The sequence below is a fragment of the Muntiacus reevesi genome, chromosome 20 (genome assembly GCF_963930625.1).
Source record: "Muntiacus reevesi chromosome 20, mMunRee1.1, whole genome shotgun sequence".
NCBI lineage: Eukaryota > Metazoa > Chordata > Mammalia > Artiodactyla > Cervidae > Muntiacus > Muntiacus reevesi.
Genome location: NC_089268.1, coordinates 18,024,516 through 18,168,694, shown reverse-complemented (window position 1 = coordinate 18,168,694; position 144,179 = coordinate 18,024,516). Strand labels below are relative to the sequence as shown.

General features: G+C 39.0%; 2 protein-coding genes and 1 pseudogene across 10 annotated transcripts; 2 read left to right on the top strand and 1 right to left on the bottom strand.

Moving 5' to 3' along the window:
- The first annotated feature begins 3,852 nt into the window (after positions 1-3,852).
- Positions 3,853-18,749, top strand: PRPH2 (peripherin 2). Its single transcript, XM_065911883.1, has 3 exons — positions 3,853-4,433; positions 15,472-15,718; positions 18,537-18,749. The coding sequence occupies exons 1-3, from the start codon at positions 3,853-3,855 to the stop codon at positions 18,747-18,749; spliced, it is 1,041 nt and encodes a 346-aa protein (XP_065767955.1).
- A 4,199-nt stretch (positions 18,750-22,948) lies between these two features.
- UBR2 (ubiquitin protein ligase E3 component n-recognin 2) lies at positions 22,949-127,937 on the bottom strand. 9 transcript variants are annotated; one of them, XM_065913259.1, is made up of 47 exons: positions 126,293-127,914; positions 118,149-118,408; positions 94,970-95,048; positions 92,972-93,085; positions 86,241-86,371; positions 83,933-84,071; positions 83,429-83,491; positions 79,264-79,384; positions 77,240-77,347; positions 76,782-76,870; positions 75,581-75,679; positions 70,028-70,191; positions 69,839-69,938; positions 68,304-68,432; positions 65,630-65,813; positions 63,365-63,426; positions 62,315-62,425; positions 61,527-61,592; positions 59,819-59,941; positions 59,608-59,671; positions 58,330-58,454; positions 56,397-56,449; positions 54,818-54,920; positions 53,755-53,803; positions 53,173-53,327; positions 51,253-51,355; positions 50,651-50,760; positions 50,464-50,544; positions 49,992-50,170; positions 49,054-49,253; positions 46,857-46,950; positions 45,882-46,043; positions 44,305-44,405; positions 43,569-43,647; positions 40,476-40,624; positions 40,029-40,084; positions 36,650-36,746; positions 36,327-36,394; positions 33,757-33,892; positions 33,129-33,222; positions 31,770-31,900; positions 30,653-30,761; positions 30,283-30,339; positions 29,893-29,970; positions 29,064-29,234; positions 27,014-27,115; positions 22,949-25,179 (listed from the first exon to the last, which is right to left on the bottom strand). In XM_065913259.1, the coding sequence occupies exons 1-47, from the start codon at positions 126,368-126,370 to the stop codon at positions 25,038-25,040; spliced, it is 5,268 nt and encodes a 1,755-aa protein (XP_065769331.1). In that variant the 5' UTR covers positions 126,371-127,914; the 3' UTR covers positions 22,949-25,037. The 9 variants fall into 9 exon arrangements, 8 of the variants coding, with proteins under 8 accessions (XP_065769331.1, XP_065769330.1, XP_065769329.1 ...); XM_065913258.1 differs by lacking the exon at positions 75,581-75,679 and adding an exon at positions 75,750-75,848 and having other exon boundaries at positions 44,305-44,408; positions 126,293-127,913; XM_065913257.1 differs by having other exon boundaries at positions 44,305-44,408; positions 126,293-127,912.
- Positions 127,938-140,960: 13,023 nt separating this feature from the next.
- On the top strand, positions 140,961-143,404 carry LOC136151379 (bromodomain-containing protein 9 pseudogene; annotated as a pseudogene).
- Positions 143,405-144,179: the final 775 nt, after the last annotated feature.

The window sequence follows — 144,179 nt, the reverse complement described above, 5'->3', positions numbered from 1 at the left end:
TATTTTCATTCCATTAAAGACAATAGTAAGGAAGGAAAACTAATCACTCCTAATTCAATTAACTTATGCTATGCTCTTTATAATAGATTTACAGAGTCTAGACTTACACCCATTGGTCCAGTGGGGGAGATAGCCAGCTTTCCCTGTACTCCTCCAGAGATGCACCTTTCCTCTGCAGTCCGCTTTTCTTGACTCGTTCCTTATCACATCCCGCCTTGCTTCCTACTTGAAAAGTATGGCCAGGAACATGTCCTTTCTGTCTCGCCTTTCTGCATAATTCAGCATCCTGAGTGATTCCAGCCTGAGAACCGAAATCTCGCTCTTCGATTCACTGAGGTCATTCTCTTTTGGGCCACTAGGGGGCAACCACAGACTTGCCGCTACTCCACAGCGCCCCTCCTCAGGGTGTACACCTTGGGGTCATCTGAGGAGAAAAAGGTCCTTGACTAATTGGTTTATCCCTGCAGAGCTATTTTAAACTTTTGTTTCTATTTTCAGTGTCAAATCTTTCTTCTCCTTCCCTTTGATTTTCTCATATGCATATGTGCTCCTAATAGATTCTCTGATAGCTTCACAATCATCCAGGTCCCTTTTCTCTGGGAACAATTGTCCTCAGATTTTGTGCATATGAGGTATGAGTATGGTCATATTTCTGGTTGTCCAAATGTCCTCTTAGGCGGAGGGAGAACTTTGCAGCACATACTATTCAGTGTCTCCGATGATGAAGAGTTGAAATCCTTTGAGAGTCCAAAGCTATTTAGAAGCTGAATCTTAGCTGTGAGAAGTGGTTTGACAATAAAATAACAAGGCTGATTTCCCCATAAGGCTCAGAACCTGGTCTCAGAGATCAGTCCCAAATTGGAGTTCAAAGTTGGGTCTAGCAATGGAATAAATGTTTTGTTTGCTGAGGTGACTACATTGGAAGGGAAAACAAAAATCATGCCCCATTGCTTTGTTCTCACACCTCCTCTATGTGTAGAGAAATACTCCTTTGATTTTTACTTAGTGACTTAAAGAGGAGATCTTAAAGAATGTGTAGGTGGTGAATCTAGCAGAATCAACACAGAAGGAAGCAAAGGAGATTCCCAGTTGGAGATTCGACCCTCTTAGCCTTGACCTCATGCACCTCTTATTCTAATCATGGAAACTTCCTTAGTATTCAGTGAACAGGAATTTGAGGACAAGATGGTTTTGTTCTTAAAACTCCTTGTCCTTATGCATAGACTGTTTTGAGAAGTCGAATTGCATTATCATTGGGAATGTACACTTAAAATTTTAATACAGATAGATAAATTACTCTCTCAAATGGCTGCAGAAACTTACAGTCTAAAGTAAATATTCCAATTAAAAAGTGGGCAAAAGAAAAAAAAAAGTGGACAAAAGTACTGGACAGACACTCACCAAAGAAGATATACAGATAACACATAAGCATATGAAAAGATGCTTTGCATCGTATGCCATTGGGAAATGCAAATGAAAACTAGCGAGATGCCACAACACACCTATTAAAATGGCTAAAAGCCATCCAGAACACTAACGACACCAAATGCAGCTAAAGTGTGGAGCAATAGGAACTCTCGTTCATTGCTGGTGGGGATGCAAAATAGTACAGCTACTTCGGAAGATAATTTGGCAGGTTTTTACAAAGCTAAACATAGTCTCACCGTATGATCCAGCAATTGCACTCCTAGGTATTTACCCAAATGAGTTGAAAACTTATGTCCACACAAAAACTCGCAGAGCAGAGTTTTGGTAGCAACTTTATTTATAATTGCCCCAAACTGAAAGCAATCAAGTTGCCCTTTAATAGGAGAACACGCCATGGCACATTCATATTAATGGAATATTATCCAATGATAAGTAGAAATGAGCTATTACCCCTGAGTATTCATTGGAAGGACTGATGATGAAGCTGAAGCTTCAGTACTCTAGCCATCTGATGTGAACAGCCAACTCACCAGAAAATAATTCTGATGCTGGGAGAGATTGAAGGCAAATGAGAAGGGGACAGCAGAGGATGAGATGGTTACATGGCATCACCAACTCAATGGACATGAATTTGAGCAGACTCTCGGAGACAGTGAAGGACAGAAAAGCCTGGCATGCTGCAGTCCATGGGGTCACAAAGAGTCAGACACAACTTGGTGAATGAACAACAACATCAAGTCACAAAAAGATGGTGAAACATTAAGTGGATATTGTGAAGGGAAAGAAACCTGTCTGAAAAAGTTACATGCTGTATGATTCTAAAAATATGACATGGAAAAGGTAAAACTATAGAGACAGTAGCTGCCTGGGATTGGTCAGGGAGGGGAGAAAGAATGAAGAGGATATCTAGAGCAGTGAGAATATTCTGTACAATACTATATAACATAATAGTGATATAATATTATATGATGGACTTCCCTCATGGCTCAGATGGTAAAGACTCTACCCACAATTCAGGAGACCAGGCTTCAATCCCTGGATTGGGAATATCCACTGAAGAAGGCAACCCAGTCCACTATTCTTGCCTGAAGAATCCCATGGATGGAGGAGCCTGGCGGGCTATAGTCCATGGGATCGCAAAGAGTCTGACACGACTGAGTGAGTAACACTAACATACATGATATAATGGTGGAAATATGCCATTATGCATTTAGCAAAACCCATAGAACCGTGCAACACAAAGAGTTAACCCTAATGTAAACTCTGGACTTTAGTTAATAACATACAGAAACTGACTCATCAGTTGTAATAAATGTATCACACAAGTGTAAGATGTTAAATAAATATAGGGAAACTGGTTGGGGGAAAGGAGTATTTAGAAACCCTGTATTTTTTGTTCATTCTTTTGTAAACCTAAAACTGCTCTAGGAAATAAAATCTATTACTTAAAAATACTAATAAATTTACAGATTCATCAAGGATGTACATCTCATTTCTGTTATCTTTGTTTATACTGGTAACAGAATTTTGACAGATGTTCAATTTGATGGGTCAAGTCTTGTCTTTTATTGTTGTTTTAACTACAATGCCCATTCGTTCTACTTAGATTGACATGTTTTCCAGATCTTTGGACTTTCCAGATTCACTTGTTATAAATCACCTGTTCATTTCCTGTGCCTGTTTTTTCAGTTGATTGTTGATTTTTTAAGATGTGGAACTGTGGCAGCTATTTTTTTTAAGGCTTATTCATTCTTTTTTTTTTTTTTTTTAACATGTTGCAAATGTTTTCTCACAATCTGTCATTTGTTTTTCAACTTGGATAATGATCTCTTTTGTCCCATTTGTTGTTGTTTAGTTACTAAGTCCTGTCCAACTCTTTGCCACCCATTAGAATGTTTCAAATTTTCAAGGAGTTTGGAGACACATGATCTGATCTGAGGCAGACTTGCAGATGAAGCCCATTCCTCTGGCCAGTCTTGTCTTTTTCGCTCCTGATGCTCCAAACTGAACCCAGAGCTCTCTGCTCCAGGGTGTCCATGGAGGCGCTTCTTGAGCATGTTCTGAAACTGGCACGGCTTTATCTAATGGGATGAACCTGGCTAAAGAGATTAGCAAGATGTCTTGTGGATCCCACTTTTAATCTGCAGCCTTCAGGCTGTCCCTCTTTGGTTGGGAAGGGAGCTACAGCGACGACGGGGAGGACTGGCCCCTTCATGAACTGTGACTCTGAGGTCTCTGCTCCCACTCGCGGGTTAACAGGGGTCCCAGGCTAGGGGGCACAACATGGGCAGCCCCCAGAGCAGCTCCCTGCAGCTTGGACCGTCTGCACCTTTCCCAAGGCCCTGAGTCTTCAGCCTCCAGGCTTATTGAGGTCAGGAGGGAGAGCTGTGCTGTGGGAGGCTACCCGGACTGCAGCCTGCAAGTATGGCGCTGCTGAAAGTCAAATTTGACCAGAAGAAGCGGGTCAAGTTGGCCCAAGGGCTCTGGCTCATGAACTGGTTCTCCGTGTTGGCTGGCATCATCATCTTCGGCTTAGGGCTGTTCCTAAAGATTGAACTCCGGAAGAGAAGCGATGTGATGAACAATTCTGAGAGCCATTTTGTGCCCAATTCCTTGATCGGGGTGGGGGTGCTATCCTGTGTCTTCAATTCTCTGGCTGGCAAGATCTGTTATGACGCCCTGGACCCTGCCAAGTACGCCAAGTGGAAGCCCTGGCTGAAGCCATACCTGGCCGTGTGTGTCCTCTTCAATGTGACCCTCTTCCTGGTGGCCCTCTGCTGCTTCCTCCTGCGGGGCTCGCTGGAGAGCACGCTGGCCCACGGGCTCAAGAACGGCATGAAGTTCTACCGGGACACGGACACCCCGGGCCGGTGTTTCATGAAGAAGACCATCGACATGCTGCAGATTGAGTTCAAGTGCTGCGGCAACAACGGCTTTCGGGACTGGTTTGAGATTCAGTGGATCAGCAACCGCTATCTGGATTTTTCCTCCAAAGAAGTCAAAGAGTGAGTGGTCTCCAGTCCTGGGGTCAGAGTGATGGGGGGCACAGAGACCCCAGCCTCTGACTCCCTCTGTTCAGTGCCTTTTCCTCCCCATTGGGTGCTCTGGGTATACAACTTATTACTGGTGTGTGTGTGAGGGTGTACTTGATTGGACATACAGAATTGTCAATATTCTATCATTTTTTCCTATAAAATTAGCAGCACTGAATGCAAATCAAAACCTCAATGAGGTACTATTACACGCCAGTCAGAATGGCTGCTATCCAAAAGTCTACAAGCAATAAAAAATTGTTAATTAATATTAAAAAAAAAAAAATTAGCAGCACTGTACGGTTCAACATAATGTTCGGCTAAGATGGGAGGACATTGTCAAGTTACAGAAGCAGCTTGAATGCAGATAGCCAGGGGAGACCCAGCCAGGACTGTGTCTGCTTCATACAGGAGGGGTGGGTCACATATACTGAGACAGTATCTGGCTGCTTGTCTCACTCACTCAAAGTGAATGGATTCAGTCCTACAAGCATAGATTTCTGGGCTGTTCCCATGTTTTCCAACTTTTCAACCTTGAGCATCCATTCTCAAAGTGTTTATCCCTGGATATGGTGGAAAAAGCAGAGGATGGGGGCAGTCAGGGGGTCTAAGCTGTTAGCTTTATCTCTATTGTTCATTAGATGGTGACCTTGGACAAGGGCTTTGACACCTTGGGCCGCCTGCTTGACCATCTCTCTCTTTTTAAAATTACGTATTGCTGTGCTGGGTCTTCGTTGCTGTGCATGGGTTTTCTCTAGTTGCGGCAAGAAGGGTCTACTGTCTACTTTCTAGTTGAGGTGTGCAGGCTTCTCACTGGGTGGCTTCTGTGTGGAGCACAGGCTCTGGAGTGCGCAGGCTTCAGTAGTTGTGGTGCATGGGCTTGGTGGCCCCGCGGCATATGGAATCTTCCCCGACTAGGGATTGAACCTGTGTCCCCTGCATTGGCGGGAGGGTTCTTAACCACTGGAACACCAGGAAGTCCTATTTGCCCATCTTTTAAATGAAGGCACCAAAATACACAACCTTGGTGATTATCTCCTAGCTCTGTCTAGAGCCTGGTAAACTATGGGTGCTCAATAAATGCCTGCTGGTGTTTACTACTTAAGTAATAATAATGCAACTTGATAAAGTGTTTCTGAAGTGTTCCTGGCTTGTGTAAAAGTAAAATCCTAAGGGGGATGTAAGGAAATGTTCAAGAGGAGACTCTCACCCTTTGTGTCGACCCTGGCATACCGCTCTTCCCAGAGACCCACCATTTGAGCCTTGAGTCATTTTCCAGGGAAAGGTTGGCCAGCCCTGAGTCAGCGACTCTCCCCCACCTCTTCTTTCTGTCCGACTCTCCCCATTCCCTGGCTGAGGCTAGGGGTTCAGTTGCTCCCCCAGGTGATTTATCCTCTGAGTGAGGCTGGTGAGTTAGGGGGCTGTGCACCCGGGACACGGGCACACTGGCTGCAGGATGTGGGTGAAGCCCAGACAACACTGGTAAACCCCAGATAGAAGGGAAGTCAGAATGAAGGTCACTGCTTGGGACTGTATTTTCTCTGTGAGAGGGGATTACTTCTATAAATCCCTCATCAAGGAGGCTTGTAAACCACTCTGCCCTTCCTAGGGGACAGGTCTGCAGAGATGGCACAAAGTGGCATGATTTATATATGTTGCCCCAGAAGGGTGTGAAGCCAGAGGGACAAGCAGAGTTCTAGGAGCTGGGGAGAGTGGGGAGAGTGGGAGTTGATGGTAGAACCAGCTTTTGTGATGAGCAGCAGGGGTTTCTCATCCTCTCTGTCATTTTCCTTGAATGTCTTCTGCAGGGTCAGTCCTTGACAAGACTTACAGGATCTCTCTGTAATCCCCAAATCCCCTTCTGTCCCAGGGTAGAGCAATGTTCCAGGCCGCTCCACTCCCAGTGGTCGGCATATCCAACTGGTCAGGCCAGCATTAAACTTGATCAAAATCACCTCAGTGGCCCATGCCAACTTATTGGTGTGAAACTATCCTAACTCCACTGACTTGGGAAAAATTTTCTCTGCTGCACACACACATACATATGGTCACAACATTAAGAGGAACTGAACATCCCTAACTGAGCCTGGCGCTTGTGGGCTCAGCCAAGCATGGACAGGTGGCTGGTTTTGGAGATTTCTCACAGAAATCTTTAAGGTCAATGGCTGGTTCCTAAAGGCTCCTGATCATGGAGATCAAGTGGACTAATGCAAGATGTTTTACAAGACTTTACAAGCCTTTGACCCACCCCCGGCCCCTCACCCGAACCTGCCCTGTTGCTATGTTGCTGGGGCTTTTGGGAGGAAAAGCATCCTTATTTGGTGGGCACAAAATCTCTCCTGGGGGATTTGTATTATTTTTAGTTGGTGTTATCTCTATTTTGTAGAAATTTGAGCCTCAGAGAGGTTAAGGGATGTTCCTAAAATCTCACAGCAGGAAGTAGCAAGCTGGGACTGGGACTGGGACTGGGACAGGACAGAGTTTTGGAAAACAAACCAGCTTTATGGACAGTATACTCCACACACCACACAACTCACCCATCTAAAGTGAGCAATTCAATGGTTTTTAGTATATTCACAGAGCTGTGCCGCCAGTACTGAGGCTGATTTTAGAACGTGTTCATCATCTTGCAGAGAAACCCTGCAGCCTTCAGTGTTCACTCCGACCTACCCTGCCCTGAAGTCCAAGTATCCACTACTCCACTTTCTGCCTCTATAGGCTTCCCTGTTCTGGCCACTTCATTTTGAATGGAATCATGTGGGATTTGTCCTTTGGGGTCTGGCTTCTTCCATCAGCGCACCGTTTTCAGATTTCATCCATGTCGCAGCAGGTGTCAGCGCTTGCTCCTTCTTCTGCTGGGACTCTGTCCCGCTATGGGGAGGGCCAGCTTTTGAGTCTGCTCTTTCCACTCTGCCGTTTCCACTCCACCTCATAGGCGTTAGATGAGTGCTTGTTCCCCAATGACTAAAACCTCTGGAGGGGGCTGGTTTGCCTCAGGTCGTCCCTCCTCCTGTCTCTGTCTTGTTCTTTCCTTCCTTCTCCAGAGGCACAGTGGAAGGTGTAGGCAGACATGATACAGGCTCAACAAACACCTGTGGATCGTGGTGGGATTCCTATCCTTCTGTGCCCGGATCTCAGATCATCATGAGGCCCCCCCAGTGGCACCCGGGACAGGACTGTGTTCCATTCTCCTGTGTTTACTTTCTCTCTCCCTCCCCGGCTCAGAGGTCCTGAGCCGGGGAGGGGGCTGTTACAACTCGGGGGGGGGGGCGGTTTGGTGGTGTCCTCAGAGGAATCCAGGAATGCCGCCTCCCTCAGAGGCTCTTGAGTCTTCAGAGCAAGGAATTGGGATATAGATTTGTAGTTCTTAACCAGAACTGCTTTTATTATTTTTTTTGCATTTCAACTTTTATTAGGGAGAATTGCAAGCATTCACAGAAGTAGAGAGATTATAAGAAATCCCCATGTACCTATCACCTTACTTTGATAAATGTAAACATTCTCCCTTTCTCGTTCCATCAGTACTGCCCTCGCTCCCCCAAAACACGCATTTTCCCTGGTCTGAGTATTAAGAAGCAAATCCAGGGCATTGTATCCTCCTCTCTGTAAAAACTTTGGGAGGAATTGCTAAGAGATAAAGAGGGTTTGTTTTTTCTGCCTTTTTGTTTTTGTTTAACAGATGCATAGTAGTAATCATGTCCACTAACACTACTATCATCTAATACACTGTCTGTGTTCAGTATTCTCTGATTGTCTCAAGATGCCTTTTACAGTTGGCTTGTTCAAATCAGGATCTAAATCACACTTTGCATTTGGTTGTTAGGAGACCTAACAACCTTTCTTACTCTTTACAGTTACCTTTTCATGCCATGTGCGTCTTGGAGGAAGTCAGCCACTTGTTCTGCAGAATTCCTCACATTCTGGGCTGGGGTCGTTACAACCAAGAGCTGTCATTTAACGTGTTCTTCTGTCTTCTGTTCCTGTGTGAACAAGTAGTGGGGCTAAGGTATGGCTGGATCCAGGTTCAGTTTCGGCAAGAACACCCGCTAGGGTGCTGCTGTAGCACCAGGTGGGACATGAGGTTTTCAACCAGTTTATAATAATAATTTTTTTTCGTTCACACCACTGGCACGTGAGGTCTTAGTTCCCCGACCAGTGATGGAACTGTGCCCCCTGCAGGGGAAGCATGGAGTCTTAACCATTGAGCCGCCAGAGAAGTCCCTATAATCATTCCTTTAAGGTTTCTTCCTGCTTTCATGACAAGATGAGCTTCAGGGTCTCGGGGTGAGAGGCAGAGCATGAAGATGCTCACAGGCCTTGGCACCGTCAGCCTGAGGGAACTGTAAGCCAGGAAGGGCTGGCCTGGGGCCCTCGGTCTGAGGGAGAAGCTGGCACTGAGCTCTTGCACTTTACTGTCCTTTCCACAGAACCCACAGGACGGTAAACTCCTCCTAAACAAAGAAGAGATATCTCGAAAATTCTGGACCTTGGCTAGGAGATCCCTGGGGGCTGTGTCTCCCCTCAGACTGGGGCTCCCTGAGGGTGGGGCTGTGTCTCCCCTCAGACTGGGGCTCCCTGAGGGTGGGGCTGTGTCTCCCCTCAGACTGGGGCTCCCTGAGGGTGGGGCTGTGTCTCCCCTCAGACTGGGGCTCCCTGAGGGTGGGGCTGTGTCTCCCCTCAGACTGGGGCTCCCTGAGGCAGGGCTGTGTTTCCCCTCAGACTGGGGCTCCCTGAGGACGGGGCTGTGTCTCCCCTCAGACTGGGGCTCCCTGAGGGTGGGGCTGTGTCTCCCCTCAGACTGGGGCTCCCTGAGGCAGGGCTGTGTTTCCCCTCAGACTGGGGCTCCCTGAGGGCACGGCTGTGTCTTCCCTCAGACTGGGGCTCCCTGAGGACGGGGCTGTGTCTCCCCTCAGACTGGGGCTCCCTGAGGGTGGGGCTGTGTCTCCCCTCAGACTGGGGCTCCCTGAGGGTGGGGCTGTGTCTCCCCTCAGACTGGGGCTCCCTGAGGGTGGGGCTGTGTTTCCCCTCAGACTGGGGCTCTCTGAGGGCACAGCTGTGTCTCCCCTCAGACTGGGGCTCCCTGAGGCGGGGCTGTGTTTCCCCTCAGACTGGGGCTCCCTGAGGGCACGGCTGTGTCTTCCCTCAGACTGGGGCTCCCTGAGGACGGGGCTGTGTCTCCCCTCAGACTGGGGCTCCCTGAGGACGGGGCTGTGTCTCCCCTCAGACTGGGGCTCCCTGAGGCGGGGCTGTGTTTCCCCTCAGACTGGGGCTCTCTGAGGGCACAGCTGTGTCTCCCCTCAGACTCGGGCTCCCTGAGGGCACGGCTGTGTCTCTCCTCAGACTGGGGCTCCCTGAGGACGGGGCTGTGTCTCCCCTCAGACTGGGGCTCCCTGAGGGCACTGCTGCGTCTCTCCTCAGACTGGGGCTCCCTGAGGTGGGGCTGTGTTTCCCCTCAGACTGGGGCTCCCTGAGGCGGGGCTGTGTCTCCCCTCAGACTGGGGCTCCCCAAGTACAGGTCTGTTTCTCCCTCTGAGACTGGACTCTCTGGTACTGGTCTAGATCTCTCATCAGATCAGTTCTCCCTGAAAGCAGTGCAGTGTCTCCTCTCAGACTGGGGCTTCCTTGCTAAAGGCTGGGTCCCCTCCTCTCCCCCTGCCTTTCAAAGAACTAATACTGCACTTGCTGTATACCAGGTTCTCTATGTGTATTAACCCAATTAATCTCCACCACACCACTGTCATTATTGTCATCTCTCAGGTGAGAAAACTGAGGCTCTCAGAGGTCAAGCGATTTGCCAAGGTTCCACAGGTGTCACTCAGCTGGCACACGGGCTGGGAACTGACTCATTATCAGTTTACACTCCTGGATCCCTCCTCTCCCCTCCCCTGGTTGTTTCCATTTGATGTTCCTTATTGGTTTATTAATTCACCTACTAAATTATATTGTTTTTTCCAGGAAAATTCCAATGTGATGACTTTCCCAAATTGTATCTTGGCTGTGAGAGAGTGAGCTAGAACAAAGCCTTACCTTAATCAAGACCCCTACAACCCTTGGTGAGCCCTGAGCAGAGATTTGTAGCCTGGGAAATACTCTGATATAAATAGCCAGCTCACCAACTAAGGAGCTCTCCTCTGCCTGACTTTGTCTTAAGAGGGTGAGTGGAGCCTTAATCTGTGGTTGGAACCAGGGCAAGTGCGAAGTAAACAAGACAGTACTCCTGAGGGAGAGGGAGGGCCAGTTCCAGAGATATGGGACCTCAAGAGGTCCTAGGCTGGGGGAACCCCAATATCATTCAGGCCAGAGCTGCCTTTCCTTAGGCCCCAATCTGAGGAGACACAGCCCTGCCCCAGGGAGGATAAGGCAGGTCTGCAGGCCTTACCCCAGTTGAGGGAAACCTGGAGAGTGCTCAGGAGAGGTGATGGTCGACAAGGAAGGGCTCCTGGGACAGGGAACAGGGGGAGAACTCACACCTTTCTAGGAAGTTTAACTAGAAAAGGGCTTCCCTGGTAGCTCAGCTGGTGAAAAATCCGCCTGCATTGCGGGAGACCTGGGTTTGATCCCTGAGTCGGGAAGATGCCCTGGAGAAGGGAAAGGCTACCCACTCCAGTATTCTGGCCTGGAGAACTGTATAGTCCATGGGGTTGCAAAGAGTTGGCCACGACTGAGTGACTTTCACTTCTCTAGCTAGAAAAAGCCAACAGGCAGAAAGGCCATAGAGACTCTGAGGAAACTCTGAGGGGAGAGGTGGGAAACTGCCATGGACTGGTCTTCCACGTCCTGTGTGACTTGGGTGAGGGCTTGCCCTGCTCTGGGCCCCATTTCCTCCTTGGTAGAACAGTCGGTGGGCTGCAGGGTACCCCCAGATGGCCAAGAGTGGAGAGGAGCCAGCATTCTCTCAGAGCCTGTGTCCTGGGCATCTGCTGACTGCCTCATCTCACCCTCCCCACAGTCCCTGATCAGCCCACCTCACACAGTCCGCAGCTCACACAGGCAGACTTGGGACTCAAAAGTCAGTTCTCTGTGCTCTAACCCACTGCGCTCCATGGGGACCCTGGGCCTGGCCCAGGTGGGAGCGGGTTCCAGAGGCTGCCTGCAGGTCAGAAAGAGGGATGAACAGCATCTGCATTTGGGGACTAGGGCTGTGGGGGCAGCTGGCCCCTCAGGACAGGGCTGGGAGCCCCAAGGTGAAGGTCTCTGCTCCTGTCCCCCCACTGGGACCACCTCAGCCAGCGGAGCCTGGTGCCTCACGAGGCTGTTCAGACAGCTGCTCCCATACGCTCGGTGTGGGTGAGCTTCGGCAGCGACCCCTCCTGTCCTTGGGCAAATGCCGCCCAGCCCTAGCCGAGGGCCAGTGTGGAGGTCTGCCCTTGAGGTCTGGGTCACAGCAGGGGCTCCCCCTCTGCTCCACAGCCGGCAGGACCCATGCCACCCGCTCACGCGTGACCTCTCCCCAGTGGAGTAGAGTGGTCTATTCCACCTCACAGTTGCTCCCCGAGAGCACACAGGCTCCTGTGAAAGCTCTTGTTCTGTCACCCGGCCCAGCCCCAGCCCAGGAGTCCACATTTCCCGCACAGTTAATATGTACCAGGCACTCTTCTAAGCCTTTGTACATGGATCCCTTCACACAATCCTCATGTCAAGTCCATTTTACAGATAAGTAAGCTGAGACCCACAAAGGTAAGGAACTGGTCCAGAGGGATGGATCTGGAATAAACTAAGGCTGTCCTGCTCTTATCATGGTCCTAGTCCTAGACCACCTGTGCATCCAGGGCCAGCTGTGCTGTGGGTCCTGTCCATGAAGCAGAGGCCAGGGACTGCAGGGCAGGTGGAAATATGGTCGCCATGATCCAGGTGAGGATTGTTCTGGAACCAGAGGCCACACTGTGCAGTATGGTATGGTCTTAACCAAACTGATCAGCAGACAGTTCACCGAAAAGAAACCACAAGTGGATCTTAAAACATATTAAAAAAAACCAAAAACCAAAAAAACATATCAAAAGATCCCCAATTTCACTTATAATGAGAAAAAAAAAGTAAATTTAGAACAACTTTGGAGATATTATTTTTCATCTATCAGGTTTTGGCAAAGATCAAAAACAGGACTTGTGTGGGTATCGCCAGTGGAGATGTCACTGTACAATCCCCCAGAAGAGAGACAGCAGAGCTCGGGTGCAACCACAGATGGGCCCGATGCAGAGACGCCTCTCCTAGCAGCTGATGCTCTAGATACAGTCCCAGTATGTGAACTGACCCAGTTCATGCTTGTATTAACACGAAACTGGGAGAATCCCCAATGTCCATCAGTAGGGAACTCGACAGTACCCCATGAGCTATCTGCACAATGGGGACACCATGCACCTCATTAAAACCTGGAGAACACTCCCCCCTGGCAGATATAAAGATCTCCAAGGTATTGTTAAGGGAAAAATAATGGTTTAAGGCAGTGTCAATATAATGTGATCATTTGGGTAAAAACAAAACAAACAAAAAGAATTTTTGCAAAATCTGAATTTGCTTGTCCACATCTGAGGCCTCTCTAGAAGGACAGACAGGGCTGGCCACAGTGAGGGCACCTGGAGGCCAAGAGACAAGAATGAGTGGGAGAATTTTTTGAATCGAGGAGATTTTACTTAGAAGCTAAATATTAACATCTTTTTTTTTTTTTCATTTTTTTCTGGCTGAGTGGCATGCAGAAACTTAGTTCTCTGACCAGGGGCAGAACTCATGCCCCCTGCAGGGGAAGAGTGGAGTCTTAACCACTGGACCTCCAGGGAAGTCCCTGAACATTGTTTAATTTTTTAAAAAAATATTTATTTATCTGGCCCTGCCAGGTGTTAGCTGTGACACGTGGGATATCTAGTTCCCTGACCAGGGATTGAACCCAGGCCTACTGCATTGGGAGCACAGTCTTAACCACTGGACCACCAGGGAAGCCCTTGAACATCTTTTTAAGAGTATGATTAGTTATCATTTTAATGAATATTGTTGGAAATAATATCTATTATGAACAATTACATGCTCCCTATTCTTATGCTGTAAGTCTGTTGTTACTATGTAATGCCTTGCAATTAAAAAAAAATTAAACTTAAAAAAATATTTCTTTATTCAAGATAACGTGTACATAATCAAGCGTGCAAATCTTAACTGTGCAGCTACATGAAATTTTTTTTTTTTGGCTGCATCATGAGCCTTGTGGAATCACAGTTCCCTGACTAGGGATTGAACCTGTTTTAATCACTGGACCACCAGGGAAGTCCCTGAACATCTTTTAATTTTTTTAAAAATTAAAAAAGACATTTATTTATTTATTTGGCTGTGCCAGGTCTTAGCTGTGGCACTCAGGGTCGTCAACCTCTGTTGTGGCACACGGGATCTAGTTCCTTGACCAGGGATTGAATCCAGGCCCACTGCATTGGCAGTGCAGTCTTAACCACTGGACCATCAGGAAAGTTCTTAAACATCTTTTTAAGAGTATAATTAATTACCATTTCAATGAACATTGGAAATAATTTCTATTATGAACTACATGCTCCCTATTATTATGTCATACAAGTCTGCTGTTATTATGTAATAATGCCTTGCAATTAAAAAAAACTTTAAAAACTCCATTTTTTAACTCAAGATAATGTGTACATAAGTGTGCAAATCTTAAGTGTGCAGCTACATAATTTTTTTTTTTTTCTGTCTGCATCATGAAGCTTGTAGAATAACAGTTTCTTGACTAGGGATTGAATCTGTGCCCCCTGCAGTGAAAGTGCAGAGTTTTAATCATGGGATCACCAGGAAAGTCCCTGCCCCTTTTGAATTTTGAACCCACCATGAATGCATGGTGTGCTCTAACCAAATATAAATAAAGAGAGAAATGTTAGAGTTGTGCAAGCTGCATCCTTCAGGTGAATAAGGCTCTTCCACCCAGTGGGGAAGGGTAGGGCAGAGCTCAGTGTGGATACAGAGCAAGCCATGGGCAATGACTCATTCCTTGTCCCTGCTGCAAAGGCCCAGGGTCAGAGCAGGCCTTCTGGAAACATCTGCTGGACAGAACTGATCTGGCCAGAGGGGGTGTTGGTTGTCCCCAGAGCTGTAAGGAGGAGATGAGGTTAGAGAAGGGGCTGGGAGCTAATGCTGATGGTCACGAATGCCAGGCAGAGCCTTGTCTCACACTTACCACCTTTCCTGCGGCTCTCATCCTACCAGCCTGGCATGGCTCCAATAAATCACTGCATGCCAGGCCCAACAACATAGAGTTGTTGGGTGATATTTTGCATAAATCTTTATTTTGGACTTCATAAAAACCGATGCGGTGCTCCATAGACTGGGGTCAAATGTTGTCCACAGGGCCACATCCATGTTCTGACACACATGATAGGTTCCAGGAGCACAGTGCTCGGGTTGATCTTGTGTTCAGTTGGGTGAAAACAACAGGCAATAAAAGAATGAACACATTCTTTATGTATGTGATTCGCTCTTGTCTAAATGCCCCCTCCTGTGACTTCCTTCCTATCTACACTGATACTTACCCCAGGATCTTGAGGAAACACTGAACCTCTAATAGGCTACCCTCGGGCAGTTCGAGTGAACAGCACTCTGGATCTCAGTTTTACCAAAGGTTGCTCACAGGCTTCCAGGGTGTTTCAGGATCAGCAGGTCCATAGAGTCTTTGAAATGTCTTGTAAGATTCTGTCGAATCTTCATTGCTATACAAGGGCTAGAATACATATGTTCCTTACTTACTTGCTTCTCGGTTTATCATCTGTCTCAGCCCTCTAAACATAAGCTCCAGGAAGCTGGGGCCTTGGCTTTCTGGGCCACTCCTCCATCTTCAGCAGCTGGAATAGCAGCTGAAGATGGAATAGCAGCTGGCTGGCACGTAGCTGACGAACAGCAAATTATTTCTCAAGAAGAATGAGTGAATGAACATTCCAGATTTTCAGAGACGAGGGATGGGAGAAACTGGCACCTGCTGAGAAGCCCAGGAGGCCGATCTCAAGTCATCTACCTGTTTCCTCTGCAGTCGCGTCAAGAGCAACGTGGATGGGCGGTACCTGGTGGACGGCGTCCCCTTCAGCTGCTGCAACCCCAACTCACCGCGGCCCTGCATCCAGTACCAGCTCACCAACAACTCCGCGCACTACAGCTATGACCACCAGACGGAAGAGCTCAACCTGTGGCTGCGCGGCTGCAGGGCCGCCCTGCTGAGCTACTACAGCAACCTCATGAACACCATAGGCGCCGTGACTCTCCTTGTCTGGCTCTTTGAGGTAGGCCCTGCTCAACGAGGGGGCAAGACGAGCGGGACTCACCTGCCCCGCTGGGATTCATGGGGTGGAGCTGGGCCCGGGGCTCCCTCCTGGGAACCAGCCCTCTGCTGGCATGCAGGCAGGCCCAGGCTTGAACACTGGCTCTTCCACTTTTTGTTTCTGTCCTATCACTTAAAGAAGAGTTGAAATTCATGGCACATGAAATCAATCTTTTTAAAGTGAACAAGTTGGAGGCATTTGGTACATTCACAGTGTTGTGTGACTACCACCTCTATCTTGTTCCAAAATACTCCCACCACCCCCTCAAAAAAACTCATATTCATTATGCAGTCAGACCCCTCCAGGCCTCCCGCTAAGCTCCTGAACCACCCATTTTTGTTCTGTCCTTGCGGCTTTATCTATTCTGGACATTTCATATAAATAGAATCATGTAATATATGACCTTTTATGTCTGACTTCTTTTACTTTGAATGTTTTTGAGGTTCATCCTGTGTCTCCACTTTTTGCACCTGAGGTCTCAGAAACTTATTGAACCTCTCTGTTACAGGGGGCTGACAGCACTTAGCTCTGGGGCTACTGGAAGGTAACAGGAGTTACAGGCACACTGATTTGTGCTTCTCTTGAAATTCTGGTAGCAGTTTACCTGGTATTCTGATTATCTCTAGGTTCATTTTCCATCATCTGTTAGGTTTAATTCCTCTCTGTAGCTGCAGGGCTTGGGATGTAGCAAGCCCTCATTCATTCATTGAAGAAATAAGCTCAAACACCTATGAGTGCTGGGCGCTGTCCTGGGTGCTGAACAAGAGCCCAAGGAGGGGTAAACTGAGGTAGTACAGAGGGTGACTCATGGGCTCCTGCTTTGAGCTGACGGCAGGAAACCCAGCCTACAAAAGTTAAATTTACAAAACCAGAAATATTAGGTGAGGAAACTGCCCATCAAAGAAGATTTACTGAAAGTTTCCTTTAAGTAAGTCTATCTTTAGTGCTATGGAAATTCACAGGTAGGTGTGCTCTCATCTGATACACACCACTTCTAACTTACCATGTCACACCAGAGGGATTGAACTGCCTGTTGATGGGGGATGAGATGGGGAGGGAGGCCTTCTTCTTACACTGAAGCAAAGGCAAGCATATTCATGGAAATTTATCGGTCCCTGGCTCCTTGAGGCAGAGTCTTAGGAATGAGTGGGTACAATGAAGAGAAAAGGTTACAAGGTAGAATGAGGATAGAAGGTTAGAAGATTGCATCCCTTGAAAAGCCATTAAAAGAAGACTGAAAGTATAACTGAAGTCAGTGGGAAAATTGAGTTCCACTGACTGCCTCTCTGCTTACCCACTTTTCCAGAAATCTAGTGACTGCTTAAGAAGAACAGTTCACTGGGAACAGGGAGTTTGCATGTCCGTGACTTTTGCTTGAGGCTTTTAGTGGGCAGACTCTGCGATGCACACAAGGGTGGATGAGCTGATAAGATTCTGCCCTCAGCCTTGCCCTCCTGGGTTTCACAATCCAGTGAGGATATGACACCTCAATACTACTACTAGTGCAAAATTCATACTGTGGCAGGAGGCCTTCTTGAGGAAAGAAGGAAAGAATCAGAATGGGCACATGGATACCAGGAGGACTTCCTGGAGGAGGGATTTTTTTCACTGTAAAAATATCTTATTAAACTTTTAGTCAATGATAATTATAACAAAACCCTAAAACTACTAGTTACTAAAATCATACACTACCATAATTATTAAATACTCCCAGAGCATTCATTCACAGATGTCTACTGAGGCCCTACCACCATGGGGTGCCCTTCTAGGGCTGGGACAGCAGGTGAACAAGATGTATCAAGGCCACTCCTGCCCTCGGGGGGTGGATGTTCTCTGTTAGTGGGCCTAGGCCTCTCACGGAGTTTGCTATACCATCAAAGGAAGAGGGCAAGCAAAGCAGGAATTTGTGTAGAAGCAAGTGGCCAACACAATACAGGGTTAGAAAAGTAGAAAGAATACTTACCATGCTGCCTAATAACCAACTACAGCTGACACTCCTATTCATCCTTGCTTTGCATGAGGTGCCACGCTCCACACACAATGGAGTGTCACAGCATGCCCATGGAACAGGCGGTACTTCATCTGAAAATCTGCAAACCAGATAAGTAAACTGAGACTTTCTGGTCACATGGCTGGCTAGGTGCCAGGGCTGAGGCTTGAATCCAGGCATTCTGGCACCAGAGTCTGTAGCAGTGACTGCCAGTGAACAAATCCAAACCAGTCACCCACTCATCCCCATACTAATCAGAAATAACAGAAGTAGAGGCAAACCATCTATCACCTTGTTTGCAGGAAAAAAGATGACTTTTTATTCTGTCCAGCAAATAGTTGCTGAGCACCCAATATGTACCAAGCGATGTGCTAGGAATGAGGTTTTTAGGGGCCCTGAATATTAAATCCCACCATCCAGAAGAGCCTCTGTGAGAGGCTAGGGCATGGAGAAGGAGTCCAGGATTAATGTCCCTCAGGACAGGGGAGACCTAAGGGGAGGAGCACCCTAATACTCCAGGCAGAGATAACCACACATGGTAAAACTGGCAAGGAGAAAGGCCAGGTGGGCAGGATCCAAAGCAACCTGGAGTGACCAGGAAGGGAGGAGAAGAGGGCCAGAGGTGAGGCGGGGGCAGCGGGAGGTGTTTCGAGCACTCAGGCATGGCTGGGGCAGGCCCTCATCAGCTCAGACCCAGCAGAGCCTTGTCTGCAGGGCCCCCGTGGCTTCTAGGTCACCCCTGCCCCGGCCACTTTCCCACTCCTGTTAAGTCTCGTCTCCCCACACCAGGCGACCGTCACCGTGGGGCTGCGCTACCTGCACACGGCGCTGGAAGGCGTGGCCAACCCCGAGGACCCTGAGTGCGAGAGTGAGGGCTGGCTTCTGGAGAAGAGCGTGCCGGAGACCTGGAAGGCCTTTCTGGAGAGCGTGAAGAAGCTGGGCCAGGGTAACCAGGTGGAAGCCGAGGGCGAGGACGCAGGCCAGGCCCCGGCGGCAGGCTGACGGCCCTTCGGCCCCCTCCCCTCTCAACACTGAGAAGTAGTGGACTCCAGGAACCTCGGATACCCCCGATCCCATCAGACTCTCCCAAAGAGGGCGGCCGTCTCACAGAGGCTCTTCTGGATGGTGGGATTTAATATTCAGGGCCCCTAAAAACCTCAGTTGAATGAACGTCTCAAACTGTGAGTGCATGAGTCCTGCTCAGCCCCACTGCCCTAGGACGCACCCTCATGGTGGACTCATGGAGGGCCTCTCAGCAGATGAGTCTTCAGTCACAGGAATTCAGTTCCACCCGGAGGCTACTGGCCACACCTGAGGGCTGCTCTCCTTTCACAAGTTGGCCATTCTGGTGAGCTCCAAGTTGCTTCATTCTAGATCCCAAGTGTCACTTTAAGCCCAGGAATTTGAAAAATGTACTGGACATGCTGTCAGGTTTTTCAAATGCAAAGACTGAGAGGTCAGCCATTTTATGTAATTATAGACGGTGAGGGACAATTATATTTTTTTGAGTAATGGTCTCTCCAAAGCACTGAGGGCTCCAAAGAGGAATTCTCAATCACGAGGCAAGAGAATTTAAAGAGGGGATTATATCCCCCTGCAAAAACACAGCTTTTGTGTCACCTTCAGAATCCCTCAGCACTTAGTCAGGAGTGAGCCATGGGCTGAGGGAGTGGGGCTGCTGGCAGGTTCCAGAGAACGTGGCGGCTGACCTCCTTGGGCTTGTCCGTGGAAGTGCTGGGTCTGTGGCAAAGGAGCAACAATGAGGCAAGAGCCCACTGTTTGGAGACTGGGCCTCACCTCCGGTGGGCCCAGGGAGGCCCAAAAGGTGCTGTGACAGCCCCAGAAGACACGAGTTGTCCACAGTGGAGGGTGGAGTCCTCTGCAAGCTCTGTCCTGCTTCTTCCCCCAAATATCCATCCTGCAAAAGGTACTTCCCGAACACCTCTGCGTTAAAGATTCTTTGTGATTTCTCCTCTTCCCACGCTAGTAACTGCGAAAGTTTTCACTTCCCTCCGGAAAAAGAGAGAAAAGAAGCTTTCAGGGGAAGGAGGGAATGATTTCATTGCTGTCCTGAGTCTTCAGTGTGGAGAAAGTAAGACTTCTGGTGCTGCCTGGGCTGTGTGCTGGGGCTCGAACTCTCCCAGACCAGATCAAAGATGTTTGAATAGCCTCTCAGACTTTGGTCCCAGGTTGAATTCAATTAGACTTCTGGGTGTGGAGACCAAGGAACAATCCATGTGGACAACACCGAGGGAGTCAAGCCCTCGGATGAGGGTCCCGGAGCTCTCCCCTCCCAGGGGTGCTGAGAACCATCAAGAAAATGCCACTCTAGGCCCGCGCACTTGACGATGCTGTTGACAGCTGTACAATAGACATTAAAAATTATATTATACAAAAATTACCTTTGTTAAATGCTTGTCTTAAATGTATGTGTCTAGCACAGGACCCCTGATTCTTGCTGATACTTGCTAACAAAACCAAATGAATCCTGACACTAAATGGAGGCACTGCTCATGATCAGGGAGCTGTCTCAACAGCCTGGGTGTCACCTCACCTCTGATCTGCAAGAACAGGGACCATCAGGTTATCCAGATAATCTCAACATTTCCTAGTATTTGGGCCAGAACCGAATTTAGTATTTTAGTATGTGGAATCTCAACTTAGTGATTTAAACAAAAATTCCAAATCTTTTTTTTTCCTCCCCCTGCTCTGGTGAGAATTTGAGTGCTGTTGAGAGGATCAAGGGTGAACAGACTCTACAATAAATATCAGTTGATTCAGAGCAGACTGTGTAGGGAGCCCGGAGCTGGTGTACTGAATTAAGAACATGCAGATGACAATCTACTGGACGAGGAGGCATGAGCCACAATGCAGGAAGCTCCCTCAGCATCCCACCTCCCACTTCGGGGAAATGAAACCACTGGAGGCGGTTTCAATGCGCTCATACAAAGGGAGTAAATTCACAGTCTATGACTTACAGGTCCCAGAATAGAAAGGGATGGGGCAGGGTTGGGGCTGTGAACTGAGCCAGTGGAAGGGCGATCCTTCATCCCAGGTCATGAGAGGAGACAGACAACAGGGCAGTGAGCACCTATTATGTAAGAGGTGGTTGGGCTAAGCTCCATCTCGAGTTTTTATTTTAAAAGGGCCCTCGGGAAAAGCAAACTAGGAATACTGGGGGAGGGAAACCTAAGCTCAGGTTTGTCTGAATGTCCTGAGCTGGGCTGTCACATGGCAAAATGCTTAGGCGGCAACTCCCAATAGCTGCTTTATCACACAGACTGCATCTCTGACTGAGGTGGGCTGCATCCTCAGTCTTCTCAGGTCGCTCCCAGAGGAAACTGCCCATTGTGCTTGGTCCTGTACAAGTGCCCAGCAAGACTGGAATCAGGTTTTTCTTTGTGTCTAACCTCACTCTTTCTTTGGACCAGTGTGTAAGTTCATTTCTCCCAAGGGACTCAGCTTTTCAAGTCTTGCCAGCCTAACCCTGGGGAAAGGTGAGAGGTAAAGACAGCATCTTAGGATTTCTGTTTTTAAAACAACTACTCCACAGTGAAGGAGAAGTAACAGCTACTTGTTCTGAACATTTAATAGGTGTCCTAGTATCTGTGGCCTCAGCTCAAGACCACACAGCCTCCTGCAGCATTTTCAAGCCCAGGACTGAGCCACCAGTCAATAAACCCTGAGTAACCTCAATTCAGGTTAATAAGATTAGGCGCTTGCTCCACACACTCCCCTGGCTCTTCTCTCCTTCTCCAGGCACCTGTAATGCTAGGCCAGCAGGTTTGCAGCTTAGCCAGGGGCAGGCGTGGAGTGGTGCAGACAATCAGGGCCTCCGACCTGCTACCAGATCCAAAGGCAGTGCAGGCAGTCAGCAGCATTGTGTGTGAAGGGCTAAGAATATGTGGGAATAACATGGAAGTTCAGGGGGAGGATGCCCTCCTGGTCTTAAGAGGACTTGAGATTGGCTGGGAGATAGGAAATATTAGACCTTGATTCCTGAGGGCATTGTATCTTGTCCTCTAAATCAGAGGATGCGTGTAAGTGGCAAAGTGAAGGGGGTCATGTGAGCCTGGTATAAAGAAGATTAAGACATGCAACAACTCCTGAGTTCTTCACCTGAGGGAAATGGAAACAGGTGGTCCACACAAAAACCCGAACAGCAATGTCTGTCGTGGCTGTGTTCCTAATCACGAAAAATCGCCCAATTGTCTTTTACCTGATGACCGTGTAAACATCTGCACAATGCAACTTGACTCAGCAATCAGAAGGAACACAGATGGCTCTCAAATGCATCAGTCTTCTTAGAGGGAAGCCAGACTCAAAACGCTACATGTGATATATTTATATAACACTCTGGAAGAGGCAAGACAAAGGGATAGAAAAAATTACTGGTTGTTTGGGGTCATGAGTGGGGAAGGTGCCCAAAAAGGGGCACAAGAGAACTTCTTGGGGTGATGCAATGGAACCAAACCAAGTGTGGTTTGTTAAAAAAAACACCTGTATGCATTTGTTAAAATGTATGAAATTATCCATTAGAAAGGGTGAATTTCACTATTTGGAAAATAAACTTCAATAAGCCAGACTCAAACAGAATTAGGGACAAAAGAAGGGAGCATGTCAGAGGGACTTAATGAATCCTGGAACTTACGATGTAAGGATCAGGGAAGGGAGTAAGCTGGGAGCAGCATAATGACCAGGAGACAGAGAAAGCACAATGGAAACTATTTGATGTTCTCCTTTTAAGAGGATTTTCAAGAGCACCTCGTTGTAGGCAATGACTCCCTTGCAAATGCAGGATGTAGCTTCCTTTGTGTCTGGGGAGTGTGTAAGGAGGACCTGGCGATCACTAGGTAAGAATAGGCAAGGAGAGTTTAAACCTGGAAACAACTTCCAGCTGGGAGAGGCTTTGAGGGCCCTGTTTTCCCAATGATTTGAGGTCCAAGATGGTTCAGAAAGGTCACAAGCTGTCATAGTCAATCAATAATGAGACTTAATCAGCTGAAATGATGAGCAAGCTTTCTTCAGAAGGTCAAGATAGTTTGGCTAACAGCCATAATTATTGACACTAATAATATAAGCATCTTAAATTTCAAGTTAATACGGATGTCCCATTTTATTTGTAGCAAGGTGACATCGGGGACAATTCCACTGCATTTTACCGTGTGAAACAAAACAAAGGAAATGTAGGCAGACCCAAATTAATGTCAACACCTAAAGCATTTATTTGGATATCTTTAAACTTTTTACATATGATACATTCCCAATTTTACAAGTTGTCCACAGATAATAAAGTTATAGCCAATTTATTAAACAGATATGATTTTTCCCTGATATGGAAAGCATGTTTATATAAACATTTCTACAATAAACATAATACATGCGGAACAAATCATGACTAAGATGATTCCTTAGTTGGGGAAGACAATTAGCTTAATGATACACACACCAGAAGATAAAAGGGTGTGTGTTGCTACTTGATGTAAATTCATTTTCTCTCAGACTCCCTGACTTTCTCAGAAAACGGAATCCAGGGACACCCTCTGCTAACAGCAGGCTTATATGAAGTCAGTTTTAAAAGTTGAAGTATTGTTATGATTTGGTGAAGAAGTTTATAATCCTACTACAGAGGGAGAAACCTGGTTTTATTTGGAGTTTAAGCTTGGTTAACAACTGAAGAAAAGCCAAAAGAAGCTGGACTTAAAAGCTAAAGGAGTGGGGATGTGACCAAGGCCAAAATAAACATTAAAATCATGATGCCTTCCACAGACCACACCACCAGAGAGGGAGATAGGCCAGGAGAGGGGATGAGCACTGGGCTCTAACATGGATTTTCTTCCTGTTGGGCAAGAAGCGCCCTCTCAGATGGGTGAGTCAGTCCCAGGCAAGAAGGGTCAAGTTCATCCTTTCAGAGGAAGGGGTTCTTCACACACTACCCCGGGGTGAAGCAGCAAGTATGGCTTCTGTATCCCCACTGACTTTAGCTGAATATCTGGATTTCCGGCCTTCCTCCTGGGTGTACTGTGGAGGGTGCGAAGCTGAGCAGGATGCATGCAACTTTCAGACGCAGTTCAAAGAAAACTGAGTGAAACGGTTATCTGTATTGGCTAAAAAAGTCCAAGAGCCTCTTATTATTCATTCATCCCTTAGTCCCTCCTCAGAGAGACTCCGAACTGATTCCTCCACCAAATCTGCCAACACTCTCCGCATACCCAAGCTCTTAGCATACATGATCACGCGAGAGTGGTGTGTGGCATGGCGTGGTTATAAACTATTTTACTAAGCGGTTATCATTCTAGGAAGGCACCTCTTAGTAAGAATAAGGTTCAAAAATAATAAAAAGCCTGGGCACACAGGCTGTCCCAGGAATGTACTAAGTGAGCTAGCAGGTAAACAGCAATTCATCTATTCCAGAAAAAGCTGGAAGGGTGGGGTAAGGGAATTTCAAAACACTGAATTCTCATTTTTTTTTGCAAGTGCTTGATTCTAGATGAACACACTCTTTCAACTTAGTCTTAGAAATAACAGAATATATTATCTGAAAAATTAGGATACTCTAAGTTCTCAAAAAGCCCTTTAAAGTGAGTTTTTTTTCCTCAAAGCCAAAAGTCTTGCAAAAAGAAAAAAAAAAAAATGAGGGGGAATCCAACCTTGTACAGCCCTACAGCCCTGAAAATCAGCTGGTACATAAAGACACCACCATCTCCCCCTTGGATTCCCACAGGCTCCTCCAGCAAGTGTCCCCCAACCCCCTCACAGCCAGTGGAAACAGGGAATGCCACTTTCGAAACACATTGCTTTGCTTAGAGGTAGGGTGCCATCAGCTGTGGGGACACTGACCCAGCCCCCAGGTTGAGAGTCACTGAGCGGGCCCAGGAAGTGTGACCCCCAAAAGACCAGACACTCTGCTTCCTGTTGCTGCTGAATCAGCTTCCGGCCTGGAGTTCCCTGCTCTCAGTAATGTGACATGGCTCAGATGACTGGGGAACAGTCAAACGCAGTCAGACGCCCGCAAATGGGCTGAGTCCAGCCCAGGAAGAGAAGCTCCTTCCTGGATTCGAAAATTCAAGAAGTTATGTCTGAAGGACACAGCAAGGGATGCAAGAAAATCTGCTGGCAGAAAATGATTTTCATCAGTTCCTGGAGCCAGAAGCTATAAAAATAAAAACCGGGGGGAAAAAAGCTTAAATAATTTATTTCCAAATTCAGAAGAAGTTATTTCCTATTTTCTTTCTCGAAAAGCCAGCTGGGTTACAAAATTCCAAGTTCACGTATTTGGTAGTGAAGTAGCTATAGGTGTTGCCAGTCGATGCCAACCAGTGTCTGGTTTGCTTCCTGTGCGTGTCCAATTTCCTCTGTGATACTGTGCTGGTGCCAGAGCTTCTGAATCTTCTTGAATCGTTCTCTGCACAAATGTAAAGGATTTCCCCGTCTAGAAAGAAGACACATGTCACTCAGGAGGCATTTGGTGGTATAGTCATCTATTCTACTCCAACCCTTCCTGGTTTAGGAAAAGTTAACAGGTTACTGGTTTTAGATCCTCTGCAAAATTTCTCTTTGGCAGGCGTCTGTGGCTATTAATATGTTAGCTTTGACCGTTTGCTAGGAGCAGCTAAAGGGGAGTAAGTGCAGAAAAGAAGAGGAAAACAAACTACACTGACTCAGGCTGGGGTGAGGAACAGGAGGGTGGGGTTGAGCAGGAGGGTTAACGTTGAGAGGCTAAAATTATGCATTCATTGTCCATTTTGTTGGTAAAATGTGAAACAGGGAGTGGCAGGGGGGAGGATGAAAACATTACACAGGTAAAAATGTTCTTCCAAGTACGTCTTTTAGATCCAATGTTTAAGCAAAGCAGCCAAATATGAATAACTCTGGTGCCCAACTTAACCAGAGAACAGGTGTTGGTGAGTTCACGTCTGAGGCCTCGGCTCCCGACTCAGAGCACCAGTCCTCTCAACTCTCCATCCAGGGCTCCTCCTCCTCCAGGGCTCTTAGCCTACATTTCTTTTTTTTTTTTTTTCTTTCCTTTTTTTTCCTGTTTGGCTCATTTCTTTTTTCATTTATTCTTCCATTTATTCATCCAACAGTATTTATTTAGAACCTGTTATATGCTAGTTCACTGTCCCTGGTCACATAAGATTTAGCCCAGGAGACAGGCAGTAGGCAGGTAAACACAGTGACTCGGGGTCATAACGTGGGCTAAGAAGAAAATGAAACTGGCCAATGTGACAAACCTGCTCAGAGGCTACGTTAGCCAGGGTGGTCAGGGAGGACTTCTCTGAGGTGGCGGCACTAGACTGAGACCAGCAGGAGTCAGCCATGTGCTTATGGAGGTACGGGAGGAAGGGGGATGGAAGGGGTGGTACAGAGTCATAAGAAATACACCAGGAACTCATCTGGAATATGCAAGGACTACCCAGAAGTCAGAAGAGACAAAAACAAAGCTCTCAGTTACCAGTGGTTATATAACAAATCACCCCAAAGTTAAGGGCTTCAAGAGCTCACATTTCTCAGAGCACCAGGCTGAACCATCAGCTGGCGGCACAAGTGTATCCTTGCAGTCAGTCAACTGTCTGGGGAGCCCAGCTACGTATCTTGCCTTGGTTTCCAGGCCTTCAACTTCTGCTCCCCAAGCCTGGGAAGCTACAGCTAGGTTAAGGTTTTTACCCCATTTTGGCAAAAATAAGCAGTCTGAAAATTCTTTAATAGTGCTTAAAGGAACTACTGTTCGTATATTGCTTTTGATGAAATAGGTGCGAACAGAGCAGAACACTGCCTCAAATACTGTTTACTGCTCTATATGTTCTAAGTCTTTGTCCCCCAGAGTCTTATGTAGTAAGATAAGTGCATCTCTGATCAGTTAAGATTTGCTCTTTTTTCATCACTTGAAGAATACTGGGTCTCCCACACAAAACTGCACAAGTTACAGTGCGCTCTCCCTGCAACGCTTGATGCTGTGGATGCTGCAGGACCCCTCAAGCAGTTCTCTGGAGTGAGACATGGAAAAAAGCTGCACTCTGTCCCATTTTCTCCCCCTTATGTATCGCGATGGCCCTCATGGCATTCTGAGGGCGAGCAATGGGAATGGCAAACCACATAGCAAGGGGAGCTGCCTTGGGAGAGGCCACAGACAACAGCCACTTGTGCTGACGCCCTGGGCGGGCAGCAGGAAGGCCTCTGGATCACAGGGTTCATGGGGATCACCTCATGCTGAAGGTCCTCGAGGCCCAGAGCCAGCCAACGCAGTTCCCCAGGATGGGCCTTACCTGAGTCCCTGGTCAGTCTCCCCGTAGTCATCAAGGTAAGGAGGAGAATAAAAACAGCCTTTGGTTTTGCCAGCTAAAAACAGTACTTGACATTCTCGTACTCTGTAGAGAGACCAATTTATACATTAAGGACCAAGATTTGAATTCAGTTACAAATGGACTGAAGTCCTAGAGAAATCAACAAAACCACTAGAAGTATGGGGTTAACAGATATAAACTATTATACATAAAATAGATGAACAATAAGGATTTACTGTACAGCACAGGGAATTATACCCAGTAACTTGTAATAACCTATAATGAAATATAATCTGCAAAAAAACAAAACAAAAAAACCCCTACATCACTGTGATGTACACCTGAAACTACTGCAATATAAGTCAACTATACATCATAAATAAATGTAAACAAACAAAACTAGTGCTGGAAGACAAGCAGTGCTATTTACAGCAGAGACACTTGATAGTTTCAGGTGGTCAGTGAAAGGACTTAGCCAATTATGTATATGTGTGTATCCATTCTCTCCCTAACTCCCCTCTCAACACATGCCTAAGTATTAAAAATAACTAAAAGGTCTGTATTGTTATCAATATAAGGAGGAAGAAGGACATTCAGGATTAGATTTCAACAACTCATATATAACTGGCATTGGAAAAATTAAATATGAGAAAGTTAACTTCTAAAAGCAGTTACTGATGTATCAACCACTCTTATGAGAAAATTATTCATTAAAACATGGTACACAGACATTATAAATTATGTAGACCTGAAACACAAAGCAACCCCCCCTCGACCAGAAGCATTCTGAAATATACTGAACAAAGTACAATGCTACTTTCGTATTTCTCCTAAGGGTTTTAAAAAAAAGTTTCCTGATTCTGTTGAGAGGTTTGCTTAACTTTTTCTGGTGTTAGTAATTCAGCTCAATTCAACATTTACTGAGAACCTGTAGTACATCGGAGGTAGCAAGATGTGCTTAAAATCTACGCCCCAGCGGAGTTCAAACTCACATCACTTCTTCCCTTCAGACCCCTGCGATGGCTTCCATCTCACTCAGAGATGCTAAGGGGACACACCAGGCCCACGACTCTCCCCACTGTACTCGCCACTCCAGTGGCAGCAGCCTCCACGCTGTTTCTTTTCTTTTGGCCACGCTGTATAGTTTGTGGGATCTTACTTCCTGGACCAGGGATCAAACCCATGCCCTCGGCAGTGACAGCTTGGAGTCTCAACCACTGGGCTGCCAGGGAATTCCCTCTTTTCTTTAATAAATTTTACTGAGGTGTAATTTTTAAAATAAAATGTATCCATTTTTAGAACACAGTTTGATGAATTTCGTCCTTTCTGTTTCTTGAACATGGCAGGCACATCCCCCAGCAATTCTGCACTTGCTGCTCATTGCACCCTAAAATGTTCTCCCCTCTTCTTTAGGTTTTTATTCAAGACACCTTCCCAGGGACCTTTTCTGGTTTCCTATCTATAATAAAATCCACCTCAGCTGCCATTTCACATTCCCCTCCCTGCCTTATTTTTTCTCTTCTGCATGGATCACTTTCTAAATTCTTATTTTCTATCTCCCTCATGAGAAAATGAGCTCCATGAAAACAGAGATTTTTGTCTGTTGTGTTGACCACTGCATTCTCAATGCCTCATACACAGTCACTAATAAGTATCTACTGTACACTGTTGAATACACACAACTACCTGCATCAGTCTGTGCTATGTGTGAATCCTACCATTAGAACAAAAGAAGCAATTAATTCTGACTGTACCTGGGTAGAAAATCAAAGACAGCTAGCAGTTTCACATTAGAACGAGGCGCAAAGAGAGATAAACAGAACTGTCACGGGGATGGAAATGACAATGGAAGAAAAAGCACAGAGTTAGCATGAGACAAATATGAGGTGTGGAGACAAGGTTCCCCGTTTTCCTCAAATGAATAAAAACGGTGGCCTCGAATCCTCTGCTATGCAGCAGTTTCTTGTGTCCATTCCTCAACAGGCATCACTGTGGCAGATCTAAAGCTAGAAAGCTCTTTCCAGGGCCTTACCTCAGGAAGATGCCCACCCCGGAACCACAGGAGTAGGTATGAGCAGTGCACGCCCCCACGTCCTCCCCTTCCAACTCCGTCTGGCAGCAGTAGCTCTGGGAGCACAGCAGGGTTCCGCATACAAGGCACATAGTTGGGGCTCTGCTCTTGTCACCACCTGATTTGGGGCACCTCCATGGAAGAAAAAAAATACAAGTGAAGACTAAAGAGCTGATGGTGGTAAAACCGTCCTGGGAAAAAATTCTGCAATATCAAGTAGAGCTGAAGATCAATACGGACTATAGAACAGGCAAATTCATTTCTGGAATAGATAACATCTCACACATATACACCAACATCAGGTACTGGAAACAATCAACAGGAGAAAGGAGAAATAAAATTATCAACAGGAGGAAAAAATAGGTAAATGCTGCTACTCTCAGATAATGAAATGCTATATACAACAGTGAAAAGTGATGAATTAAAAATTATGTATGTCAAAAGCCACAGGAATAGGTACAATGTTATTTTAAAGCTTAAAATAATTATATATGCAAAATAATATATACTGCTTAGGAATATAACTATCTGTAGTTAATGTGTTACTTAAAGTGCAAAAGGTTTAGATAAAGTGTAATGAATCAAACTTGTTCCTCAGCATCCTGTTTCTCATATTTTATTCTGTAAGATGGTGGGATCGTCCTTTTATGAGTTAAATAGTGTAAAGTCCTCCTGATGTTACGATTTCCCTACCCAAACAGAAAAGAACAGCGAAATCTTTCACATTCTGTGTAGAGAATAAGTGTTTACAGTGGCAGGAAATGCTCAATAAGCTAATATCAAAACTTACGAGAAATTAGATGCTTGATTAATGAGGCTGCTGTAATCCTCTGGAAGGTCTATTAATTTGTTAGATTCTCTTGGATAACTAGAAAGACAAAACAAAACAAAAGCCACACAGAAACTCAGTTAATAGGAGGACATATTGTTTAACAATAGCAAAGTAACTTTTGACTTAGTCAAATAGAGGAAAACTGGGTGCTACCACAGCAGCAAGAAGCTATAGCAAGAAATTCAAAATGCACTGCACTCTTAAATAACACAGGACCTTAGGATTCACATTTTACTTGAAGAACTCAGCATAAAAATGATCAGGACAACAGACAGTACTGTACACTTGTATCTTGCTTTCTCCCTACCTCCTCCCCGCAACCAAGAGGTTTGACAATCTTTAACCTACCTTATAGCGTCTCTTTCACCTTCCAGGTATCTTTTAACTTCGATGTTATGACACCAACTTTAATGTAAATGGAGGGAAAAATAAAACACAACATTTTTACTTTTGAAGGGCTAGAACTAAATGTACGAGGAAATAAACATCTCCACTACTGTTCTCTGTCCAGGCCAATCTACTTATGCTATTCACTGGGCCTGGCAAAAATCTTTATCACGAATGTAAACCCTTAACTAAGAAGGCCTAATGAATCACAAGGATTGAATTTTGCCAAGCTCACTATCTGAGAATTTTGTAAAATATGCAATAAACTCAAGTTTGTTTCCAAATATATATATATATAGCAATATAAAGAAGAAAATTGTATCGCCATTACCTTTCAATCAGTAATTTCATTATCTCCTTATTTTCTTGAAAAAGACAAATGAGGTTGTTTGGCAGGGAAAGATAGTTACATAGATGTTCAAAATGGCTTGTTCCAGAAGCTGCAAATAGAGAAGGAAGAGATACAGATATAACAAGAGTAGATTCTATATTAGAGTAAGCAACAGCAGAGTTTAAAACAAAAAAAAGCACAAGACAGAAGAGTTCAATTTTGCTAGGTAAATAAACCTGCAGGAAGTAAATAAGATGGCACAGGAAGGAATCCAGAGAGTCAGGTGACTCCTTTACTAAACTGGCCACAATTTTTTGTTGTTTCAGTATTATCATATGCAAAATGGGACACCTGTCCTGTGTGATATGCTTTATGGGGTTATTTGTGAACATTAAATGACAAAAATAACATATGGGGAGCTCCAGAGAAGTATAAAGCAGTACAGAAATATAGGACAATTTTATTACTGAGAGATGGATTTAAACATTCACTTAATCATCACTGCAAATGATTAGGAAGTCTAAACTGTTCTCTCAGTGGTGCCTGGACAACTAGCTAGATGGAGATGCTATTCAACAAACTTGTAGAGAGTGACATTATATGCAGGTACCCCAGGCCCTGGGGCCAGGCACTACGAGATACAGTGAACTGTAAGCCTAACTTTACATTACTTTCAAGAAATGAATTGAAGCAGAACATAGAGAACAACTGTGAAATAGCAAATTAACTCCTATATTAAAATCAGGTTTATGTGCAATTATGAGTATTCTGAACCTCAATGCCACGTTTCGTGTTAAAAACCACCTGAATTTCAGTTTTCCCTTTTTAAAATCTGAAGAACCCATTATATATAAATAATATATACTTGAACATTTTAACATCGGACAGCAAAACTATATTTTTATAAATGTACAAAATCAGTACATTTACTGAGATTCAAATAAAATCAGATATTTACATAAATATGCATTTAATTCTGTAATTTTATACATCACCACTCACTAGCCACGACCTAAAGATTTAGTAAGTTTTAATTTTTGCAATGCACTTTAATTCTTAAGTTGCTGGAGTGAAAGACAACACACATTTCCTACATTTTGAAAGAAATTAGAATTACCTTGAATTTCAGGTGGGGAAGGAACTCCGTTTAAGTAATGGAAAAACAAAGCAGAACACCTCAGAAAAGGCATGATTCCAGCTCTGACATTCCTCCACAGATGCCAACCAGACGGCATTTCTTTCAAGGCACTAAAAAAGAGAAAAATGATAAGTGGGAAACTTAAATTTAAAAATGATTCATTCTCGTTACAGCACAGTATGAAAACAGACAACTGCTATCTGATTGTCAAGGTGAGGGAAGCCCTGACTATCCAGTGTGTCAGGTGTAACTGCTGATATACCCTCCACGCTGTTATTAAAATTTATAAAAGTAATATAGCTACATAAAGAGAAAATCTGCAAAATAAAAACTATCCATTATCCTGTAACTTTTATATTAGCAGGTATTCTTCTGGCAAACTACTTTCATACTAATCAGTCTAACACAGTTATAAGTGTAACATGAAATTTAAAATTAACATAAAAAACTCCCACATTTTTTAGAATACCATAAACCATAATTTTTATCAGGGTTTTAATACTCTGGATAATACCTATCATAACCTACACTAAATTACTCCCTACAAGCAAACTCTTAGAATGCTTTAAACTCTTTGCTAATATAAATAATATCAGTGTACACTGTTACGTCTACAGGTTTTTCTGTATGTGGATTATTTTGTTAGTATGGATTCTCAGAAATGGGATAACTTAGACAAAGAACAAACATCTTGGTTCCTGAGATCTACTGTCAGAAAGCCAAATGAAACTGTTGTAACCAAATCACAATGGCCCCGATAAAATATGAGGTTCCGAGAACTTCTACCAGCCCTGGATATTATCTTAAAAATGTGAGGGAATAACTGTCTATTACCCTTCTTGCAGAGATTCCCAATCATGTTAGTATAGTAAAAGTCTGGGAGTCCTGCAGATCCCCCATCTTCTTTTTCAAATGTGTCAACAGACAGCAATTTCCTTTATTTGACAAACAAATTCCACTTTCCCCCCTCTTTTTCTGACATGTCCACATTGCTATATTTATTTTTGGCTGTGCTGCACGTAGCTTTCTCTAGTCGTGGTGAGTGGGGGTCACTCTCTAGTTGTGGTGCCTGGGCTTCTCACTGCGGTGACTTCTCTTGTGAAGCTCAGGCTGTAGGTGTGCAGGATTCAGTAGCTGTGGCGCAGGGGCTTAGCTGCTTTGCAGCTTGTGGAGTCCTCCCAGACCAGGGATCGTCTGGGAACCCTGGTCCCCTGCATTGGCAGGTGGATTCCTATCCAATGCACCACCATGGAAGCCCCAAATGTATTCCTTCCTCATGCTATCACCTCCTAATATTTGGGGAACTGCCTCTCATATAAAGAGTACGTATGATCTCACCTTCCTGTATACTGCTGAATCATTTTATACAAAGCAAGAACTGCTAATTCTTCTTCTTCACCAGCAGCATTTTCTTGATCCATGCCACTCTTTTCTGAAGGACAAGGCAATATTAGTGCCCTGCATTTGCCTTACTAAGTGGATTGCTGACCACATTATTTAAGCACTCAAATATATTCACACAGTCACATGTAATATGAAAATACTCCCATGAAACACACAGAACTTTAATCCCTCAGGTCTGAGCACAGTTTACTATCATAACAAGGAACCTCTTAGGCAGAGGATGTGAATGTGCCCCAGGGTGCCGGGCAGCAAGTGGTGAGTAAAACCTGCTACATATACAGTCTGTGGTACTCAGATATTATTAAACATGTGAAGTAAAAAAAATAAGTAAAAACATTCACATTCACATCACTAAGGAATTTTTAACAGAAGGGAAAATGTTTCAAAAATTTTCACATGAGGATAAACAGGTTTTTTACTGTTAATTTTACTGTTTACCACTACAAGTAGCCTTATTATAAATTTATGTATTATTCTCATCCAAGCGCCTTTTCCTTCAGTGCTTTTTTTTTTTAACCCGAGAAAACTCAATTATTTCAAGAATCTGACAAAAAGGAGTTACCTGTACACGAGGTAAGTAAGATCTGAACAATGTGTGCCATGGTAACCAGATGGAAAATGTGAAGGTCCCCAGTGCCAAGGCTGATCCCTGAAAAATCCTGACACTGCAGCGAAGGGAAGGCGAGGACCAAGCCCACCTGGACAGCAAACACAGGGTCAGACACAGCGCCTTTCCTTTCACTGCTGAACACAGCTCCATTTCCTTAATGCAAGCCCTTTGCGAACTCAGTTCCTCCCTTAAGAAATCTTTTGTTCTTAAAGGGTACACATGTTAGAAATTCCACTAGTACTGACTAAAGACAATTATTTAGAACATTATTATCTCATTTATTCAGCAACTCCCCTATATGCATTTATTGTTAATAATAACAAAAATAAAGCTTGAAATCTTTCTAGGTAGTAAGCAGTGGAAAAAGCATGAATTTTGGACCCACAAAGATCCAGGTATGAAGCCCAGATTCTCTTAGGACCCTTTTAGATAATTCTTCTGAGTCTTAGTTTCCCTGTTGGTAAACTGGAGATAATATGTGTGTTTTTATTTTTATTTATTTATTTTTTATTTTTCAGTGGGTTTTGTCATACATTGATATGAATCAGCCATAGAGTTACACGTATTCCCCATCCCGGTCCCCCATCCCACCTCCCTCTCCACCCGATTCCTCTGGGTCTTCCCAGCCCACCAGGCCTGAGCACTTGACTCATGCATCCCACCTGGGCTGGTGGTCTGTTTCACCACAGATAATATACATGCTGTTCTTTCGAAACATCCCACCCTCACCTTCTCCCACAGAGTTGAAAAGTCTGTTCTGTACTTCTGCGTCTCTTCTTCTGCCCTGCATATAGGGCCATCGTTACCATCTTTCTAAATTCCGTATATATGTGTTAGTATGCTGTAATGTTCTTTATCTTTCTGGCTTACTTCACTCTGTATAATGGGCTCCAGTTTCATCCATCTCATTAGAACTGATTCAAATGAATTCTTTTTAACGGCTGAGTAATATTCCATGGTGTATATGTACCACAGCTTCCTTATCCATTCATCTGCTGATGGGCATCTAGGTTGCTTCCATGTCCTGGCTATTATAAACAGTGCTGCGATGAATATTGGGGTGCACGTGTCTCTTTCAGATCTGGATTCCTCAGTGTGTATGCCCAGAAGTGGGATTGCTGGGTCATATGGCAGTTCTATTTCCAGTTTTTTAAGAAATCTCCACACTGTTCTCCATAGTGGTTTTACTAGTTTGCATTCCCACCAACAGTGTAAGAGGGTTCCCTTTTCTCCACACCCTCTCCAGCATTTATTGCTTGTAGACTTCTGGATAGCAGCCATCCTGACTGGCGTGTAATGGTACCTCATTGTGGTTTTGATTTGCATTTCTCTGATAATGAGTGATGTGGAGCATCTTTTCATGTGTTTGTTAGCCATCTGTATGTCTTCTTTGGAGAAATGTCTGTTTAGTTCTTTGGCCCATTTTTTGATTGGGTCATTTATTTTTCTGGGATTGAGCTACAGGAGTTGCTTGTATATTTTTGAGATTAATCCTTTGTCTGTTTCCTAATTTGCTATTATTTTCTCCCCATCTGAGGGCTGTCTTTTCACCTTACTTATAGTTTCCTTTGTTGTGCAAAAGCTTTTAATTTTCATTAGGTCCCATTTGTTTATTTTTGCTTTTATTTCCAATATTCTGGGAGGTGGGTCATAGAAGATCTTGCTGTGATTTAATTATGTGTGTTTTTAATACCTCAGGATTACATACCTTTGCAGTGAGGACGTAGAGACTAAATGAAGATGACTGTGAAAGCAGTCAGGTGCCCACTAAACTAGCCCCACTGTGAGTCTCCTGCCGCCTGTATGATGGTGTCAGTGGCGGGGGTTCTCAAAGGGGAGATGGGAACAGTAACACTGGCTAATATTTACTAGGGACACATTGCTCTAAGAGCTCTGCATCGCTTATCCCACTGAGTTTTGACGCAATCATATCAGGTAGGTGTTAACTAACTTAAAGGCATAGAATCTGATGCCCAAATGTGGTTAAGGGGGCAGCACCTGGGGCTGCTGTGTGTGGTGGTACACTCAGTGTGCTGTGAAAGGGAGCCTGGTTGAGGTGGGGCTGAACTTCAACCATGCACTGCTTGGCCAGTGCTGATCTAGCCCCCGACTGCACTGGCTCAGAAGACGTGACTTGCCCTAAATCACACAAAGGGACTGTCTGTTGCTAAGTAGTGGAACCAAAAGGCTGTATCTGCCCCAAACCACTATATGGGTTGGCAGCAGCCCTTACATTACCAGTGTTATTTTTACTTCTTTATTGTAAAAAGCATAGAGAGGTTACGGTACTGACCTCAGACACAAGGCAAAAATGAGAGACTGGATCAGACACTCAAGTCAACTCTCTCAACTAGATTCCTTAATGTATTTTTTAAAAGTATCTTCAGAAAAGAATTATATTCATAAGTAGTTAATAATAATAGATGGTAATTCTTTGTCTGCCTTTACATTACTCATCAAGTTTAAGATAAAGCTACGGAGTATGACAGAAGAATTTCAAACACAAATTATAAAATACCCACCAATAAATGAAACATGTCGATATCTAATATGCATGGAAGGTCTCTGTGGTTGTCACCAGGCACCAATGCTGATATTTAAAGAAAAATACAAGATCATATTTTATATATCAATGTAAGTATTAAATTATTTTTAACATGCACATAACCTAGCTTGAATTTATTTTTTGCAAGCTATATATGAATTCATAGCTAGAACCTGCATACAAGACAAACAGTATTACCAAAATATTTTTTCATAGTGGAGGGAAGTTTCATTACTAAAAACAAAATTACAGAGGATGAGAAATTACCATAACACATATAGTACATGTATTAATACTCACATGCAAAAAGTTTACAAAAGTGTCCTTGGACCACTGAAAGTGACACCACTGTCCAATGTGCTCCAGCAAATCTTGTTAGTGACCTGAGACAGTCATCCTGAAATAGAGGCTGACACAGTTAACAAAGAAGCCAGCATATGAAGTAGTTCTCTTCTAGGAATGCTTGTTCAAAGCACAGCTAGTTGAAGTACAGTTGGAAGTACAATAAAATCTCTAGATGATATGGTACTGAATCTTATGACATCTTTACTGACATGTCTCTAAGGTGAAATGAATGGAACAGAAAATATCTAATTGTATGCTGAATAAAACAAAGTTATCTCCTATCACCATGCTGCTAGTTCTGTATGGAAAAGTTAAGGATACATGTGTCAAGACAGTCAGTAAACAGAGAAGAGACTCTCAGGAATGTGAAGCAGCATTTCTTTGTATTTAGTCTAAAGAAATACACTAAAATGTGGGAAATATTCCCAATACTGGGGAAACTTCAAGGAAGACGGCTATATAAAATCAGGGTGTCAGTAAACATCAAAAACTACTATGGGGACTATGTAGCAACAACAAGAAAACTTTAAAGTGAAGAATATAGTAGGAACAAAACTACATGTAATTATCTATTATAATAAAAGTATAAACATGCTAATGAAAAAGACAAATGGGTGACTGACTTAAGTTTTCTTCCTACTTCTCTGTTTTCTAAATTTTCTATAATGTTGTTTGGTTCAGTAGATACTGAGGAACTACAATAGGCTAGTCTTGGTTTTGAAGATCTTAAAATGAAAACTCAGCCCTCCCAACCGCTTCTGTCAAGGAGCTCACAGCCTTGAGGGTAGGAAGGGAAAGAAAAGGGGGGGTGGGGACAACTAAAGGAGGCAGGATCTCAGACGAGCGATATCCCACTCATGGCTCAGAAGTTTTCCAGGGAAGACAAAGCTTGAAGAGCTTCTTAAAGAGGAGCTGTCTGCTTTGGGCACTTGAGCAGAGGCAAAAGCCTGGAACTAGCATCTGGGGACCAGTAATGATTCTGCAATCCTGGACAATGGATATGGAGACTGGCACGAGGTGAGTGATAATGGAGAAATAACATTTAAGACGTATGACTGGCGTTATTTTTTGGAGAACCCCTCTGAGAGTATGTTAGGAGAAAGTGAGATTCAGGGTAGAGAATCTTATTATCATTATTATACAATTACAATATTAATCAATAACATTACCAATTAAATTAATAACAATATATTATATAATTATAAGTATAATTTATTATATTATTATATATTGTTATAATAATCTTATCATTATGATTATAATAATCTTGTTATTATTATTATAATAATCTAGGTAAGAAAAGATACAGGGCTGAACCAAATAAATTGAATAGAAAAAATAGGACAAATAAGCAGGAGAGGAATTCAACAATCTCTGCTGATCAACCGGACATGAACATCCGGATCAAATGATGCATCCGAAAGTACCTCCAAGATTCTGGCCTGGTCACCTGGATGGACAGTGGTGACACTAACTAAGACACTGAATATAGGAAGAAAAATTAAGCTGGAATGTTCAATTTGAGGTGCCTTTAGGAGATCCAGGTGAGAAAAATAAAGCAGGCAATATGGTAACAGATCGGGCTTGGAGATATACAGGTGGGAATCATTTGGAAGTAACTGAAATCAGAGCCATAGACAGGGTTGACCAGGGAAGAATATCATGACTGAGTCATGGGCCAAACTCTGGGGGTTTAAAATAATATTTATAGGACAAAGGAGGGAAAGAAGATGGAGAAGAAGCTGCCAGAAAGATAGGGAGAAAACCAGGAATGTCATAGAAATCAAGAGGTGGGGGGGGAAGATAAACCACCTTATGGAGGTCCTTTATCATCTGATATAGGAGACAAAGATCAATGAAGATGAAAAGTGGAAGTCAAAAAAATAGAAGTTTGTCCCTAATGGCTATATACTATATACTTCAAAAAATTAAATTTTTCTTAGAAATTTCTCATAGAAAAATAAACTTAGATAAAATATTAGCAAATCAAATATAATGTTATATTAAAATGCTACTCTACATCAGTGGTTGCCAGCCTTTCTGGCACCAGGGACTGGTTTTGTGGACAATTTTTCCACAGACAGGGCTGGCAAGGTGCGGGAGGGGATGGATGGTTCCAGTGGTAATGCAAGTGATGGCAAGCAGCAGATGAAGCTTCGCTCGCTTGCCTGTATTCACCTCCTGCCCTGTTGCCCAGTTCCTAACAGGACCGGAACAGTTGGCAGCCGGAGGTTGGGGACCCCTGCTCTACATGACCAAGTTGGGATTATTTCAGGAATGCAAGACTGACTGGTATAACAATCAATATAAACAGATTACACACAATCATATTAGCAGAGAAATAGACAGAGTGCCAAAGAGGTCATGTGAAGTATATAGAATCTAGAAAATGTAAGAACTGCCTTAAAAACCAGACAAAATAACCTCTATTCTATACATTTGTGACTGCCTTATCAGCATATTTATCAACTCTTTATTTACTGCAGCAAAAAATGTCACCGTCAACACTGATGGTCACGTCCTATCCATCACATACCATAGCTAAGACTACAGGAAACTGCTGTTCTACTGATTTACTATAAAAAACAATTCAGGGCAGTTGTAATACCAGGGCACACTCCTAGATATTCCAACTTAATAAGTCGAAGTGACCCAGGTGTCTGTATTTTTAAAAAACTCCAAAGATTGCTCTTATATCAGTGGTTCTCAATCCTGGCCTCGGGCAAAGCTTTTAAAAAATATTAATGCCTGGGGCCCATCTTCAGATACTCTGATTTAACTGACCTGAAGTAGGGCCTAGGCATTTTTAAAAGCTCCTCAGGTGATGTTACACGAATAAAATTACAGGCACTTTTACAACTGTAAGTTTGAACAGTAAGCAGCAGATGAAGGGCATATTAGCTACACAGTAAAAATGAGCAAGCTTTAGCTGTATATTCCTTCACTCTTCTAGACATTAAATTACTCTGTTCTGACATTAATTTGTATTTATTTACATGCTGCTTACAACAGGTAGTCAAATGTGGTAGAGGAGAGGTTCTGTTCAGTATTTCCGACTATAGAACTAAAAATTCAAGAACAAGCACTTTGTTTTTAGCTTTTCCCCCATCTTTTTACGTGTTTAACCAAAAGAGATGAAGTCTATTTAAACGAAAAATCATGAAAAATTAAATTACAAACATTACTGCTTCAATACTGTTATAGAAAATGGATTTTACCACAAAAGGAATGACTCTATGCTTAAATAACCATTACAGGTTTTTCGGATTAAAAAGAGCAGAACAACCTAATTTCTACTTTCCCATTCCATGGATCAAGTAAACTGATAACTTACCAGTCTACAGGGCAAAGGACCAAACAATGGTTTATCTTCATCACTTAAAATTCTTTCTGTGGTTAAAAATAGTAAAGATGATAAATTTTATGCTTTGTATATTACAAGCTTTTAAAAAAAGTAAAAAAACATTCTTTCTGAAGAAAGCATAATATTGTCAGGTTTTGAAATCAAGTTATTTCACAAGAATTAACTGTGCATGAGAAGTAAAAGTGAAAACACATTATTTTAACTGACTAGAAGCTGTAACCACCACCCAAAGCACCACCGAGTGCTTTTGTGGCTGTGGTTAATTTATAAACTGTCAATCTAATATTTTGTCAGTATACTACATTTCCTGCTTCAAAGTTTTTATATTACTGCTTAACAATGTTGCCCACTTTAAATCTGCACACAACTCATGTCAATGTATACTTTAGATTTAAAGCACAATTCTAAATCTCTTACCTATGCTTTGGATGGTATATGCACAACTACCCCAACACATTATGGGCACACGGGGATCCTCTTCATTGGGATGAACTTTTAATCCCACCTTATAAGTAGCAGTTCCAAATGTTGCTAGCATTTCTTTTATGCTTTCAGAGTAAGGGTTCCTGAAGTGAACATGTATAGCATTAGCTCAAAACAATGTGCTCACATCAATCAAATCGCTCCGTTTCTTAATAGCTATCTTCTATGTTGGAATAGAACCCCTTAAACTATCTAAAGACAGTTGTATGAAAAGGGGGAATTAAAGACATGCAGACAGCCCCTGCCTGAGAATAGTTACGTTCATCTTGGGTTGGTGGTGATGAGGCACAGGCCCAAAAACAAGGTATTAGGCTGAAGGTCTACATATTGAACTACAGGACCCTTGACCTCTTCCTCCATCTCAAGAACATCTCAATGTATACCCACTGCCATAGATTTTAGTTTCTCCAGTGATGAATCCTCACGGAAAAGCCAGCTTTACACAATGACATTTTCAGGGTCCCAAGAAAAAAAGACTGGTAGGGGTTTGATCTCCTCACTGTGAGGCTCATCTGTCAAGAAGTTCCAACCTGCTCACCAGGTTATCTACTGAGCTTCCTAGTGATTTATTCTTGAACAGTCACCCAAGGACCAATAAACATTTAAGGAAAGAATCACACATCAAAGAGAGAAACATCAAAACAGAGAAGCAGAAAAAGGAACTCAGGGAAGGAGAGACAGTGCAGAAAACAGTAAATTAATTAAGAAAAAATTAGGGGATCAGTCCAAGAGGGCCAACAATGAGCTAACAGTAGGGCTAGCTCAAAGAACAGAAATCCAAGAAGAGAAAATTATCTAAGGAAAAACCAAAAAAAATTCCCAGAACTGTAGGATATGAATCTTTAAAGAGCCTGTTGAAAACACACATAGCGAAATGAATGAGGATTCACACACCAAGGAATATCACAGAGAAATTCCAGAACACTGGGAATTAATAAGATGACCACAACAGTTTCCAGAAGTAATAAAATGACAAAGGAATAGGAATCAGGTGTTAATTTCTCAATGGGTGCTACAAGTTAGTAAAATAATGTGTTCAACATTTAGATGTGAAGTAACTTCTAACCTATAATTCTTTACCCAAACCATCCATCAAGCATGTGGATACAACAAATGTATTTTCAGACATGGAAAATTTAACATCCAGGCACCTTTTTTCAGAAATCTGCTGAGGGATGCAATGTGAGGAAGTAAATGAAGAAAGAGAAGGATACAAGATCCAGCAAACAAGAGGAGCATGGCCAGGGCGAGTGTTAGCAAGAGCTGTGCCCTGTCCTGACTGGTTTGAGAGGACAGAGGCTGTGGGAGGAGGGCTTCAGGGAAGAAGATCATCAGATGGATCCAAGCACTAATAGCCACGGCTAGGCATCTGACAGACCTACAACAGCATTTAGGGAAAAAAGTATTACATACACAGAAAACCAAGTACATGGGGAAAAAAAGGTAATTATTAATCACAGGAAAACAAAACTGTAGAAGAAAGATTTATCACACAACCTATCAGTATTAACAATTATAACGTAAAAATTGACAAATGATTTAACCAAAAATTGTAGAATAACTCTACAGGAAGATTGGTGAAAAGTAAGTGAACAGGGTAGAGGTAAAAGCTGAATCCTATATTACTAGTCTCTGTAAAGATACTTTAAAAAAAAAAGATGAATCAAGACACAGTTGATTAAGCATCTTAATTAGAAATAAGGAAGTAAATAGTAGAAAGAACAAAATGACAGGATTGGGGATGGGAAGGGGGAATGTGGGAGGCCCACGATTGATGTTTATTCTATTTAAACCTTTCAGTACTATTTTTGCCAGCTTCCCAGGTGGCACAGTGGTAAAGAATCCGCCTGCTAATGCAGGAGACACAGGTTTGATCCCTGAGTCAGGAAGATCCCCTGGAGCAGGAAATGGCAACCCATATCAGCAGCAGCCTGGGAAATCCCATGGACAGAGGAGTCAGGTGGGCTACAGCCCACGGGGTTGTAAAGAGCTGGATGTGACTGAGCATGCATATATGCACTACTTTTGCTGAGACATTTAGTATGTGCCAGGCACAGCTGCCAGGTAACTTTAAGGGCATTATGTCACTTTATCACACATATGAGGTAGATACTATTTTCTTCCCTTTACAGATGAGGAAATTGAGTTAGGTTAAGTGATTTGCACAAAGTGGCACAGCTAATAAACAGTGGTGCTGGAACTGAACAAATGCAGTCTAGTTCTAGAATCTGGGCTATACTTTGTAACTTACTGGCTATGGGGTAAAATGTGGCCAACTATGGTGTTGGAGAAGACTCTTCAGAGTCCCTTGGACTGCAAGGAGATCCAACCAGTCGATCCTAAAGGAAATCAGTCCTGAATATTCATTAGAAGGACTGCTGCTGAAGCTGAAACTCCAATACTTTGGCCACCTGATGCGAAGAACTGACTCACTGGAAAAGACCCTGACGCTGGGAAACATTGAAGGGAGGAAGAGAAGGAGATGACAGAGGATGAGATGATTGGATGGCATCACCAACTCAATGGACCTGAGTTTGAGCAAGCTCCGGGAGTTGGTGATGGACAGGGAAGACTAGCGTGCTGCAGTCCATGGGGTTGCAAAGAGTTGGACACAACTGAGAGACTGAACTGAACTGATGGGGTAAAATAAGGCTGAAAACACTCTGGTTTTGACCCAGAGTTACTAAGAGGTTGGTGGGTCCGTAAATAGAAATACAGAAGTCAGTAGGAAGCATGGACTTTGGTGAGGAGGCTGAGCAGCTTGGATTTAGATGTACTGATGAGGTGCTATCAAGAAGAGCCAGAAAAAGGGGTGAAGTAGGCAGTCAGCAACACCTAGAAGTTTGTGAGAATTAAACATGTAGGTCTTAGGTGTTTATCAGTATTCCTGCATTAAGTCTCAGGATTTATTAAGATCAATGTCCTGTAACATTCCGCTTTCCTACTTGACAAATTTATATTCTTACTAATGGCTAATTTAATTTTTCATTTCAAGTGGGCCAAATGTAAAAGGGATAATATACTCACTTAGGATGAAAATCAGGCCTAAATCCTTCAGGAAGGTGCAATTCATCCATATTTTCTAAATTCTTTGATGAGGCAGTAACTACAGAAACAAGCATTTTATACTATTATTCTTCAGTCCACAATATTTCTATAAATTTCAGCCATAAATTTCATTCTAAATTAAAACAGGAAAAATTCCCATAATGAAAACTGGTGTAATATACATTCAAAGCATGAAAAGTACTATTGCTCTGGATGAGCTAGACACCTTCCTCAATCATTGTGCTTCTCCTGATAGTGCAACCACTGGAAGAGTACGCTGTTTTGTTTCCTTAAAACCAATGGTATAAATTCTGCTCAGCTCACTTTCCCTCAAGGTCAGAAGTGCAGTGCATACCTATCAAACTTGGGAAGGTTTTGGTAATGCCAACAATAAAGTGAGTCAGCCCATGGAGAATAAAGCCAGCTCTTCAATACTCAGTTACATCTCCCCCACCCCCAGAAGCTCTTCAATAAAATGGGGGAAATAAGTGAGAAGTATCTATCATAAACTACACATGAGCTTGTGTGTTCAAGGAATAAGGAGTAATGTAGCAGTTTCAAATTTAGTTCATTAAGATAAAGAAAATTTGAGTAAGTCAAATTTTAAAATGTGAGGTTTCACTTTTAAAATATTTTAGAACAATTTATTCTGGAACTATATTTTCCAATGGTCTCAGATATTAGGGAAAAATGAAAGCAGGTTATCAGAACTTACTAGGAGTACTTTCTTCTTTCCTAAGAACCTGTAATGCTTTTATTTGCTGAGATATTGTTCTAATCCACTGAGTCAGATTTGGTTGGTCTGAAAAATTTAACCTGCTAGAAAAGATTATAGAGAGTGTTTAGTATTCTGCTGTTGCTTAGTTTAAGATACAAAAAGACTCCTTAAATCATCACGGGTATATTTTAAACATACTTCAAACATTAAAATACTAAAACAACCAAAAAAACTTGGGGAAAATTTGTTACTTTTAAAAGTTAGAATAGGTATTTTTTTGTTAATGGAAATGAAAATGTATTATTTGTCAATATGATGCTACTAATTATTAGCATAAAATTGAGTTATTTTCAAAAATTTCACTTTTTTAGTACCAGAATTTGCCAGTATTTCTTGAATATCACAACCAACACATCATGGATACTATTTATTGACTGCTTATTATGCGGCAAGCATCTAGTTATGTTGCAAGCATTTCACAGTATTAGATTTAATCCTCAAAATTTTCTTAATAAAATAGGTTATATTATTGTCCCCATTTTACAGATGAGGAAACTGAGGTTTTGAGCTATGTAACTTGACTAAGGCTGTATATGGGACAGATGTGGCATTCAAACCCAGCTACACCAGACACTATAGCTTGTGTTCTTAACAAATGTGCCATAACTGACTCTCCTGGGAAAAAAAGCAAAACCTGAACCACAGAAGTGATTTTTTTCTCTTTACACGCAAGAGAATTCTATTCTTAATCTTACAGTGACTAATTTCTTTATCAGTTCAAATGCAGATATAAGTCAGCACCATGATATTTCTTTTCTGATTAAAAAAGCATGAGCTTACATCATATCTAATGGTATTTTAAGAGCATTTTGTGGTAGCATAGACTAAGACACCATAGTTTGAACTCTTAAAATTGAAGAGAAAAAAACCGACTCTTCTTTAATTTAAACCCAAATAGTAGCATACAAATAAACAGATGACTCACATTCATAAAACTTAATGTATACAAAGGTCAGGTTTGAATAGGAGATACCATCAAATTCATATTTGAAAAGAATATGATCATGAATAACTAAAAAGCACACTAGACATCATGAAATAACAAAATTTTCACATTTTAAATACACTTAACAGATATTCACTTTTTGGCCCAATTCTTCAATTGGCCAGTAAATTGCAAAAAATAATATTTAATTGTTAGTATGCTCAATAAGGTCAGTTTGAGTTGTCCCTCCCCCCACTGATTTACTGAGTGTCTCAAAAAAGTATGAAGGAGATATTTAGAGCAGGGTCTTAAAAATAAAGGAGACAGTTTTCATGAACCCATGGGAATTTTATATCCTTTATAGTGTTTACGGGTGACCAAGAAACTTAAATTTTGGTCTGTTCCTTTCTAAAAACTAAAATTGTATCTCATAGGTCAGCTGGAAGAAATGACTAAATAAAAAGTTTGCAAAGTACCTGGAAAACATGCATTTACCTACAGTGATATCCTCACCCAGCTGTGGTTTATCATTTCACTACCTTCTAAAGGAAACTTCTTTAATATAAAGGTTTTATGAGCCAAAACTTACCTATGAAAAACATTTCTTGGAGGAAGCAGCAGAGGAATAACAGTATTACTCAAGCATTCACAAAGGGGACAAAGGAATTCTCCATTTTCTACATCATAGCTTGTATGTAAGCGTAATCTCTGTTGCCTTCGCTGTTCTTTAGCTTGAACGGAATCAAAATACCTTCACAATTAGAAAACATGAGGTATCAAAAACAATGGCAATTTTTTTTTTTTAATGAGAGCCACAAGCTTCAACATTTTGTTTCCACAAAACATCTAAAAATTAAAATTTTAAAATGACCTCAATTATTTTTAAAAGTGATATTTTAAGTTGTAGTAAATAGCAAAAAGGGCTAAGAGTTCTAAAACAGGAGAATTAAAAAAAGATTGCCTTGCAAACCAGTCATTCACCAAGTAGCATATTTCTTGGTCCTAGTGCTCTGTGGTTACCCCCACAGGACTAGAGCTGCTTACTAGGGGGTGGTAAAGGACAACTCAGTGAGCAGAGTACTAGAATAACGGCACTTCTGCTGCTAGAGAACATAGAAAGCACCAAAATAGAGTATTGAAGTTATTCCATATTAGCTCAGGGAGCCATGACAATCTTGAGGGGTAACTAGGCAAGTGCTAGCATCTTCAGAATCAAGAGCTCTTCACCCTGGACCCGAAGAAAGACATTCTTCTCGGGTTTATACCACTGTAAAAATCCTTTTCTTCATCTAGTCTATTAGATTTCCCATATTAAAAAATACAGACCCCTAAATTAAAAATTATATTTGATATACTATGAAGTTTCTAAGTCACTCCTTTAAATGTACTGACAAAGTAAATTAATTTTAATTGTTATTTGTTAGGCCGTAATAATGAAGTCTTTTTTTCTTCTGACGAGTTTAGTTCTCTCCCCTTTTTCTAGAATGTAATTTCCTTTATTAAAAAATTAAATTTTGAGTCTTTGGGTAAGCTTCTCTTGACTAATATTAAGAACATAAATTACCTTTGCCAACAGTGTGCATGCATAATGTGCCCACAGCTACCAGTATGTATTCCACAAGACAGATCAGGGTGCATGAATAATGGATCATAATTTTCTGCATTATAAAACAAACAAAAAACATAAGAGAAAACTCAAGCATTTAATATTCCTATACAAATGTACAATGTTAAATTGTGAATCCTTACTAAGAGCTTGTAAACTTCAAATGAAATGCTAGTTTATTCCTTTGAGATACCAATAATTTATGCAAGACCCTGGATTATTTAGAATACAGGACTCTCTAATTTTCATTACCCTGAGCAAATTAATGAAACTTCCTTGAACTGTGAACTGAAACTGGAATCCTGTTGTTGTTGTCTAGTCGCTCAGCTGTGTCTCTCAGCTGTGTCTGACTCTTTGCAACCCTATGGACTGTAGCCCCCTGTAGGCTTCTCTGTCCATAGCATTTTCCAGGCAAGAATACTGGAGTGGGTTGTCATTTCCTTCTCCAGGGAATTCTGTATTTAAGTACATCTAATTTTTTGAACACATCACATTTTTAGGGCACCAAGAGACTCCTATTTCCCACAAATGATGGAGCTGTCTTTAATGCCTTCAGGGCAGCTGGGTCACAAAGATCTCGAACAAAAAAGACGTCTTGGCAGTAGTGGGGCGCTCTCTAGAGGAGATTCTTCTTAAGGACACTCATGCAGAGAAGAGCCACAATTACTGTAGGAGTCAAGGTGCAGCAAAATACCAGGACAGCAGCCCAGATCGGAGTAGGGAAAAGGGGGTAATTCACACAGTCTTCTGCTCTGGCACTAACTTTTATATTCAAAGGAGATGAAAAATGAAGACAAACATAAAGTGGCTAGCTGGCTTCTTTGGGAATTCTCTACATAAATCAGCATAATTTTAGAAATTCTCTAACAGTAAAATTACTTGTCTCAATTTGCTTTATATAATAGAATAGTGCAAATTTCACAGCATAAAGAAAATCTTTAATGATCTAAACTGTGAAAGCCTTAAAAAAAATCCACTTATAGCCAGTCAGTTTTTCCAAGCAGGTAACAAACTAAATACAGGTGATAACTTTATCTTCAGCCTAGAATGAAATCTGTAAACCATCTAGTACAAATGGTCATTTCTTAAGATGAAGCAGACCAATCTTTCTTAACTAGGGGGCTTGAGAGCCACACTCTGAAGACTTTCCATGTAGAGAAAAGGCAATTTTACTACTGGGCTCTCAAATTTCCTTCTAGTCATACAATGTGAAAGGCACTGGCTAAACAGTGCCTTGGAAATTAAGACACAGTTCTTACTCTCACGAAGTTTACTGGTATCACTGAGGCACATGCACATATAAACAAACAGAAGAGCAGAAACACAAAAGGATCTATGGTGGACACAACAAGGTATAGCCCAGATGCCCCTGCAGGAATGAATGACTTACTCCATCAGCTGTTAGAAGAGGGCACTCAACTGTTATCCCTCTTTAAGAGACTTTGCTCAGGGTCACACTGCTTTGCTCAAGGTCACATCTCTTTCCAGAGGCAGCCCACAACCAGTTTGTTATCAGTGTCAGGGTATAAAAAACCCACCCCCTTAGCCCAACCCAGGACAGCTTTGAGCTCTGTCTAGCTCCAGAGCACCTATGGGGTTGGCTAAGGACTTCTGGGGACTGTACCATAGCTCAACTTCTCCCTCTGGCCAAACCTGCTTCCTTCCCCTCCATTCCATAGACACTGATTCCAAGACCCCTGAATGATGTCCTGCACTACATGGCAGTCTCTATCTCAATAATCTAAATGAGAATCTGGCTCAAGGACTGCTTCTCACAGGGCTGGCTCACCAGGACTTCACCCTGGGACCATCCATGAGAAAAAATAACTATTGTCATTTCAGTGTGTCGACTAATTATCGGAACTTTAAAGCGTGAAGAATGGGAAATAAGTACCAAAGTACGTTAATGTTTTATCACAAAGGACAGCTTTCCTTTGAATCCCTGCTATTTATCAGCTGTGTACTTCAGGCATGATACTTAACCCACTGGAACGTTTCTGCATGTGCCAAGTGAGGAATTCCCACCCAGGTTACCTGCCCAAGATACCAGCAAGCCTACAGAGTTATCAGCAGATTAATAAATTCTGTATGTCACTTACCATACTAAGTGGCAGTCACTATTAACAGGGCAGATGAGGACACAGCTATGACTCACCTGGATCCTGAATGAATTTACTTCTGTCTTTTGATAACACGGTTGATCTCTGCACAAACGCGGCCAGGACCATTGCCTTGCTTTCTGCGCTCACCTCTTGCTCTTCCTGACACAGTATACAGGTGACACACTGTCTCTGTGTAGGGACCCGGGTCTGTGCTGGGCCCAGGGCTGTAAGGGTCGTATCTGAAACCACAGGGCTGCAATGACAAGGTTACGAGAGTAATCAACGAGCCTGAGAAGTTTCTACAGAACCAGAGAACAGTAGATTTTAGGTATGTACATATTTAACACACAGTTTTGATGACTTGATTTGAGAGACAAAGTCTTCATATGTATCAAAATGATCTCCTTCAATCCTCAAAGCAATCCAATATGTAACACAGAAGCCAGATGCTAAGTTAGCTGGGCTGAGTGTACTCATTCATTTATGAGCGTCAAGGGTCTTTTCAATAACTTACATTTTAAGCATACACAGGAATTATCCTATCAATAGAGACATGCTCATAATTATATGCTAATTAGCTCAGATTTCTAAGATTAAATCCTCCAACTACAAGGCCACACAATTTTTCTATCAACTCTTCTAAACTACTTTAGGACTAAGTGTACTTATAAAGAAAAAAAGGGGCTTCCCTGGTGACTCAGCAGTAAAGAATCTCCCTGCTTTGCAAGAGACATGGAGATGTGGGTTTGATCCCTAGGTTGGGAAGATTCCCTGGAGAAGGAAATGGCGACCCACTCCAGTATTCTTGCCTGGAGAATCCCATGGAGAGAGGAGCCTGGCGGGCTACAGTCCATGGAGTCACAGAGTCAGACACAACTGAAGCGACTTAGCACACACACATGCATGTAAAAAGAAAAAAAAACCAAACCAAACATCTTCCTCAATTGAGAACCACTGGTCAAGCGTTTCAAAACTTGTGCTTAATTTTTACCCATTATCAAGTACAGCAGAGACAGAGGAATCCAGTTCTGATGTCTGCTGAAAGAGTTCTTTGTTCTCATCAATAAAGTGCCGCTGCATCTCAGACATCTGAGCCATGATCTTTTCTCTGCGCAATCTGGCAATCTCGGCTTTTCTCTTCCTCTCAGCTTTGTCTTTGTCTCTCGAACTCTGAAATTACACTTCATTTAATTAGACCACTAGAGGCTAAAGGCACATTTTTCCCCTACAGGAGAAATATTTTTATTGTAAATACTAGATTTTTAATCAACTTAACATGCTAAAGGAAAAAAAAAAAAAAGCAGTCCAAAAGATTGCTACAAAAATAAACAAATAGTGCCACAATTTCTTTGCATTTACATGTTTGTGAATAATATCAACTACCAACTTACTGCAGATAAATTTAATTGCTTAAAGTGAGCTTGTCACATCTTTTCAGTATTACCACACTTTACATCTTATACCTCTTCCATTATGGTTCCTTCTGTCTCTGCCACAGGACTGGTGGATGAACTCTCCCTTAACTTCTTAATAGCATTAAAAGTCTATGAAAAAAAGTATCAGTTACTCTGAAGCTACAAAACATTCTAAAATTTAAAGATAAGCATTTAATATTTTTCACAAAAAGCAGAGTGATGTAGGAAACTTTACCTTTAATATCCACCTAATCATATCTTTGTGGACTTCTAGGTAGGGAGCATTCTGCAGTGTTTCCAGCATAGCTAGTATACTAGGTGAGTTGTTTGGAGCCTCACCAGGTTCTAAGGTGGAAGAAAAAACGGGCATGTGAGCATCAGTTAAGACTTCATAGTGCTTACTACCAGGCACAAGAAGATAAAATGAAATTGCTTAAAATACTGGCCAATCATTCGATTACAGCTCTTTAAGAAATTTTCAATACTTCTCAAAATGTGACATATTTGTGTTTCACAAACAAGCTGTTAACAACTAGAACACTTTCATCATTCAAAAATTGACGTCTTACACCATATGATTATTTTAAGATAGCCTCTAGCAAAATTCAATAAAAACCCAGCTGAAAGGTCTACCTGAGATTTTACAAGTCTAGGAAAATGAATGAGATCTGATAAGTACACAGGCTCTGATAAAATACACAGGTAAATACAGATAACATCAGAAATCTGGATTCAATATAATCTACTTAAAACCTGTATGGTCAAATAAAAGAGGTTATATTACACTTAAAAAATGACTGATATGCTGAGTTAGTTTAGTAAAAGTTGTATACATACTTGATATCTTCTGCGTGAAGGTAAATGTTATGACATGCTCCTCCATGACATTCTCTAAATGCTGTTTTTCTTCTTGTAGTGCCATTCCAATTAAATGTAATACCTAAAATACAAGTACATACTTTTGTAAGAAATAACAAAAAAGAATCCACTACTGAAAAAAGAGAAATCAAACTATTAAAGATTAAGTATAGTAAAAAATAATTCACAGTACTAATTTTTATTAGATCCAACTCTAAAGTTCATTTTCTAATAAAGAATTCCCAGCAAGGAAACAAAAATTTCTATTTCAGCTAGGAAGAAAATTCAATTGCAAATTATCAAGGTAAGTTAAAATAACTAACAGCTGTGACTAGCGAGTCATATAATTTTCAGTTTTATTCCATCCCTACACTACAGTCTTAAAAACCACTGATTCTAAGGATCAGTGGTCAACTAATTAGACTTGACAGCATCAATCATGTGATTATCTAATCTATAACACTAGTTTAGTTTTCCTAAGGACTAAAAATCATCTCAGAAAGAGACATACTTTTATCTCTAATGCCACATCATTTATAAAGATGTTCAGCATACCTGATGAAAAATTCATTGCTAGACTTCTAAGAATATAACGACACTGAATCTGTCTCATCTTTATTGTTCTTTACCCTGCTCCCCAGTTTTTGAAGGAGATACGTGTGTGGTGTCTCTGTATCTTTCCCTATATATAGGGCTGCTGTGATTGTCAAGACACTTGGAAGAACATTAGTGTGAACGACATAAAGCCAACGTATACAGAAGATAAATCATGTTCATTCTTCTTTTCTCCGTTTTCCCACAACTCTTCTGCTCATATAATACTGATCGTCTCCAGTATACCACAACTCCATGCTTTTACATTTTATTATTTTTAATTTTTGTAATCTCATTTTATTTTTTAAACTTTTTATTATTGGGGTAGAGCCAATTAACAATACTGTGACAGTTTCAAGTGAACAGTGAAGGGACCCAGCCATACACACACGTATCCATTCTCCCCCAAAATGCCCTCCCATCCAGCCATGAGGGAAGTATACATATACAAATATCTTAGCCAGTGAGATATTTGAGGCTGTTGAGACAACAGGAAATAGCTTTGAAGGAAGGCTCACCTTCATCTGAATTCTGGCTTCACTGCTTTGAAACTACATGCAACTTTAGGGAGTTCCTCTGAGCCTAACTTCACCATTTTTAAAATGGGAAAAAACATTAGCTTTCCTCTAGAGTTTTGAGGGTTACCAGTATAGTACATAAAAGTGCCTGGCAAGAATAGGCTAATTCTATTAACTGAGTATTAGTATTATCTTACTTTCTAGTTGAGTAACATAGACCAGTTAATTGACTCTCACTGAAACTTGCCTTCTTCATCTATACAGAAGAAAAACTATCTACTATTTACATAGGAGTACTATGTGAATTTAATGAGATGATAATTTATGAACGACTTACATTAAAGCTATAAAGTAAAATACAAAGGTTCTGAACTTGCCACTAATTAGCTATAGGACCGTAAGTCCCTGACTTTCAATTTCTTCAATTGCAAAATATAAGTATTAATGAACTCACAAGTTTTTAAAGAGAATTAAGTAAAAAACAAATAACACGTCATACAAATATCAGACTACTGCATAAACAAAGACAGGTCAGGACCAGACAGTGAGACCAGTCAGATCTGCCAACAAAAGCCAGGTAATCGCAACCACATGGTGTAAAAACATCTGCCAAGTTCTCCTTTTTATCCTCAGACACAAAAATAGAAACAAAATACTTTATTTCAAAGTAAGATAACACTACATTTTAACCTAAGTGTCCCATGTACAGATATTGAAAGAGTATTTTGTACTTTGGTTTTTACTACAAAACCACTGAAATATAAATAATACATGTCTTCAAACTTACCCTTTGCAGCATGGACTCAGACCAGATATGTCCACTATGTTCTACAGTCCACTGCAATATTGTCCTCATGATTAACAACATGACATCTGACTGCAAAATGTTAACCAGACTTGCAAACAGAGGACAGAATGGGGGCAAAACTGGAGGTGGAAGTGCTGAAAATAAAGATATTATTGGCTTCTTTTGTAGAACACACTTTAAATCAAACCAAACCAAAAAAGCTATGACCTTATTGCGTACTTTTGATAGCCTTCAAAGAATATTTTCATCTTAAAGCTATATTTTACCTTCTCGGGTCAGTTAAATGAATAAAAGTAGTTCCATAAATAGCAGTAGTACAAAAGAAGGTCTTTCTTTTCCCTAGAAATGTCTGAAGACCTGAGATAAAACCATTAACTCAGAGGTGACTCAGTACAAGATATGTCTATATTAGCTTATATATTAGCCCTTTAAATGTTCATTCATTCAGAAAGCTTACATTTACATCTTTTACTTCACTAGGGATTATTATCATAGTCTATAGAAAACAACCTTTAACAACTTAAGAGACTGACATGAAATTTTGGGAAAGATTAAAAATACCTGTATCTTCTTTATTTTGTCTTTTCAATTTCCGTTGAGCTTCCTCTGCCTAATGAAAATGAATTAATTTGGACAGAGAATAAGTAATATGAAACAATTTAATATCCAAAACTACTGATATAAGTTAATCTTTGTCATACTAACTTCTGATTTTAGGAAATTTCTATCCTTAATTTTGTCATCACTCTGAAATTGATTTCCAGGTTAACTTCCCCTTACACTAAGAGAATCCCCCAAGTGGATTCTTTCTTGGTTTAAAATGCAGGGGAAACATGTATCAACCAAAGTAAAAAAATTATTTAGGTTTGAGCTCTATCTCATGCATCAAAAATGAATAAACACTGTTATATATAAAACAGATAACCAACAAGGACCTACTACATAGCACAGGGAACTATAGTCAATATTTTATAATAACCTATAAGGGAAAAGTATCTGAAAAACTATATATATATAAACTATATATATATATATAAACTACATATATATATACAGATTGAATCACTGTACTGTATACCTGAAACTAACATAACATTATAAATTGACTATACTTCAAAAAAAAAATCAACTAGTAAACAAAAGCTTCATGTTTAAGTTTTGTTTAATGCCATTTACTCAAAACTTATTTTTAAGAGTAAACTGCTAAAAGGCAAAATTTAACTAGTTAAATTCCATAAGTCACCATGGGAAAGCATAATGCTAGCACTAGCAATTCTGAAATGAGTGTGAAACAGGTTAACTGATTACCATACAGGTTGATGATTTGTCATCAAAAGTCAATAAAATACATACAATTAGATATGTGTAGGTACGTGTATAATTATATAGATCTCGTTTATGTACACACAAAATACTAAGGGGAAAACCCCATATGTTAAGTGGTGGTATTATAGGTCATCTGTACTTTCTTCTTTATACCTTTCCATATTTTCCAAATTTTCTACAATAAAAATGTGTCCTTTTTCAATCTGTGTGAAAAGCAGTACAAGTTGTTTAGGAAAAACAAAAACAAAAAAACTCCAAGCAACCCCTTCCCAATATACTTTTTAATTTTCCCAATTACCTTGGACTGCTCTGCCCTTGAAAAGTGATAGAAATACAAATTGAACTCTTTGGCACACTCTGGTTTCAGTTCATACATGCCTCGTCCTGTTAATCCAGGTTTCCTTTGGGGAAGAAAAAATTCTTAGGTCTCATATTCTGGACTTCCCTTGTGGTCCAGTGGTTAAGAATCCGCCTGCCAATGCACGGGACATGGGTTTGATCCCTGATCTGGGAAGATCATGTCAGCCACCAGGCAACTAAGTTTGTGTGCTGTTACTACTGAAGCCACGCCCTAGAGCCTGTGCTTCACAAGAAAAGCTACCCCAGTGAGAAGCCTGTATACCTAGAGAGAGCCCATGCATAGCAACGAAGACCCAGGGCAGCCAAACATAAATAAATAATTAATTAATTAAAAAATCTCATACACTGCTAGTGAGTATAACCTGGAACTACTTTCTGTGGATTCATTTGGTAATCTATGTCCAAAGCTTTATGTGCATCCATTTTATCTAGCATGTCCACTATGGATTTATTCTAATTGGACACGGGAACATGATGATCACTGTAGTGACAATTTGAGGTCTAACAATAAGGGACAGGTAACACACATTATGCTATCGTCAGACAATTGAAAACTATTAAAAGTGATGCTAACTTCTATATTTTGACATGTAAAGATGTCTATGAAAAGTTCTACCAAGTGAAAAAAGCAAGTGTAATCTGGGTTGAGAGAATTTTTTAAAAATCATTTACTTTATTTATATTTATTTTGGCTGTGCCGGTCTTTGTTGTTACATGGGCTTTCTCCAGTTGCAGACAGCGGGGGCCACTCTTAGTTGTGGTGTGCAGGCTTACTGCAGAGGTTTCTCTTGTTGCAAAACAGCGGCTCTCGGTGCATGGGCTTCAGCAGCTGCTGCACTTGGGCTGAGATCACAGGCTCAGTAGTTGTGGCACGCAGGCTTAGCTGTTCCATGGCATGTGGGATCTTCTTTGATCAGGGATTGAACCCAGGTCTCCTGCATTGGTAGGTGGATTCTTTACCACTGAGTCACCTGGGAAGCCCCTGAGAATCTCTTTTATAGTTTTTTTGATACTTCCCCTAAAAACATGTATTGTTCTAAAATCAACAGAAATAAAGACACTGTCATTGAAGTGAGGAGCAAAGAAAAAGCAGGATTAAGAAACTGTCTCAACAACCTTAAGGGGATAAACTAGTTTATTGATTGGGTGACACACAGGACACCAAAGAAAGCGTTCTTTAGAGGCTGACCACAGCTCAGGCGGCACATTCAGATGGAAACAAAGGAAGAGTAATGCATTTACTTAAGACCAGGCTAATTTCAGCTATTTGAAACTATCAGCTATGAACACCTATTTTGAATACAATGAAAATTCTCATATATCTACTTTAAGTTGTTAAGCACAGGGCTAGATCATAAAAGGGAAATGTCAGTGAAAAATCTAGTTCAGAATTACATGTTTGAAAACGGCTGTCCCTCTGAAAACAATTTTATTCTCACTTTCATCAAAGGAAATACTCTAAGAAAAATTAATGTATAAAATAAAATCAAATGTGAAAAAATAGAAAATAAACTCACTTGAAATGTGCAACTGCTTCAATCACACTCTCCATGCCAGTCTCTTTGTTCTCCTAAAGGTACAGGAAATAAATGTGTTTCATGTTAATAACAGTATCTGCTAGCAGTCTGAGCACTGTGCTTTTATCTCATTAAGCTTCATAGAGCAATTGTATAAAGTGAATACACTACTATCTCAGTTTCTACAGATTCCATAGGATTTCCATAGGAAACACGATTGATATGCAGTTGGGGAAATTTACTTGGTAAGCTAACATTCATTCAGACTGATACAATTAAAAACAAGTCATCATATGAAATCAAGGTGACAGCTTTCAAAAGGAATGAAATAAAAACACAAAGTATACATAACATTTAAACAAAATTTATATCTTTGTAATATTTTCTGAAATAGCTACACTAATTTCTTATCTATCTTCATTAAAATACCATTTTCCAAATCATATCTTATTTGTGACAAGATGTTAACAGGAATTGCGTGGGAAAAAAGAATTCTCTGGTCAAAAATGTTTGGTAGATATAGATGCCATCACTCTGTACAAGGTATTTGCATTTTAAAATGCTTTTTAAATTTTATTTCTTTCTATTCTAACATCTAAGTGAAACTATAACTGTTCCCTCATTTTCTGCATTAAAAAGTACCTGCATACATAACTAGAAATGGAAATGGCAAAAGCAGCCCATTAACAGAGACCTAAAAAAAAACTACATGTAATTTTTATTCTTAATAGATATTTAGTGATATTAAAAATTATTATTTTTTTAGGTGTGATAACTGGCAAATGCACAGGTTTTTTCTAGAAGCTTGTATCTTTTGGATCAACCTTGGCACTCCTGACATTTGGACTAGATAGGTCTTTATCGTGGGAGCCTATCCTGTTCTGTAGGATATTTAGCATATCCTGGCCTCTGTCGAATGGATGCCAGGAACACACACACTCAGGCCTGAGTAGTGACACTGTCAAATGGTCCCCTCCCGGGGCGGGAGGTGCCAAAATTATCCCTGGTTGAGAACCACTATTTTAGGTATATACAATTCTATTTATAGATGAAGCGGTAAATCTGGTATTCTCCACAAAATAACCCAGTGAGGGTGTAGGGATTAGTGATTAGAGTAGAAATAAGATTGGTCATCTGGTGAAACTGGTGAGGGGTTCATTATACTATGTTCTCTATTCCTATAAATGTTTGAAGTTTTTTAAGTTTGAAATAAGACAACATTTAAGAGAAGTATTACAACGCCACAAGTAAAGGTTTAAATCCTCGAAGAATGAAAATTAAGATTCAGAGTTCTAATCTATGTTTCAAACATGGGAAAACATTTTGAAAAATCTTTCCCAACTGTAATCAGGGTTTCTAAAAAGCCCAGGGTTGAAAAACAGGCGGTAGAGGACCTTAAGATTCTAGTAGGAAAAATAGCTACAACTGATCTACGAATGCCCACATGAATGCTAATTTACATTCACTAAAATGAGAGGAATGGCCTAGGAGGGCTTTTGGATGCTTTAGAAGGAAAAAACTCTAGCAAACTTTAGTTTATTCAACATAGTTGAGTAGGTATTTCTAGGTTATAGTGTTATCTCTACCCATCACAACTTTGTACTAAACACCCTATCAATAATCCTTCTTTAATGGATATGTAAATTCAGTTCTAAGGAACACATTTTGTTTTATTCAGTAGCCTTATCTCTTTCAAGGCTTCACTATAAAGGATTCTATTTCTTTGCTGCTTTCCACTCCTAGTACCTAGTATTTTCTTTTTCTATTTACTTCTAATAAGAGTGACTAGAGTTATACATGTGCTAGCACCATAGTTTTTACAATTGTGGAAAAGGTATACTAGACGGACAGTTAAAGGTTTAAATATTTCCATATATTTATGGAAGGGTTTATGGAAGGATTTCCATATGTTTTTTAAAATGTAGGTACTTACATCTTCAGGTAAAGACTTAACCAATTCACTATGAGCCATAGGTTTGATGCTCAACTGATGGATAATCTCTCGTTTAATCTCATCTGTAGCATTAACCTGTCCAACTCCAGGACTAAATCTCTCTCCTGTCAACAATGAATAAGTACATATACACACACTTAACAATCATAATATTTATAAGCAATACATATTTATAATTCATGCAACACAATGTATTTTTCTTTCTTTACAATGGGAAAGCAATGACTGGTCAGGCCATAAAGCAGGATGAGAATAGCTCTCAATCATTTTTCTGAGCCTCTGACACAACAGGGGAGTGTAGTCTTCAGCCACGGAGAGAGAACTCTGGTTGCTGTTTTCAAAGAATGAGATCAGCAGGTGGGAAGAGACTAGAAACAGCAGCTGTACCAGCAGCCTATGAAACTGCTTTCAAGTCATCTGCCATGTGGTAGGAGGAAGGGACAGTCCTCCTTTGCACTTTGATCTAGTGGCAAATAAGGTATCACCTTCTGAGATCTCCTTCTTTGGTATTACATCCTGACAGTAGCCAGGATTCTCTGCTCCAGGGCTGTTGAGAATCTGAAACAGTATGGGAGGAGGGAGAAAGTAAAGCATACAGTAGAAAAGATGGAGGTGACAGGACCGAAAATATAGACAGTGAGAACACTCACGCACCACAAAGCCATGGAGAGAAACACAGCTAAGATATAAAGTAACAGTAAATAGCTCCTAAATATCCTATTCTTGTTTGCTAAATTCTCCTGTCCCCTGCTTTATTCCTAACTCACAATCTTCCAGTTTATCCTGTGTTAGCAGTTGTCCTCTCCCCTTCTTCCAAAGCACTGGAGTGCTGTTACTCATCATTACAGTAACCAGAGGGGAAAATAAAAATATATACTCTAATCTCCTTCCCCTAAAACTGAGTAACTGGTCAAACAGAAGAAACAGTTTAGATTCTAAACTATTTGCTACCACAAAAGTCAACACAGGACTTCCCTGGTGATCCAGTGATTAAGAATCCACCTAACGCAGGGACGTGGGTTCAATTCCTAGCCTGGGAAGACTCCACGTGTTGTGGGGCAACTAAGCCCGTGTGCTACAACCACTGTGCTCTGCAACAAGAGAAGCCACTGCAATGAGAAGCCCGTGCACCTCAACTAGCGAAAGCCCATGCACAGCAACAAAGACCCAGCACAGTCAAAAGTAAATAAATAAAAATTAAGAAAAAAATTTTTAAGTCAATATAATACATAAATGTTTCAAAATATCCAAACTTACCAACAAGCATTATAATGAGGTATAGCATTTCTTCTATTAGAGTGTTGTTCTGCTGAACTAAATCCTGAAACCATCGGGGGCAATGGAAGAGAGCAAGTTCAGAGATAAGAATAAGAATCATCTGTATTACCTCAGATGATTAAAATAACCAAAAAGAATGAAAGGCGCTTCTCTAACGATTGTGTTGTGGTCTCATAAGGCATGCTCTTACCTTATGGGCAGTCTCAGAACCAATTTTCTTCCCATAATCTGGGGTACTGAAAATCTGATAAAGTTCAAAGCGGCTAAGCATTATCATCAGGAAATGATTTGGATCCATCATGGAGACACCTGTCTTTTTTTAAAATGTATGAAAGAAAGGAAAAAAGGAAGGTCAAAAGGGCTACTAAACAATTAGTGAGACATATTTTGGCTTGCACAAGAGAAAGCATCTTACTCGTTCATCAATTCCAATAAAAGATGAGGACTCATTTAGCCCCAGTCCTTACTTGTGATAGCTACAAGTGTGGACAGGAATCTGTGCTGGTAAAACAAAACAAAACACGCCCTGAACCCACATATCATAATAACATGGACTATATGTTCTCTTCACTTTAAATGCTTTGCATTAGTTGTATCCCAATGAATTCAGTTCAAGGTTTTATGTCAGTGTTGTCACTTGCAGGGGTATGACTCTGAGAGAAATGTGGTATAGTAATAAAACTTTCAGTATTTTTTTTTAAATGCATATCATATTAAACTCTTATCAAGAACTCAAACTAATTTTTAGTAATAAATGCTATACTAAGTGAAATGCTGGCTTGTAAATATTAGTTTTAATTCTCCTATAATTCCATTTGTACAGATTCTCAATCAACTTGAATTTTAATTTTTTTGACCCAATAATTTTTTAAAATTTACATTTTGTAACTTATTCTGTAATTTCTAAATCCACTCAGCAATAATATGGAAACACTACTTTGTGACAAGCACTGTGCTATGTAAATGGACATAAAAAGGACCAAGAGAGCTGTCACAGTTTAGTGCAGAGGAAGGAAAGTAAACAGGCAACCACAATCCAGAGTTATGGATGCTCTGGTGGCGATAAGTATCATGCTATGGGCCCTCCCCAAAAGGACACACAGCCACGTTTTAGTATGCCAGCTTTCTGGAGAAAGTAATACTAAACTAAACATGAAGATATGCAGGAAGACAAGACAGGCAGCAAACAGAAAAGGAAGAGGGTGGGGGGTACAACATAGGTAAGGAAAGAAATAAATGTACAGATTTTAAGACTTAATGGAGTATATGACAAGTTCAGGGAGTTTTTAACATAGTTAAGTACTGAAGGCCTTGAAAATCAGTTTGAGGGATTTGGGGCTTTATAATCAGAGGACAGTGAAGCAAGTATGGCTTTCAGATTTCTAACTCTAATAACTGTATAAATTGTTGAACAATTCACCAAGGTAAAGAAACTCTGAAGATAGGAAGAAGGTATGGAGGACACAGGATTTATTTTGAATATGTGAAATATGAGATGTGTTCAGGAAACCAGATGGAAATGTTCGATCAGTTATTTTAGCCATATGAATTTGGAGCTTAGTAGATAAGGGCTAGGTGGCTTCTTTGGTAGCTCAGTGTTAAAGAATCTGCCTGTAATGCAGGAGATGCAGGTTTGATCCCTGGGCTGGGAAGATCTCTGGAGAAGGAAACAACAGCCCACTCCAGTGTTCTTGCCTGAGAAATACCATGGACAGAGGAGCCTGGCGGGCTACAGGCCATGCGGTTGCAAAAGAGTCGGATGCAACTTAGCGACTAAACAAAAATAGATAAGGGGTAGACTGAAGTTACAGATTTGAGAGTGGTCTTAAGTGTCTGGGTCCGATGAAAATAATAAAAACTCTCCCAAACCTTTAAATTTAATGCTTTTAATTCATTACCTGAAGCATTACTATATCCTTATCAAACATTTCACGTCTACATTTCACATTGTGGTAGTAATAAATCTAAAAAAAAAAAAACACAAGTAATTACATTGGGTAAACAGGTTTTTATTTGTGCAGTTTTCTCTTCTCCCCACTCACCAAAAGAGCACATGGCTTTTTTGCATGTGAGTATGTGAACATGCAAACATGCACACACAATGTGGTTTCCCCAGCAGTGAATGCTATCTTAATAGAGATTAATTAATTAGAAATTTTCAGATTATAGTATGGAAACTCTATGGAACTTTATGGTTCACATTTTGCAGCCAACTTTCTGGGTCTCCTAATAAAGTTCTTTCAATGATATTTATAGCTATCAAAAGTAGAGAAAAATCCTATACCATGTCTTGGGGAGGTTTAAAAATTAAAACCTCAATTTCAGAGCTATACTAACAGAATTTTTATCTTTTAACCCAATTTTATAATTAAAGCAGGTGAAATCTTGATTTTTCATTATGTTTTAAAAAATATCAAACTTTGTTCTAAAAATGACTTCAAGTGAAAATTAACTTCATTTCTACTTTTGATATTGTTTCTTAATAAAACATGAATAAAAGCTCTAAGAAACTTTTGGTTTAACATTACATCTATCTTGTCAAACAGTTTTTAATAAAACATTTTTAAGGTTCATTTCCAGTGGCCATTCAACAGTTTCAATATAGATGACTTTCGATGACTATTATAACCTCCACAGAAACTAAAGAATGGACTGAAAACTCTTCACAGAATTAAAAACCGCTCACCTGGTTTACAAGAGAGAAACCATTTCTTCTCCACATTCCTGCATGTACTTGGGCACATAAAACAAGACATCTAAGAGGGTGTTCTATCAACATGGGTGGGCTGAGTTCACTCTGTGTATACAAAAAAACCACAAAAATCTCAGCTCTATAAAGAAGACTGGTTTAGAGATGGAGACTTTATATAAAGTACAAATCAAAATTATTTTAAGGTATGTCTGTGTGCTAGTTAATTTTATGCGTCAACTTGGCTGGACCAAGGTACCCAATTTTTGATTACCACCGGTCTAGATGTCGCTGTGAAGGCATTTTTTAGATGTGACTAGTATTTAAATCAGTACACTTTATGAGTAAAGCACATTACTCTCCATGATATTGGTGGGCCTTTTCCAATAAGCTAGAAGGCCTTAAAAGAAAAGACTGAGGTTTCCCCAAGGATGAAGAAATTCTGCTTCCAGTCTGCCTTTGGATTTCAGACTATAAGATCAACTCTTAATTCACCAGGTTGCCAGGTTTATTTCAGACTTGCCAAATCCCTACAATAACTTAATCTGTCTTTTCCTGTATACACACACATATACAAACACACACTCAGGTATACTATGTAATGATTTGATATTTGCGGTTTGATTCCTGGGTCGGAAGATCCGCTAGAGAAGGGACAGGCTACCCACTTCAGTATTCTTGTGCTTCCCTTGTGGCTCAGCTGGTAAAGAATTCGCCTGCAATGCAGGAGACCTGGGATCGATCCCTCGGTTGGGATGAGCCCCTGGAGAAGGGAAAGGCTATACCCACTCCAGTATTCTAGCCTGGAGAATTCCATGGACTGTATAGTCCGGGGGGTCGCAAAGAGTCGGATATGACTGAGCGACTTTCACTTTTTCATAATTATGAAATGATCACCATGGTAAGTCTAGTAACCATCTGTCCCCATACAAAGTTATTACAATATTACTCAGCATATTCCTTATGCTGGATATTATATTTTCATAACTTATTATCTAACTAGAGGTCTGTAATAGATATTTACTTTTAAATGTTCGCACTACTTACTAGAGGTAGGAGCTCTGGAAATTTATATGCCACTTCACTTTTACTTAACAACGCATGCAAACCTGCATGGAAAACAAAGATAAAAGTATTTCTATAGGTGAAAGTCATTTAGATTTAAAAAAAAAAAAACCCAAAATATTTGCTCAACTTTATATCTAACTCCCTTTCTGTGTTTCTTTGGAAACCTATCATATTACACATTAAGATACAAAATGAATTGCATCCATAAAAGAAGCTTTTCAACTGCTATTTTCATGAAACTCTGTATTAAAGCCATGCTTAGAACCAGAGTCTTAATTACATGTACCAACATACACTGATTAAATTTTACAAAGGTAAATGTTAAAAGTGCAAACATAGCAAATGCAGCTATGTAACTATCAAAGCAATTTATGTGTTAAACCAATTTTAAGGGTCATAATCGACTGGATCATGAAGTTTGTTCCATTTAAAGTACAATAGCAAGATATCCTCCTGGCAACTGAACAGAGAAACTGGCCATGGAATTCAAGGTCTCCACTGATTCTGACTTCAGAATTCAGTTCCTCAGAACTTCCAGTTTAGGATCAAAGCCTCTTTCGTCCCTAATTGCAAAGGGCCTTTCATAGCTCAACTTTAGTTAATTCTGTTAGCTAAGAATTGTCCTATTTATGTTGCTGTCTAAACAGAGAATGCTTTTTACAGTCTCATCAGTACATGCAGGCCGCCTGGTCAAGCCTGGTCTGAAGCTTTCCTTATCCAAGAACACCTGTACTGAGAACCCCGTTCTAACAATGTGCACTCAGCCTCCATTAGCACAGCCTCCAAGGTGTTCTGAGCTGCTCTGTGTATGCTTGCTTGGCTCTCCAGTTAGATTATAAGCGTTCAGGCCAAGGTTTGCCAAACACAGTAAGATAAAATGCTCAAAATATTAGAAGACTGAGGGGCGTAAATACCTCGGCAAAATTAGTACATTTTTAGAGTACTGACTGTTGTCCCTGTGGAAAATTATCAGCATTAGCTTCCACTCAGATCTTCAAAGGGCAGAAAAGATCAGTAGCTGAGTTGGAGACCCACTTTCCTGCATTCTAGTTGAACACTATGCCACACCACCATGCCATCACTTGCCTGTACTGAAGATCAATAGTTCAGCATGCAAGTATCAATACTTATGAAAACAAAACTGGGCATGAACAAGTTACAGGAAAAAGAGATCTCTGCCTACAATCACAATTTCATTCCAGGTACTTTTTATTGTTCTACTTGTACTATTTAAATTCACATGTCTAAGTTCAATCTTAAATCACCACAATTTCAATAAGAATCTAAAAAAATTGTTGGAATGCTAACATCTATTGGTAAGATAATGTGGTAATGCACAGAAAAAAAAAAAAAAAAAAAGGCTTCAGAAATGACAGAGGGATTGTTACTATTTATCCCATAGACATTAAAAGGGTAATAAAGGAATTTTATGAACAACTCCATGTCCACATATTTGATAACTCAGATGAAATGGACCAATTTCTTGAAAAACATAAACCACCAAAACTCACACAAGGAGATACAGATAATAGGAACTGCTGAAGAAACTGAATCAATGATTAATTACCTACCAAAAAAGGGAAAGTATCAGCTCCATACGATTTTACTGGTGAATTCTACCGAACATTTAAGGAAGAAAAGATGCCAATTCTCCAGTTTCTTACACTTACACACACACACAAACTACTTTCACATTATTAAGTTACTGAGCCACACACTTAATCTACATTGCAAGTTCTGCAATGAGTGAAAATATTTACCTTGATAACTTTACTTTTCTACTGTCTGAGTTAAAAATGGAACTAAAGGGAACAGTATGTGAACAGGTTAAGAATTACTGGAAGAAATGTGGAAGGAACTTACGATGTCTACAGAGACAGTTGAATGCATATGTAGAGTTTCTGGCTGCCATGAGGTAGCAGCTTCAAAGAGTTGAGCATGTATAAACAGTGTGTAAATCAGCTACTTACAATTAAAAAAAACTATCAACCCAATTTCGAACTCACTTCAACCTGATGATGAAAAAATTTATCAATAAGAAACTGCTTAAGAGAGAGAGGAAGTCTAGGGTGTTTTCAATTTTTTTTTGGGGGGGTGTTTTTAATTTATTAACAATCACTTAAGTGATAGACTGAACAAGAACACTTTCAAAATAAAGCATTGTAGGTATCCAGTAAATACTAACCACAAGCAAAGATTCAAAGGACAATTTCAGGGTTCTCTTTTTAGGGAAAAATGTTTTACCTGCAAGTAAGCGAGAAACTGGGAGGTGAATGCTAACTTTTTCCTTGGAAACACAGTATCTGATAGTTTCCACTGAATGTCCACAAATGCTTAATGTAACTGGCTGTTCACCATCCGTAAAACCACCATGACACTGTGTCAATACAGCAAGGCATTTCTTGTAAGCTTCTATTAATACTTTTTCCTATAAAAGAGGATCTTATGTTAAGTTTCTACAATATTAAACAAGAATCTCAAATTCAATGATGAATATTTACCTCAAATATCAATATGGGAAAACTCAATCTTCCCTTCGCAACTTGCTCCCTCTATCCAACACCCTGTCTCAGGGAACATCTCTACAGAGCTGTAGAAATCTAGAAGTCATTCTAATATACTCCTTTCCCTCATCCCCCATTTTTTTCTTTAAATTGAGGCATAGTTGATGTACATTAGTTAGAAGTGTACAATATAGTGATTCAAAATTTTTATAAATTATATTCCATTTAGTTATTATAAAATATTGACTATATTCTTTGTGTTGTACAATATATTCTTATAGCTTATTTATTTTACACACAGTGGTTTGTACCTCTTAATCTCTCCTATTTTGTCCCTCCTGGTCTTCTTTCTTTCCATTGGTAACCACTGGTTTGTTCTCTGTACCTTTGAGTCTGTTTCTGTTTTATTTTTTAGATTCCACACATAAGTGATTATAGGATTTGTCTTTCTGACTTATTTCACTAAGCATAATACCCTCCAGGGTCCATCAATGTTGTTGTTAATGCAAAATTTCATTCTTTTCATGGCTGAGTAATATTCCACTACCCCTACCCATCCATCTACATATTCTTTAGCCACGCATCTATTGGACACTGTATCCTGGCAATTGTGCTGCTATGAACAAATAATGCTGCTATGAACACTGGAAGTCTTAGTCACTCAGTCAAGTCCAACTCTTTGTGAGTGGATTGTAGCCTCCCAGGCTCATTGGCAAGCATGTATTTCTTCAAATTAGCATTTCTTTATTCTTAGGTAAATACCCAGGAGCGGGATTGCTGGATTTTATGGTGGCTCTACTTTTAGTTTTTTGAAGAACCTCCATATTGTTTTCCACTGGGGCTACAACAATTCACATTCACATAACAGCTGTACAGGTTTCCTTGTCTCCACATCCTCGCTAACATGTGTTATATGTGGGCTCTGTGATGACAACTACTCTGACAGGTGTGAAGTGATAGCTCACTGAGGTTTGATTTGCATTTCTCTTATGATTAGCAACGTTCAGCATCTTTTCATGTCCCTATTGGTCATCTGTATGTCTACTTTGGAAAAATGTCCATTCAGGTCTTCTGCCCATTTTTTAATTGGGCTGTTTTTTTAATATTGAGCTGTATGGGATGTTTATATATTTTGGATAATAATCCCATATTGGTCATCTCATTGGCAAATATCTTCTCCTCCTCAGTAGGTTGTCTCTCTGTTTTGTTGATGGTTTGCTTTGCTGTGTGGAAGCTTTTAAGTTTAATTAGGTTCCCTTTGTTTATTCTTTTGCTTTTGTTTCCTTTGCCTTAGGAAATACATCCAAAAAAATATTACTAAGATTTATGTCAAAGAGTGTTCTATGCTTTCTTCTAGGAGCTTTATGGTTTCCAGTCTTACATTTAGGTCTTAATCCAATTTGAGTTTATTCTTTTATATGGTGTGAGGAAATGTTCTAATTTCATTCTTTTACATGCAGCCGTCCAGTTTTCCCAGCATTACTTACTGAAAAAGATCACCTTCTTTCCATGGCATATTGTCTCCTTTGCTGTGGATTAATTGACCATAATTGTGTGGGTTTATTTCTGGGCTCTATTTTCCTCATTCCCCATTGTGCAACCTATTACCAAGCTAGCAACTGCATCTAAAATGCTCTCAAACTTGACCACTGGTATCTCCAGTCATTGAAAGGAAAGCCGATGTGCCTCCATTGAACTTCCTGCTTCTACTCTTGCCCTCCTCCATCCGTTATCCACACAGAGTAACTTTCAAAAATATGTAAACTGGATCATGTCACTTTTCTGCTTGGGAGTCTCAAATGGCATCCACTTCAGTCAGAATAAAATTCAAACTTTTGAACATGGCCCTGCAAACTTATGTCTTTGACCTCTGCTCCAACTACAGCCTCTCACAGCTTCTGGAAACAACCATACTCCTCTTCATCAGAGAGCATGATACAGCTTTTTCTCAGTCAGGAAAATTCTTTACTCTGATCAGTTAACTCTGACACATAGTTGAGATCTCATGGAAGCCTTCTCTGATCTCCCAACTTACACCTCTCATCTAGATTTTATAGCCAAAGGAGGCCAACATAGTTTAAAGACACAGGACAAATGTACTAATAGTAAAATTTCATTTTGGGGTAAATTTATAAACTTTTTATACGCTCAAAATCTTGATAGGATTATGAGGGGGAAAAGGAAGATAGCAACATAAGAGAAAAGAGTGTGGATTATATCTTCCTCTATTTTCTAATTTCTCTAAGGCTTTAGGATTGTAACTTTTATGGAATGTATAGGTGAAAGTGGAAAATATGCTATTTTATGAGCATATCATTATTATCCTCTCCAAATCACCTCATATTTTACTTAGGAAATTGTTTCTCTGCCCCTCCTCCATTTATCTCCTATCCCTGACCCCAGAACAGACTCACATCTAAAGCACACCAGTCTTGTATCATTGAAATGACATGTGTTAATTTCATTTGTAGTGTGAAGGCTGCTTCCCACTCTGGTTCCATTTCAATATGCTGTCCTACTTGACGTGTAATTGGATCCATTCCCTTAAAAGAAGTGAGAAGATTTTAAATAAATTAAAATTACATTTGTTCTTCTACATAGAAACTTAAGAAATAATGTAGAAGAAATATATACTGATTACAAAAACATACAAGAATTTTAACAGGAAGTTTCAAGCAGTATAAGAAGTCCAACTTCTTAAATTACATGTTTATATAACATTCCCTAAACTTCTATAAAGAAAAAAATCCCAGTAAGATACAGAATGAATTACTTTAAAGGCAATCTTCTACATGTTTTAGACAATAAATTTGTACTTCATTGCAACAATCCTTCAAATTCCTTTTCAGTTCTATCATCTATAGAAAAAACTGTCAGAAGAAATTTGACAGGCTTTTAAAATGCTACTGAATTTATAAATATGTTTTATAAAATACTAAAATAAAAATTTTATATTTATTTGTAATTTGCAACTGCAAGTTTTCAGAGTTTGAAGGGAAGCAAAACCAGAAAAAGATAAACAGCTTTTAATACAAAAGAATATACCTCTTTAGAAACTAGCCTAACTACCCTGGTATAACAGAACTGATTAAATGATGGAAAATATAGGACATTTTGAGTATTCAAATTAACCAAGGTAGCTACTGTTTCTACAGGCACAAAGCAAAAAACAGAAGTACTATACTAAATTAAACATCCATTAAACTACCACATAACATGGGAACTAGAATATATCCTAAAAAGGACAGGTACTAAAGGAAGCATATGATATTGCTCATATTCTCTGAAATGCTATCTATCTTTTCACAGCCAGGGGGATTCCCTGGCTGTCCAGTGGCTAGGACTTGTGCTCTCATTGCTGAGGTTTGATCCCTGGTTGGGGACTAAAATCCCATAAGCCTCAAGTTGCGGCTAAAAACAAACAAAACAACAACCAAAAAAACTGGTTAACTATACCAGTTAATTCTAGATTTTATTTTGTATACAGAGGTTTCCAAAAAGAAAATTAAATGGGCAGCTGGTGAGGAGCGTTCTATACTATATCATATAAATATGACATCCATGAAATAAGAAAGAAATATGGAAACATTAAAACAACACACAAACATAGCTTTTTAACTGAGTTGACAATACTTCCATTTAAGCATATTCAAAACAAAATAACTAACTTGAAGCCCCCAAAGAAAGAACATTAATGGTAACCAAAAAAATAACCAAATACAAAAGAACAGCAGATGTCAGAACCTCTGCTGGGATCTCATGCATTCTACACCTTTCTAAGAGTTTCCAATTAAGAGGAGCTTCTTGGTCCAAATTGTAACTATCCAAATTACTCTTTTAAACATGTGCCCAGAATGAAAAAAATGCAAACAGAAAGATATTTAGATCAGTGAGCAAAAAAGGAAAAAAGTAAACGTTTCCATTTTGAAATGTATCTATTTATACATACCTGCATACATTTGAGTAATTCCAAAAAGGCATCAAATCCTTCCAGGAACTTCTGCCTCAGACCATCTGACCATTCAGTTGGTTTGCTAATTAACACATACCTGAACAACATAAAAACAGCAATGAGTATATGAATAAACAGTGACCTTTTATAAGTTGCAACTTGTTTAATAACTGAACAAAAACTTACTTGAGATCTAAAATAAGACTCTGAACCCTCCTAAACTTAAAGGCTTGTAAAGCAGTATATCGTTCAAACTGAAATCTGCCCTGGACATCTCGATGTCTCAAATGATCCATGAAAGTCTTAATGATAATGGTCATCAGGTTTTCTTCTGTGATAAGCATCCGAGCCTAAGACAAAGTATATCAGAGTACAGGGTAATAAAAAACTATTTACCAGAAAGCTTAAAAAAAAAAAAAAGTCACCAACACTGGTTAGCTCTTTCAGTTTAGACCTTTTTCAATACAACTATATAATATCATAATATCATAAATGCATTATTGTGTATTTCTAAATAACAATTACTTACTCCAATTGCCACGTGTATGAAGCAACAATTATATCACGGAGAAAGATGCCAGAATGTAAGGAGACAGATCCAAGGCTCATTATTCAAAGACAATTCAGGGTGGGGGATCTGAACCAGGCTGCAAATTTTCCTTAACTGAGACTTTTAGACACCTATAATGGTATGGTATAATTATTCTAGGATCCACAGGCTTATATCACAGATTCTGTAGAACTCAGTATGAAATATGAAACCATATTTCTTTTAAACTTAGTTGAGATTTAATTTTTGTTTCTTTCTATGTATAGATATACATATCCATGTATTTTTGAATAAGCAAATACACTTAAATGATGCAAAAAAGAAGTAAAAAGGTAAGTCTCTTAGCTCCCAAAGTTCCCCTTTCAAAGGCAATGTTTGTTAGCCATTTTCTTACATATACTTCCAGAGGTGGTGTGTGTATAACATATACATGTATGCATACATACACATATATATACACATTTATAGTATACATGAATAAGTGTTATTAAGTAGATATAAGTATGGCTATGTAAAATGATCTCTGCCCCCTGCCTCCTGCCCAAAGGATAGCATATTACAAACACTGTTCTGCACTTGGTTTTTCACCTGATATATTTTGGAGATTATCCCATACCAGTTAACATAAATTCTCTCATTCTTTTTAACTATCACTATTCTCTTCTATCAAACTTTACTAGCCAGGCCCTTTACTGGTGAGCATTTAGGTTTTTCCCAATCTTATGCTATTTATCACAAAAGATACTGTAACAATTATCTACTGTGTACAGCTGCAAGGAGATTCATAATTTCCTGGAAGTGAATTACTGGGTTAAGGTAATATACATTATAAATTTTGACTGTTATCACCAAACTCCAAATTGTCTCCTGAAAGAAGACAAAGATGTCAAAGAAGAAAAGATGCCTAATATAGAGGTTAAGTGGTAAAGTCATCAGATAAGGAGAAAATCTATTAATGTATAGTTAAACATCCCTTTGAAAAACTGTTAAATCACCATCTTATTGCCAGGACTTAGGCTCCAAGAAGCTCAAAGTCAATAGGATTAATGTATGTTAATTCTCCTAGACAGTAAAGACTACAGTTCAAGTTTGAAGGAGGGGAGGAATTGACAAGTAAAATGATTTTCCTTCTTGTTTGCTGTATTAGTCAATTTTGAGACAATTAAATGAGTATATGCAATTTCACTGACTTAAGAAAAACTTCTAGTCTCAGGGGACAAGCTTTTACTATTTTGCCATCAAGCACATTGTTTGCTTTCAGTTTTTACTTTTTGTTTTGCTTTTAGGTACTTTATCAGATTAAAGAAATTCTTTTATTCCTATTTCATTTGCAATGAAGTTTTATTAATTTGTTTTAAAACATGAATTCAGGATAAGCATCTGATATGATAAATTTTCCTCCTTTTTGTCTGTTAATAAGCTCTTTTATGCAAGCTGATTTTGTTTTCAAATGGTATACTACTCTTGCCTTAAAGATATAAAACAAACTTGGTTATGATACATTATCCTTTTCCCATATTGCTTGATTCTATCTGCAATTCAATCTGAGTTTTGGTAATAAGATTACAGAGGACATCATTAAATTGTCAAGTATATTCTCTTTCTGTTTTCTAGAAAAAGTTACGTAAGACAGGTATTATTTTTTTCTTAAATATTTGGAAGAATTTCCCAGTGTAGCCTTTGGGCCTGGGGACTTCCTTGCGAGCAGATTTTTATATTAATTAAAATGTCTATTTCTTGTTTCTCTTGTAATAACTGGTATTTTTTCTTAGGGATCTGTTCATCTCATCTAGATTTCCAATTATATTAACTGGATCCTACTATTGGCTATTTTCTATTTGAAATATGTAAGATTTGTAGCTTTTGCAATCCTTTTTAAATTAAAATTTTTTCTATTTTTCTTATTAGACTTTCTAGAGATCTATCTCCCACCAGTTTTGCTTTTCTTATCCTCAAAGAAAAATTTTTTGTACAATTTGTTTTGTTAATTTGTGTTCTTTACTATTTCCCTTTTTCTACTTTCTTTAGATAAAAGACAGAAGTAGTTGTACTACAATGGCCTTCAAGATCTGGCATTATCCACCCCCATCACACCCCATCCCCAAACTCAATGACCTCACAGGTCATTCTCCTTCTCAGTCACTCTAGCAACACTGGCCTGATTTGGGTTTTTTCTTCTAAAATATCAAGTGCACATTCACCTCAGAACTTTGCACTTGCTATCTTTCTCTGCTGAGGAGACTCTTCCACCAGCTAGGCACACCACTTACTCCCTCATGTCTCTGTTCAAACACCACCTCTCAGAGAGGTTTTTTGGAAAAACCCTGTATAAAATATGACCCTTTCACTGCCACTCTCTAACCTTTAATCTGCTTTCCTACTTTATAGCACTTCTCAACGACCTTTGATTTGTAAGCAGTATTACATACATGTATCTCCTCCTAGTTAAGATTATAAATTCCATGGGAACAAGGTCTTTTGTCTTTTTTGTTTACTGCTCTACTTATCTCCAGAGTCTCAAACAATGCCTAGTTAATAAAAATTCTAAATAAATATGCTCTGAATTACAAATACATGCTTCTAGCTAAAGGAGTCAGGTAAGAAGCAAACATAAATAATCAAAATATTAGAAAAAACCAAAAATTATTTGCAGATTACTAGAAATTCTAAGGAATTAACACAAAATATTAAAGAAAATGTTAATAGGAAAACCAGATAGATACAAGATGGATATATAAAAATCAGTAGTTCTTAATATATTAGCCATAATGAGATTAAAATTGTGAGTAATTTATAATAGTGTCAAAAATATAAAACAAAACACTTTTAGGACAAATTATGTTCCTAGATGGGGATATTCAATACTGCAAAAATATCAGTTCTTCCCAAATTGTCTATAAATATTTTTTCAGTCAAAAACTCTAACGTGTTTTTGAAACTGACAAATTTATTTTTGTTTGTTGTTCTTTAGTCATCAAGTCATGTCTGACTCTTTTAAGGCCCATGGGCTGCAGCCCACCAGGTTCTTCTGTCCATAGGATTTTCCAGGCAAGAATACTGGAGTGGGTTACCATTTCCTTCTCCAGGGGATATGCCCAACCCAGGGACTGAGCTCGCATCTCCTGCACTGCCAAGAGGATTCTTTACCACTGAGCCAGTAGGTTTTCAATCAAAAACCCTAATGTGTTTGTTTTTTGGTTATTTATTTATTTATTTATTTATTTTTGAAATTGACAAAATGACTTAAGTCCTTTAAAAAAAAAAGGTCTAAAATAATTAAGAAAATAATTTTTTCCCTTTTTTTCAGTTCAGTTCTTATTTATTTACTTGCATCAGGTTTTTCAGTTGTAGCACATGGGATCTTTAGTTGCTGCATGTGGGATCTAGTTCCCTGAGCAGAGATTGAACTCGGGCACCCTGCAAGGGAGGGGGACACAAAAGTCTTTGCAACTGAACCACAGGCAAGTCCCAAGAAATTTCTTGGCAAGAATAATAAAAGGAGATCTAGAGCTCTATAAAATACTAAAATGGAATATTAAGCTAAAATTATTAGAACTGAGTACTGGCATGGAAATGGACAAAAGGATCAATGGAGAAGAAATGCAGATTTGATTACACATGGGATCGTCTCAGAGGCTTCTCAAACTCATCGCTGACTAAACTAAAAGCAACGCTTTCCCTCTTCACAAGTTCTACTCATTCTCCAAAACTTCCTATGCAAGTGGCAGAGAAATCTACTTGGTTACAACCAGAAACCCAGGAATCACCTTTACATTTTCCCCTCAAACCGAATAACCAATGACTCACCAAACCCAATATCCCTGAAACCCAAAGTGTGGTTGTTTAGCAGATTTCACTACTTACATCTCTCTCACAACTTCTATACCCTCTGCCACAATCCCTAACAGGCTCCCACAACCACTACTACCACAGCAAATTTGTTCTCCAAATTACAAAAAAGTTCCATCTTTTAAAAATCACAAATGCGATGATGCAAGTGACACTTCAAACTCTTCAATGCCTTCCAATGCTCTTAAGATGAAAATCAAAATCCTTAATTTGGACCAAAATATCTCATTAGTGGGTAAATAGACTTCAGATAGCTTCAACTGTGCTAGAATACACCCTTGAATATAAAAGTATCTGAGGATAAAACAGTCATTAAAAAAAGAAGCTGGAACAGACACCTTATTAATAAAATAAGTGTAGAATACTCATAGCTCCATACAGTTAGGCCCTTGCCTATGTTTCTGGTCTCATTTTATTCCATGTTCAAGGATGTTCGACTGCATTTCTTTCCTTCTATTCCTCTTATAGGAACGTCCCTACTTCCGGGTTTTCTCAAGTGCTGGTTCCTCTGAATGGATTTTCCTTCATGAGCCTGCATAAAGCTACACAGAATTCTCTTCCAAACTGTGGGAAAAGGTCAGACCTTTTTACTATTCTCTCAGAACAACCCAATTCTTCAGAGTTTTTACTATAGCTTTAATTAACCATTTATGTGAGTCTTTCCCTCTACAGTAAGTTTCATGAAGGCAAAGACTATGTCTGTTTTTGTTCACCATTTCATTCCCAAAACACAGAACTAAATAAATAATAGGTGCTCAAAGTTGTGCTAAATGAATCAAATATTAATTATTCAATATTACGAAAACATAAGGATGCCTGCTGGAACAACTAGTGAAACTTAGTACAAGATCACGGAATCATCATGATTCAATTGCCTTAGTAATCCCTTGCCTTAGGGTGGAAAAGGAGGCTTCTCAAAAATGTGAGATTATATACAAGAGGCTGTTTCTTCCTTCCTGTCTTTCTTTTTTTGGCCACACTGCGTCCTTTGTGGGATCCTAGTTCCCCAACCAGGGATTGAACCCAGGAGCCGGTAGTGAAAGCACCGAGTTCTGACCACTGGACAGTCTAGGAATTCGCACAAAATGTTGTTTAACTAATGAGTTTAATTAACTTGTCAGTTCAAAACCTCAAGGAAGTACAGATTAAGTTCAAATAACTTTCCCCCTCCAGATTACACATTCAAAGTTATATCTTCTGGTATAGAAGGCATCCAAAGTCGTACCACCCATTAATAAAATATTTTTCTATTCAGAAATATACAGATCTCACTATTATTTAAAGGCTTTACTCCTTCTAGTGGAAAACAAGAAAGTTCTTCTTAGTCTTTTAGTACTTACAAGTGAAGGGACTGTGAAAATCTGAACCGAGAAGTCTGCGATTGAAAACTCTCTGTCGTGGTCATCTGTCACATAATCACTCTGCAAACGCTCATAGTTCTATTAAGAAGGCAAAAAAAGGCAAGGAGTGCCAGCTATCAGTGACAAAGAAGAGGCAAGCACAACTCACCAGAGTAGGTGCGGTGAAGAACTGGACAGACAGAGCAGTCACGGACACTGCTCGCTCGTGATCATCCTCCATAAAATCTCTCTGCAACTGCTGGTAATTCTAAACAACAAGGGGGAGATTCACCTCTAATCCACAATGACCAAATGTTTAAGGGTTATAATGAAAAATCAGTGCTGGAGGAGTCAATAAGATGTGCTATGAGAATAACTGGAATGATTCCTACCAACTACCAATATACTAATCTGTAAACACACTGATTCACTATGCAATCTTCTTGAGCACCATGGCAGTTTATGAGCTCAAACAGGAGTAACAGCTATTAAAATCCTAGGCTGTCATTGTACACAGGTGGAGCTCAATCACAGTAGCTTTACATTGCCTCTGATGAAATCAGACTTTCATTACTTCTGGATGGCTATCACAGTCACCTGGCGGCTCTTTCAAAGTACACATGCTTGGACCCTATTCTTCGTGAATCTGCTTCAGCAAGTTTGAGAATGGAAAACACAAACATGTATATTTTGAAAGAGCTCCTCAAATGATTCTTATGTGTTTCCTTTGTTAATAGTCCCTAACTCAGGTGAATAAAAATAACCAAGCAGTTAGCTTAAGGGAAAAGAACAAAATTCAATGGCATCAACAACCTATAGTTCATGACTTTTAAATCACAACCATATACACATGTTGTTTCAACTAAGATTATCTTTTCCTACACAAAATTTAATAGGAATATCATAATTCAGAATGGCATAGGTTTAAAGTTTCCATTTATCACTTCATGTCATATACACTGCATAGACGGATATTTATATTATCATGGCAGGCTATAAACATGAAAAACCTCACTGCTAGACTTTTATTCTATTGATAAAAGATAAAAAGATACTTTATGAAGTTTGTTAGAATGTAAAAGCAACATAATGACACATTACTATTAGCTACTAATTTTACAAATGCTGGATATAATCATGGACTACAGCTATTCTGTATATAACCTATTTTATTACTCTTCAAAAGTGAGAAACTACTTACCTTTGCAAATCGAACAGCAAACAGTTTCTTGTATTTCAAATCCATAAGTAGACTGCTCATGAACAACTGATGATACACACTCCTAGCACCTTTACAAAAAGAGCAGATATAACATGAAGATATACCAAACAAGCCAAAAATTACATTTCCAAAATTGTCACATGATCAATTGTATTTTTAAGTCTTAAGAGCAAAACTCTACATGTATTCCTTAAAACATGTGAAACCTGTTTCTTTAAAAATCAGTTTTTCTAAGTGTATTCTTCCAACAAAACCTAAAGGTTATTTGAGTCATGGATCCTCAAATCTGTTTTTTTCCCCAAAGAATAAGACAGAATGAACTAATTCTAAAAACCATAAATATATTTATTAAATATTTCCTCAAATGAAAAATAAACTTTAACATCTCAATTACCTATGAAAGTTCCCCTATACCTTACAGTAGTTAAGATACTTACCTTTCCACAATTTGGAATCACTAAGCATCAATCTATCCACTAGAGAAGAGTTTTCACCATCTGGCCCTTCTTGTAAACCAACTTGACATAAAATTCGGCGAAGGCCATCTTAAAACAGGAAGAAAAATAGTCAAGAAATAGTTAACTTCAAATATTAAAATAAAATAACATATTAGTAAAAATGTTCAAATGGACTTACTATAGAGTTTTTACTTGCTTTTTTAAAAGGTCAAATTTATTCAGAAAAAGTAACTATATTAACTATTTTACTAACATTTTCACAAAATGTAGAAAAATTCCAAATCTTGCATTATATACCAACTTTTATTCCAGAATACCAAAATATTTGTTTATCAGAATGGCAATGACCTTTTATGCTTAAACAATTTAAACAACAACCAATCCAAAAGCCACTGAAGTAAACATGGTTTTCTAAGCATCTACGCTAATTAAACCAGGTATTAATAAAATTGTTATATATCCTAAGGTAACAAAAGATAGGTATAATATGAACTTATGCTACCATTTAAAAGAATACATGCTCTGTACTTTAATATATACCAGTCCATTTTATTGTTATTATGCAAAATGTTCTTTATTAAACAAAAATACAAAAATATGTACTTCTGTATACCCACTATATGAGAGGCTTTGGAAGGCAAATTCCTACATATTCTAAATGCTAAACTTAAAAAAAAAAACCTTCAAATATTAATGTAAGCATTAACAAAACTAGAACTTTAATAACTTTCAGTTTTGTATTTTATATTTAAAACCACTGTTTTAAAAAAAAATAAAATAAAATAAAACCACTGTTTTTAGTCATCTACAATCATGCAAAATAATCTGAAACTTCTTTTTTAATTTAAGTATAAAAGCCACCAAATAGAAATTTTTTAGAAGGCTGCAGAGAAAACTTTATATATTTATTAAATAATAGATGATAAGGTCTTTAAATTGTTGATGATAAATTTTCTCAAAGAAAATTTTTAGCAGAAAACTGTTTCCATGATACTATTTATTAATCCTGTAGCACAGTACTTGGCATACAGATAGATACCCAATGGAAAACAGCAAAGTTAAAAAAGGTTAAGAAAACTAACTGGAAAGACATTTAAAAGGCAAGCAAACATATTCTCCTAAATTTCCACACTTCCCGATTTTCACTTGTCAGTTCACAGTTGGCAATACTCTTTCTAATAGCTTTTTTTTTTCTCTAATAGCTTTTTAATACAAATGTTTTAGAAATTTTCTTTATAGCAAACACTGGAATATCATGTATCCAAACCACATCCCTTGCCTGAAGAAATGTAGGACAGATGGCTTAGACGTATTACTAGTTTACTCTTCAGTGTTACACAACAAACTCGTATTTTTGCCATTGGACATGAAGGCTCTTAATTGTTACCACTACTTTTAAAAGATTATCTGAGCTGCAGACTATGGAAAAACAAAAACTCAAATACACAATAACACCAAATTTGCATATTTTCAGGGTTGCAAATTATCGGTAAACACAAACTGTAGAAATCAAAACAAAGATATCCTTTAAACAGTTAACCATTTAGGTTTTATTTACAGTAGCATTTTCCAGCTTGCTTTGTGGAAAAGAATTCCACAGGATGCTCCATTAAAAATAGGTTCTTAAAAAAAATAATAAAAATAAATAAATAAATAAAAATAGGTTCTTTTATCAAGTTGGTAAGACTTAGATTCATTAGCATATTAAAATCATTTACAATTGTTTAATCCACTGTTTCCTTTATCTGAAGATAAATAAATACCTTTTATTTATGTATGAAAATACATAAATGTATGCATATGAAAAAGATCCCATAGATCAAAATTTGGGAAGTATTTTTTTGTGTATATAAAGATATTCTTAGATGGTATTTTAAAACATGAAACTAAAGCGAAAAGAAAAACCAGAACACCTGATTCCATTTGTTATTTTTCCAAAATAGTTTTACTAGGGCGTATGAGCTCATTTTTAAGTCAATTTGCAAAAGGTTTTATGGACCTACCTGAATATCCAATAATACTTCCCAGCCAAGACAAAAGTTTCAAACCAAAATTCTGATGTGCGACAATAGACGAATGCATAACTTGAACTTTGAGTGGCTTTGTTTGTCTACTGGTATTTCTCTTAAAAAGAAATGACAGGATGAAAAAAACCAAAACTTAAAATGGCTATTTTATAGAAAATAAGTCAAATTTTTATTATATATAACTACACTCTCATCATTATAGGTGAGTTATTCATGTATGTGTGTAAGAAAAACACCATTTGGGTTGCTTTATTCAGATTCTGATTTTCTAGAAGGAATCCTAGGATTCTTACAAAAAAGTAAGAAGTTACTTTTAACTGAATTCTTGGTCTTATATCTGAAAATGTGCCCCATCAATTATAAATGATTTAAGTGTTAAACTGACTGTATGTTTTTAAACTAATTTCTTAATGTAATTATACACTAATTTGAATAATTTACTTCACTGCACAAATGTGATGTTATCAGTACTTTAAAAAAAAATTATAGTAAACACACAACACTTTCCAGCTTAGCCATTTTTAAGTGTGCAGTTCTGTGGTGCAAAGTACACACTGGTGTGCAACTGATTTCCAGAACTCTTCATCTTGCAAAACTGAAACTCTGTACCCAAATACGCTGGTACCTCATACAAACAGAACCTTCTTGTGACTAGCTTATTTCACTTAGCATAATGTCTTCAAGGTTCATCTACACAGTAGAGTGTACCAGAATTTTCTTCCTTTTTAAGGCTGAATAAAATTCTACTGTAGGTATATAAATTCTGTTTAACCATTCATCCAGTTAAACAGCTCCTTAAGTGTCTATCAGTGGATGAACTGATAGACACCTTTTGTCAACTGAACAATGCTGTTATGAACATGAGACTCTGCTTTCAATTCTTCTGTGTACATAATCAGAAGCAAAACTGTTGGATCATATGGTAATTCTATTTTTAATTTTTAGAGGAAGCACCATACTGTTTTCCATAGTGGTTGCACCATTTTACATTCCCACCAATAGCATACGAGGGTTCCATTTCCCATATCCTTGACAATACCTGTGATTTTCTGTTATTATTGTTGTTTATAACAACCATCTTAATGCATATGAGGTGCTATCTTATTGTGGTTTTTACTTGCATTCCCCTAATGATTAATAATATTGAGCATGCTTCCATGTTCTTTGCCAATCTGCACACCTTCTTTGGAGAAATGTATTTAAGTCTATCAAAACTTTTCATTTAACATGATTTCCCCCTTTTCCTTTTCTTTTTGAATCATCTTTCTACCCATCTCATCCCATCTCCATAACCCACTTTAGCAGAGTATACCTTTGAATATTTTATCCACCTTATATGTATCATATATGCACACAGTTATAAAGACTTTTATTTGATTTCCAAAAAAAGTGGAATATTACCATACTCTTTTGCATCTTTGTGTTAACAGATTTTTTGGGGGAGGTGAGCTTAATGACTCATCATATTCTGTGGTGTGGATTTCTTTAAACATTCTCTAGAGAAGGGTATTCATATTCTCTGCTTCAATCTTCTATGACCACAATCTTCTAGTACTGAACATCTTTGTACACACACTAACTGGTGCTTATATTTTTATGGGATAAATTTCTAGGAGAGGCAAAATTTTAATATATGCTACTAGATTGTTTTCCAAATACATGGTAGTAATTTATGCATCTCTGCCAGCAAGGTACTTTATCACTCTAATTTCTCCATCTGTTGGGTATGAAATCTCCCTGTCATTTTGCTAATTACTAGTGAGCTTGAGTCTCTTTTTACATATATTTATACCATTGAGATTACCTCTGCGGTGGTTGTCTTTCCATACCCCATGTCCATTTTTCTATTCTGTTGTTTGCTCCCTACTTGATAATCTATGAGTGCTCTGTTTATCATAAACATTAAATGTCTATCCTTTGTGTTAGAAATAATTTTTCTAAATTTACTGACATTTTTAATAATATTCTGCTATGCAAATTTTTTATGTAGCCAAAAAAATGTATTCTTTTTAACTCCCGGGGTTCTAGTCTTGGTTAAGATCTCTTCCTCCCCACTAGAATATTTCTTTGTCCTAGATTTTCCTCATACTAGTATCTATCTCTGAACTTTCTATTCTATATCATGAAAATAGTATTGCTATATCTATGCAGACATTACCAGAGACTTATTTTTTAGGGAAAAACTGAAATAACACTTTTCCTTTTCTTTTTGAACAACAAATTAAAGGGAAAAAATATCATCTCCTTTACCTGGATTCTGTAAAATTACCTGTAAAATTCTATCCTAATTGCTTTATCATTTACACATTATCTTTCTTTTTCCACACACAGACAAAAAATAATCACAGAAGGTAACTTACATGGATCATGTCCTCTTATTCCTAAAAACTTCAGTATATAGTTCCTAAGAATGGGGATGTTCTACCACAGTATTGTTTCTAATGCATTATTAAATTGAGTATGTCCAGATATCAAGATTTTTAAAAATAAGACACAAACTCATAAACAGAAAAATATAGTTTGCTACATTAAAGTTAAAGATTTTGCTCAAGGAGAGGCATCACAAATAAGATATAAAGTTGTATGTCAGGAAAAGATACTGCAACAAAAGATCAGGATTCAGATTATACGTAAAGAACCCCTACAAGTGAGTAAGAAAAAGACAAATAACTTAAAAAAAATGGGTAAGGGTATGAACAAGAAACTTACAGAAAACTTAAATGACCAATACAATAAATATGAAATAAGATACTCAGTAATCAAGGCAGTGCAAATCTAACAGATGCAATACCATACATACACAGCAGGTTGGCAAAAATTTTTTAATTTGACAATATATAGTTCTGACAAAGCAGTAGAGACACTGGAACTGTACTTCACTGCTGGTTGGAATGTATACTGGGTACCACTATTTTGGAGACTACCCTGGCAAAATCTAGTATGACTGAAAATGCTTATAACTTAACAACTCGACAATTCCATTTCTTGGTATATATACTAGAGAAACTTTTTCTTTTATGCAACAAGAGGACCAAAAAAGGTCCATAGCAGGACTGTCATAGAAAAAATTGGAAATATCCAAATTCTTCATCAACAGGAGAATGTAAAATTACAGTATAGTCATCAATGGAATACTTTACAGATACATACATCAAAACAGATAAATCTAGAAACAATACTGACATGAAAAGACAAGTCACCATTGATGGTATAGTCATCAATGGAATACTTTATACCATGCATGTATCAAAACAGATAAATCTAGAAACAATGCTGAAATGAAAAGCCAAGTTACAATATAATACATTCAGTATGAATCTTGTTATATAATGTTTAAAGACCTCCAAATCATTGCATATAATATTGATAGGTATTTAGCAGATAAAGTAAAAGCCATGTATGGAAATGAAAAATTAATTAACAAAAGTAGTTATCTCTAGTGAAAACGGGGAATGGGATTTAGAAGAGATAATACAAGTGCCTCTGTACTATTTTATTTATTTAAAATAAGCATGAAGAAAATAAGATATAATGTAGCACACAGGCATTTACTGTGCTATCTCCGTATTTTATCTATATATTTAAAATATTTTACAATATATAAAATCATACTTTAAACGGATATTTACATAAAGTGCGGTTACAGGGAATAGTTAAAAACAATAAATTCTAACTTTTAAAAATAAATCTAAATGTGGGGAATAGTTTTCTTTCAGATGCATTATACACTAAATGCTATACAGCACACCTTGCTGTAAGTTACCAAGAAACAGTTTCCCTTGAATTCTAATCTTGGTGCTAAAGGCCAATTTAATTCCTAAAAGGTAACATGAAACCCTAACAAAAACAAAACAAAAAGCAAAAAACTTTCTAAGACATCTTTGATGAAGAAATAGGAAGAGAGAAAAAATATATATGTATTGCATCTAAACATTCATTTTTTTATATCAATCTTACAGCTTAAAAAAAACTAGGTAAAGCAACAAGCAATGTTATACTAATGTATCTTTAAACGTGATTTTTAGCTGATGTTGGCTTTACATTCAAGAAGGCAGAAAAATGTGTTCATGAACACCAAAATGTGGGACTAGTTTTATACTAATAAAAAATACAAGTGTACACATGTTTTTACATTACTTACCACAATTATTGATTTTGCTTGTTCACAATACTGGAATTCTCCATATCGAACAGACCTACGTCCCTGTAAATAAAAACATTTGGGATTAACTTGCAAAAATATTTATATTCAGTATTAATAATTTTTGAATCAGTAAACAGTGTTATATGAGCATATAACAACTCTGGTCAATGTTTAATATTTACAATGTTTATTTTATTCATTAATTATAAAGTAAATTAAAATATTTTCCTTCAAAGCAATCCTAACATTTTCAAGCCATCAATAAGTACATACCTCTGAACAATACTACATTTGTTCTTCTGTGTAGAATGAAGGCAATTTATGTCTTCACCTAAACTTTCTGACAACAGCCTACAGTTATATCCAATATATATTTGGGACAGTATTCATATGAAATTAAAAAAAAATAACCTAGACAAACACTTTTAACTTAATTTTCTAGGATACCTTACCTGTATTAAAAGTGTAATTATGCAACATCAATGTAATGAAATTACTTACATCTCGATCTACTGTAGTTGCAAAGCCAATGGCTTCTTTTTGTGTACAGTTAACAGCTTTCTGAAGAGTATAAATAACTTGTTCATAGGTGTGAACCTCATCATTAAACAGCATGCAATAGTAGGTGTCACTCTTCTCTCTGTGGGATAAAACATTAATTATACATCATCTATTTGCATATCACCCTGCTCCAGGATGATTTATTAAGAGAACACTTTGTCCTGGGATTCTCTAGTATCTCAGATGGTGAGGAATCTGCCTACAGTGCAGGAGACCAGGGTCCAATCCCTGGGTTGGAAAGATTCCCTGGAGAAGAGCATGGCAACCCACTCTAGTACTCTTGCCTGGAGAATTCCATGGACAGAGGAGGCTAGAGGGCTACAGTCCGTGGGGTTGCAAAGAGTTGGACATGACTGAGCACCTAACACTTTCACTTCAAACACTTTGTCCTAGGGAATGTGCTAGGCACTAGGCACATATCTGTAATGAAGTCATCTGTGGTCCCCACACTCTATGATGTTATCAAGCTGGTGCAAAAGATACATACATATGATCTGTGTGAATTAGTTTTTATCAAGAACAGGATGCCAGAGTGGGATAAAACCAGTCCGGGAGTTCAGGGAACTGCCAAAGAAGTGACTTGAGAGCTGAAGTCAGAACTGGCTATCAGTGGTGCTCAACTGGGGGATTCTCCTCAACCCTTCAGAGATGACCACTTGGCAATGTCTGGAAACATTTTTGGTCGTCATGCCTGGGATAGGAGTGCTACTGGTGTCCAGTGGGTAAAAGCCAATGATGCGGTTAAAAATTCTACAATGCACAAGTCAGGCCCATAATATCTGACCCCCAAAGTCAACAGTGCCAAGGCTGAGAAACTATAGTCCAGTAAAAAGTGAAAGGTGGTACCCTGGGTGGTACCCTGAGGTGGTAAAGGGAAACGGTGGTGGAGCACAGAGAGGAAGGAGGAGATTAGTCTGGAGAGAGGTAGAAATCTTAAAGACCCTGAAACAGATTTGGACTTTTCCATCCTAAGAGCAATCCAGGATTTGAAATGGTGAAATAAATAGGAGGTATAGTCAGATTTGCCTTAAAATTCACTGTGGCTACAGTGCGGAGAATGAACTGCAGGGAGACAAGAGTGGATATGGCAGTCTGGTTAAGGGTATCATGCTGTCCAAGGATGAAATTAATGTAATTTGGACTACCATAGTAGTAACACAGATGAACAAAAGTAGAACAACTTGATACAGGGGTAACCTGCTGGACCCGAAATCTAAGTGGATATGTGGGCGATTCAGGTTTCTGGGTAGATCAAATGTCATTTACTAAGATGAGAAAACATTACAAGTAAGTTAGATTGCTTCCCCTTCTGTGCTGGGAGTCCCAAACTGAAAATGGAATAGAAAAATAAAAACACAACTTTTCTATTCTCTAGGGTCTAAATTTGGATTTTAGATTTAGATCTTAGTTGGTTCCTAACTCAAAATACACGAATATAAAGTTATGAGGTTAAGTCATTTTCAACAGTTCCAAAAAGGAATGCTAACATCTCATTTCATTAAGAAACATAAACTATAAACTGATTATTTGGAACACTGTTGAGAAAGCAAAAAAGATATAGCACCAATGTCCTTTAGACTCTCACTTGTATTCAACCTTGAGTATGAGTATGAGTCCAACAAGCTTGGTTAGAATTAAATGTAAAAGAGAAGGCTGCTCGAGGCAAGCACATTCATGCAAAAAAGTTAAGTCCTTAGCCGTAATACAGCTATAGCAGAATCCAGCTCTCTGGTTGCAAATTTACAATCTCCTCAATAATTTAAGAACAAATGGTAAAAAAAAAAAAAAGATGTACACCAAAAGAAGCACAAAGTGTAGAATAAATTTAAAAAAAAAATTCAGAATCAAAATGATTAAAACTGAATTTGTGCATTTAGTCAAACCAAAAAACTCACTTAGGTCACAGTGCTCATTCCCTAATCAAATCTGACAGATGAAACAAAAAGAATTATCGAGTTAACAGCTTTAACACAGTAAGAAGAGAAAAGTGCCCGTGCTTGCAACCAGTGGTACAGCTTTAGCTAAAATATGGCTATAAATCAGCCAAAGCAACCAACAGGGAAAAGCCTCTACTAATTAAATGGCTCACATATATTTTAAAACTATAAAATCAAGGTTATTATTTTGCAGAAAACTAGTAATTAAAAAAGATTATGTTCAATCCTAGCTACAGTAATTTGAGGAATTAGAATCAAAATGTTTAAAACTAAGTATAAGCAAATACAAAGAATAAATGGGTTGTACTTACATCATCTCTAAATCTGGTGGCAATTCACTTTCTTTTTCCCAGGTTAGTATCTCTACTGCATATCGAAACATAATCGCAAAAATGTTATAAGTTCTTGCTATCACATCTTCTGATAAATGGACAAGAGGATCCTGAAAGAAGAAAAAAGCAACCACGTTAAAACGCACATTAATTCTCCTTTTTTCCATTCTGCCTTCCTCCTCAAAATACTACTGTAAAAGGCTGACTGATCCTCCAGCATCAATTTCTCTTCAATTTGATCCTATATGTTGTATCTCAGCAAATCAAACTTCTAAAACATTTTGTCCACAATAATCCCTACTACTGAATCTTCTGAATCAAAATATTCCAAGGCTCTCCAATGCCTAACACATCTAAAAATTTTGGAATGGCATTATGGGATCTTAAAAGCATGTTTACAGCTTCATATCCCTCTAATCCCCAAATTCCAGGATAAACAAAGAAAAGTTATCTAAGGACAGACAAGCAATATTTAGTTTTACAGGTATGAAGGAAAGCCTAATTTTGAGGATTCTAAAGGGGAGAAGTCAACAAGATCAGAAAGCTGCTCCTTGATGCAGTTAAGAATCACTCACTTTCAGTGAGACAAGTTGTGTATGCATGTAACATGGAAGTTCGCACATTAGACTTAACAATGAATAAGTCACTAAATTTCAACGCTAATGTAAAAAAGTATTACTATAAACATACACTAAGTTTATCATGGTATCTTTCAGTCAGGCTGGCAAAATGTTTTACACAATCTTTAATCTTAATGCTTTATCTTGTGTTTAGACTTAAGATAAACATGTTATTCAGCTTAATGGCTAAAAGTGTTATATTCATCTCTCAATAAGAAAATCAATATATTCCAACATGATGGAAAGGGAACCAGCACATTCTTGCAAATATACATAAGGACACAGAAACATTTTTGTACATCCTCACCAAGGACCAGCTTAATGGAACTGATATAAATCAAATGGAGGAGAGTAATAACAAGAATGAAGAAAAAAGGACAGATTCCTAAAGAAGATGGGTGCAGGACTTAAATAATGCAAGAAAAAGTAAAGTAAGAAGATTTTCCAAAGTCTTACAGAACTTTCTACCTATGCTTTATATGTTCCATCAAAAAAAAATTTTTTTTATACTACCACCAGGTTTGTTACCATTTCTTATGGAGACTTTAGAAGTTAACATGGTAAAATCACCTATTATAAAGAAGGTACCAGAACTGGAACCTTTTGGGGATTCACAGAAGAGCGGCTAGAAATCATAAAATGAACCTCACACAGAACTAAAATAAAAAGTAGAACCAAAACTCAGTTTTCTAGGTTATAGTATCTCACTCTACGGTCATTCTGTTTCTTACATTATTATGTCCCATAATACAAGACATTTTAGAGGACTGAAGAATTATGATAAACAGGATTTATAAGAATGAAATGGTGTTGTGATAGAAACAACTGCCACCTCTTGAGAATCCAAGTCAGTAGTGTTCAAACTCTGTTCTACAACATCCCAGGGCCTGTCAGAGGTGTTTCTTATTTGAAATACACATCTGTTTAAAAATATATGATTATCTATATTTTTAAACTGTCTCCAGATAAAGATTCTTCTGCCATCTTTATATGCACATGTTAACTTCTTGAAAATGGTTACGGATTAATAAACATTTCTACAGTGAAGAGATGCTAGGTTGTGCAAGTCTATTCATGTGTACAATGGGAAATCAAATGCTATTTGAAGAGACTTCTGTTCCTTTGCTCTTATCACAGCATAAGTCAGTCAGAATGAGAAAATAAATGACTGTTTTATCCTATGTTGTATTACCTATTATGATTAATAGTGGTTTTTGATGACATTTATATTAGAGAATGCAAGCCTTTGTCAGTGAGTTAAAAAGGCTAAAAAGGCTACTGTTATCTTAGAAGACCATGGGAATTATGGAGAACTTTAATCTTTTATGTGATCACTTCCATACCTCTATAATGTTTGAATTTTTAGACTGTCAAAAGAAAAAAAACAGAGAATTCCCTGGTGGTCCAGAGTCCAATTAGGACTCTGAGTTTTTACTGCTGAGGGCATGTGTTCAGTCCTGGTTGGGGAACTAAGATCCTGCAAGCCAAGTGACACAGCCAAACAGAAAAAAAAGAAGGGGAAAAAAAGTAACCATATAATATAAAAGAGTTTAACTGTTGTCTTATGCAAATAAGGTATGAATGAGAGCTTTCTCCACACTGCCCAACTAAAACTAGAAATTAACTAGAAACAAAATAATCATGAATGCCTTTCTAACAAGTAAATAATATACATTTCAACTTATAAAAAATAAATTCATTAATAATACCACTTTTGTGTTTTACTATTGGGATTTCATTAAAATTTTATTTTAAAAAATTCCACTGCCAAGAAACATTTCCAAAAATCAGTGCAATGTACTATCAGAATTGTCTGAAATACCTAGGTTTAAAGCCCAGTACCAACACTTAACTGGGTGGGGTACTGCAGACAACTTTCTTAAAATAAGATTCAAGCTTCCACAGCTACAAAATAAGGGTAACAGTAGTATTTATCTTACACAGCTGTTCTAAACACTATCCCAACAGAAGTATATAATCCAATTTTTCCAACTTTTTCTTAAGATGTAGGCTGAATGTAAAACAAAAATAAAATTAAGTTCAATAAAAACAATTCTATGATAGACTAAAAAGTCACGTTCCAAATATTACATAGCTTTCTTCTATTTCAAGCACAAAATATAGAAAACTGAGATAATGTATAAATTTAGTGAGTGGGGACCAGGTATGCTAAACAGAATGCTATCTTTTAATATCTTCTAGTCTTTCCTCAAAGACTTCATTCTCTTAACTGAATTATTAAGTAGGAATTAAATGGCAGAGCCTAGAGATTTGATTCTCTATCAGATTGCTGGAATATATATTCTCCAGGCAGGACCATAAAATTTCACTCAAGCATGTACCTTGCTGGCATTTTTTTTTCAACAGTATTAAACTTTAAAAACGTGTTTATTTTATGTTTACTGCACTGGGTCTTCACTGCTGTGTACAGGCTTTCTCCAGCTGCGGTGCGCGTGGGCTTCCCATTGCAGTGGCTTTTCTTGCAGAGCACGGGCTCTGGGTGCTCGGGCTTCAGTAGCTGCAGCACGCAGCTACTCGGGCCCAGTGGTCGCAGTTAACGGGCTTAGCTGCTCCAGAGAATATGAAATTTTCCCAGACCAGGGATTGAACGTGTATCTCCTGCACTGGCAGGGAGAGTCTTAACCACTAGACCACCTGAAGTCCCAGAATCTTCTTAAAATTTAGGAAATTAACCTGTCTTCACTACTTCATAGCTACCCCACTAACGTATGAGGATAAAGCCAACAGAGTAACTGCAAGCAGATTCATAATTTTTCTTAGAAAACTTAAAGTGAACAATCTGCTGGTATCTAGCACCTCATATTAAGCCACAATCACCTGTATCTAGTTCTAAAACATTTCTATCACTTCAGAGTAAAAGCCCTTATCCATTAAGCAGTTTTTCTCCATTCTTCTCTTCCCTATCCCCTGACAACCACTAGTCTATGTTCGAAACAGATTTCTCTTCTGGATATTTCATATAAATGGAATCATACAATATATGACCCTCTGTGTCTGGCTTCTTTCATGATGTTTTGAAAGTTCATTACTTCATTTCTTTTTATAACTGAGTAATATTACACTGTATGAAAAATATACAAGCAACTCCTGCAGCTCAATCCCAGAAAAATAAATGACCCAATCAAAAAATGGGCCAAAGAACTAAACAGACATTTCTCCAAAGAAGACATACAGATGGCTAACAAACACATGAAAAGATGCTCAACATCACTCATTATCAGAGAAATGCAAATCAAGACCACAGTGAGGTACCATTACACGCCAGTCAGGATGGCTGCTATCCAAAAGTCTACAAGCAATAAATGCTGGAGAGGGTGTGGAGAAAAGGGAACCCTCTTACACTGTTGGTGGGAATGCAAACTAGTACAGCCGCTATGGAGAACAGTGTGGAGAGATTTCTTAAAAAACTGGAAATAGAACTGCCATATGACCCAGCAATACGACTTCTGGGCATACACACTGAGGAAACCAGATCTGAAAGAGACACGTGCACCCCAATATTCATCGCAGCACTGTTTATAATAGCCAGGACATGGAAGCAACCTAGATGCCCATCAGCAGACGAATGGATAAGGAAGCCGTGGTACATATACACCATGGAATATTACTCAGCCATTAAAAAGACCTCATTTGAATCAGTTCTAATGAGATGGATGAAACTGGAGCCCATTATACAGAGTGAAGTAAGCCAGAAAGATAAAGAACATTACAGCATACTAACACATATATATGGAATTTAGAAAGATGGTAACGATAACCCTATAAGCAAAACAGAAAAAGAGACACAGATGTACAGAACAGACTTTTGGACTCTGTGAGAGAAGGCGAGGGTGGGATGTTTTGAGAGAACAGCATCGAAACATGTATATTATCAAGGGTGAAACAGATCACCAGCCCAGGTTGGATGCATGAGACAAGTGCTTGGGCCTGGTGCACTGGGAAGACCCAGAGGGATCGGGTAGAGAGGGAGGTGGGAGGGGGGATCAGGATGGGGAATACATGTAAATCCATGGCTGATTCATGTCAATGTATGACAAAAACCACTACAATACTGTAAAGTAATTAGCCTCCAACTAATAAAAATAAATGAAAAAAAAAATTAAATGAAAAAAAAATATTACACTGTATGTTTATCCATTCACACACTGAGGGACATTTTGGCTATTTCCACCTCTTGGCTATTATGAATAATGCTGCTACTAACATGCTTGTGCATGTACATATCAGAATATTTGTTTTTAATTTTTTTGCATATATACCTAGAAATGAATTACAGGCTTATAGGGCAATGTTTACCGTTTGAGGAATAGCCAAACTGTTTTCCACAGTGCTGAATCATTTTGTGACCCCACTAGCACTGTAGAGTTCCAATTTCTCTATATCCTTTCCAATCTGTTTACCACTTTTTTGATTATGTCCATCCTATTGGGTGTGAAGTGGTATTTCACTGTGATTTGATTTACAATTCCTATGGGTGTTCATTGGAAGGAGTGATGTTGAAGCTGAAACTCCAATACTTTGGCCAACTGATGCGAAGAGCTGACTCACTGGAAAAGACCCTGATGCTCAGAAAGATTGAGGACAGGAGAAGGGGACGACAGAGGATAAGATGGTTGGATGGCATCACCAACTTAATGGACACGGGTTTGGGTGGACTCTGGGAGTTGGTGATGGACAGGGAGACCTAGCGTGCTACGGTTCATGGGGTCACAAAGAGTTGGACACGACTGAGCAACTGAACTAATGACTAATAATCTTGAGCATGTTTTCATGTGTTTGTTGGTCATTTGTATTATATCTTCTTTGGAGAAATGTCTATTCAGGTCCTCTGCCCATTTTTAATTGTGTTGTCTTTTTGTTGCTGAGTTATAAGATATATATTCTAGATACCAGACACTTATTAGATATGATTTGTAAATATTTTCTCCAAGAATCTTAAAGTTTTATACTAGTTCTCAAATTTTTTTCAAAAGTTAAAACCCCCCTTTCCAAATTAATCTTTGTTTGCCTTGCCTGTATTTTTATATACAGAATCCCAATCCAATATGTAAGAGATAAAAATGGAGCTGTTTCAACTGTCAGTGGAGAAATCTGAAACCCTGATCACTTGGCATCTCTCTCTAGCAAATAATCCCAGAACACATTCACAAAGCAAATGAAACACAAACAAATAGATGTTTTCTATAGCACTGAATCATTTTGCACAAACTCCATCCATCCAAAACACAGTGGAACACAGTTTAAAAGACACTGTCCTACACCATAAATTCTTTGGTCATTCTGTTAAAATACTTGAGACTACGAAGATACATGCATGAGGAAGGACTAGCAATGTCCACTTGCCCCAAATCTATATGAGATCTACTTACTAACAATGCAATAAGTACTTCAAATACACCCACCTCTCTGCCATTTAAAATTAAAATCTGAAATAAGATCCTAAATCAAATATCAACTGCCACAAACAGCAGAGTTTGAAGTTATTTATTTAGTGAGAATCCACTGAATCATTCCAAATATTTAGAGAAAAACAATGAAGGATCAACGATAATTTTAGAAAGCATATTATTTACTGGAATAAGTATAATTTGTACTGAGCTATCATCCCAACGTTTGGTCCCATCACATATCCAATGACACTGATTTACTGGGAGATGATGAGTAGGACTGGCTGCTATTGACTATAGAAAAGAAAGGTATCCAGTCTACAAAGTCTTGGTCACAACACAAATAAAAATCAACTAAGTTAACTGGTCCACATGTAACCACAAACAATCCTTTTAATAAAAAATGAAGACTTAAAAAAACTCATATATGCTTAAAATAAAACCAATACAAAAGTCCAAATTAAATTAAATTTCTAGAATTTCAAGTGTGTTCTATTAGTAACTGTATGGCATCCACAAAATGCAAAAAAGCTTTTCAAGTATAGTTGGACACTGTTTATTGTGTCAGGGCTATTTTACTTACACAATTCTATATTACAACCTAATTCTAGGTCTGAAAATATTTCAAAAACATAGTTAAAATAGTATTTTCTTAAAAACAATTTTGTGAAAATGTTTTTACCTCTTCTTCCTCAGTTTCATAGGTGTTAAGCTCATGTTTCTGACAGTAAGGACCCTCTTTCCAAGCTTCAGTATCACCACAGTCACAGAAACCTCCACCTCCTGATGTTGTCATCTTGAAAAGAAATTGTAAAGTATCTTGTCAATAAGTATTTACTGAGGACTATCAGCTTATAAATAGGAATATCAAGTGCTAAGGAAATAACATTGCTAAAATGTTTAATTTCTTTGGAGGATAAAATCAAAATGCCAAATCTCTCAATGTTTTAAAACTTATTTTAAATAAGCCTATAGGCTAGTTTAAGTGATTTCAAAATAAAATAAGATACTTTATAGTGTTTAGTAAGCAACATCTATTTTTTATTTATTTTTAATTGAAGAATAATTGCTTTACAGTATTGCACTGATTTCTACCAAACAAGGCTACATCTATTTTAAAGAGGTAAAATATGTCCACTTGCATGAGTTTCTAATTAGTAAAAATCACAAGGGTTTTCTTGCTAGGTTTTGGCTAAACTGATATACTGCTGGTATCTGTGCTACCAGGCTATAACATACTATAACAGATTCAAGAGTTACAAAGATTCCTTTAACTGCTATCTTCTACAAAAGTCTAATAAGAGTGCTGCATGTGTATCAGAAAAGTGATCAACGAAAACTACAGAAATCATTTATTTTTTCTTTTCTAAAACTCTCTAAATAGCATTCTTTGAAAAGGAAGGAAACTCTGGAAATACTATCTGGCCACAAAACTTTTTACCACTTGTAGGGGTCAAGAATTATTCCTGCTTCCTTAAAACACAGCAATAATTCAAGGAATCTGGCAAGAGAAAACTTACTATTTAATAATTAGTAGATTGGAAATTCTGCTTCTGAAAACATGCTGTGAGTTTATGAATGGGTATAGGTGCAAGTTTTAGAAAAAGCCTTTCATATTTTGCTCAAGGAAAGTATTTATATGTTACATATCACAAGGTAATTAATGTAACTCACAAATGATGGTTACTCTTAAGGGCTGCAAAGATACCAAGAAACATGAGCAGGCAGGCATATGGAAAATGATAACTTCACCCTATAGCTCTTATGCGTGTTCTGGTTACCAAAGATAGGTAGGCAGAACAGACTAAAGGAAACTAGGATTCTCTTGCTCAATGAAAATAAAAAGAATACACAAAAACACGAATTCAATTTTGCAGCTGTTTTAGTTGATTATTATCAATACTCGGGCAGAGTAAATAAAAACAAACAGGAGAAAAAGTCCTGAACTAATAAAGCTCTTGAATTAATAAGATGACTGCAATATTTCTTCTCTATCATTTTACGTGAGATTAGTGTGAGAAGTTCCAGCTCCCTAAATTTTTGAATGTTTATAGCTCTGGCTTCAATTTCCAGTACAGGAACCAGGACAGGCTTAGCAATAATCTGCCTATGTATTCTGTGGCCCTAATTTAAAAGCAAACACACTTGATTTTTGGAAAAGTATTGTTTGTATTATAGCAGTAAAATAAACAAACAAAACCTGCTTAGCCTTATGTTCTGGAGTTGGCTCTCTTTTACACTGTATAATAGTAGGTGCCTCTTTAACATTAAGAAACAACAAATATTCTGTAGAGGTTCACCAAAAAATATTTCTTAAAAGGTATAATCTTGTCACTTCTCCTTATTTTGCTCACTCATTCTTCCTTCAGAGTCTCCCTCTCACATTTTAACTCTCACCTTCATTCTCTAAGTTTTGATAACCTGCTTTATAAACCTAGAACTAGAAAGATAATAAACATTAAAAATAAACAGCAAAGCTAACTAGCTGAAAACCAATACTGGAAGAGCTGCTACCTGTCTTGCCTTTCTTAAACCATGTATTCCATGAAATCTGGATTCATAATTTGTCTCTACACTGCCATCACATGTTTAATGGTATTTCAATAACACGTTTAAGGAAGAAAATGTATTGAGTATAAATTTCAATACTAGGTGTGGTTATCATCTGGGTATTACTAACCCTATATCGGTGGTCTCTGTGAATACTTCCCAAAAAGCACTCCATGCATAAAACACAAGTTGGATCAACTGCACAGTCTCTGTAAAGTTAAAGAAAAAAAAAAATCATAATGTATACAATAACTGTATATTTTACAATGTAGTATTTCAAACTAGAATCTATCTTAGAAGAGCCAGAATAGTGAAAAGCCTTGCTGGAAGAAAAAAAAATTATTGCTCTGAAAGATCTGTCAGATCTTTGATCAATGAAGTCAGCTTAAGAAACTGTTTCTCATACTGGATGTATATTAGTGGGTCTTAGCACACATTACCAGAATGGCAATTTTCCCTAAAGATTTGGGGAAATTGTATTTTATATTAAAACACACAGATGTATATGGAATAGATTTTACATATTATACAGTCTTAAGATATATCCTGAGATTTCAAGTAACTTTATCCAAACAGATAATTCAGACCAAAGGTCATCAAAGTGGTTTCTATGCACATTCCCCAAAGGCAAGATGCAAGAAGACAATATTAAAGCAAAGGTCTATTTAAATTTTCACTAATTTAAAAGGAAATCATATACTAAGCATTCAATATAGAGGCTGACCTGGGTCTCTACACTTGTATATCTGATGGTCGCACAACATTTATGGTTCATAAAACATCCTGTTGGGAGAGTAAGATTCCACAGGGTGCACGGGTTGACAATGGTAGCCTCAGTCCCTTCATTTGCTTTTAACATACTGTCAGTTAGATATACTTACATATCATACCTTAAATAAGAGAATCTCTATGATTCTATGAAATGAGATGGGAGTCATGAAAATCTTTCCATTTCCCCTTATCCTGTTTCTCATAGGCAACCACCCTACTATCCTTATTATTGACTTATTTGTATATGTTAGTGGCTCAGTCGTGTCCAACTCTTTGTGACCCCATGGACTGGTAGCCCACCAGGCTCCTCTGTCCATGGAATTCTCCAGACTAGCCATTCCCTTCTCCAGGGGATCTTCCTGACCGTGAGATTGAACCCGGGTCTCCTGCACTGCGGCAGATTCTTTACCTGCTGACCCACCAGAGAAGTCCTTTATTTGTGTTCTTGCAAAATGTTTTTGAGTACATGTATTTTTTTTATTCTTTTTAAAATAGTTGTTTTTACAATACTTTATTAGTTTTAGGTATACAGCAAAGTGATTCAGATACAGATAGACACATATATATTTCAGATTCTTTTCCAGTATAGGTTATTAAAAGATACTGAACGTAGTTTCCTGTGCTATACAGTAAATATTTGTTTACTAAGTGCATGTATTTTTGATGTGTGCAAATCCTGTTATGTATTATTCTGTCTCATTCTGTTCTTTACTTTTTCAATTCTGTAACACAATCCATTCATTCTGTATGTGTACATTTGATGTGCTGCTTCTAATTGCTATATAATATGTCATGGTGTGTTCCAAAACATTTTTTCTCTATACTATCCCTGCACCGGATACCTGGATTACCTCCAATGCCTTTCTACCACAAATAATGCTGCAGTTAACATCCCTGTAAATGTTCTCTATAGATCTGATTGAGATTTTCTTTGGTAAATCAACTCTAGAGCAGAACTGCTGGGTCACATACACAGAGTTTTTATTCTGAGCGCCATGCTACTGGCCAGAGTGGCTGCATGTTTCCCAGCAGTGTGTAAGTGTTTTCATAGCCCTGCATCTTCACTAGTATTAAGTTCTTCTCTAACAGGGGCTTCCCTGGTGGCTTAGTGGTAAAGGATCCACCAGCCAATGCAGGAGATACAGGTTCAATCCCTGGGTCGGGAAGATCCCCTGGAGAAGGAAATGATAACCCACTCCAGTATTCTTGCCTGGGAAATCCCATGGACAGAGGAACTTGGTGGGTTACAGTTCATGGGGTCACAGAAGAGCTGGACACGACTTAGCAACTATACAACAACCGGCCTAACATATATGAAATGATAAGTAAGTAAGTGTTAGGCGCTCAGTTGTGCCCGACTCTTTGTGACCCCATGGACTGCAGCCCACCAGGCTCCTATGTCCACGAGATTTTCCAGGCAAGGATACTGGAGTGGGTTGTCTTGCCCTCCTCCAGGGGATCTTCCCAACCCAAGGATCGAACCCGGGTCTCCTACACTGCAGGCAGATTCTTTGAGCTGACTGAGCTACAAGGGAAGCCCTATGAAATGATACTTTACTGTTTTAATTTGCATTTTTCTAATATACTTGAGCAACTCTTCATATACTTACTGCTTTGAGGATTTCCTTTTCTACAAACTGCCTGGTTATATCCTATGCCCATTTTTCTGCTGGGATTGCTTCATCTTCTTTATTTGCAGGAGTTCCCTGTATAATTTAGTCTAGTGGACATTAATCATTTGGCCATTTAGACATTGCAAATATTGTCTCCCATGTGTCACGTGTGTATTAGTTTTGCCCATGGGGTCCTCTGTTAAACAGAACTCCCTATTTCGATGCAATTATTTTTACACACAAATTGGTTTGTGCTTTGAGATTTTTAGAAGTTCTTTTCCCAATCCTAGGTCACAAAAAATATATGCTTTTAAAGAAAATAATTTTCTTCAATGAAATCTTTTGGTATTTTCCACATTTAGGTGCTTAATCCATCTGGAATCTACTTTTGCATATAATATAGAACAGAGATAACATTTATTTCTTCATAGACAATGAGCTGCTTTCTTCGCCTGAAACCATCTAGTAAACAATCTAATTTTTACCTACTGATTGTGGTGTCACCTTTAAATATGTTAAGTTCCATTAGCAGGTCTGTATCTAGGTTCTGTAATATATTTGAGTGACCTATTTGTTCTTATACTAAACCACACTGTATTACTATGGCTTTTTGTAGATTATCTTAATATCTGGTAGGATAAGCTTCCCTTTATTCTCCCTTTTTAAAGGCTTAATCACATAAGTTTACAGAATTCCTCAAAAATACTCAGCTAAAATTTTGACATAGATTACCTGGAATTTATTAATAAACTTCAGGAGTAATAGCATCCTTTTAAGAATAAATTATCTAGGTACTTTCTAGGTTTTGTTGTTTTAATGACACACATTTACATTTTTTTTTCATTTTCTAGTTAGTTAAGGATGAGGAAAAGAAACTATTGATTTTTAATATCCTTGATAAACTTAAGCAGTTTTTAATAGTTTGCTGATTCTTTTTTCCCCTGAAGTAAATTGAGTATATAGTATGTACACAATGACAATTTAATTTTTTTCCTTACAATATTTATATCTTTTATTTTTCTTCCCTTATACTGTTAACAAGGACTTCGAGTAAAATGTTAAACAGCAACAGTTAATAGTAGGCATCCTTGTCTTGGTTTTGGATATTAAACACATCCAAAGCTTCTTATTAAGTATTACATTCACTGTTAGTTTACTAAGAAAGTGATAAACTTAGTGATATCACTAAGTATTATGTTCACTGGAGGTTTAGTAAGAAAGTGCTCTTCTAAAAAGAGTCAAGTATTTATCGTGCTTTTCCTATACAAACTGTGCCTCAGGGTAATCAAAGGATTGATGAGGGATTGTATTTCTTCTTTATAGAAGACTAGCTAATAAACAAAGAAGAGATAATAAATTTGAATAGCACCATTTTTCGACCACCTAACAAAATAAAGATCCAGGCAGCAAGCCATCACTGACTGCTAAAACACCAGGCAAAAAGGTTGGTAGGGGGCGTTCCCTGGCAGTCTGGTCGGTAAGACTCCACACTTTGAATGCAGAGAGCATGAGTTCAGTCCTTTGCTGGGGAAATAAGATCCCACATGCCGCATAACGTGGTAAAATAAATAAATAAATAAAAGGTCGATGGAGACCTTTACAATGATTGCATCTGCCAGGTAGCTAAATCCACTGCTGCTGCTGCTGCTAAGTCGCTTCAGTCATGTCCGACTCTGTGCGACCCCATAGACGACAGCCCATAAGACTCCCCCGTCCCTGGGATTCTCCAGGCAAGAACACTGGAGTGGGTTGCCATTTCCTTCTCCAATGCATGAAAGTAAACAGTGAAAGTGAAGTCGCTCAGTTGTGTCCAATTCTTAGCGACCCCATGGAGTGCAGCCCACCAGGTTCCTCTGTCCATGGGATTTTCCAGGCAAGAGTACTGGAGTGGGGTGCCATTGCCTACTCCGCCTAAATCCACTGGTCAATCTTAAAAGCAGTCAAGCATTACGTGCCTCCTGATATGAAGAAATAAAAAGTTATGCATCTGACTTTCCTGGAGTGGCACAGAGGGTAAGAATCCACCAGCCCAGGCAGGGGACATGGGTTTGATCCCTGGTCGGGGATATTCCACACGCCGCAGAGCAACTAAGCCCATGTGTCACCACTACTGAACCCGCGCCCTTGAGACCACACGCTGCAACCAGTCGGCTTCTGCGCTGCGACTACGGAAGCCCTTTCCACTAGAGCCCACAGCCTCCAGAAAGAGGAGCCCCTGCAATGAGAAGCCTGTGCGCCACAATGAAGAGCAGCCTCTCCTCACCACAACTAGAGAAAATTCACGCAGTAACAAAGACCCAGCGCAGTCAAAAATAAATAATAAACAAACAAGCAGGTCAGTTAAGATATAAGAAGTTTATTAAAAGAAGCTATGCATCAATAATTATAAAATTATTATCCACTTCCTTCCCTAATAACAGAGGTTAACCAAGCCTAACTACACATTAGAAGAAAGGGAAAAAAGACAAATGTTAAGCAATATCATGGCCAGAATGTGTGGCCAGAATCAGCCAAACCTTGAATGTGGAAAATTCCATAGGACAAATGACCTGGTTTCTTAGTAACATAAATAGAAAAATGAAAAAAAGAGGTAAAGGAGCTATTATAGTTTAAAAGAAAAAATGATTAACAGCCAAATGCTATGTGTGAAATCTGAAGCAACATTTATGAGTCAGTTAAGACAAGTTCAACCTAGTTAGACAGTAGATAATATTAAGGAATTAGTGTTAATTATTTTAAAACATTAATGGTTATAGAGAAAAAAGGCACATAGTGAGAATTGATTTTTTTAAAGAGTATGCTATCTGGAATGTTCTTCAAAATAATCTGGCAGGGCAGGAAAAAGTGTATAAGCCTGTATGTGTGCAAAGATTAAAGAGTTGCCATATACCGGTAATAACTGAAGCTCAGCAATGAGTACTCTCAGGTATATTAGACCACTCACTCTATCTTTATGCTTGAAAATGTCCATAACAAAAAAACTTAAGAGAAATCTAACATACAAATACTCAGTATAAGTTCCCTTATATATTCTTTGTTTGCTAAGAATTAAATCACAAACAATAACTGAAATTTATTAAATGCTTTTCTGATTCAAATCAGTAAAACATTTTTCTTTTCTCAACTATTAAAATGGTGAATTACATTAATAATTATTTTAAAGATGAACTATCTTTGGATTCCTGAACTAAATTCTGTTTGATCATGATGCATCACTCTTTCAGTATATTCTTAGATTCAGGTATTTAATATTTTATTTAGGATTCTTTCATCTATATGAATGAGAGAAATGGCTTTATAACGTCTCCTTGAATTTATCAGGGCTTGAAATCAAGCTGGTAAGTAGCCTCATAAAGAGGCAGTTTTCACTACTTTCCCATTTTCTGTAGTAACTTGTTTAAGAAGGGAATTAACTCTTCCTTCAAAATTTGATAGAATTCACCCATATATAGTCATCCAGGTATGGGATTTTAGGGAGGGAAGATCTTTGATTACCCTTCCATGTTTCATACTATTTCACATAATATATTCAAGTTGCCTATCACTATTCTACAAATTTATCCATTTCATCTACATTTTCAATTTTTTTTGTTTGCATTTACTTGTTTATAATTCTTGCATTTCAGAGGTTGTCAGACTTTCTTGGTTAATGGCATCTTTAGTGTCTCTACAGTTTCCTTCAAGGCACCATTTCACCAAATGAAACACCTAACAATTCTGTTTATCACACACTTAAGACTCAAATTTAGCACCTGGTGGGCATTTAGCACCTGGTGGGCACTGTACAATTTCTCAAATTTTAGAATCAAATTGGATACTGCCACCCTCATTTCTTATTTCACAGGTATCTGCTTTTTAAAAATCAGCAGCAGAGAGGACTCAGCTTTGCAAGAAATGATACCACCAAAAGGAATGCAGTGAGTGTATCAATCTTCATTCTGAATTTTATATATGTTCACCTCCTTTTTTCTTACTCAGTCTTCTCAGAAAATTGCCTTAATAATTCCAAAGAGTAAGTATCCCAACTTTTTACTTATATTTTATTTTCTGATCTTTTAATTTCATTTCTTTCTCTTCTTTTGAGTGTGCTCAATTGTTCTATCTCTGACTTCTTGAACTCAGCGTTTAACCTTCTTTTTCTATCTTTAAAATATATTTATAGAACAGTTGCAAAAATACAGAGTTCCTTTACACCCTTACTTTTCCTTAAAAGCTTTCCTTAATGTTAACCAAAGTACAAGGAAACTAACACTGGTATAATATTATTAATTACACACTTAATTTAAATATCATCAGTTTTCCCACTAAGGTGCTTTACTTCTCTTCTAGGTTCCATACAGGACCTGTCAATCTTTTGGAGATTGAGGTGATTAAGGAAAAAATGACATCTAATGTAATGTGGGAGTCTGTGTTGGATCCTTAATAGAAAAAGAACAACTGAGCACACCCAAAGGAAAAAGAAGAAAGGAAATAAAAAGAAAGGAATAAGAAATGAGGGTAGCAGTATCCAGTGTGATTCTAATTAGAAGAGCAGGAATATAAGGAAAGCTGCTACTTTAACTTTCTTCTGTATCATACTTTATGCCTGGTATATTTTTCTCCACTGTTTATATTTCTATTTTTAGTGACTTTCTGTTTTACTATGCCTCTGATAGATAACGTTTTTGAAGTTTTAAAAGTCTGAGAACCGCTGTCTTTGTATTTTGTTGTTGTTCAGTCCCGAAGTTATATCTGACTCTTTGCAACCTCATGGACTGTAGCACTCCAACATCCTTTGTCTTCCACTATCTTCTGGAGTTTGCTCAGATTCATGTCCATTGAATCTGTGATGCCATCCAACCATGTCATCCTCTGTCATTCCCTTTTCCTACTGCCCTCAATGTTTCCCAGCATCAGGGTCTTTTCCAATGAGTTGACTTGTAGCACCTACTGGCCAAAGTACTGGAGCTTCAGTTTCAATCCTTCCAAAGAATATTCAGGGCTGCCTTCCTTTAGGATCGACTGATTTGATCTCCATGTAGTCCAAAGGATTCACAAAGTCTTCTCCAGCACCACAATTCAAAAACATCAATTCTTCAGTGCTCAGCCTTCTTTATGGTCCAACTCTCACATCCTTATGTGAAGACTACTGGAAAAACTATAGCTTTGACTATACAGCCTTTGACAACAAAGAGATGTCTCTGCTTTTTAACACTCTGTCTAGATTTGTCATAGCTTTCCTCAATTAGAGCCTAACCTGCTGGGGTTTTATCAAACTGACTGGAAAAAGGGAAATACCCAATTCTAGCCTGCTCTAGTCATCCTGTCCCAACTAAATTAGGGATATGGGGGACATCAAAAAACACATGTGAGGTTCACAGCCCAGAGATACAGGCTCATTAAAAGACTGAGACCTAATCGTAAGACTACAGAATGCTCTCTCCCTGACCCATTACCACCATGTTATTTTGTTGTTGTTGTTATACATTTTCTAGCAGATGTTTTTGCTTTTTAAAATTTTATTGAAGTATGGTTAATTTATTGTATTGTGTTCATTTCTGTTGTATAGCAAAGTAACTCAGTTATAGACTCTTTTTCATATTCTTTTCCATTACGGCTTATCACAGGATACTGAATATAGCTCCCTGTGCTACAATGCAGGACCTTGCTGTTTATCCATCCTATATGTAACAGTTTGTATCTGCTAATCCCAAACTCCCAACAGTTCCCCCCCCCACACCCCTTCTCCTGTGGCAACCACAAGTCTGTTCTCTACGCCTGTACCATCACATTACTGAAGGCCTAATTACAAGAGTTCCCTTCACCAAGTATACTGTATGACTAATGACCAAGAAAAAATTTAAGACATACTAAAAGGTCAAAAAATACAGTTTGGAGACAGCTAGGATCAAAATCAGACTCAGATATTGGAATTACTAGGCACAGATTTAAAAACAATAATGATTAACAAGCTAAGGGCTCTAATAGATATAGTAGATAGCGTTTAGGAACAGACGGACAATATAAACAGAGATGGAAATCCTAAGAAAAAACTGAAAAGAAATGCCAGCGATCAAAGACACCAAAACAGAAATGAAGAATGATGGATTTATTAGCAGACTGGATATAGCTGATGTAAGAATATCTGAGCTTGAGGATATCTCAATAGAAAGCACTAAGACTGAAAAAGCAAAGAGAAAAAAGACTGGAAAGAAAACAGAACAGAATATCCATGAACTGTGCAACAACTACAAAAGGTTTAACACATATGTAATGGAAATACAAGAAAGAGAGGAAAGAGAGAAAGGAACAGAATATTGAAAACAATATGCAGGACTTCCCTGGTGGTACAGTAAATAAGAATCCACCTGCCAATGCAGGCGACATGGGTTCAATCCCAGGTCTGGGAAGATTCCACATGCCCCAGAGCAACTAAGCCCGTGGACCACAACTACTGAGCCTGCATGCTCCAGGGCCATGAGCCACAACTACTGAGCCTGTGTGTTCCAAGTACTGATGCCTGTACGCCTAGAGCCTGTGCTCCACAAGAGAAACCACCACAATGAGAAGCCCGTGCACTGCAACGAAGAGTAGTCCCTGCTCCTCACAACTAAAGAAAAGCCCACATATAGCAACAAAGATCCAGTGCAACAACAACAACAACAAAGAATATAAATAAAAAAGTAAAAAGAAAACATTTACTGAGAAAATTTCCTTAAATGACTGTCAGACACCAAACCACAGATCCAAGAAGTTCAAAGAACATCAAGTGGGATTAACACCAAAAAACTCTGTACGTAGGCATATCATTTTCAAAATACAGGAAGTCAAAGAAGCAAGAGCAGAAAAAAAATCTTACATGTAACAGAACAAAGCTAAGAATCATATCTGACTTCTCAGAAACCATGAAAACAACAGAAAAGTAGAGTGAAATATTTGAAGTGTTGAAAGAAAAGATGCCTACCAACCTGGAATTCTGTACCTGCAAAATTATCCTTCAAAAGTGAAAGTGAAAGAGAAAGAAAAACTTTATCAGGTAAAGTGGACTCTTACAAGAATTAAATGTTAAAAGGGTCAATATATCAGAAGTAATATCAATTATAAATATCTATGGATGAGGTTAATAAAAGAACTTTTAGACAAATAAAATATAAACTGATAGAACTAAAAGAAGTAAATAAATGATAATCATATATGGATATTTTCATACCCCTTCCTCAGTAACTGAAAGAACTAGTCATAAAAATCAGTAAGTATAGAAGTGAATGGCACAATCAACCACTTCATTCTAATTAAGAGTCATAGATTATTATATCCAGTAACTGCAAAATACATCTTTCTTTTCAGGTGCATACAGAATGTACAAGACTGTGTTGCTAAGTCATAAAACAAACCTCAATAAATTCAAAGAACGCAACCTTACAGAACTTTAATTGTGTTACAAACCAGTCACAATATGATACCGTGGAAAGCCTCAAATATACGAAAATTAAGTAGCGTGCACTTCTAAAGAATAAAATATGAGCACATTAGGTCAAAAATAAGGAGAAGAGTAGAAACCAACCAAACAAAACAGATAAAAAAGAAAATTAATAAAGCCCCGAACTAATTCTTTAAACAGTTTTATGAATCTTTTCAAAGAGAAAATACAAATTACTAATTTTACAAAGAAAGAGACTTCACAATAGATACCGTAGATATCAATGACATAAGAACTTAATGCCAATAAATTTGGCATAATACAATGAAACATTTCTTGAAAATCACAATGTATCAAACATGACACAAGATGAAATAAAGTTCTAAATAACTAATCAAGGATCAAAGAAATTTAACTTGTTATCAAAATTTTCCTCTGAAGAAAACACTGATGGAGGGATGGGATGGTGAGGGAAATGGGAGGGAAGTTCAAAAGGGAGGGGATATATGGCTGATTCAGGTTGAGGTTTGAAAGAAAAACAACAAAATTCTATAAAGCAAGTATCCTTCAATAAAAAAATAAATTTAAAAAATTTTTAATAAAACTTTTCAAAACTGAAAAAAAAAACCAAAAACACTGAAGGAAGAACTCATACCAATTTTATACAAACTCTTCAAAGATATTCCTTTTTTTCTATATTTCTCAACTCATTTCATAAGGCTAGAATAACTCTGTTACCAAAACCAGATAAAGACATTACAAGAAAGTGACAGATGGTATATTTCATGGATTACAGACATAAAAAACCTTAATAAAAATACTAGCAAATTGAATCCAGCAATATATAAAGGTTATAATACATGATGATCAAGTAGAGTTTATCTTAGTAATGAAAACCATTTGGGGAAAAAAAATCAATCAATGCAACTATTTATAGAATAAAAAAGGAAAATTATAGTAATCTTAAAAGCTATAATAACAGCACTGGATAACATTCAGTCATTTATTATAATAATAATAAAACTCAGCAAACTAGGAACAGAAGGAACTGTCCTTAATGAGATAAAGGATGTATATGAGAAAACTATAACAACATACTTTATGGTAAAAGACTGAATGCCTTCCATCCAAGGCAAGGATTTCCTCTTTCACCAGTGTAGTAAGGCACAAAAAAATACAACGCAGAAAGGTTGAGCGTGAACAAATACAATTGTCCCCATTCAGAGAGGACACAATTATGCAAAAATCCTAAAGAACCAAAACCAGAAGAAAACAAAATCTACTAGTACTACTAAATGAGTTTTACAAGCTCACAGATACAAGTTTGATATCAGAAACCAATTCTATTTCTTTATACTCACAAAAGAAAACTGAAATTAAAACTAAGAAAAAAATACCATCATAAAATACTCAGGAATAAATATGTAACAAAAATTATGTATAGCTTTTATATAAAAACTATAAGACAGTTAAAAGAGATTAAAGAAGACCTCAATAAATGGGGAGATAGAAGATGTTCATGAACTGGAAAACTCAGTATTGTTAAAATGTCAATTCTCCTCAAACTGGTCTATAGAGTCAATGCAGTATTAATCTTAATCTCAGCAGGCTTTCTTAAAGACTTAACAAAAGACTTAAAAAAGACACTGACAAGCTAATTCTAAAATTCATAAAATGCAAAGGATCTGAAATAGAGAAGAGAAACTTTAAAGAAGCAAAAATGAAATCAATACGAAGTTTACTACAAAGTTACAGTAATCCAGTTAATGTTGTTATTGGCATTAGAATAGCCGTATCAACGAATGGAATTGATCAGTATTTTGAAATAGACCCACATTCATATGGTCAAGAGTCTTTGGTACCAAAGCAATTTAATGTGAAAAGTAAAAAAATGGTGCTAGAACAACTGGATCCCCACAAGTAATAAGGAAGTGAAGCTCAACCCTTATCCTTTAAACTTTATTAAAAAAATCAGTTTTGAGACAGATCACAGACCCAGATATAAAATCTAAAACTTCAAAGTTTATAGGAGAAAACTGAGAGAATATTTTTGTCACCTTGGAGAAGGCAGACATTTCTTTAATACAAGAAACAATTCTCATAAAATTTAAAAGTTGGAAAGTTAAACCATTAAAATTTAAAACTTCTGCCATCATAAGATACCATCCAGGCAAGTCACAGACTTAGAGGAGATACTCATAAAATCTGTCTCACAAAGGGCTTGTATCCAGAATTCATAAACAACTCCAAAACTCAGTAATCAAAAGATAAGGAAGCCAATAAAAAAAAAAAAAGACTTGAACAAAAACTTCATTAGTTCAATGGGCAATGAACACATGTAAAATTGCACCAACATCATTAGTTATCAAAGAAAATTAAAACCATATTGAGATATCACTATATAGAACAGCTGAAGTTTAAAAGACTGACAAAATCAAATGTTGGTGAGAATATGGAGCAAGTGGAACACTATTGCTGGGAAAAAGATTTTTTTTTAGAAAAAGTTTTGCCAGTTTCTTGTTAAGTTCAAACATACTTGTCCTTTGATGCAGCAATTCTACTCCTGGGGTAGAATCCACTAACAATTAAATGTGTGTGTGTGTGCACACGCGCCTGTGCATGTGCACACAATTGCTCAGTCGTGTCAGACTCTTTGTGACCCCATGGACTGTAGCCCACCAGGTTCCTCTGTCCATGGAATTTTCCAGGCAAGAATACTGGAGTGGGTTGCCATTTCCTCCTTCAGGGAATCTTTCCAACCTAGGGATCAAATCCGTGTCTCCTGCATCTCTTGCATTGCAGGCAGATTCTTTACCACTGAGCCAGCAGGGAAGCCCATAATTAAACATATGTCCACACAAAGACTTGTTTGCAAATAGTCATGGCCAGCAACTAAAGGATCAGCTAAGAGTGTTCACTCTATCAGAATAATAACTGTATAGAAAAGCTTATCTTACTGGTGTCTTTCCTGGTGGCTCAGTGGTAAAGAATCTGCCTGCAATGTAGGAGACGTGGGTTCGATCCCTGGGTCGGAAAGATCCCCTGGAGAAGGAAACGGCAACCCACTCCAGTATTCTTGCCTGGGAAATCCCATGGACAGAGGAGCGTGGGCAAAAGAGTTGGACACGACTTGGGAATAAACAACCAACAACCAATGGTGTCTTAATATTCCTAAAGTGTGTCATAAAAAGCTGAAGATTTTTAATAGTGTAAGATTTATTATTTGTTCTTTTATTTTTAAAAATTGCTTGGCTATGCCATGCAGCATGCTCAATCTTAGTTCCCCAACCAGGACTGAACCTATGCCCCTTGCAGTAGAAGCTGAATTCCAACCATTGGACCACCAGGGAATTCCTTTATTGGCATTTTAAATACACAGATTTAAAGTTAAGGATAAAATAATACTGTTTAAAACTTGACTATGTTGCATTTAAAATAATGTTGGCATAAGCTGATATGATTTATGAAACAAACTACCATTTTCCTTTCCTTTAAATATTTTAAATTTCTATCAAAAAACAGAATGAACTGATTAAAAAACCATAGAAGACTTACGATAATCTCAAACTGAAACAACTCAAATGCTCATCAGTAGAACAATGGATTATGGGCAATGACAGTACAGTCATACAATGGACAACTACTCAGCAATACAAGTGGAAACAATTTCTAATAATTATAGGATTCTAGATGAATCAGGTATACATTATGCTGAGTAAAAGAAGCCAGGCACAAAGGAGTATGATTTCATTTTGATGAAGTTCTAGAATGGACAAAATTAATCTAAGGTGAAAATATCAGAATAGCAGTTACCTAGGGCTTGGAGTCCTTAACAAGGAAATTTCTAGTCAGACAGAAATGTTCTGTTTGACAGAAATGTGAGTTACATGAGGTTAACCATTGTCAAAAATGTACAATTAAGATTTGCGCCTTTTGAAATACGTAAATTTTCCTCTAAGAAATAAAGAATTCAAATAGGGTGTCATTAGAAAAATTTTGGTGATATAAACCCAAAATTCCTTATCTAAAAGGATTCCCCATAGTAACCTATTCATACATCTACTATTCCTAACAACTGGATAAAAGGCACACATGTAAAGTTGGTATTATACCCCATGTATGGCTGTGTTCGATCTTACACCAAATTGGTGCATAAAAAAAAGTAAATACAAATGACCATAAATACCCAAACCAAGAATACAAGATTCTTTTTAGACAATCACAGAAATTCAACCTATCTAGGAGATATCAACTACCCACTTTCTGTTACTTTCCCAGGTTGGAGAGAGCAAACTAGACAAGGGAAATTCCAATACAATGAAGACCACAGTGATAATAGGCAATGAAATTCTGTTTCTATTAATAGGCATCTATCTTGAAAAATACTAAAGTGTGTCTAAAAAGAGATGTATACAAATAGGTACAGAATGTTCCCTGCATCATGGTTTGCTACAGGACAAAAAAAATTCCTAGAAAATTTCCATTTCTCATTTCATTAATAGGGCAAACAAATAAATCATGGCCTGGCCTTACTGTGGAAATACACAGTTAAAAGAATGAAGCAGATTTATATAAACTGACTGAGAAAGAGCTCTAAGACAAACTGTTTCATGAAAAAAAGCCACATTTACAAATACACACAGCATAATTTCATTCATGTATCACATCCATAATTAGGGGTAACAAATATTTTTTTTAAGGAACATAGCAATGATTTCAATCTCTATACCATTCAAGTTTTTTTAAAAAGTCTTAAAATAGAACTCTACTAAAAAAAGATCAAGTGTTCAAGTTTTTTCTTTTTTTTCCCCGATTTACTTTGTATTTGTCTCTAAATCACATGTTCCTTAATAGTGTTTCAGTTTTAGGTATTTTCTTTTGAATTTCCATCATGGAAGGGCTTTCTTTCACCTCCCTCTCCTCTGCACACACTACCATCTCTCCATCCTCCCAATATTCTTTCAATTTGGTTGCATCAGTATTCATTGTTTGGTATTATGACTGTAAGTGCTACTCACAGCTTTATCACGATGTGTACTGTGATGACTTTCTGTATAAAATGTATTTTCCTGCATTTCAAATTTGTCTTTTCTGCACAGGGCTGTGGGGACATTGATTTTGTATATTTTATTGCTAACCTGTAACCAAACCCTTCTCCCAGCTGTGTAACCTTCTCTCGGTATTCAAGCACATTGCTGCTGCTGCATCGCTTCAGTCGTGTCCAACTCTGTGCGACCCCATAGACGGCAGCCCACCAGACTCCATCGTCCCTGGGATTCTCCAGGCAAGAACACTGGAGTGGGATGCCATTTCCTTCTCAAGTTTTTTAAAAAGCAAAAAACTGAACAAACTCTTCTTACTGAAAATAAGTGTTTCTTCCATATTAGAGTTCTATATTTCCAGAGAGAAAAGGAATGAAACCACCTCTTTCCCTCTGCCTAACATATTTATTACTCATGGCTCAATAATGATTTTTTTTTTTAATAATGAATTTTAAGACTGAGTATTCAGCTTAAAAAATCTTACATATAAAAATTCCTTATAGTTCCCTAAGTGCTTTTCTATACTATACCTCTTTCTATCCTAACAACCCTGTGAGGAAGGAAAAATAACATCCAAACTCTAAAGATCACTGAAAACACTTCTAATGTTCACCCACTTTCAAGTCTGCATCTCTACCAGACACAGGAAAATTACACTTCCTTGCCCTGTTTTGCAGTCAGACAGAGGCCTTCTAACTAATTCTAGCTAAAGGGCTATAGGCATGGTCGTCACTTTGGAGCCAGAGCAATTTATTTGCTGTGTAAGATCCTCCTCTTTCCTTGCTCTGTGACCCTTAAAAACATATGAAGTTGACTGAGATGCCACACGGTATAAAGTAACTACTTAGAGAAGAGCCCTCCACTCATCACCCCCACCAATCTGGTCACACAGTCTGAGTAATAAATGTATTTTGGGTATTTAAAGTCTCTGAGATGGCAGGTTTGTTGCTTATTTTTAGCATAACCTCATCTATCATTACTGATAGACTCAATGTTTAAAAAAATTAAACAAGCAAAACTGTTCATAACAAAGAGTCACAAAGTACTATCTGGAAAAATGCGCTAAGAATATTCCTAAAGTGTATGGAAATAACTCACTGGGGGGAATGTGAGCAGAATTGATAGTAGAAATGAAAGGGCTTTCAGGTAGAGATTGATATGAGCATCTCTACAAGATTAAATTAAAACTAATATAGTACATTAAAACTAACTGAACATGAATTAAAGGACATGGTAGTACAAATCATTTTTTGACATTTAAATAAACATTCCCATAATTTATTAGGTTTTAACCTCTGTGCCTCAGTTTCCTTAGCAGTAATATATTCAGTTTTTACTAATATACTATTTGTAATAATCTCTGCCTTGCAACCCCATGGACTGTAGCCCATCAGGTTTCTCTGTCCATGGGATTCTCCAGGCAAGAATAGTGGAGTGAGTACCCATGCCCTTCTCCAGGGGATCTTCTCGACCCAGGGATTGAACTTTGGCCTCTCGCATTGCAGGCAGATTCTTTACCAGGGAAGCCCCTACTAATAAGATATTTGTAACAATCCTTGCCTTGTGGGTCTTCTCAATTATATATCTATATCTATTCCTCTCTCTCCTTATATATATATATATATAGATAAATATCTACACATATTTGTGTAGATATCTACACATATACATATATATGTGTGTGTGTATATATATATATATATATGTAACTTATACACATATACTTTTAGTGTCAAGCTAAATAAATATTGATTGTGAATGTTAAAAAAAAAAAAAAGAATATTCCTAACTGATGGCAGCATAACTCCCAACTCCAAATTCTGGTTATCTGTAATATTCAAGCAGTAGCTTTTAAATGTTAAATAAGAATGTTTTTAATTTAACTTTGCAACAAAAAACAATGGAACTAACTTAGTGTTAAACTTATAACCAAAGTATGATTTCATATTTTACTAGTATTTTATTTTTCTTAATGGTTATGAGATGTCAAAATATAAGTACTTATGATCAACATCACACTAACATGATTGTCCCTAATAACAACCATCTCTATTTAGAAAGAAATAACAAGTGCCAGGTTTGATTCCATTTTTCCTAATAGTGAATCAAGTATGAAAAAGCGAAAGTGAAAGTAGCTCAGTCGTGTCCCATTCCTTGGGACCCCACAGACAGTAGCCCGCCAGGCTCATCTGCCCATGGGGATTCTCCAGGCAAGAATACTGAAGTGGGTAGCCTTTCCCTTCTCCAGGGGATCTTTCCAACCCAGGTCTCCAGCATTGTAGGCAGATTCTTTACCGTCTGAGCCACCAGGGAAGCCCAACTAAGCATAGACAAATATAAAAATTAGCCTACTGTCTGAAAACAGATAGCTTTTTCTGACATCACAGAGGCTTCAGCGAGATGATCTGAGATCTACACAATTTTAGAAATGATGAACAAATAACAGAAAAATTAACCTAATTTCCTTCATAGATTCATTTTAAAGACTCCTGAGTATCATTTTCTCTGGTTAAAGAAAATCTCCAACCTACAGACATAAGTCACCTTTTTCCTAAAGGGTCTAAACAGAAACTCTCCCCGAATTCCAATAACCATATTTCATCTTTCCAAATAACAGACTCCATGTCATCTTACCAAGGTACTGAGTTTCATGTACTACTTCAAACATAAGACATTCATCCTCAGACCCCAGCATGGCCATTTACCAAGAGTTTATTATGTATCAAATATTGCAGAAAGCACTACACAAAGGACCTCATTTATTTTCTTAATAACTGTGTGATAAAGAGTTTGGCTGACCTCTGTCTGGGGTTCCTAGGAAGTAACTTGAAATCCTTGAAATTTCCCATATATAGTGAGTGTCTTTGTTATTTACACTTCCACCCCACCCACATATCTGAAAGTTTATACTAATGAAGTAACTTATTAATTTTATTTTTAATTGGCAGATAATTACTTTACTCTCTTCAAGAAAATTTGAGATACCAAAGGAACATGTCATGCAAAGATGGGCACAATAAAGGACAGAATGGTATGGACCTAACAGAAGCAGAAGATATTAAGAAGAGGTAGCAAGAAGACACAGAAGAACTATACAAAAAAGATCTTCATGACCCAGATAACCACGATGGTATGATAACTCACCTAGAGCCAGACATCCTGGAATGTGAAGTCAAGTGGGCCTTAAGAAGCATCACTACGAACAAAGCTAGTGGAGGTGATGGAACTCCAGTTGAGCTATTTCAAATCCCAAGAGATGATGTTGTGAAAGTGCTGCACTCAATATGCCAGCAAATTTGGAAAACTCAGCAGTGGCCACAAGACTGGAAAAGGTCAGTCTTCATTCCAATCCCAAAGAAAGGCAATGCCAAAGAATGTTCAAACTACTGCACAGTTGCACTCATCTCACACGCTAGTAAAGTAATGCTCAAAACTCTCCAAGTCAGGCTTCAACAGTACATGAACTGTGAAATCCAGATGTTCAAGTTGGATTTAGAAATCAAATTGCCAACATCCGTGCATCACCGAAAAAGCAAGAGAGTTCCAGAAAAACATTTACTTCCGCTTTACTGACTACACCAAAGCCTTTGACTGTGTGGATCACAACAAGCTGTGGAAAATTCTTAGAGATGGGAATACCAGACCACCTGATTTGCCTCCTAAGAAATCGGTATGCAGGTCAAGAGGCAACAGTTAGAACTGGACATGGAACAACAGACTGGTTCCAAATCAGGAAAGGAGTATACTGTCACCCTGCTCATTTAACTTATATGCAGAGTACATCATGTGAAATGCCATCTGGATGAGGCACAAGTTGGAATCGAGATTGCTGGGAGAAATATCAATAACCTCAAATATGAGGTTGATAACACCCTCATGGCAGAAAGCAAAGAGGAACTAAAGAACCTCTTGATGAAAGTGAAAGGAGAGAGTGAAAAAGTTGGCTTAAAACTCAACATTCAGAAAACTAAGATCATGGCATCTGGTCCCATCACTTCATAGCAAACAGATGGGGAAACAGTGGAAACAGTGACAGACTTTATTTTTGGGGCCTCCAAAATCACTGCAGATAGTGACTGCAGCCATGAAATTAAAAGATGCTTGCTTCTTGGAAGAAAAGCTATGACCAATCTATACAGCATATTAAAAAACAGAGACATTACTTTGCCAACAAAGGTCCCTCTAGTCAAAGCAATAGTTTTTCCAGTAGTCATGTATAGATGTGAGAATTGAACCATAAAGAAAGCTGAGCACCAAAGAATTGATGCTTTTGAATTGTGGTTTGGAGAAGACTCTTGAGAGTCCCTCGGACTGTGAGGCGATCAAACCAGTCAATCTTAAAGGAAATCAGTCCTGAATATTCATTAGAAGGACTTATGCTGAAGCTACAATACTTTGGCTACCTGATGTGAAGAATGGACTCATTGAAGAAGACCCTGATACTGGGCAAGATTGAAGGCAGGAGGAGAAGGGGACAACAGAGGATAAGATGGATGTATGGCATCACTGACTCAATGGGCATGAGTTTGAGCAAGCTCTAGGACTTGGTGATGGACAGGGAAGCCTGGTGTGCTGAAGTCCATGGGGACGCAAAGAGTTGGACATGACTGAGTGACTGAACTGAACTGAATTACTTTACAATAATATGGTTTCTGCCATACATCAACAAGAATCAGCAAAGGGCATACATGTCCCCTCCCTCTTGAACCTCCCTACCACCTCCGTCCTCGTGCGACCCCTCTAGGCTGTCACAGAGCACCAGCAGAATTAAGTAACTCAGACTGGAGGTTGGCCATACCAGAAAACCAACCAAGTGATTAGAGGGCTAATATCATGTGATCAGAGGGCCGGGGCTTTCCGGCACAGCTCTGCCACTGGGAAGGGTAGTGGAATTAGAAACTGAATTATGTGGGCAATGATTCAATTAATCATTATTCAATATAAGAAATCCCAATAAAAACTCTGGACACCTAACCTTGGGTGAGGTTCCCTGGTTGGCAATACTTTGTTGTCATGCAGTAAATGTGTTGGGAAGATAATAATATGTCCCTGAGAACAAGAAAACATTGCACTTGGAAATCCTGCCTTTTGACTGGTTCAGATTTGTGTGTCTTTGCTATGATAAAACTTTAGTCATAACTACAGCATTTCCCTGAGTTCCGTGAATTGTTTCAGTGAATTATCCAACCTAAGTTAATCTATGGAGATGCCTGAAATTTGTAACCAGCAGATCAGAATTGAGTGTGGCTCAAGAGGTCCTCAACTTTAAGTAGTATTTTATACAATCTTGTAGAAGTCTGGGCCCTTAACCTGGAGTCGGCCAACTTTAAGTAACAACAAAGTTTAGAAATGTCCTCTAAGAGTCTGGTTCAAACTTGAGTCCTAGGGGGGCCATCATAATTATATCCCTCTCCCCCATTTCAAGCCACCTGTCTGTCCAAGTGCAGGTGACTGCAGTCTGCTTTCTTTCTCCAATCATTCAGGGAATAAACGTCCCTGATGGCTCAGTTGGCTAAGAATTCACCTGCAATGCAGGAGACCCCAGTTTGATTCCTTTAGGTCGAGAACATCTGCCAGAGAAGGGATAGTATTCTGGGGCTTCCCTTGCGTTTCAGCTGGTAGAGAATCCGCCTGCAATGCGGGAGACCTGGATTCGATCCCTGGGTTGGGAAGATCCCCTGGAGAAGGGAAAGGCTAACCACTCCAGTATTCTGGCCTGGGGAATTCCATGGGGTTGCAAAGAGTCGGACACAACTGAGAGACTTTCACTTTCATTTTTGTGACCTTTTAGATGATGTCATGAACATGAAAATTCTTACCCAAGGAACCTTCCTTTTCATTGATTCTATACATTCTCTAAATATACAGTTAGAATACTCAGGATAGGTATGAATGGATTAACCTATACCTCCACACTCTAATGATTTTATATCTCAAAGAAACTCCAGCCTCCACCACACACATACAGGAAAACTCTTCTGAGATCATCCCTGACTTGGTTTCATCCACAAACCCTACAGGCACACTTAATCTTCAAATACAGGCAGACAGCTTTTCAGTGCACCACTTTCACTGAGGGAATAAATTACATTCCTCCTCCTGTCATCCCACCCCCACTCCTCCAAACCCCCAAAAGCCGATTCCATGATCACTGCTGAAAACAAGATTCTTTCTACTTCTTTTTCTTCTAGTCATGGAAGCTCTCAGAACTGTCAATTTAATCAAGCCCTCCCTACAAAGCATTCAAACCAGCACCCAACCTGTTCTCCCCTGGGATGGCCCCATACACAGACACACACGGCATCATTAGAGAAGAGATAAAATAAGCAAAGGAAGAAAACAAGAAAGAATCCTGTGGTGCTGGACTGGAACTAGGGAGACCTACATACAGACACACAGATCCATTGACAGGGTTTGGGATTAGTGACATACCAACAGCAACGAGTTGACTTAGTATTTTATTTCTGAACACTATCTCTACTAAAAAGGAACAGGCTCCTTGGAGAAATGGTTGATTTCAGAACTGAGGCAGGGAAAAGTCCAAGATGTGTCCAAAACATCTTGTGTCAGAAAAAGGAAGTGCTCAAAGAACGATGGGGACATAAAAAAGAACAAAGACAGCTTGAAGGGCCTGTATGTGCGTGCTTAGTCACTCAGTTGTGCCTGACTCTGTGACCCCATGGACTGTAGCCAGCCAGGCTCCTGTGTCCATGGGGATTCTCTAGGCAAGCATACTGGAGAGGGTAGCCTTTCCCTTCTCCAGGGGATCTTCCCAACCTAGGGATCGAATCCAGGTCTCCCACATTGCAGGCACATTCTTTACCATCTGAGCCACCAGGGAAACCGCTTGAAGGGCCTCCCACTGGTCAAATCTAGGACAATTCTGACCACCAGAATAATGGGACTCCAAGAATACATACTGATACAAATAAAAAACTGAACATTTGGTAAGAAACAGGATATTTAATAGTCTCAAAGTATCTCACCACCAAATACTTAATGATTAGAGAGGGAAAAACAGTAACTCCACAGTAGAGAAGCCTTGCAGAAATCCCCTTATCAAGAGATCAAAGTTAAAGAGCTATTGAACCAAACCAAAATCATATGCTACTGGAACACTGAGAACAAGTGATTTCTGTAATATTTCTGTGAAAGCGACAACCTGACTCTAACCATGAAGCGTACAGACAAACCCAAATTGACAGGCATTTACAAAATAAATGGCCTGTACTTGTCAAGTGTCCAGATCATGAAAATCAAAGAAAAACCAACGCAACATTCCAAACTGAAGACTGAAAAGACATGACGTACAAATGCATGTTTTGGAACTGGATATTTTTGATACAAAGGATGTTATTGCAACAATTGGATCTCAGTTTCCTCATCTGTAAATCATGAGATTAAACTAGATCTACTGCTCCAAATACCAATAAGGGACTTAGGCTTCTGTATAGACAAAACATTAGACCTAACAGTCCTTCAATATATAAAAAGCTCTCGATTGGTATTCTAATATAAAGAAAGATTGCCACAGACACCCAGAAGTTGTAACCAAAATTAAGTTGTATGGGGAAAAAGTCTTAAAGAAAAAAACATTATACAATCAATACTGTATCCACATAATGGAATATTATCTAGCTATATGAGCCGATAAGGATAGATGTCAATGGCAAGATTTTGTAGAGAAAGGAAAACTTAGCCCAGTATATCTAACATAGTCCCTTTTCTATGTATGTCTGCATATATATATGTTTAAGATAGCCCCATATATCAGCATGTATATGCACAGAAAATTTCTAGAAGGATACATAAGAGTTTGTCAATAATGATTAGTTCTGAGAAATAGAAGATAGTCCTAAAGGGAAACAGAGCACTTTCCTCTCCATCTTCTACCCTTGTACACGCAATTCTCAACAAAGATATTTAAAGTCAACCTAGTAGCAGTAAGTACATATAGCACCCAGATCATGGTTTCTAACATTACCAACTAAAAGGAAACTCCCTGCATAAGTGGCTGATTGCACATATGGGTCAGAGTAAGCACAAAGTGAGGTGTGGACATCTTGTGCCAGAAAGCAAAGAAGCACCCAAAGACTACGAAAGGCATGTGAAAAGGACCAAGAAGCTAGGGTGATGGGGCACTCAAAGGCCAAACACGGGGTAATTCAAACATCGAAAAGAATCACTCTATCAAGAAAGGCAAGAAAGTGATCATTACAAAGGTCAAGGCAGGGGTTAACTACGGGGGAGGAAGAAAGAACACTATGGGTTTCTGAAATCCTGGTGATGCTCTATTTCTTGACCTGGAAAATAATGTTTGTTTATGATAAGTTATTAAACCATACATATTTGTTGTATAGACTTACACACACACATACATACATATATAATATTTCATAATTTAAAAATTAAAATGTAAGGTTTCAAGAAAAAAATAAGTCAAATAAAAACAAGAAGGAAAGAAAGAAAACGGCAATATCTTACCTGCAAGAGTATGTAGGTTCTCCCACTTTAAAAACACGACCACAAAGATGGGAAGGTTTGTTTGTTTGTTCAAGTTTGGAAAATCCCAACTCAGGATCTTCACCACAAAGGTACCATTCCATTGGTCCCAACAAAACTTGGTGTGCCAACGTGTCTTCCTTCTGCGGAAAAGGGTTGGGACCCCTGCAGTAGATTTTGGGTACATAGTGGGCCAAATGCTGGTATACTTCTTTAGTAAGGTCAGTTGCTTGCAGCCATTTCTTTAAAAAAAAGAAAAAATACTTTTAAACAGTCAATAAACTGCAAATTTTAATAAATCTACTCTATTTTCTCCTAGAGACAAAAAATAATGACAAAAGAATCTTATAAATTGTTTTACTGACAACATTCATCACTGTATGCCTTTTCAAAAAGGGTAAAACATTTAGAACTTAACTACAATAGCCAGTATCTTAGAATTCTACTTCAAGTGAAAGCAAAATCAACAGTGAAATGAGCCCATCTGCTCAAAATGACTGCTGAAGCAACCTCCTATAGGCAGTCCAGGAAAATAACCACAATAAATCATCTCAAAGACGCTAGCCATTGAGCCTATCTGACTTCCTTTCTAATTTCAACTGTTCTGCTCAAATGATACTCTAATTGTGATCTGGATTCTCTTTTCAGTTTGCTGATAGGAAGAGCATACAGTAAACATGAACAGCCAATGTACTAATTCTATTTCTCAATGATTAATAAATGACATGCCACAAGAGACTTTGTTTTAATGATTATGCTCTTTCCCCCCGAATCGACCTCTGCTTAAACCCTTTCTCCTTCCCTCGCCACACTAAAAACATCTTAAAAAGCCACCATTTCCCATACCCAAACTTTCATGTCCTACTACCTGTGGTAATTCTACTTAGATATCTAACAGATACTGAGATATTGTAATTTACAATGAGAAATACACTTTTGGTGTTCTCATTCCTAGCACAGAGCTCCTAAAACTCTTGAAGTTTCCTAAGTGTAAGTGAGATAAAGATAAAAGGAGTGTCTTTTGTTATTCAGAGCAAACCCCTTTCAATCAGACATGAGTTGCAGTTACTGAGGTGACTTTTGGAAAGCCCCTAAGGATGGGGAGCTGGTTGCCAGGGGAACATGATTAATAGATGGGAACTTACAGTCTTTATCCCAACCCAACTTCAGGGAAGGGAGAGGTGCTGGAGGTGAAGTTAATCACTAATGACCAATGATTTGATCGTCATGCCTACAGAGGCATGAAGCCTCCATAAAAATTCCAAAATGTCGAGGTTCAGACACGTTCTTGCTTGGTGAACAGGCAGAGGTGCTAACGTGCCCAGAGAGGGCATGGAAGCTCCACACACCTTCCTCTATTTCATTTGGTTATTCCTGAGTTGTATCATTTTATAATAAACAAGTAACCTAGTAAATAAACTGCTTCCTTGAGTTCTGTCAGCCACTGAGCAAATTATTGAACCCAAAGAGGGGGTCGCAGGAACCCCCCCATTTGCAACATAAATTGTGGGTAACCTGAGGCCCCCCTGCTTGTGAGTGGCATCTGAAGCAGTACTGGGGGCAGCTTTGTGGGACTGAGCCCTTAATCTTTGGGATCTGACGCTAACTCCAGGTGTATAGTGTCAGAATTGACCAACTTGTAGGGCACCCAGTCGGTGTCTGCTGAGAAGGAGAGAACCGCTTCACGTGGGAAAACCACTCCCCTACATGTGGTGGCTGGAAGTGTTAGTGTGAATGTAAAGAGAGACAGAACAGGTTTTCCTTTCAGACACCAACTCAATATGTCCAAAATTGAACTCATGATCTCCCACAACACAAACCCCCTGCTATTTTCTCCATTCCCCTGTTTTAAACACCAGCACCTACCAGGTATTCAAACCAGAAAAAAACCAGAAATCTTTCTTCCTTACCCCAACATTCAATGAATCATCATGTCTTGTCTATTAGGGCTCCTCAACATCTGCTGAATCCATCCATTTCTTTCTCTCCATCTCTATTGGCACTGCCCCCAAACTGCCCTGAGCCATCAAATTAGTGCAACCATATTCTAACTGGTAATCCCCACTAGTTTGGCCCCTCTACAGTTCATTTTTCCAATCTCACTACCAGAGTGTTCCTTGCAAAATGCCAATCTGATCATGTCACTGTTTCCCCTTCTATTTAGGATCAAGTCAAGTCCACTGACATGGTTTACAAAGCGCTCTGTCTTGTATTATACTTCCTAGTCTCCTCCTCCTGAGTGGTACTGTTCCTCTCTCTGCTTCCCAGGGCTATTTTCTACTCATTCTTCAGATCTCAGTTTATGTTTCACTTTCTCTAAAATGCCTCCTCAGTCCATTCCTTACCCTAGTCTCCTGTTCCTCTAACCCCCCACCCCCAGTTCTAAAACAGAACCAAGACCCAGTGGGCATTTAGTAAAATCCGTTAACCTAATGACTATAAATATATCTGTACTACTGACTGTCACTTAACGTTGATATCACAGAAAGATGCTCCATGTGGCTTTTATGGAAGCAGAAATAAAGCCAATCCAGGTGCAGGCTCTAAAATCCAAACCAAATAAGGCCTATAATAAGGCATCCATCAAACTACCTCCATTCTTTTCTCTTTCTATTTCCTTAAGTCTTAAGATTTTTCCTCATACCATTGTCATTTATTTATTCCTGCCTTCCATACCAATTCCATCTATGTTTGTCCTCCATATTTCCTCACGTTAATTACAACCAACTTTTTCTGGCTCTAAACCAAGTAAAAATTTGAAATCAGAAAACATGGAACAACTCACTTCTACAAAAATGCAGTTAACTGTTAACTCATAGGTCTCATGTTTACCTATAGATTACGTTTAAGTATCAAATTACATCCTTGTTAACAAAGAATGCATTCAAGTGATGTCTAACAACATAAGACAAGAGTATAAGGTCATTTAATGGCTATACTCCAACATAAAATAAAACAAAAAAAAAGACTATAAGGTCTTTATTACTTGCATAATCTTCAGTCCACTTCTTTTTTTTGAAAAATAACTCTACAGAGAGATTTTAAATATTCATGAGGTGGTATATATTAACTTTCAAGTTAATTTCACACTTTAGAGAACTTTTCCGAAACATGTAAAATTCTTGTTCATAAGTTAAGGGCTGGATGGAAGTTTATAATTGAAAACAGCTGAAAAAGTCTTTACCCCTGAAGTGAAACAATCCTTTCCAAATGTAACTAATTTTGCTCTGTTTTATCAAGTAGGAAAGAGACTAAATTACTCTTAAAACAGTACTTTGAGGGAGACAATCATTAAGATTCAAGAATTCATCCCCAGGATCCTAGAAGACTTTGCTTCAATTTTAATTTACAACATATTTAATTAAAGGTTTTGTTTAACACCAATTTTTTGTTTTACATTTTATGTTGCCATTTCTCTTTAAAAGTTTACTTTTGCAGAATTTTGATCCAGGGAGGATAAAGGATGGTGATTTGTAAAAGAAATTATGTTATGCATGAGACAAGTGCTCAGGCCTGGTGCACTGGGAAGACCCAGAGGAATTGGGTGGAGAGGGAGGTGGGAGGGGGGATCGGGATGGGGAATACATGTAACTCCGTGGCTGATTCATGTCAATGTATGACAAAACCCACTGCAATGTTGTGAAGTAATTAGCCTCCAACTAATAAAAATAAATGAAAAAAAAAAAAAAGAAATTATGTTGTCTTGTGGCTCCAACAACACTCATGGGCCAAATATGTTCAGATTTCTTGAACAAAAAACTCAGAAACTAATATCAGCTTCTGGTTAAGAGAAAAAAAAATCAGTCACCTTATTTAAAACACTAATAAACAAAGTAGCTTTACATGGGAATTATATACCGGAGATATAGAATTAGTGACCAGCAACAGTATAGATTAGAAAAGAAAAGCTGTGAAGAGAAAATGAGCAGGTGGAGAAAATTTCTGGCTTCATTTCAGAATAATGGTTCACATATTTCTCAAAAGAAAAAACCTATAGCTTTTCATATTAGCTCTCAGTAACATAAGCTAATTGTAACTATTTCTTCAACAGGAAAAATTACCAGATTCCCAATTTGGTTGCATGTTAATCTGTCCTTATTTCAGACACTTGCGGCTGTCGTGTAATGTGCACATCACAGTAATAAGCATTACCTTATTAGAAGTCCTCCATAAGGGAAGTGGGGAAACTGTCAACTCATTCCACTATAGTAAACATGTTATGACAATGTTTCTAGGCTCTCTCCTATTTTGAAAGCTAATTTTCAGCCTTGGGATGGACAGCAAGTATAATAAACACAAAATGAAAGAATCCCTTGGGGTTAGTTCTTTTATCGCAGTGAAAAGTGAAAGTTGCTCAGTCACGTCTGACTCCATGGACTGTACAGGGGGCCAGTCTGTACTGGCCCGGAATTCTCCAGGCCAGAGTACTGGGGTGAGGAGCCTTTCCCTTCTCCTGGGGATCTTCCCAACCCAAGGATTGAACCCAGGTTTCCCACATTGCAGGCGGATTCTTTACCAGCTGAGCCACAAGGGAAGCTTGTATCACAGTATCTAATTATAATTCTTTGCCAAATTAAAACTGCATTCTTTAACCACATTTGGTTTTGCTTTTGAACAAGGATAATCAACATGTAAGTTAACTATAAAAAAACAATCTAAAGCAACAATCACTAATGCTGAAATGGAGCTTTCGGGACTATATTAAGAAAAAATTAGAACTAGAAAAAATGTAACTTAAAAATAGGCAAAAGACCCAAATTGACACTTAAAAAAAAAAAATACCCAAAAAGCTTATGAAAAGATGTTCAACATCATGAGTCACGAGGGAAATACAAATCAAAACTATAAAGAGCTCCAACTTTACACCCAACAGAATGGCTATAATTGAAAAAAGAGACAATTAACAAGTGTTGGCAAGGATGTGTAACCCACTGAAAACTTCACATCTGCTGATAGGAAGGTAAAATGACGCAGTCATTTCGGCCTAGCAATTCCTGACCCAGCAATTCCACTCCTGGGTGTATGCCCAAGAGAAATGAAAACATATATTCCCACAAAAAATCTGTACACAGATGTTCACAGTAGCACAATTCATAATCTCCCCAAAGTTGAAACAACCCAAACAGCCATCAACTGATGAACGGATAAATAAAATATGTGATATCCACATAATGGACTATCATTTGGCAGTAAAAAGGAATGAAGTATTGAGGATATATGCTACAATAAGGACAAAACTTGAATACTTATGCTAAGCAAAAGAAACCAGTCACAAAAGACAACATATTACATAACTCCATTTATATGAAATTTCCAGAAGAGACAAATCTATGGAAACAAAGAAACAGGTTAGCAGTGGCCTAGAGTCTGGGAGGTTAGAAGGAGTGTACAGATAATGGATATAGGACTTCTTTTGGAAGGGTGATGATAATGTTCTAAAACTGACCATGGTGATGGCTGTACAACTCTGTATATGCTAAAAACCACTGAACTGAACTGTAAGATATGTGAATTATATTGCAATATATAAAACTGCTGAAACTTTTAAGGTAAAAAGTAACCAATATAGATATAATACTCTATATAAAACTTCTGTAAGGAATACATAGTTCTTTCAGACTTGGGGAGAAACAATATATCCACTTTTTAAATCATAATCATCCACTGAAACATATAATTGAACCTGTGGAGCATAAGATGTAGACAGACTCAAGAAGGGTCAGGGGAGTCGCACTTGCACAACCGGGAGTTGGTGATGGACAGGGAAGCCTGGCATGATGCAGTCCACAGGGTCGCAAAGAGTCAGACACGACTGAGCGACCGAACTAAACTGAACATACTTGCAGGATCAACTCTACCAAAGGAAAGAGAACACTAGAACATAGGGCCAGCCACTTTACTATCCTAAACTTAAAAGTACTGGAGTACTTAAATACTTTTGTGAGGCATTCTAGTAAAGAATAGATGGGATCACAGAAAGTCCTTCCTCCTCATACAAATAAGAAAAGCCAGCGTGTAAATACAGTGTGGGAAAGATGACACCAGTGCTTATTAAGTAATTTTAGACGGATGTGATCCCAACCAATTACTAGTTACAGAGGTCTAAAGGCTGCAATAACTGCTTTACTTGTTTATTCTCTCAAGTTTATTTTAACCTGAGAAAACTTTATTCATTTTAATTTGTGATAAAGGCTGGGCTGGAGCCGAAGCTGGAAGAATACTACTAAAGCGTTATGCTGTTTTAACCAAATACAGACAATAAACGCCTCACAAGGTAAGACCAAATTATACTGCTTGAAGAATCCTGTATTTTAATACTAGCCTGAATCTTCTTTAAGCAATTTTATTGGCCTTCGGACTAAATTTTTTTCCATCTTATTCAGAAATCCATTTAAAAGGAAAACAGAGCAAAACTAAAATGTAGCTCAGACTCTGACCTTTACAAACTCCAAGACCAGAGTACTAAATTTTGATTACATTTCCCTTAATTTCCCCCACTACATCTGACTGAGAGTTTCACTACACAAGGACTAGGAGCACTGGTCTCTAGCATTAGTTTTATAACTGTTTACTCAGGAAATCTCAACAAATTTGAGAAGCTCTCACTTGACAGCTTGCACTTTTATTTAAAATTTTATTTCATATTGGAGTATAGTTGATTTCATATTGGAATATAGTTGTGTTAGTTTCAGGTGTATAGCAGCTTGCATTTTTAGAACTGGGAAAACAGAGTACATAGCCTGTACCACTGGGTTACAGGCAAAATATGGCAGGAGTAAAAAAAAAATCAGGTAAATAAAAGGTCAGATATCAACATGGATACTGACAGGATGATGTAGATAGGGAACAGCTATTATCATCATTTTACTATTTACTTCGAATACAGCTTTCATTTTTTCAAATCTCTCGATAAATGAAAGGCAGATGGGGAAAATCCTTGGTTGTTGCAATATTAAGCAGAAAGTAAATGAAAATGGAACTAAACAAGTTGGTTTAAAACAAAGATGCATTAGTCAACAACGTGTTTCTTGAAACTTTTCACCTCTACTCCTGACATTTTCTTTCCCTATGACTCTAGTGTCCTCATCAATTCGCTCAAAATAACTCCTCACTAACCAACAGGCTCAAAGTGCCCCACTACAATTTTGTTCCTAACATTCAGATTGTTGACTTGTGCTCAAAGGTCACTTCCTTCCTACTAGTTTTTAAATCGGAGGCCCTAAAGGTGGGGCCTAAGTTGTGTTGGTCCATTTATAATCATTCTGGGCAATCTGTTCTAATGGGTGTTCCCTGTCCTTCTGGAGGAAAAGATACCATCGAGTTTTATTAATTGTTTTATAACTCTGTTACTTATATGAGCATATTCATATTATAGGTTCAGTACAAGACCGGCTTTGAATGCTTTAAGTTTGGGGCATTAACTGCTCTCACCACGCTGTGGCCACATTACTAGCTTCCATTTATTGACAGCCGCTCTCTCAAAAAGTTATATAACGTTTGTTTTCCGTCCAACTACCCCCAACTCCTAGACGAATTGTTGTTTTAATCTCCCAGTCTCAACGACCACTTTCTCACACTCCATAAACCTGTCAAGACACTAACTCTTCGCCCATTTACTACCGTCGACTGACCAAACCAGGGCAAAAACTCACTGAAAAGGAGGGGAACAGACGGAGGACAGTGTCCTTGGCATCCGCCGATCCCAGAAACAAAGTAAAGGCGGCAGGTTTCAAACGAGAAGGCAAGGCTCCGCTTGTCTCCGGAAAAGGAATCAGGAGGACAAAGTACCCAAAAAAACCAGGAAGCAGAGTTGGCATAGAGGGCAAAGGCCCTGGGCTGCGAGACTTACTGGGAGTGTGGGGAAAAGGAGGAATAATGGAAGAGCGAAAGGGAACGCGAGGGTGGCTGCTGCACCAAGCAGCGCTGCCGGCTACTTGTGGATAAAGAGGGAAGGAGAGGAGCAGGATCCGGGGCCTCCCCGGGGCATTACCTACACGGCGAGGCGCCGCGCGCGGGGTCGTCACCCCAAGTCAGGGGCCGCCGCCCGGGGATTCCCAGGAGTCGGTTCCCCCCCCGGGGCGCGGCCTGCCACGGCCGGACATCCGAGCCCCGGTCCAGGTACTCACCCCCGCGGTCTCCTCAGCTGAACATTCCAGCAAACTCCGGTCGAGGGCCTGCACCTCAGGCTCCAGCTCCGACGCCATCTTCCCTCCTTCGCCTCCCCAGCGCTGACGCCGCTACTGCCGCCCCGAGGGCAGCTGCCTCACCACGACCCGGGGGCGGGGGAGGAGGGCGGGGGCGCGGCAAAGCCACCACCCTGCCTGGGGCGGTCGGTCTTGAGCAGGAGTTCAGGTGGCCGCGGGTGGAGAAGACGAAGAGTAGCGCGAGGTGAGGCGAGCAGAAGGGACAGCGTCTCCTGCGCTCCCTCCCGGGCTCTGCGCCCAAGAGTCAAGTCACCGCCTCGTCCCTGCCCCGGGGAAGGACACAGAAAACATCGGACCTGGCACTCTTGCCCGCTTCTACTGCGTCCGGCACCGTGAAAGGGGCAATAACACTCCAGAGAGGAAGCAGAGCACTCTGGGAGTTGTAGTCGTCCTCCGTAAGGCCAGGAAAAAGGTGGAACCCTTACAAGGAACCCGCCCCGGGATGGCATTGTGGGAGTTGTAGTCCGTTCGTCTCCTAAGAACTTGGAGAAATGGCAGATGAGCGGGCGGGGCTTTTGTGCACAGCTAGAATCGTGGGAAGAGACCCGTGGCGAGAGGCGCCCACCTGGAAAGAGGCAGAAGCGCGAGATACCGTGTGGTACCGTAGTTTTATCCCTCAACGCCGTTTGTTCATTTTTGTATACCAGAGCTTAGAACGGTGCCTGGCTAGAACTCGAGTGCTTTTCAAAGCCTGGAGTGGGTATGAACTCAAATACTTGTCGAATGAATAAACATTCCTACAGTTACGTTTCTATAGTGTTTATGGCCCTGTCATCCATCAACACAGGTAACGAAGGTGTACATACCCCAGGATTTTGAAGGTTTTTAAAACATGTTAAACTGGTGTGAAAGGAAACGTTTCCAAGTGATTTCGTTATGACCACTTATTAAAATTTACTACAAATCTTGTTGCAAAGGAGGAGTCTACTGAGCCAATTCAAAGATTTACTCTTGATCGGGACGTTTTATAGAAATAGATAATCACTGTTAAGTTGGACACAAAAGGAAATTATGTTTCGGTAGAGGGAATTAGACTCTTGACTGACAGGTGTGTGGGTTTCTTAGAACAAGTCTTCAGTTCCTTTAGAGTTTATCAGAAAATTGCTTACACGTTGTATTAGGTATGAGCTTTATTCCTACAAAGAAATTGTGAATTATATTAGGCAAAAAAAGTTCTGATGGAATCCAGGTTTGGGAAATTTTTTTTTGCTGGGTGTTATTGTTGTTAACAAAACTATAATATTACCCAAGTTTTTCCTTTTAAGGAAATAAAAATTTACCCATAATTAAGGAAATAAAAATTACCCATAATCCCACAGTCCAAATAAGCCTTGTTAATCGCTTTAAAAAATGAAACTAATATCTGTATAAGTTAGAACGTCAAACTCAATGAAAATATTTTTAAAGGGAAAAATGATAACTATACCTCTTACCCAAAGTCCTTCTCTGCAAAAAAAAGCATTTTTAATACTTTCTTATGATTCTAGCCAGAAAAAAAAGTTTGCAAAAGTATACATAAATACCTAGAATGAGAGATCTTGAAAGGGTCATATATATATATATATATTTGGATGGAGACTGAAAACTGTATTTCCGTCAGGTTCCTGGGTCAATCTGTGGGCTTGGGGACTTACTTCAAGAATCACAGACTTATTAATGCAATGCATTTCCATATATATATATATGTATATATATGTTACTTTCTTCTTTGCCCAAACTCCTTGCCCTGATGGGCTCCCTAACCAGAGACAACTGGAGGAAGCCTGGGATTGTTATAACCCAGAAGCAACGATAATGCCTCTTTAAGAGTCCTAATGTAGAATTAAAGCCATTAAAATGCATTTTAAAGAAACTTTATTATTTTTAATTTTTGGATTAATTTTATATTCTTTTCCCCTGAATTCTTGAGTTGGATATTTCTATTAACCATTCTTTTTCAAAATGTACATCTAAAGCTGTGATTTTCAAACTTGAGTGTGCATCAGAATTACCTAGAGGTCTTGATAAAATACAGACTTCTGGATCCCATTCAGAATTTCTGATTCAATAGGTTTTGGATGGAGACTGAAAACTGTATTTCGGTCAGGTTCCTGGGTCAGTCTGTGGGCTTGGGGACTAACTTCAAGAATCACAGACTTATTAATGCAATGCATTTCCATTATACACTGCTTTAATTACATTACACAAATTTTGGTATATAATATTCTATTATCATTTATTAGTATGATTTAAAATTTTCTAGTGTGTATGACCTTGTGATCTTTTTTCTTTTTCATATCCATGACTCACTTATTTTGTAACTGAAAGTTTATACATCTTAATCTCTCTCGTTTTTCTTTCTTCCCTCCACCTGCTGCCCTCTGGCAACCACCTGTTTGTTTTCTGTACATATAGCACTGTTTCTGTTTTCTTATATTTGTTCATTTGTTTTGAATTTTAGATTCCACTTGTAAGTGAAATTGTACAGTATTTGTTTTATTGTCTAATATATTTTTCTTAGCATAATACCTTCTAGGTCCACCCATTTTGTCACAAATGACAAGATTCCATTCTTTTTTGTGGCCAAGTAATATTCCATTGTATGTATGTACCAAACATTCTTTATCCATTCATCTTTTGATGGGTGCCTAGGTTGCTTCCATATCTTGGCTATTGTAAACAATACTACAACAAACATAGGAGTTCATATATATTTTCTAATTAGTGTTTTTATTTTCTGCAGATAAATATGGAGGAGTGGAATTTCTGGATCATATAGTAGTTCTATTTTTAACTTTTTGGGGAATCTCTATACTGTTTTCCACAGTGACTGCACCAATTTACATTCCCACCAAGAGTGCATGAGGGTTCTCTTTCTGCACATCCCGCTATTTACTGTCTTTCTGATAATAGCCATTCTAACAGGTGAAAGATGATACTTGTGGTTTTGATTTGCATTTCCCTGATGCAGGTGTTCCCAACCTCTGGGATCTAATGCCTAATGATCTGAGGTGGAACTGAGGTAATAATAAAAAAAAAATAAAGTGTAAAGAAGCATAATGCTCTTGAAGCATCCTGATACCATTCCACACCCCTCCCTGCAGGTCTGTGGGAAAATTGTCTCCTATGAAATTGGTCCCTGGTGCCAAAAAGGCTGGGGACCTTTACATAGTGATGCTCAGCATCTTTCATGTCCCTGTCAGCCATCTGCATGTCTTCTTTGGAAAAACGTCTGTGGAGATCCTCTGCTCATTTTTTAAATCAGGTTGTTTGCTTTTTTTACTTTATTTTTTTATTTTTAAGTTAAAAAAATTTTTTTTTCCCTTAGATCTGCACCATGCAACATGTGGGGTCCTAGTTCCCCAACCAGGGAATCGAACCTGTACCCACTACAGTGAAAGCATGGAGACATAACCACTGGACTGTGAGGAAAGTCCAGGTTGTTTGTTTTTTTAAATATTGAGTTGTATAAGTTCTTTATCAATATTTTAGATATTAAACCCTTATCAGATATATCATTTGCAAATATTTCCTCCCATTTAGTAGGTGGTCTTTTCATTTGTTGATAGTGTCTTTTACTGATCAAAAGCTTTTCAGTTTGATGTAGCATGGCAACCCACTACAGAATTCTTGCCTGGAGAATCCCCATGGACCCAGGAGTCTGGCGGGCCACAATTCATGGGGTCGCAAAGAGTCGGACATGACTAAGCAACTAAGCACAGTGCACAGTCCAACTTGTTTATTTTTGCTTTTGTTTGTCTTGCCTAAGGGGACATAACCAAAAAATATTACTGGAATCAGTGTCAGAGAGCTTACTGCCTATGTTTTCTTCCAGAAGTTTTATGGTTTCAACTGTTACATTTATATCTTTAATCCATTTTGAGTTTATTTTTGTACATAGTGTGAGAGGGTAGTCCAGTCTGATTCTTTTGTATATAGCTGTCCAGTTTTCCCAACACCATTTATTTAAGAGTCTGTCTTTTCCTTATTGTATATTGTTGCATCTGTTGTCAACAGATTAACTGCCCATATAATGTGGGTTCATTTCTGGGCTGTCTGTTCTGTTCCATTGATCTATGTGTCAGTTTTTATGCCAGTACCATACTGGTTTGATAGTTAAGTTTGAAATCAGGAAGCATGATAACTCCAGCTTTGTTCTTCTCTCTCAAGGTTGTTTTGTCTATGTGTCTATGGAAAAAGCTTCTATTTCTGTACAAATTTGAATTATGCATTCTAGTTTTGTGAAAAATATCACTGGTATTTTAATAGGGATTGCATTGAATCTGTCGATTGGCTTGGGTATGGTCATTTAACAAAATTAATTCTTTCAATCCATGAACACAGTATATCTTTCAATCTGTGTCACCTTTAATTTCTTTCATGTGTTTCACAGTTTTCTAAGTACAGGTCTTTTACCTCCTTAGTTAGATTCATTCCTAGATATTTTCTTCTTTTTGGCAGGATTATAACTGGGATTGTTTCTTAATTTCTCTTCTGATAATTCACTGCTAGTGTATAGAAATGCAACAGATTTCTGTATATTAATTTTGTGTCATGCAGCTTTTCTGAATTCATTGATTAGTTTTATGTTTTTTGGTGGCATCTTTAAGATTTTATATGTATCATGCCATCTGCAAACAGTGACAGTTTTACTTCTTCCTTTCTAGTTTGTCTTCCTTATTTCTTTTTCTTGTCTGATTGCTGTGGCTAGGACTTCTAATACTATGTTGAATAAAAATGGTGAAAGTAGGCAATCTTGTCTTGTTCCTGAACTTAGAGGAAATTCCTTCAGCTTTTCACCATTGAGTATGATGTTAGCTAAGGGCTTGAACTATCTGGCCTTTATTATGTTGAGGTATATTCTTTCTATACCCACTTTCTGGATAGTTTTTACCATAAAAGGATGTTGAACTTTGACAAAGTTCTTCTGCAACTATTGAGATCATCATATGGTTTTTTTTCATCATATGGTTTTTATTCTTCAATTGGTTAATGTGGTGTATCACATTGATCTGCAGGTGTTGAACCATCCTTGTATCACTGGGATAAATCCCACTTGATCATGGTCCTTTTAATGTATTGTTTAATTTGGTTTGTTAATATTCTGTTGAGTATTTTTGCATCTGTGTTCAGTGATGTTGGCCTATAATTTTCTTTTTGGTGTGATAGCTTTGTCTGCTTTTGGTATCAGGGTGATGCTGGCCTCGTAGGATGAGTCCAGAAGCCCTCATTCCTCTGCAATTTTTTGGAATATTTTGAGAAGGATAGGTGCTAATTCTTCTATAAATTTTTATATAATTCACCTGTAAAGCCATCTAGTCCTAAGCCTTTGTTTATTGGGAGTTTAAAAAAAATTTTATTTTATATTGGAGTATAGTTGATTAACAATGTTTTGTTAGTTTCAGGTGTAGAGTATTTCACTTAAACATATACATGTATCTATTCTTTTTCAAATTCTTTTCATTTTGCGAATTTCTTTTTTTAGATTCAATTTCATTACTGTTCAGATTTTCTGTTTCTTCCTGTTTCAGTTTTGGGACATTGTGCATTTCTAGTAATCTGTCCATTTCTTCTAGATTGTCCATTTTATTGGTATATAGTTTTTCATACAGTTTCTTATGATCCTTTGTATTTCTGTGGTGTTGGTTTAGCTTCTTTTTCATTTCTGATTTTATTCATTGGTCCCGCTTCCTTTTTCTTTTGATGAATCTAACTAATTTTGGTTATCTTTTCAAAGTACCAACGTTTAGCTTCATTGATCTTTTTTATTGGGCTTTTAATGTCTCTATTTCATTTATTTCTGCTGTGGTTTTTTTTTTTTTAATTTTATTTTCTGCTGTGGTGTTAATGATTTCCTTCCTTCTACTAACTTTGGCTTTGGTTTATTCTTCTTTCTATAGTTCCTTTAGGTATAAGGTTAGGTTGTTTATTCAATATTTTTCTTGTTGAGGTAGGCTTGTATCACTATAAACTTTCCTTTTAAAATTGCTTTTGCTGCATCACATAATTTTCTTGTAAGTTTTAAAAAATATTTACGTATTTGGCTGCATTGGGTCTTAGTTGCAGCATGTGAGATCTTTAGTTGTGGTATGTGGGACGTAGTTCCCTGACCAGGGATTGAACGTGGGTCCCCTGCACTGGGGACATGGAGTGTTAGCCACTAGACCACCAGGGAAGTCCCATCACATAGTGAAGTCTATTTGGCGTAATGTGTCATTTAAGGCTAGTGTTTATAGATTTTCTGTCTGGATCATCTGCCCATTCATGTAAGTGGGGTGTTAAAGTCCCCATCTGTTAAATTGTTACTGTCAGTTTCTCCCTTTATATCTATGAATATTTACTTCATGTATTTATGTGCTCCTTTGTTGGGTACATATATATTTATAATTGTTGTATCTTTCTCTTGGATTGATCCCTTGATCACTATTTAATGTCCTTCTTTATCTCTTATAACAATCTTTATTTTAAAGTCTATTTTGTCTGGTGTAAGTATTGCTACCCTAGCCTTCTTTTGATTTCCATTTTCATGGAATAACTTTTTCCATTGTTTCACTTTCAGTCTGTGTGCCTCTTTAGATCTGAAATGAGTCTCTTGTCGGCAGCATATAGATGGGTCTTATTTACATATTCATTCAGCCATTCTGTGTCTCTTGGTTGGAACATAGTCTATTTACGTTTAAAGTAATTATTGATAGGTATGTACTTATTGTGGGGTTGTTGTGTAGTTTTGCTTTGTTTTTTTGGTTGTTCTTTTATTCCTCTTTTGGTCTCTTCCCTTGTGATTTTCTCTTTTTCATCTGTGTATGTATTATAAATTTTTGGTTGGTGTTTACCATGAGATTTACATATAGAAATCTATATGTGATTATTTTAAGTTGTTGATCTATAAAGTTCAAGTGCATTTTTAAGAATCCTGCTAATTACTCTTCCCTACTATGTTTACTGTTTTGACATCATATTTTATATCTTTTTGTTTTCTGTGTCCTTTTACTACTTAGTATGGATATAGATGATTTTACTACTTTTATCTTTTAACGTTACTACTAGCTTTATACATGTTTGATTTTCTATCTGTACTATGTGTTTGCCTTTACTAATGAAATTTCTCCTTTTGTGATTTTCATATTTCTAGTTGTAGCCTTTCCTTTTTCACTTTGAGAAGTCCCTTTAACATTCTTATAAAGCTAGTTTAGTGGTGCTGAACTCTTAGCTTTTGTTTGTCTGTAAAACTTTTGATCTCTCCATCCAATCCGAATGAATGTTGCTGCATAGAGTGTTACTGGTTGTAGGTTTTCCCTCTTTAATCACTTAAAATATATCATGTCACTCTCTTTTGGCCTTCAGAGTTTCTGCTGAAAAGTCAGCTGATAGCCTTTGGGACTCTCTGTGATTCCTGGACCTGGATGTCTTTTTTCATTCCCAGGTTAGGTAAGTTTTCAGGTATTATGTCTTCAGATATGCTCTCTGTCCTTTTTTCTGTTTTCATTTTGGAACCCTTATAATATGAATGCTAGTATCCTTGATGCTGTCCCAGAGGTCTCTTAAACTGTCCTCATTTCTTTGTATTCTTTTTGTATTGAGGTTCTCCTATATTAGCTGCGTATATAATTGTTATATCTTCTTCTTGGATTGATCCTTTGATCATTATGCAGTGTCCATCATTGTCACTTGTAATGGTCTTTATTTTAAAGTCTATTTTATCTGATATGAGTATTGCAACTCCTGCTTTCTTTTGATTTCCATTTGCATGGAATATCTTTCTCCAGCCCCTCATTTTCAGTTTGTATGTGTCACTGGGTCTGAGGCGAGTCTCTTTTAGACAGCATGTATCGGGGTCTTGTTTTCATATCCATTCAGCAATCTGTGTCTTTTGGCTTGAGTATTTAGTCAATTTACATTTAAGGTAATTATTGATATATATGATCCCATTACCATTTACTTTATTGATTTGGGTTTGTTTTTGTAGGCTTTTTCTTTCTCTAGTGTTTCCTGTCTAGAGAAGTTCCTTTAGCATTTGTCGTAAAGCTAGTTTGGTGGTGCTGAATTAACTTTTGTTTGTCTGTAAAGCTTTTGATTTCTCCTTTGAATCTGAATGAAACCCTTGATGGATAAAATAATCTTGGTTGTAAGGTTTTTTCCTTTCATCGCTTTAAATATATTCTGCCACTCCCTTCTGACCTGCAGAGTTTCTGTTGGAAGATCAGCTATTAGCCCTTTGGGGATTCCCTTGTATGTTATTTGTTGTTTTTCCTTTGCTGTTTTTCATATTTGTTCTTTGTGTTTAACTTTTATTAGTTTGATTAATATGTGTCTTGGCATCTTTCTCCTCGGGTGTATCCTGTATGGCACTCTCTGAGCTTCCTGAACTTAGGTGACTACTTCCTTTTCCATGTTAGGGAGGCTTTCGACTATACATCTTCTCAAATATTTTCTCATACCCTTTCTTTTTCTCCTCTTCTTCTGGGACCCTTATAATTTGAATGTTAGTATGCTTGATGTTGTCCCAGAGGTCTCTTAAACGGTCTTCATTTCTTTGTATTCTTTTTGTTGTTGTTGTGATTTCTACTACTGTAATCCAGCTCACTAATCTGTTCTTGTGTATCATCTAATCTACTAAAAATAGCCTTCTAGTGTATTTTTCATTTCAGTTATGATATTCTTTATATCTAGTTCTTCTTTACATTTTTCTAATTTTTTGTTAATAATGTCTAACTTCTCACTCTGTTCATCTAATTTTCCTCCTGAGTTATTTGAACGTCTTTATGACCATTACCTTATACTCTTTATTAAGTAGATTGCTTATCTCCACTTAGTTCTTCTGGGGTTTTATCTTGTTCTTAATTTGGAACATATTCCTCTATTATCTCATTTTGCCTAATTTGCTATTTTTATTTCTATATATTTGGTAAGTATTTACATTTCCTGACCTTGAAGAAGTGGCCTTTTGTAGGAGGCATTCTATGTATCCCAGCAGTATGCTTTCCCTCTGGCCACTAGAGCTTTATGCCTTAGGAGTACCCCCTATGTGGGCTTCAGGGGTCCTTCTGTTGTGTGAGACTGATCACTGTGCGTGGTCTGATAGGTATGGCTGTCCCCTTGCCTAGTTGGTTGCCAAACTGCATTGTGTGGAGGCTGCCAGCCGCTAGAGGGTGGGGCTGGGTCATGAGGCAGCTGGCTGTGGAAGCCCGTGGCTTTCCAGGCCTAGTACTGGCACACTGGTGAGTAGTTAGTTATGGGGCAGGGTCCTGGATCTTGTATTAGCTGCTGATTGGTGGGGCTGGGGCTCGGGGGCGTCCCAGGGCTGGTGTCAGCCTGCTGGTGGGTAGGCTTGTGTTCCCCATTCCCCAGCTAGCTGCTCAGCTTGAGATGTCCCAGAACTAATGCCAACAGGGGCCATGTTCCAGTTCTAATAAGTTAGAGGGAGGATTCCAAAATGGCCCTCACCAGCACCAGGGTTCCCATAGAATGGGCACCCCAAATGGCTGCCACCCTTGTCTGTGTACCCAGGGTGAGCTCCAGTTGCTTCCTGCCTCTCTAGGACATTCTCCAAGATCAGTAGGTGGATCTGACCCAGGCTTCTTTCAAATTACTGCTCCTGCTCTGGGGCCCAGATCATGTGAAATTCTGTGTACACCCTTTAGGAGTGGAGTTTCTATTTCCCACAGACCTCTAGTTCTCCTGAAAGTAAGCCCTGCTTGCCTTCAAAGGATAGTGTTCTAGGAGCTCATCTTCCTGGTGCAGGACCACTGGGGGAGCAATGTAGGTCTTGGAACTCTTGCTTTTTTGGGAAAACCTCTGCCGTGTTGTTATCCTCCCATTTGTGGGTCGCCCACTCAGGGGATGGGTGTTGACTATTTAACACCCCTTCTACCTGTCTTCTTGTGGTTCTTTCTTTATATCTTTATTTAAAGAAGATTTTTTCCATTAGTCTTCTGGTCTTTTTCATCAATAGTTGCTTTTTTTTTTTCAAATTTTGGTGTGCCTGTGGGAGGAGGTGAACTAGATTTTTCCTCCTCTGCCATCTCGGCCGCTTCTGGCATTGTTATCCTTTGTTGCTGATTTCTCATTGTACTGTATTGTGGGCAGAGAACATGGTTTATATGATATAGATCTTTGGTATTTGATGATATTTGCCTTGTGGACTAGGGTATATGGTCAAGGAATCTTCAAATCATTATTTGAAGGTTTATTGCTTTATTGATTTGAATTTGATAAGATTTGAATGCTTTATTGCATTCTATTTCCTCTCTGTGGAACTTTTGTTTGACTTCCTTTTATATTTTCCAGGATTTTTGATCTTTTTCATTTTCCCGTATTTTTAACTTTGTTCTATTCTGGTTATATATCTTCTAGCATACAAATTCTCTCTTCATCTGTGTCTAATCTGATACTATTTAGTTTTTATTTTCAATGACTTCATTTTTCATTTCTAGAAATTACTTTTAATTCACTTTCAAAAAGTCCTGTTCTTTTATAATGCTTTATTTACTTATGGCACTAAATCTTTCTTTTATATCTTTAATACTTATGAAAATGCTTATTCAGTAGTGTTCTGTAGTTGTTGTACTTATAAAGAACTTGGGAGCTGAATCTTAGTTTGTGTGTCTGTGCAGATCCTCATGTAAATGATTGCTCCTTTGTGCTTTGTGATTATCAAATTTGAGATCATTTCCACTTAGCATTGGCTATGGGAATCGCAACAGGCCTATATTTAGAGCATGACCTTCAAAACAGTTTTCCATTTGCTTCTACAAGGCCAAATTTTCTAAGAACATCATATACTCAGAACCAGGCGCACTAGGAGGATCATATACCCAGGATCAATTTTTATGTCAGTCTCTTGGTTTGGGGATTCCCTAATAGTATTAATTCAATTGTGTGACATTGTCCCTGTTTATAAATTCTTAAGGGAGAGTTCTTTTCCCTACTCAGAGTCTAGTTTAAAGGCTTCTTTGTTATTTTCCTCTGCCAGTCAATGAGTTTTTTCCTAATCTATCCTTTCACTGATATTCCATTCCTTTGAAAGCTCAGGCTTTATGTGGGAATCTCAGTTTCAATTTATGTTCCTTAGCCCAGAGTCTTATCTTTTGTTCCCAGTTGGTCATTAAACACTAAACTCCAATTTTCAGTTACACATGGCATATTGAATACTTCATGACAGTAAAGGGGGGCCAGGGAGAAAGATAGGCTAGGTATGGAGATGATAGCACCAAACTTTTGGAAGGTAGAAAGCAAATGGATGAGAAGTAACTGACTTTGCAATCAGTGAATGCTGAAACCTGGGCTTCCCTGGTAGCTCAGCTGGTAAAGAATTTGCCTGCAATATAGGAGACCCCAGTTCAATTCCTGGGTCAGGAAGATCTGCTGGAGAAGGAATTGGCTACCCACTCCAGTATTCTTGGGCTTTCCTGGTGGCTCAGCTGGTAAAGAATCTGCCTGCAATGTGGGAGACCTGGGTTTGATCCCTAGGTTGGGAAGATCTCCTGGAGAAGGGAATAGGCTATCCACTCCAGGAGTCTGGCCTGGAGAATTCCATGGACTGTATAGTCCATGGGGTTGCAAAGAGTTGAACACTTCTGAGCGACTTTCACTTTCAAGCCAGCAATAAAGCAGTACATACTCATGCTAATTCATATCCAGAACTCTGAAAGATTTAGAAAAATAAAGCACCATGTTACTGTGAAGGTGAGTGAAGATGATGCTAAAAACAAGAATATTGTTTGAAAGTCTGTATAGCAAGAAGTTAGATCACCTCGTCTCCCACCCTGGAAGAAGACTAGAGGTTTATCCGCTAGAGAGGTTGCACTTGAGGGTCTTTGGACTGAGAGACTTAAGGCAGAACTAAGAACAGGGACACTACTGACTACTAGGGCCCACCTGGAAAACCCCATGGATGGAGGAGCCTGGTAGGCTGCAGTTCATGGGGTTGCTAAGAGTCGGACACGACTGAGAGACTTCACTTTCCCTTTTCACTTTCATGCTTTGGAGAAGGAAATGGCAACCCACTCCAGTGTTCTTGCCTGGAGAATCCCAGGGATGGGGGAGCCTGGTGGGCTGCCATCTATGGGGTCACACAGAGTCGGACACAACTGAAGCGACTTAGCAGCAGCAGCAGCAGCAGCAAGAGTTGACTCGTTGGAAAAGACCCTGATGCTGGGAGGGATTGGGGCAGGAGGAGAAGGGGACAACAGAGGATGAGATGGCTGGATGGCATCACCGACTCGATGGACATAAGTTTGAGTAAACTCCAGGAGTTGGTGATGGACAGGGAGGCCTGGTGTGTTGCGATTCATGGGGTCGCAAAGAGTCAGACACGACTGAGCAACTGAACTGAACTGAACTGAATTCAAAGTTGATACACTGAATAGGTTCACCCCAAATGCATTTCACCCCCTTGGCTCTAAGCATACCAGTGGCTGGCTTTTACGTCTCAGGCAGAAGTTTGAGAGAGTCTTCTCCAGATAGACAAAACAACCTAAAAGAAAATCTGTCAGAGGCGTGAAACTCTATATTAGACTGCTTGGGCTGCCATACCAGAATACTACAGACTGGGTGACTTAAAGCTCATTTTATCAAAGTTCGGAGTCCGAAGTCTAAGATCAAAGAACTAGCTGTGTTGGTTTCTGGTGAGGTTTCTCCTTGACTTACAGATGGTTACCCTCTCATTGCATCCTGCCACAGCCTTTCCTCTGTGTGTGTGGAGAAAAAGAGGTCTCTGGTGTCTCTTCCCAGTGGGAGGGTAGCTGTTATATAGATTGGTTAATGAAACATATCTGGGAAGGGAGAAATGTGCTGAGCCCTGAGTGAAAAGAAAGAGGTAGTCACAAGAGCATTGTAAACAAAGCAAACAGCAAGTGCAAAGGCCCTGAGGTTAAAACAGACTTGGAATGAATCAAGAACGTTAAGAAAGCTGTGGCTTTTTGGCAAAAAGTTTTCAGATAAACTAATAAATACTAGGCTTTCCAAGTGGCGCTAGTGATAAAGCACCTGCCTCCAGTGCAGGTAGACATAAGAGACCCAGGTTCGATCCCTGGGTCAGGAAGTTCCCTTGAAGAAGGAAATAGCAACCCACTCCAGTATTCTTGCTTGGAGAATTCCACGAACAGAGGAGCCTGATGGGCTGCAATCTATAGGGTCGCACAGAGTCGGACATGACTGAAATGACTTAGCATGCACACACACTCACTAGTAATAGAACCATTCTATTTTTCCTATTCTTTACTAAAACCTTTTCAAGATAGATGTTACTGTTTTTAGTTACGATATGATGAAACTGAGCTTCATGAAGATAAGGTAACTTGCCCAAAGTCACTGTGGTAGATTGAATGTTTTATGTCTCTTATTTTATGTATAAATAAATATTTATTTGGGTGTGCCAGGTATTAGTGGTGGCATGTGGGATCTTCCATCTTACTTGCAGCATGCGAACTCTTAGTTGCATCATGCAGGATCTAGTTCCTTGACCAGGGATTTAACCCAGGCCCCCTGCATTGGGAACTTGGAGTCTTAGATACTGAACTATCAGAGAAGTCCTTCCCTTACCATCTATAACAAGTCTCAGGAATAATTTTTTTTCTTTGACAGGTGCAATGTATTCTTTAAGGCATGTAAATTATTGTACTTGGTCATTATGGGAGGCCAAATGAAAGAAGGCAAAATAATGTCTTTCTGGCTGTAGAAAGATATTAGAAAACCAGTGACACCAAGCCCAAAAAGGACAAGGGCATATAGCTGCCCCAGGCATGGGTTCTGTTATATCAGCCTCTCAGAAACCACCATTCACAAGTTCAATTACTGTGGCAAACTCTGTGGGTTGGCTTCCCCAGACAGTATCATCTCCAGATATGCTCTCATGCCCTCTAAAGTGTGGTCAGCTAAACACCACATTGTCTACACTCCTTTGCAACTAGAGTCCTGGAAACAAATTAGATTCCATCAATTGTATGTGCTCTGGTGAGATTTAGAAGTTGCAAGTGCATTGGAGACTATCTTGTTCCTGGCTGTTACTGACATCAAGCTTGGTCCTGGAGATGTGTATCTGTTGGTTTTATTTCTCTGCAGAACCCTGACTGATACGGTTACTATTAGCAAATATCCATTTGCCTTGTTGTTGGGTTCGTTTAATTAATTCTGTGTTTTTCCATCTTGTATTAAAGCTTTTTAATTAAAATTTTATTTTCTAATAGATAATATTGCCACTTGAACTTAGCCATTAACTTCCCTCTCCTGGAGACAACTACTGTTTTCCACTTCTTGTGTGTCCTTCTAGAGAGTTTCTGTATATTGCAGGTAAATTTTTGTTTTTATGCCAGTGGTAGCATATATGCATATTTTCTGCATTTCACTTTTTCATTTAGGAGATTCCTCCATAGGCTATGTAGTATTCCAGTGAATATATGTTTCATTTATTTAACAATCCGTTATTAATGATGTTTAAATCATTTCTAGTCTTTTGTTCTTACAGACTATAAGGCAATAAATGACCTTGTAAAAATGTTATTATGCACATGTAAGTGTGTCTGTGAGACAGATAAAGTCTTTAGAATTAGAATCCCTAGACTACAGGGGATGAGTGTTTTTAATTTTTGTCAAAATTATACATGTACAAATGTTAAGAATTTTACAGTTCTACAGAGTTTGTTTAAAAACAATGAAAAAAAGCAGGGTGCGGCCGGGCGAGCTCCACGGGCGAGGCGGGGCCGGTGCGCGGTGGCCGCGCTCCAGGCGGGCTCGCTGCTGCCCTGGGCGCCGCAGCCATGGGCAGGAAGCACGAGACCGAATGGCGCTCGTCTTACGAGGACTATGCAGACAAGCCCTTGGAGAAGCCCCTGAAGCTGGTCCTCAAAGTTGGAGGAAGCGAAGTGACGGAACTCTCAGGGTCCGGCCATGACTCCAGTAACTACGATGACAGGTCAGACCACGAGCGGGAGAGACCCAAGGAGAAGAAGAAGAAGAAAAAGAAAAAGTCAGAGAAGGAGAAGCACCTTGACGATGAAGAAAGGAGGAAACGAAAGGAGGAGGAGAAGCGGAAACGGGAGAAGGAGCACTGTGACACAGAGGGGAAGGCCGACGACTTTGACCCTGGGAAGAAAGTGGAGGTGGAACCGCCCCCCGACCGGCCCGTAAGAGCCTGCTGGACGCAGCCAGCTGAGAACGAGAGCACGCCTATCCAGCAGCTGCTGGAGCACTTCCTCCGCCAGCTGCAGAGAAAAGATCCTCATGGATTTTTTGCTTTTCCTGTCACGGATGCAATCGCTCCTGGGTACTCGATGATAATAAAACACCCAATGGACCTTCGGCACGATGAAAGACAAGATCATAGCTAACGAGTACAAGTCAGTCACGGAATTTAAGGCAGATTTCAAGCTGATGTGTGACAACGCGATGACGTACAACAGGCCGGATACTGTGTACTACAAGTTGGCCAAGAAGATCCTGCACGCCGACTTCAAGATGATGAGCAAAGAGCGGCTCTTAGCTCTGAAGCGCAGCATGTCGTTTATGCCGGACATGGATTTCTCTCAGCAGGCGGCTCTTCTGGGCAACGAAGACACGGCTGCCGAGGAGCCTGTCCCCGAAGTCGTGCCCGTGCACGTAGAGGCGGCCAAGAAGTCCAAGTGGCCAAGTAGAGAAGTCATCAGCTGCGTGTTCGAGCCGGAGGGGAATGCCTGCAGCCTGACGGACAGCACCGCAGAGGAGCCTGTGCTGGCGCTGGTGGAGCACGCAGCCGATGAGGCCCGGGACAGGATCAGCCGGCTGGTGCCTGGCGGCAAGATGGGCTACCTGAAGAAGAATGGGGACGGCAGTCTGCTCTACAGTGTGGTCAACACGGCCGGCCTGGATGCCGACGAGGAAGAGACCCACCCGGTGGACCTGAGCTCATTGTCCAGCAAGCTACTGCCCGACTTCACCACGCTGGGCTTCCGGGAGGAACGGAGGAGCCGAGTCACCTTCCTCTCCAGTGCCAGCACTGCGCTCTCCACACACAACAACTCCGTGTTTGGTGACTTGAAGGCTGACGAGGTGGAGCTGCTGTACTCGGCCTATGGAGACGAGACGGGCGTGCAGTGCGCACTGAGCCTGCAGGAGTTTGTGAAGGATGCCGGGAGCTACAGCAAGAAGCTGGTGGACGACCTCTTGGACCAGATCACAGGCGGGGACCACTCGCGGATGCTCTTCCGGCTGAGGCAGAGGAGAAGCGTTCCGATGAAGCCTCCGGATGAAGTAAAGGCTGGGGACCCTCTCGGGGACGGGGGCTCCACGCTGGACTTCATGGCCATGAAGCCCTGCTCAGATGTTTCCCTGGACATCTCCGTGCTTGGCTGTCTGGGGAAGGTGAAGAAGGAGTTGGACCCTGAGGACGGGCACCTGAGCCTGGACGAGAAGACGAAGCTCCTTCTGGACCTGCAGGAGGCGCAGGCAGAGCGCGGGGGCTCGTGGCCCTCGTCCGACCTCAGCTCGCTGTCCAACGCCTCTGACCGGGACCAGCACCATCTGGGGAGTCCTTCTCGCCTCAGCTTTGGGGAGCAGCAGGAGGCATCCCAAGAACCGTATGAGTTCCTGCAGTCTCCGGAGCCTGCGGCCTCCACAAAGGCCTAGCCTGCAGACGGTCTTCGGTGGTTTTGTGCTTCTCAGTTTTTATTTGCATGTACAGAGTTTTTGTCACGAGACAAAAACTTCATCTTGTCCCCTTCGGCCTGTGGGAGCAGCCCCGGGGAGCTGGTGAGTTGTCTGCGATCATGCCGGCTGCACTCGGATGCGGGGTGTCCATGGACAGCCCTGTGCATCCTGGGATAGACATCACTTATAAAGGGTGTGTGAGCAGATTCTGTGAAGCCGGCGTGATCTGTCTCTGGGCTGCTAGGTGGCGGGGACGTTCCTCTCGGTGCCCGTGTAAACACACTGTTCAGTCTGCATCTTCGGGGAGCAGACGTGGGTGAGTCCTGTGTGTATCCCACCCCACCGAGCTGCGTCCCCACACTTCTGGGGCAGGTCATGGGGGGTGCCACGTGGGGAGCTCTGCTGGGCAGTGGGCCATCTTGTGGCTGCAGCTGTGGATCACGTGTCGGAAATCACTTTGTTCTGGATGTGTTTACTGGATGCCTGTTTGTATCTGCAGATTGTAAATACAGATCTTAATAAAAAGAAAAAAATAAATAAAAACAATGAAAAAAAACAGAGCAGTCCCTAGTCCCTTTCCCCCCAATCTGTCTTCTCAGAGGCAATCACTTTGAATTATTTTAGCTGCTGCCATATTTCAAAATAGCTTCCTTGTATTACTTCTTGATTTTTTTCCATTTTAGGCATCATCTATGCACTTCCTATTAGGAAAGAAGATTTCATGCTCTTTCATCCCCTGCCCCCACCTTCATATTCCTCTACCCTCCTAATGTAGTTATATTTGTCATTTAGATAGACAAACTTTCAGAGTTTACATTATTATGCTGATAAAAGTTTTTTATAGCTGAGCCAACCAGTAAATTATGATGACTTTTCTTATCCTGAACAACTTTTTATTTTCCATGGAGTTAATAATTGTCTTATTTTTCATTTTCGTCATTTTCTATGAGCACACCAAGATGTTCAAGCTCCAGTTCTCTACCAATTGTCTAAGTCTCTCATTGTACCAAGACACATCCAGTTACCTTTAAATTATATCTTGTAGAAATCTCTACTGGAGTTTTCTGACCTCCTCCAAAGTGGTAATGGCATGGGACTTCCCTGGTGGTCCAATGGTTAAGACTTTGCCTTCCAATGCGGAGGGGTGGGGTGGGCGGCAGGTTTGACACCTGGTCAGAGAGCTAAGATCCCATATGCCTTGTGGCCCAAA

Excerpts from the sequence above, each read along its gene's own strand:
- UBR2 (XM_065913258.1), bottom strand. The coding sequence starts at position 126,370 with ATGGCGTCGGAGCTGGAGCCTGAGGTGCAGGCCCTCGACCGGAGTTTG. Across the intron at positions 36,747-40,028 it reads GTCCTTTGCCCTGTAGACTG|GATGACTGTCTCAGGTCACT; the intron begins GTAAGTTATCAG and ends CCTCTATTTCAG. Across the intron at positions 29,971-30,282 it reads GGTGAAAGAGACGCTATAAG|TTATCCAAGAGAATCTAACA; the intron begins GTAGGTTAAAGA and ends TTGTCTTTCTAG.
- PRPH2 (XM_065911883.1), top strand. The coding sequence starts at position 3,853 with ATGGCGCTGCTGAAAGTCAAATTTGACCAGAAGAAGCGGGTCAAGTTG. Across the intron at positions 4,434-15,471 it reads TCCTCCAAAGAAGTCAAAGA|TCGCGTCAAGAGCAACGTGG; the intron begins GTGAGTGGTCTC and ends TTTCCTCTGCAG. Across the intron at positions 15,719-18,536 it reads TCCTTGTCTGGCTCTTTGAG|GCGACCGTCACCGTGGGGCT; the intron begins GTAGGCCCTGCT and ends TCCCCACACCAG.